The 102,347-nt window shown below is 53.5% G+C and overlaps 6 protein-coding genes across 13 annotated transcripts in view; 3 read left to right on the forward strand and 3 right to left on the reverse strand.

The window, feature by feature from the left end:
- Positions 1-24,023, reverse strand: part of Kcnh2 (potassium voltage-gated channel subfamily H member 2) — a 34,564-nt gene extending 10,541 nt beyond the window's left edge. Inside the window, exons 1-5 of one of the 3 annotated variants that reach the window (XM_008847209.1) lie at positions 23,623-24,023; positions 20,616-20,846; positions 3,735-3,899; positions 2,142-2,591; positions 1,357-1,568 (exon numbers count right to left, since the gene is read on the reverse strand). In XM_008847209.1, the coding sequence (XP_008845431.1) occupies positions 1,357-1,568; positions 2,142-2,591; positions 3,735-3,899; positions 20,616-20,846; positions 23,623-23,698 (1,134 nt within the window). In that variant the 5' untranslated portion in view covers positions 23,699-24,023. Of the gene's footprint in view, positions 1-1,356; positions 1,569-2,141; positions 2,592-3,734; positions 3,900-4,221; positions 4,240-7,633; positions 7,657-20,615; positions 20,847-23,622 lie in introns of those variants that run through there. The other 2 variants (XM_017801712.1, XM_008847210.3) reach the window with 2 other exon arrangements.
- Positions 24,024-39,318: 15,295 nt separating this feature from the next.
- Positions 39,319-59,932, forward strand: Nos3 (nitric oxide synthase 3). Its single transcript, XM_008847212.3, has 26 exons — positions 39,319-39,514; positions 41,598-41,700; positions 42,057-42,205; positions 42,300-42,462; positions 43,638-43,729; positions 43,835-43,976; positions 44,319-44,458; positions 44,573-44,747; positions 45,282-45,383; positions 46,248-46,442; positions 46,531-46,604; positions 46,761-46,905; positions 47,629-47,733; positions 52,253-52,320; positions 52,686-52,802; positions 52,900-53,074; positions 54,930-55,062; positions 55,177-55,255; positions 55,393-55,580; positions 56,053-56,225; positions 56,521-56,731; positions 56,811-56,898; positions 58,263-58,384; positions 59,114-59,262; positions 59,378-59,572; positions 59,660-59,932. The coding sequence occupies exons 1-26, from the start codon at positions 39,351-39,353 to the stop codon at positions 59,819-59,821; spliced, it is 3,609 nt and encodes a 1,202-aa protein (XP_008845434.1). The 5' UTR covers positions 39,319-39,350; the 3' UTR covers positions 59,822-59,932.
- A 154-nt stretch (positions 59,933-60,086) lies between these two features.
- Atg9b (autophagy related 9B) lies at positions 60,087-67,708 on the reverse strand. The gene is made up of 14 exons (XM_017801711.1): positions 67,220-67,708; positions 67,029-67,072; positions 66,834-66,898; positions 66,317-66,478; positions 65,523-65,664; positions 63,595-64,349; positions 63,257-63,410; positions 62,909-63,088; positions 62,137-62,373; positions 61,822-61,955; positions 61,571-61,667; positions 61,254-61,377; positions 61,031-61,170; positions 60,087-60,869 (listed from the first exon to the last, which is right to left on the reverse strand). The coding sequence occupies exons 1-13, from the start codon at positions 67,668-67,670 to the stop codon at positions 61,046-61,048; spliced, it is 2,670 nt and encodes an 889-aa protein (XP_017657200.1). The 5' UTR covers positions 67,671-67,708; the 3' UTR covers positions 60,087-60,869; positions 61,031-61,045.
- Positions 67,709-71,075: 3,367 nt separating this feature from the next.
- Abcb8 (ATP binding cassette subfamily B member 8) lies at positions 71,076-88,819 on the forward strand. 3 transcript variants are annotated; one of them, XM_029570482.1, is made up of 17 exons: positions 71,135-71,255; positions 73,701-73,759; positions 76,795-77,095; positions 77,552-77,707; positions 77,780-77,874; positions 78,001-78,106; positions 78,794-78,955; positions 79,064-79,149; positions 79,264-79,361; positions 79,928-80,033; positions 82,983-83,016; positions 83,308-83,444; positions 83,616-83,710; positions 83,890-84,023; positions 84,698-84,845; positions 86,157-86,407; positions 86,926-88,819. In XM_029570482.1, exons 3-17 carry the CDS (start codon positions 76,934-76,936, stop codon positions 87,064-87,066), a joined length of 1,911 nt encoding a protein of 636 aa, XP_029426342.1. In that variant the 5' UTR covers positions 71,135-71,255; positions 73,701-73,759; positions 76,795-76,933; the 3' UTR covers positions 87,067-88,819. The 3 variants fall into 3 exon arrangements, with proteins under 3 accessions (XP_008845435.1, XP_029426342.1, XP_029426343.1); XM_008847213.3 differs by lacking the exon at positions 73,701-73,759 and having other exon boundaries at positions 71,076-71,255; XM_029570483.1 differs by lacking the exons at positions 71,135-71,255; positions 73,701-73,759 and adding an exon at positions 71,448-71,597.
- A 1,318-nt stretch (positions 88,820-90,137) lies between these two features.
- Positions 90,138-95,017, forward strand: Asic3 (acid sensing ion channel subunit 3). 4 transcript variants are annotated; one of them, XM_008847216.2, is made up of 11 exons: positions 90,701-91,237; positions 92,643-92,793; positions 93,021-93,148; positions 93,288-93,483; positions 93,574-93,630; positions 93,733-93,880; positions 94,142-94,233; positions 94,312-94,391; positions 94,489-94,560; positions 94,673-94,731; positions 94,860-95,017. In XM_008847216.2, the coding sequence occupies exons 1-11, from the start codon at positions 90,701-90,703 to the stop codon at positions 94,936-94,938; spliced, it is 1,599 nt and encodes a 532-aa protein (XP_008845438.1). In that variant the 3' UTR covers positions 94,939-95,017. The 4 variants fall into 4 exon arrangements, with proteins under 4 accessions (XP_029426355.1, XP_029426356.1, XP_029426357.1 ...); XM_029570495.1 differs by lacking the exons at positions 94,489-94,560; positions 94,860-95,017 and having other exon boundaries at positions 90,138-91,237; positions 94,596-94,755; XM_029570496.1 differs by lacking the exons at positions 94,489-94,560; positions 94,860-95,017 and having other exon boundaries at positions 90,138-91,237; positions 94,312-94,449; positions 94,593-94,725.
- A 1,649-nt stretch (positions 95,018-96,666) lies between these two features.
- On the reverse strand, positions 96,667-100,711 carry Cdk5 (cyclin dependent kinase 5). Its single transcript, XM_008847217.2, has 12 exons — positions 100,567-100,711; positions 99,918-100,006; positions 99,761-99,828; positions 99,597-99,657; positions 99,442-99,498; positions 98,417-98,512; positions 98,197-98,271; positions 97,950-98,046; positions 97,705-97,774; positions 97,251-97,311; positions 97,088-97,168; positions 96,667-96,948 (listed from the first exon to the last, which is right to left on the reverse strand). The coding sequence occupies exons 1-12, from the start codon at positions 100,601-100,603 to the stop codon at positions 96,862-96,864; spliced, it is 879 nt and encodes a 292-aa protein (XP_008845439.1). The 5' UTR covers positions 100,604-100,711; the 3' UTR covers positions 96,667-96,861.
- Positions 100,712-102,347: the final 1,636 nt, after the last annotated feature.

Consider the following 102,347-nt stretch of genomic DNA (forward strand, 5'->3'; position numbering starts at 1 on the left):
GCTCCCCCGCCCTGCCCGTGCCCGCCCTCCGCCCCGTGCCCAGCCAGCGGCCCCCTCCCTCGCGGCCCGCTCGAGGCTCCTGCTGCAGCCGCTCCCGCAGCCCGAGCCCCTCCCCCTCCACCCGGCAGCCTGGCCTGTCACCGCGGATTAATGGTCTCCCCGACACCCCCGCCCCGCCAGTCCAGTGCCTAGCCAGCCAGAGTCAGGCAGAGACACCCAGAGATGGAGAGACGCCCGGTGGACTGGCAGGGGCACCACTCTCAGGCACACACGCACATGCACAGGTCCACACACACAAGCACACTGTTGGTCCAGGGAAAGGGCAGATGCCAAGGACCCATGTGGGAAGAGGGGGGCAGAGATCAGAGACAGAGAGAAGTGGTCAGCCAGAGAAGGGTGTGGGGTGAGGGAGGATTCTCTGCAGGCAAGGCTAAGGGTCTGAGGACCTGGCAAGGGCCCAGCAAGCCAGAGGCATGGGAGCCCAGCCAGGAGGCTGGCCAAGGGAGACCAGAGCTGGGCAGCTCCCTCACCCAGGGCAGCTGCTATGGAAGCACCCAGAGAGGGCAGCTTAGGACAGAAGTCCCCTCCTCTCCCAGGTTTCACTGCTGGCCACCCCACCCCTCAGGCCAGGATATGAAGAAGCTGTGGTAGAGTGGGCAATGGGGTGTTATAAACTGCCTTGTGCTCAGAAGGCATGGAAAACCAGACTAGCCCTAAAACAGGGCCATGATGGTCAAAGGCTGGTGGTCTTCTCTGGCCCAGGATGCAGGAATTTGATCCCTCCACAGCTTTGTACCCAGCACTGCCCACCCCTCACAGGAAGGAAACCCTCCTCTCCCACATTAGGGAGAAATGGCAGGCACCTCCAGGCCATCCTCATAGCCCCAGCCTCTACCCCAACACCTGGTGTATCGCCTTAGCCTAGAATTCAATCAAGACCCTCCTGACCTTGGCCTGTGGGATTCTTCCTAATTTGAAGCCTTCTCTTGTTGCCCCAATAGCCCACCTCCATTCACATCCCAGGGCTAACTTTTCTCACTCACCATGGCCTTCCCATGTTCCTAGCTTCAAGTGTCCCATCTTCACCCTGTACCCTGAAACCACACCCTATCCACTGACCCTACATATGTGCCCATCCCAAGAGCCACCTCTCTCCCTCGCTGCCAATCTCCTTCTAAGACCTCTCACCTCAGGCTCTTCTCTCATGCCAGCTCTGGACCATCTTCCACCAGCCCCCAGAACAGCTTCTCTCACTGACTGGCTCCTCAACCCCCACCTTTGACCCCAGCCTCAACCCTCCTTCCCAACTCCAACTTCCTCCAAGGTGAGGGGAGAACCATGCAGTTGGGCACCTACCTGGGTGACCTTCTCGGTGACATTGTGGGTCCGCTCCTTTATCTTGGGTGCTATGATCTCCCGGTCACTGGTGGGTGAGGCCAGGAATGGGTCGCCCTTGAGGTCCACAAAGTTGAGGGTGATTTGGGGGATCTTGCTAATGGTGCGGTAACGCACGAGGTCCGAGTCTGAGGTGGAGTTAAGCAGGCCACTGCGCAGGGGATGCATGGCCCCTGGGATGGAGAGGCAAAGCTGGGTCAGGTGGGAGGGCCCAGGGCTGAAGGGCTGCTGGGCCACAGATACAGAGACTACAGTGAGACCAAGCCCTACTGGGCCAGGGCAGTGGAAAGGGATGACAAGCCATGAGGTAGCTCAGGAGACCCACAGACACAGAAACAAGCAAAAGCCAGACCCCTCTGTTTTAAGGACGCATGCTGCCAAGAAGAGGTGACAGGCAGGAGTGGGAGAAGAAAGGGTCCAGGTGGTGTCAGGAGGCCCTGAATCTCTCCTGCCTTTCCTAATTCCATGGCCATCCCTGCTCCAGGATGTCCCAGGACAGCCAGCTCCATAGGCCAGCAAGGGCTCGGTGAATGGAAGAATGTAATGGGATGAATGGACATTTAATAGAGTAAAAGGCCACTTAATGAGATTAAATAAGTGCTTAATGGGATTTCCATCTCCCAGCCTCCCAGGCACTCAGGACATAGGGGGGGTGAGAGGAAATGGAGGGCCTGGGACTGGGCAGGCCTGGAGGGCAGGAAAGAATCGAGGGGCTGGAATTGGGTCGCCCAGGCCTGCACCCTCACCAGTGCTGGCATGACGGGGAGGTGGGGGCAATGCCCCAGCTCTCATAGCCTCGATGTCATCAGCTGAGGAGGCACGTCGCACGCTGGCGCAGCTCTCTCGGGACCGTGTCCTTGCCAGGCTGCAGCTGGAACCCGAGGCATCGGGGTTGAGGCTTTGTGCCCGTGGTGATGGATGAGGGCCACGTGCACTGACCACCGGAGAGCCAGAGCTGGGACCCACCAGTGCCCGCCGCTCCTCCGCAGGCCCGAGCCCCACCACGTGGTTATCCATGGCAGACACTTCATCTAGGGCCAACGACTCGCTGCTGGGTGCTGCAGGCGTCAGGTCTACATCCACCACCACAGCCCCAGGGGCTCCAGCACCGCCCACACCTCCTGTCCGCACCGAGGACTCCCGGGCAGTCAGGGCCAGCAGAGCAGGCAGCTTCAGACGGAAGGTCTTAGCCCGGCCTGGGGGAGAAGAGAGGCCCATGGAGTGTGGACCGCAACGAGCCTATGTGGGGGCAAAGTTTGAGGGGCCGGAGTGCATCACCAAAAAGCAGTGGAGCTCCTGCAAGTGGCAGCCCAGCCCACCCCATGCAGGCTCCCAAAACCCAGACAATCCTATCTAAAATTATTCATCAGCTGCCCTTTCCAGTCACACCTAAGGCAGACTCCATGAATTTTCCGATTCTACAATTGCACTGGTGCAGACAGTCATCCTCGTGTGAGACAGGAGAGCATTCAGAGGCTGACCTATGTCTTGGGTAGTTTAAGGAAGGTCAGTCAGTGCTGGGCTTATGTGTGAATGAGGAATGATGCTAAGAGCCCTCTCCCGCACCCTGCCACCTGGCAGCTGGCATGCATAGGGTTAGTGTCATTAGAACGCAGAAGGTGAGTCCTTTTGTTATGACTGAGGGAAAAATTTAAATTGAACCCAAAGATGCCGCTTGAGGAAGGCAGAGGATCAACCAGGGGAAACGTTTAGGCTGCTGTGTCTCCAATCAAGGCCAGCATGCCCTCCCATCTTCTCCAATAGCCTCCACTCTGGGGACTTGGCCAGCCCACAGAAGAAGAGCTGAGACTATGAGGCAGAGCTATCTATGAGCAGATAGGGTGTTGGGTGGGAACCCAGGAGGCCAAGTTAGCAAACAGGTGTTCTTCTGCCCCCAAGGTGCTGTGACTCTGCCCTGCTGTTCCACTGGTGTTTGTCCAGCCTGGGCCAGGTGGATCAAGGTCATTTCTTAATGTTCTGTACCATCTTTTTTTAAATATTTTATTTATTTTTAGTTTATGTGTATGAGTGTAATGCCTGTATGTAGGTAGGTGTACCCCTGTCATGCAGTGCCGATGGAGGTCAGAAGATGTCAGATCCCCTGGAAATAGAGTTACAGACGGTTGTTAGCCATGTGGGTTCTGGGAGCTCTGGTCCTCTGCAAGAGCCATCTCTCCAGCCTAGACCCAGTCTTTTAAAGCACAACCTCCCTACACCTGTCCCACCCCCCACACACACACACACTCAACACACATTCTATTTGCCTTTCCAAAGAGCAATAGTCTTGGGTAGCTCAGTAAAGCAAGGTAATGGTTCAACAAGAGTTGGACTGCACTTACCAGAGGCCAGCCAGCTGCTGGGGGGCCCCCGGTGATTGGTGTCACGAGCCGGGGACCCCACTATGTCTTTCTCCATCACCACTTCAAAGTTGAGGATGAACATGATGACAGCCCCATCCTCGTTCTTCACGGGCACCACATCCACCAGACATAGGAAACAGCTCCCTGCAGAGCAAGCAGGACACAGGGACCAAGGTGGCGCCAGGCCCTCCTCCCCTGAGTGCACAGGATACAAAGTTGGCCAGGAAGGACCTCTGAACCCAAACAGGCCCATCCACCCCTAATTCCTCCCAAAGTCCAGGCATGTAGCTCCTAACCTGGCCCTGGCCCTGGCCCCGCACCCGGCCATGCTCGCACCTGCCTGTCTGCACTTCTTCTCTACTAAAGCTCACTGCCCATCTCAGTTCCCTAGTTCTCTTTCTCTATATGCAGCATCTCTCTCTGGCTTATGATCCTTTATTCCTGTTTCCCTGTCCTTTCAACACACCTTTGCTTTTCCCTCATTCGAGGGTCAAGCCCCCATGCTTTAGGTCCAGAATCTCGAGGCTCCAGTCCCAGATCTGCTGCTTAATGATTTATACATTTCTTCCTGAAATTGTTCAACACTCCTGTGGCCTCATTTCCTCACCTATAAAATGGGAACTATAGTCATTCTCCCATGACTTGCAAAGATGCATTAAGTCTATACTAATTTGTGTAAGGCCTGGCACCTACTAACACTATAAACAGTTGGCTACGGCTATCTGTCTTAACTCTGGTTCTCTTTAGATTATTAGTTCTTAGCTGTTATGTCAGTTCACAAGAGAAGTACATAACTTGAAATTAAGAGTTTCAAAAACTGGGGCTAGAGAGATGGCTCAGTGGTTAAGAACACTGGCTGCTCTTGCAGAAGACCTGGATTCATTCAGTTCCCAGCACCCACATGGCAACTGACAACCATCCCTAACTCCAGTTCCAGGGGATCCAACACCCGCTTCTCACCTCCACAGGCATCGCACGACACAGGTGCACTTACATACATGCAAGCAATACACTCATACACATAAAATACAAATAATAATAAATAAAAAATTTAAAGAAGAGTTTCAAGGGGCTGGAGAGATGGTTCTGTCGTGAAGAGCACCAGCTGCTCTTACAGAGGATCCATATTCTATTCCCAGCACCCATATGGCAGCTAACAACTGTCTGTAACTCCAGTTCCAGGGGAATCCAACACCTTCTTCTGACTCCAAGGGCACTGCATAACACAGGTACACTTACACACATGCAGGCAATACACTCATAAACATAAAAATAATAAATAAAATATTTTTAAAGAGAGTTTCAGCCGGGCGTGGTGCCGCCCGCCTTTAATCCCAGCACTCGGGAGGCAGAGGGCAGGCGGATCTCTGTGAGTTCAAGGCCAGCCTGATCTACACAGTGAGTTCCAGGACAGCTGGGGCTACAGTGAGACCCTGTCTCAAAAAGACCCCCCCCAAAAAAAGAGTTTCAAAAACTTTGCAGCATGTTGACATGGCCACAGTTCTCAGCATGCAGTTTTACATTCCATGAAAGTACTGGACTTAGACGTAGCAGAAATCAGGAAAATGCCCTTCACCAGTCTCAGAAGCATGGCTTCAAGATGGTTCATGGCCATCTCTGTCCTTCCTGTTCTTGATTTTTTTCTCTCTGCCCCCTCAGAGTCCGTGTAGCAGGGCAAGTCAGCCCACCAGTTCCCATCGGCTCCCTGAGGAGCGCATAGCCCGACACTCTTCCGTGCTGACTTCTGAACTGAGATGTCGAGAGGAACGGAGGGCCAAATTCAGGGCCCAGCCTGCAGGAAGTCCTCTTGATGAATCAGGAAGGTATAGTGACATCCTGCTCCTCCCAGAGGGACCCAGGCAGGTCCTCAGATCCTACTCATCCTCATCTGGGCTCTGCTCATCTGGCTTCTCTGCCTCCCAGTGACCACATCCCCTCTGAAGGGCCTGATACCGAGAATAACTAACGTACCCTGGGAGTCAGTGCTAACCTGCAATGTCGGTGGTGCGGCAACAGCCACATGGAAGAGGTCATGAATAGAGAAGAGGTAGGAGGCAGAGTCATGTAGTCTCAAGAAAGTCCTACTAACCTAGCCTCAGTGATGCCTTACGCTCACCTCTGTCCCAGAGACTCCCTAGACAGGTCTTCCTGTCTTCTGTCCCTTCACTCACACTCATCTCTGGCCCAGGCTTGAAGGAGGGGTGGTCACTGGTATCAAGGATGAGATGTTGCTCTTGGGACATGGAACAGCACTTGATGCCTGTCATTCAGGCCTGAGGGGCTAAGTGCAGGAGATACAGATCAGTGTGATCTATCGCTGAGCAGGGCCTGTGAAGGATCTGGCTCTTGAAGAAATTAGCCAGCCACGGTGCAGACTTGCTGAGGACTGAGACCACAGCAGACCAGTGGTTCCAGCAGCCATGGGTTCTCCAGTGGAACAAGGGCCTCCAAAACCAACAGGATGGCACAGAGAGAAGGGCAGGACCCAGGAAGAGCTGGTCAGGAGCTCACTGCCCAACCCACAGCCCCACCACTCACTGTAGCCAGGGCCTTCATGGCCCTGCCTAAGGGCCCTGAGCTCAGGAGCTCTGCCTGGGTGTCCTTCCAGCAGCTGCTCTAGTCCCCTGACCTCCGGCCTCTGACACGCAGCTGTGGTGTTGGAGTTACAGGGGGCTGGGCCCAGCTGGAGGCCGTTTGGCACCCAGACAGCCGGCCTGGAGTTTATGCCCTAATATGGTGATGGCCGGCAGCAGCCTGAACAGGGACTGGCCTCCTCAGGACTATCGGGAGGCAGGAGATCAAGAGACTTTGGCCTGGGAGACCCAGAGATCCAGGCCCCAAGCCACCATCATCATCAGGAGAACTACAGTCTAGAACCAAGATGACCCTGCTCTTCCAGGTATCATAGGAGCTCCAGTTCCAAAGACGATCAAGAAATTTTAATCTGGAGTCTTCACCCTATCCCCACTTCAGGCCAGGCTATTCAGCAAGAGAAGCCCAGGACCCTGCCTCTCGGATGGATACCCCAGGACCCTGATTCTCAGAACACTACCCCAGGATCCTGCATCTCAGAACACTACCCCAGGACCCTGATTCTCAGAACACTACCCCAGGACCCTGATTCTCAGATGGATACCCCAAGACCCTACATCTCAGATGGATACCCCAGAACCCTACATCAGATACTCCAGGACCCTGCACCTCAGATGGATACCCCAGGACCCTGCATCTCAGAACACTACCCCAGGACTCTACATCTCAAAAAAAAAAAGAAAAGAAAACTTTTTTTAACTCTCCAAGGATGTGCCTTTCTCACAGCACAAGCTCCCCACTCCCAAACACATTCAGACAGAAATTTCGTGTTCCTCTTTGTTGACATTCAAGTAATTTTTCTTTTTAAATATCTTGTCAAAGGCCTGGTTATTCCAAAAATGTGACCTCCCCCAGCCCTGCCTGATGGCTGAAGGAAGCAGAGCTGGGGAGGTGCGTGGAGACAAGAGAGCTAAGGAGGAAGCTCTGGGCTCTGAAGGGGCCTTCTCACCTGCTAGGCTGGCCGAGTCCTTGGTTACCCATCTTGTCACCAACCCCAGCTCTTCAGTCAGACCTGCCTGAGGACCCCACCCTGTTCCTAGCTGGAAGTATGGAGGGGTTCCCAAAGACAAGAGATGGCCAGGCTGGGGGCAAAGCCCATGGAGGCTGAGGCTGGGCACTAGCACAGAACAGAGCCTGTGGTCGCTTAGACACTCAACTCCCCAGCAGAGAGGAAATGGTGTGAGCAAGCAGCCTCCAGGGAACCTGGGCTACTGCCTAGCACCCCAGCTCCCATCCCAACCCCAGGTCCCCGGCAACCACTTTCTTCATCTTTCCTTCCCACTCACCTCCAGCTCCCGCTAGTGACCCAGCTCAGAGGGCAAAGGCAGCCTCAAGAAGGGCCACTGGGCGCAGAGCTGGGTGAGGCTGCAGTTCCACTAAGTGCCACTCTGTGGCAGGCACAGCCCACACTCATGAGGCAGTCAGCTTTGCAAGTACTCTGGGAAGGAGGGGGCTAGGAGACAGCCTGGAGGGGGACAGCAGGGAGCCTGATTCTCCTTCTCAAAAAAGAGGGGACACAAGCTATAGTGTTACATGGCCTTTGTGCATTGTGTTGGAAGGACATTGGACCAGTCACCCCTACAGAGAATGCTTGTCTGTCATACAAGGTTGATCACACCCACTCCACAGGGCCAAAGTCCAGATGAAATGACACAGTATATAGAGACTTGGAACCTGGCCCAAGGAAGGCTCGGCACTCTCAGAAGGGAGATGAACCTTAGTGCCAGGCCCCTGGGCCAGCCTGATCAAAGTGGTTGATGTCAAAACACACCCTGCCACTCCTCCTCCCATGCCAGCAGCTCCCCATGACAGACAAGGACAGGGAAGGCAGGCATGCTGGTAACTCCACACCTACTGGATCTGGATACCTTACACCTTGGTGCCTTTGTTCTTGATAGCCCAGACCAGCCACTCTCAGCAAGAACTTCCAAGATCGTGCTGTTCACTGAAGGTTACTGAGGGGCAATGGGAGGGATCCTGACTATGTTCTTGGTGTAGCAGCTCAAGCTCATCCTGACCCCAGCAAAGGTCCCTGTCATTCAGAACAACCCCTAGCTTGCTTGCATTTGGTACCAGGTCACGCTTAGAGGTCCACGCTGAGATGACATTGCCCTGCCTGATAGCCTCACTCAACCAAGACAAGTGCCCATCCAGTATCCGAACCCCAACTTCCCACCTCTGGGCACCATTGGCCCAGGCCTACCATAGAGAGGCCATGGCAGGTGGGGAAGAGGAGGCCTGCAGATGACCTGAGCAGTCTTGGACAAGTTGCTGAGGTCAGCTAGCATGCCTGTACAACAGCAGGCCTGGTGGCCTCTCCGTCATCCCACAGTATCAGTGAGCACGCCAGGACAGGTGAAGCATTTAGAGCCACACAACCAATAAAAATGGGCCTGGTGCCTGCCTTGACTGAGCCAAGTGTTCAATAGGACCCTAACTGGCATCTGGACAAGATGGAGGAAGAGAGAGCAAACCAGACAGTGGAGGTGCCCTGGGGACCTGAGATATTCTGCCCCAACAATCAGGAAACCTGGGCCTTTGCCCTCCCTCAAATTTGCTGTGTGGCAACCAACAGGTCACCCACCTCTCTGATTTTAGACTGTAGTTGCCTCAGGGACAAGTGATGCCTACAGATGAGCTGACAGATGGCCTTATGGAAGCATCTGGAGCTGTAATGAGGCAGGGTGGCAGGTCCCTGCAGGGAAGGTGACCTCTAGCATCCTCACCCTGGTCACCTCCCTGTTTCACGCCAAGCGGGAGGAGCTGTACCCAGAATGGGCCCAAAGTCACGCTGAGGGCAGGGAGCCTGGGGCTGCAGTTGGCCCTGTCCGCCCCCAGGCAGAGGCTGTCTCCGGAGCAGCAGCTCAGGGCTGTGCAGTGTCAGGTTATATTTAGCCTGGTGGCGGCGACAGGAAGATGCAGCAGGAGCTGCTCCTGGCCAGGGGCCACCGTGTTGCTAACACCACTCTCATGGACAGCCAGGGGCCTAGGGAAGGCAAGGGACATTGCAGGCTTAGGGGAAAGGGTGGGGGAGTCAGAGAAGCCAGCTAGTGAAGAAATGTATGTTCATGTGTGGAAGCGCGCGCGCGCGTGTGTGTGTGTGTGTGTGTGTGTGTGTGTGTGTGTGTAAAAGAGACCAATCCTAGGCTCCTGAGTCCAGGAGCTGAGACACTCAGGGTCCGGGTGGACACTTCTTGCCAGGCAGGTTTGGGGAGCCACAAGTCAGCCTCCAGCTGCCACAGGAATAACACTTCCAGACAGACTCCCCCACCTGCCCTTGCAGCCAGATCCTGCCAACGAACTCTGTGTAGGGCCAGGGCCCCTGTAGGCATTGAGCCTCCTGCCAAAACCCACAGCCTATGGTATGCTTGAGCCATCTCCCCAAATAACAACTCCTCAAGAGAAGAGCTCTGCCTAGGAAAGCTCAGGCTAACTGTGCCATCAGGGTCCTGGAGCCATGCCACCTCTTGGGCTAATAAAACGAGTCATACCCCTCTGCCTTAAGATTCGGTGTGGTGGAACATGCCTTTAATCCCAGTACTCCAGAGGCAGGGGCAAGTGGATCTCTTTGAGACTGAGGCCAGCCTGGTATACATAGCAAGTTCCAGGTCGGCTCTAAGGTCGGCCTCAGAGAGAGACCCTGTCTTTAAAAGAAAAAGAAAAAAAAAAAAAAGGTACAACCAGGGCCTACAAGATGGCTCAGTGGGTAAGGGTGCCTGCCTCCAAACCTGATGACTGAGTTCAATCCCTAGGAGCTACATCATAGAAAGAGAAAACTGACTCCCTAAGCTGCCTCTGAACTCCACACATAAACCATAGCATGTGTACATGCACACACACACACACACACACACACACACACACACACAACCATATATACATATAAGAGAAAAAAAAAGGATTTGTGCCCATCCCTCTATGCAAACTTTAACTATACAGGAGAAAGTCTAAATTGAAACAGCAAGATGGATCAATTCCCAGCACCCACATGGCGGCTACAAACCATCCTTGACTCCAGTTCCAGGGAAGTCCAAAGCCCTCTTCTGACCTCCGCAGCATTGTACGGCACAGGTGCACTCACATACATGCAGGCAATATACTCATACACATAAAATGAAAATAATAAATAAATTTTTTTGGTCTTTTTGAGACAGGGTCTCCCTGTAGCTCCAGCTATCCTGGAACTCACTATGTAGACCAGGGTGGCCTTGAACTCACAGAGATCCGCCTGCCTCTGCCTCCCAAGTGCTGGGATTAAAGGCATGCACCATCATAACCAGCTATAAATAAAGTACTTTTTAAAAACATTTTAAAGGTAAAACAAGGTCATGCTTACCAAGCGAAACCTGCCTCTGCTGCTCCACTCACAGCCCCAGCAGCACCCTCCTGCTGCAGACCCCCCATTTCTTCCTCCCAACTTCTCTCCATCCCTCCCAGATACCTCTACAGAGGGTTTCCTGAATCTACCCATGTGGATGCTTCTCTCTGGGACCTCATCTAACACCACACTCCTTATAAAGAGGATGTCCATAAGCTAGCTCACCACCCCAGCCCAGCATCCAGACTGGCACCAAGGGGACTGGCTTTACAGGAGGTGTTGGGTGCATAGTCTCAGAAAGATGAATAGTGGCCTCAGGGGTGGTGACCTACAGTCATGGCAGATGTGGACATGCTGTATCCCTCCCTTCTCCCTTCCCTTGCAGATCCAGTGGCACTGACCATTCTTTCAGAACAGAATTGCCCCTACCCTGAAAATGGACAGCAGACACAGCCACCATGGGGATTCAGGTGCTGTTCCCAGAAGCAACGTTACATCTGGTCACCAGTTACCATGGAACAAGATGGTGTGTGGAACCTAAGTAAACCTAAGTGAAGGGGGCAAAAGGGACCCAGGACAGCTATGGAGTCTCTGAGCCTTGGGTCCCTTGAGCCCCCTTCTCTATGACCCCCACACACAACCTGCCATAGAGCAGCAGGGGGACAACCACAGGGGACAACCCTGCTCTCTTCTGGTACTCTGTAAGAGTCTTCAATGGTTCTCCGTCTTTGCTCCCAGAAACCCTCAGGGCACAGGGAAGCCTTGATCAAGCTCTATCACTGGTCTCAGAGCAGGCTACAGCTTCTTGATCATTGAGCCAAGACAGTGATTCCTCCTGGCTAGCTCTCCCATGGGACACTGTGAAGCACCCACAACAAATATCCATGTCAGTGAACGTCCCTTGAAAAGTCACGTGGCACATTCGAGAATCACGCCAAGACACAAACAAACAAGAAAACGGGCATTATTTTCAGAGGACAGAGTCATCGCCTTAGAGAGCCAACAAAGTCAGCAGATAAAACAGTGAGAACTAACAAGAGAGCTTAATCAGGGTGCCAGATAGATCAGTACACAAAATGCATTGCTTCAAACAAGAAGGTCGCACTGGTGTAGTGGCACACACCTGCAATCCCAGGGCTCAGGAAACAGAAGCAAGAAAAACAGAATTTCCAAAGTCAGTCTTGACTTCACAGTGAGTTTGAGGCCTCAAAAACAGCAGGGGAGGGGACTGCCAGAATGACTCTGTGGGTAAAAGGGCATGCCACATAAGCCTATATTTGTTCCCTAGAGTCCATGGTAGGAGAAAACCAACTCCCAAAAGATGTCCTCTGACCTCCACACGTGCAACATGATACATACACCCACAGTCATTCACATAATACATATACACACTAATAATAAATAATAAACATAATTTTTTAAAAACTGGGCTCAATATGGAGGCTCATGCCTTTAATCCGAGAGGTAGAGTCAGCTGGATCTCTATGAGACCAAGGCCAGCCTGGCCTACATAGCAAGTTTCAGGCCAGCTGGGGCTACAGTGAAACCCCTGGCTCAACGCCTCCTCTCGGAAAAAAAAAACCAAGATCCTCTTTTTTTATTCTATTTTTTTCTTTTTTTTTAATCTTTGTATGTGTGTGTACACATTTGTTTGAGTAGAGGTGCACATGTGCCATGACATTCGTGTGGACGTCAGAGGACGGCCTCGGGTGTTGATCTTTACTTTCCCCTTATTTAGAAAGGAAGGACTCTGGTTGCTTTGTCCCTGCACACTCCAGGCCAGCTGGCCCAGGAGCGACCAGGGATCCCTTCTCCACCTCCTGTCTTACCTGGAGGCCCTGGGATACAGCTGAATTCTACCACACCCAGCTTTTATGTGGGTTCTGGAGATTCAAACTCAGGTCCTCACACTTACATAGCAAGCTCTTTATCCACTGAGCCACTGCTCTGGCCCCAAAATCCTTTTTCAATAAAAATGACTATGAAATATCTGGGGACTGCCTAACTGGGTATGAAAACAAACTTTAAGCTAATGCAGTATAGGGAAATAAGACAGCACACAGAGAGACAGCCCAGTCTCTTACTGGAACAGACATGGTAAAGATGTTAATTCTCCCTAAATTAACCTACAAAACCAACCAAATTCTGATCAAGCCCAGCATGGTAGCGCACACATGAAATCTGATCATTCAGGAGGCAGAGGCAGAACTGAATTCCTAGCCAGCCTGGGATATAAAAGACACTGATTTGAAAAACAAACAAACAAATGAAAGTTGGAAAAAAAAAAAAAGCCAGGTATGGCTTATTCCTATAATCCAAGCTTATGTAAGGCCAAAGCAGTAAGACTGTCACAAGGTCAAGACCAGTCTGGGCTATGTAGCTAGTCTCAGACTACAGTGTGAGATCTTATCTCAATAAGTAAATCAATAAATCAACCAAAAGTTTTTAAATAAAAAGAAGAGGAAGAGTTTGCTTTATCAGTTACTGAGACATAGTAAACAACATAATTTTGTTGTTATTATTTTACATAGCTCTGATACATAGACAGACAAATACTTGGTGAAGAACATAAGGTTCAGAGGCAGATCCATGGTTACACGGCAAATTAGCCTGTGCTAAAGGTAGCCCCACAAGGCAATGGAAAAAAACAGGCTAGATGTGTTGGGAAAGTTGGCTCCTTACATGGAAAAAATAAAACTTGATCCTTTCTTGACACTACATCTGAGGAGGGCTCAGGAGGGCTCCAACACCCAACTGTGGAAGGTGAGACAAGGGAACTAGGGAGAGATGGACCCGTGTGGACCTGTGTGGACCCATGTGGACCTCTGCAGCCTCGGCATGGGCAGGCATTTCTTCAACAGGACTTCAAACTCACATGCAAAGCTAAAATTCAGCAATTCGTTTGTATCCAAATTAAGAATCCCTGTTGTGCCAGGCATGGTGATGCACACCTTTAATCCCAGCACTCAGGAGGCAGAGGCAAGCAGATCTCTGTGAGTTCAAGGCCAGCTTGGTCTACATAGTGAGTTCCAGGACAGCTGGGGCTACAGAGAAACCCTTTCTCAAAAAGACCAAAGAAAAAAAGAATCCTTGTTGTATAAATTGAACAGAGACTGAGAGGAAGAAAGTATTTAATTCAACAAGGAACTGGTATCTGGAATACATACTAAATAGTTAACTGCATGCATTTGTATTTCTAGAATACACAAGCAACCCCTGGAAATCCACAAGCACAAAGACAGCAGTCTCCATCAAAGAGAAGCAAAGAGCATAATCGAGCAGTTCACAGGAATGAATGCTCAAAGCTATCACTCCTAGAAGATAACTCCTGCTTTTGAGAAGTCAGAGAAATGCAAGTCAAAGCAACAAGCCCATCAGACCGGCAGGCTAAAAAGGGACATGATGCTAAGGATGGCAGGGACACGAGTATATGGGGGTCTCCATTCAGGAGGGTGACAACGAGGTGGGCCATTCAGGTGCCCAGTTGGACAATAGCTAAAGGTCCTCATATCCTGTAATCCCACAATTTCACTTCTAGGCTCACAGCCCACAGATAGCCTCACACAAGTCCAGAGGGGAGGGGTCTGCGTATGAGGACGTTCAAGGTGGCATCATCTCTGGTGGCAGAAAGGTGGCAGTGATCTGGGGCCCTTCACTGGATCAGGGGGCAGGTAAAACTGGCAAATACCTGCCCCAGAATGGGAAACCACAGGCTAGATGCCCACCTGCACAGAAAGGCACACTCCTGGGTAAGAAAAGTGAATGCTGGGATACAATGTAGCACAATATCATTTGCATAAACTAAATCCATATGCATCTATCCAGTCAAAATACACATTTGCAAGAGCATATGGGAGCTGCACATTCACAGGAAGTACATTTGAATGGCTGCCCTAGAGAACAACCCAGAACTGAGGAATGAGATTAAAAGGAGCGGCAGAAAAGGAAATGAAAGAGAAAAACACTAACATGAGTGTTTGGGCTTCAATGACTCGGGGAGATAGGCCAAAAGAAACCTGCGGAGGGGGAGGAGAGTCAGACAGGGGTGCTGTGAGGACCTCACAGAAAACAGGTTTGCTCCCCACAGTCCTAACAGCAGGGCTATGGCCAAGAGGTGATGCCCTGTTGAATGGCCAGACTGAGCCCTGGCTTGCTGTTGTGCTGGTACTTGGTGAGGCATGCCCTCAGCCTGCCATGCAGGGGAAAACTGCTTTGATCCACTTCACAAACAAGGGCTGCAGCTCTCAGATTCTGGCTGAACCTAGGGCTCCTGAGGTCCTGAGCCCATCACATGCCAGGAGAAGCCAGCTTGTACAAGATACTCCACACAGGGCTCTGGAGTGGGAACAACTGTGCTAAGGGATCCCACTCAGATCCCCATTTGCTAGGTAAGCTAGGTAAGTCCCTGAGTTGCTGTGAGCAAGAGTTTCCCTCTTGGAAAATGACTGAGGAGCCCCACCACAGAAGGCCACAGGCCAACCATTTACACACTTTAAAGTCAGGTCACAAGAAGCACTCGGGGGCTGCCAGGAGCTGCCAGTCCTCAGCTGGCTTTGCCAAAGCTCTGCTCTGAATGAAGAGGAGTCCTGTGTGCCCTCCCTGCACCCTATGATGCCTCCTACACTCAGCAGAGCAGGAAGGCACCTTCCCTTAGCCCCACTCCCCCACATCCCACCTCCCCTTGGTCCTACCTCCCTCTAGCCCCACCTCCCCCTGATCCCACCTTCCTCTGGTCCTCTACCACCTCTTCTACCCGAGCATTCTATCATCCCAAACCTTTTCACAGAATGGGACACTGAGGCCCAGAGACAGAAGTGATTTGCCCAATACCACACAGTCCATAATCAGGCTGCAAATTGCTCCCCAAGTCACCTAACACCAGGAATTAGGCCTCTACCACACAGTACTGCCCACTTCATTCATTCATCCAGCAAAGACAAACAGATATTTGAGCTCCTGTGATAAACTAGGCTTGTATATAAACAGAGAACAAAACAGACTCCCTCCGCCCTCAGCCTGGTAGGGAAGATGGGCAAAGCACGCTCATCCAGGGCCAAAGCACGCTCATCCAGGGCCAGAAGGAGGGAGAGGCAGGTGAGGGCAAGACTGCAGGCCTGTCAGGCAGGTGCTTCTAGGCCAGGGCTCACGACCCAGAGGGGGCAATGAGGGGACTGTGAGGCCAGCAGTTGTCTCTACCCTTCGTGAACTGTCAGCTCTTCAAGAGTAGCCTCCCAGTTCTCTGACTCTGACCCCAGATCTCCCAGCATGTTAGATAAGGAAGTCTGTCATCTCCCTCCCACACAAGGCCAAGGACTTCTGCTGCTCTACACAGCCAGGGCAGGTTTCAGAGAAGCGCAACTCTCAGACTAGCTCTTGTTCTCCAAGCAGCTCAGGTGCCCTCTAGGATGCTGAAGAATGAAGGGGCTTTCTTGGAACCTCTCAGCTCACACTACACAGAAAGCCACCTCTAGGCAGGAAAGAGACCCAGGTTCATCCCATCTCATACCACCAAGCTAGTCTTCCTACTGCCCACATCCCCCTCCCCAGAGCCCAAAGCCACTGTTAACTCTGCTTCCACAGACAGCTCTGCACAAATATTTACATAGCTCCTCTGGGGCTTCAGCGACACAACACACAGGAGCAGGAACAGCCCTCCCAACCCTGTCCAGACCCAGGGGCTCTGAGGGCAGACAGTACCCCTCTCTCCTCAAGCTGCCTCCCAGGGAGGCTAGACAGGAAGTCCCCAGCAGCCCTGGGCAGCCTACCCCAGGGGAGGGGCGAGGAAAAACACAGACTGACAGACAGCTAGGAGCAGCTCTCCCCCCACCCCTACCCAAGAGGCTTTCACCTGTCCCAGTATCCAGGCTACAGCAGGTCCTGGCCAGGAAGACAAGAATATTCCTACCCCAAGAAGGGAGCTCCTTGATAAACTTCAGCCCCTTGGAAAGCCCTAAATTTAAGCCTTTGGCTTCTCCTAGGACCACTCTGGGCTGTTTCCCATGTGCAGAGCACAGAGAACATCTAGGCACCAGCATCTGAGCCCTGCCTTTCCAGACTCAAACCATCCCTTCCAAAGAAATCTTCCTTTCACCAAGTCAGACAGCACATGACTGGGGGGCCAGAGAAGGGTGAGGGTATCTAATGGAGGAGGGTCAGGGCAGTGACAGAACAGAGCCTTTGATTTAAGAGGACAGGAAAGGCAGGGAAATAAGGGAGAGGATCGGGACAGATGACCTGGGTTACAGAGAGTGGCTGGACACCCAGAGGGTGGAGACTGGTAACAGCAGGGCCTGCCTGAGCACCTGGGAGGCCAGAGTCTTAGGAAGGGGACAGCAGTCCAGGAAGTGGGGGCACACAGCACACTGGGGAACTGGCCTGGACCTTAGGTCTCAACCCCTCCCCCACAAGCCACAGCATCAGCTGTAGCAGTAGGGGCCCTCTGACCTTGTTGCCATGGCAACTGGCCTACAGCTGGAGTGAGGAAGCCAATAGACTCTTCTCCAGAGACACCCCCATCTCCACCCACACAAAGGCTCCTAGGGACACAGGGACATGGAGACAGGGCCAGAACAGTCAGAGGTATGGGGACAGAGATAAAGCCTTTGAGACCAACAGAGGTCTGGTATAGGGGAATGGAGGGACATGACACAGGAGGGAGGGGAAGAAGCCAGAGGAAGGCTCTAGGGTGCTGAAGGAAGAGAGACAGAAAGACAAAGGGAGAAGAAAGCAAAGATGGAAGAGAAGGGGTAGGCTAGGCAGGCTGGCTGGCTGGAAACAAAGGCAGGGAGGCCTGAGCATGGGGAGGGAGAGCTGCCAGGAGGATGGGGCACAGCAGGCAGGCAGGGCACAGCAGTGGGGAGGCAGCAGACAGGTTGGAACAAAGAGCAGAGACAATGGAAGGGACAGGGCGAGGGGACCTTGGGCTGGTGGAGGAAGAGCCACATTCCCTCCACTATGTAGAGGAACAGCTGTGTGCGCAGTCAGCACCTGCTACCAGAGGTGCCTCCGAAAAGATGTCACAGTCTGCCAGTCCTGCACTACTGGGTTCCATTCACAATTCCAATTTGATTCTGGGTCTGACTTTACGGGTGTCAGCATAAGGCCAGTGAACCCGGGCATACTGCGTCTCCTCCTCCACCCACACTCCCCAAGTCTAGCCTCCCCACATCCCAGCAGTCCCAGCAACTAAATAATGGGGCTGTCTGGCTCCAGACCCTGAGACTGCACAGAGCTGAGCTAGAGGCTCCGACACAGCACAGCTGTCCTTAGTGGCGCCTGCCAGCAAAAGGCCCTGCCTCCTCTGTCGTCACCCCGCCTCCCTGGGGCTACAGCCCAGGGACCTACCCCCACCAGGGCTGGCCCAGGCAGACACCCTAGGAAAGGCCTAGATAGAAACAGGAGGTGATATTGGCATGTTTCCCCTCTACCTCTGTTAAATGCCTCATGCACCAACCAACACACACACACACACACACACACACACACACACACACACACACACACACACACTCCAGAGGCATTGGCGAGTGAGTATCACAAGGCAGAGGACAAAGAGATTGAGGAAATGTGTCTTCATCACCGTAGGCCTAGAATGCCAAGTTAAATGGGGCTCCAGGTGGGTGAGGGCCAAGGCCAGTCTCTTGGCCACTGGGAGTTATCTGATCCCCATGGAAACTAGGTGCGAGCAAAGAAGTGAGCAGGAGGCAGCAGCTGGCATAGGGTTTCCTGGGTCACTGCCCCATTTGGAGTAGTAACCTGGAGAAGGCAACAGCTCAGGCTTGCTCAGGGACCTGGGTTCTAGGCCCATTCCCTCCACAGACACACTGGTAAAGAGACCTCCACACCCAGCTTCTCCACCTACTACTAGATCAGGTGACCCCAAGATTCCCTGGCAGCTTCTCTGCAGGAATATCCCAAGAGTCAGCATGATCCAAGAAAGAAGGTCCACACCACTTGGGAAGACTCAACCCGTTAAAGGCAAAACCACTCCAGCCTCTGCTACCAAGGGGACAAATGCACCTGCACAAGAAATGTCCACAATGGGACCAGAGTGTGGCTTGTAGTAGAAGGCCATTTTCTCAAAAGTTCAGCGTCCTTGCCAGGTCCAGTGTGTTCAGGTCTCTCATCCCAGCTACTTTGAAGGCTGAGAGAGTTCAAGGCCCACCTTGGCTACAGGGTGATTTCAAGGTCAGCCTGGGCAATCCTATCTCAAAACAAGCAAATAAACGTAAGAATAAGAGCAGGAAAGATGGCTTAGCAGGTAAAGGGGCTTGACACACAAGTCTGACAGCCTGAGTTCACCTGCTGGAACTTAGTAAAAGGTAGAATGAGACAGCCAACTCCATAAAGTTGTCCTCTGAACTACACACACGGCATACACCCCACATCCCCACAGACACACATTAATAAATATTATAAAAAGAAGCCCTGGCTTTGATTCCCACTACCACCTCAGCATCCATGTGAGGGTCCCAAGTAAGCCCATCACCCCACAAGTAGAAAGAAACTCAGGGAATCAACCACCTTGACTAATATGAGATTTCCCACATTACACCTGACCCCAGGAATTGTATGTTCATATTCAAACACCGGTGGTTTGGAAACCTAAATTTTCACTTTTGTGCAGCACAGTGACAGAACTATAATTCTGGTGTATAATTTTCAATAAATGATCTGTGTGACTTGGAGAATTTTCTTTAATTCTATGAACTTGGGTTTCCTCATCCTTAGAATGGGGATAAAAAAAAAGTGGTATCCACATCTCAGGGAGGCTGTGATCACACAAGGTAACACCTAGCCCAGTGTCTGCCAACTACAAACCACTCGCTGCTTCAGCCCCTGCCTGCCTGCCACCCAAAACCTCAATTTGCTGCAAGTAAACCCTCTTCCACAGGACCACACAGTACATGCCCCCTGAGTGCTGTCCAGGGATGTCACAGGCTGCACACCTGCAAAGAAAGCCCCTTAAGGATACCAGCATTTACAGGCCCTCTCAGTCACCCTGGAGTATGCACAAAAGGGGCCTGGAGTTGATGGTTCCACTGGTCCCAGCAGGAGGCAGAGTGTGCTCACTGGGCAGAGAGACAAACTCCCTGGGGGAGCAGGAACTTTGCCTTTCCAGCATACAGCTCCACAGTTCAAGAGCTCAGGTCTGAGCTGGGCTCCCAGGGATGCAGTGACGCATAAGGGACACGGAGCCCCTTCCCACCTCTCCAGTACACACACCTCCCCCACTGCACTGACCTCCCTTAGCAGAGCCCACCCCAACAGCACAGGCCTGGTGTGGGAGCAGCTCCCCCAGCTCTGTTTATCCGCTCTCCACTCTCGTCTCCGGAAGCCCAGAGCAGCTGGGTGGGGAAGTGGTGGCTGAGCAGAGACACCTGGCAGCAACACAAGGGGAGGGGGGAGGAGGGGCAGGGTGCTCGGCAGATGAGACCGAGGGAACTGGGGTTGTGGGGAGAGGCATATTTGAAGGGCAGAAGAGAAAAGGGGGCAGGAGAAGGGCAGCAGCCACGGCCCTTCCCGCCTCATTCTACCGACATCCTCCAGGAACAGTCACCTGGCAGGGGCTTGCCCTGCCGGGGGACTGGAGTCCTGTGGCTGGAAGTCAGGGCCAGCACCCAGCCTGACCTATTACAACCTGCCGGCCCAGCCCCGATCAAACTCCAGCCCACCTAGCTCCACATAATCGCACCTGCTGGGAAGTGTCAGGCCCTCGCCTTGGCATCCCAAGGCCACCGGGAAAACCAACCCATCTGAGTTGAGACCCACGCTATGCCAGGCCCTTGGAGACGGCCACGCCCCCGCCTGGGTCCCGCCCCCACGGTACCCGCTTGGTTCACTTAGACTACCTTGGGTCCCACCCGGGTTCCCTACCCTACCCAAGCCGGGTCCCTCTCGGCCCGCCCCCCACCCAACCCCCGCCGCGGCCACGCCCCTGCCCCGCCTACCATCTTTCCGGTAGAAGGCGATCTCCACTTTGCGCTCCTCCGCGCCCAGCAGGGCCTGCGCGATCTGCGCGGCGGCACGGCGCTGCGTGCGCGGCCCGTGCAGGAAATCGCAGGTGCAGGGCCGCTGCATCACCTCGGCCCGCGAGTAGCCGCACAGCTCACAGAAGCCGTCGTTGCAGTAGATGACGGCGCAGTTCTCCACGCGAGCGTTAGCGATGATGAACTTGCGACCTGGGGGGCGGGGATGAACGAGCACGTGAGCGGGGACCCCCAGTCTCGGGGGCCCCCTGCCCTGTCCCACATTCCGGCACACACACACGGCCGTCCAGACTCCGGCGCGCGCACACACACACACACACACACACACACACACACACACACACGGCCGTCCAGACACTCCCTCGCTCCAGAAAGGGGGCGCGCAGCCGGGGACACACGCATCTGCGCCCCGGACACAGGTGCCTCCAGCGGGCACGCCCTGGCGACACGCCCCCTCCCCTCCACTGACTGCATGGCTTACCCCGGGCAGGGCGCCAGCGGCCCCGCCGCCCCCTCTGCGCCCGGGGCCCAGGCCAGCCTGGGCGGGTGTCAGCAACGCGTGTCAGCAGCCGCGGCGAAGGGATAAACACTGAGCCTGGAAAGGGAGCCTGGGAAGGGCCAGAGATGGCGGCCAGACTTGCCTTTGCACCGGCTCCTCTGGCTTCTTCCTCTTGGTTGGGAGTGCTCCCTAGAAAATAAGTCCCTCAAGCACCCTCAGACTGTCCTCGGGTCACTGACCCGCCATGACTCCCGCACTCCGTCCACAGGCAGTCAGGAGCTGGGAGTGAGTGAGTCAAAGGATGAGGAGTTCAGCACTAGCGGACCTGGATCCTCGAACAACCCAGGGAGGGGTGCGTTATTGACATTTTATGAAGCAGGCTCAAGAGTTCAGCCCAATGCTGGAGTCTTGCAACTCATAAATAGCAAGTCCAGCTTCTGAGCCTAGTCTGGCAGACGGCAGAGGGACAGCTGGGGGTCACAGGCAGAAGTCCAAGGTCATACAAAGACCTGAAGCTCTATATCCTGGAAATCCCAAGAGCCCAGAGATGGGTCTGAGACACTAGCCCACGTGTAAGAAAGAAGACCCAAGAATGATGACTGACTCTGGGGATGTGAGGCCTACCTCTGTGACCCCCTCGAAGAAGGAATCCCCAATAGAGCCATTTTAGGTAGACATGGCTCACCCACTCCACACCTGCCCCCAAGGGCCAGGCAGGTGGGTAAGCAATAAGCCAGCTGCAGCCTCAGCTTGTGCCAAGTAGCTGCTCGAGGGATAAGAGCCTTCCATAAACAGCCGCTCTGGCCACTTTGGACTTTAATGCTGGGGCTTTCAGTTGCAGTTGAAAGGCTCCCCTTCCGTCCCCATCAGGCACAGCTCTCAGGATGCAGCTCTAGGCAGTCAGGAGAGCAAATCCAGGCTGCTGCAGGGGGAGCAGCCTGAATTAGGGCCAGGCCATCAGGCTCTGGCCTCCTGCCTCCCTCTGCCATCCTCCCTGCACTCAAGAAGTTACTTTTGTGTGTTGGGTCATCTTTAGGTCAGTCCCCAAGACCTCCCCAAACTCCCAGACAAGCAACAACCCAGGCCAGAGCTTCCTGTCACAAGAAAAGGTGCCTTAATTCTGCCTCCATCCCCACCTCAGCCTAAGGCAGTCCATAGCACAGGGCCACCCAACCCTGAGAGAAAAGCCACCCCTTGCCCCATTCCCAGGCTAGGAGATAAGAGCTAGTTTCTCTGAAAGCAGGCCCCACCCCAACCCCTATAGTGAAATCCTAGAGATAGAAGAGACCTCAAAGGCCGGATAGCTTGTCGCCTTGTTCACAGATGTGGAAACTGAGGCTTAGAGTGGGAAGAGTCACTCAAGGTCATCTGGCAGTCAGTGGAAGAGGTAGAGCCAGACACCAGACCTCTGGGATCTAATCCCAGGTCTTCTCAGGTTCTTTCTCTACCTACCCAGCCGGGAGGAAGAGAAGGCCCCAGGACCTGCCCCCACTCCTCAGGCCTGCACCAGCGTCCCTGACTCCACCCTCAGGATCATCCTGTTCCTCTGCTGGGGACAATGCTGCCCATCCAACTGACCCTCCCTCCACCACAGAACAAGCACACGTTGTCCTGTGCGCACAGGGTCACCAGGCAAGGAATGTCATTCTCCCATTGCCCCAGCCCTTGGCAGTCACACCCACTATGGCACACCAACACCCTGAACATTCACCTAGCCTGGGACACTTCTGGAAGCCTTTCCTGCCAGGGCAACATTAGGGGTGCTGTAGTCTCCACAATGGGGTCAGGGAGTAGTGTCCACAGTAGGAAAGTCTCCCGCACAGGTACGCCATAGACAGCCTGTTTCCCCTCAAAGCCAGCTTCAACCCTCCAGCACAGCACCCTCTCACCACCAGACCCACTATCTTGTAGACTTGTCAAGAGACACCTCTCTGCTGCCCATGCAGAGTCAAAGTGATACAGGGGCTTGGTCATATAGATGCCATACACACTCTAGAGAGGCTTTGGCACTGATCCTACATCCTTACTTACAGTCTCTCATATACAGCACAGTCAAGACTGGAACAGGCGCCCGTACTTTTAGCGTGGGTCACATATATATGTACTTTCTCAAGTCCTTGCACAGACACGACCCCATAAACTCCAGGCATCTAGAGTTGGGGACACCTGCACCCTCTCATTCTACCGCCCTTCCCTGCATACTCAGGGTGTCACACACACTCACATCCCAAAAATATGAGCTGGGTCTCCCACCCCAAGCCCCAACTCCCGGCCCCCTGGTCCCATGCTCACCAGCCCCTGGCACCAAGCCTTGACCCCAGGATCCCTGGCATAAGTCTCGTGCTCCACCAGCGCCCAGTGACTCACACTTTGCACTGCACAAGACCCGGGCACGCCCCCCCATCCACATTCGGCAGGGCTCGACCCACCCCCAGAGCCCCCTCCCCGGCCTGCCCCTCCCCCACTCACTCTGGCCCTCAAACTTGCGAATGATGGTGTCCAGGAAGGTGTTCTGCGGCGCGACGTGGCCCCTCCGCACCGGCATCCTGAGCCCATGGGCGGGCCGGGCGGGCCCCCACCCACCCCGGCCCGGCCCGGCCCAGCTCTAGGCTTCGGGTGGCCCGGGCCGTGGTCTCCGCACCCCGCGGCCAAGCTGAGCACGGGCGCGGCCGGAACTGGACTGCGGGCTCCGGGATCCCGCTCCGCCCCGGGAGCTGCCGGCTCCGGGCTGCCGGCTCCGGACCTCGGCCCGGGCCTGGAGCCGCTCGCGCTCTGGCCGCCTGCACACCTGTCTGTCGACCCTGGCCGTGCCACGGGCCCCGCTCCGTCGCGTCCCCGCGCTACGCTCCGCCCGCCCTAGCGCCCGACTCTCCGCTCCCACCCGCCCGCAGCCGCGCCGCCAACAGCCGCTCCAGCGCCCGCGGCTCGGGCAGCGCCTGCGGCTCGGCCTGGCGGCTGAAGGGTTAATGCGGCGCGCGCGCCGCCCTCTCCCCCCCACCCCGAGCGCCCGCCCTTCCCATTGGCTGAGCTGCGCCGAGCGCTCCCCCGACCCCAGGCCCCGGCTCCGCCGCGGAGCCCCCGAGACTCGCACGTCCGCGAGAGGGGGAAGGGACCCTTAGGTGGGGGAACCGTGAGGACAGATGCGACGGCCGGTTTGGAGATGACCAGGGAGAGGGGTAGGGAGAGCGCCCCCTCCCCAGATCGGGGACCGAGAAACCTGATTTGATGGGACAGGGCCAACCTCCTAGCCCCTCGCTTCCCCTCTGCGCCTAGGACCCGCTCGGTGCGCACAGCGATGATCAGAACCTGCTGTAGGTGATCAGGGTGAGGCCTAGACCCTGGGAAGAAGACTCAGGGCCAGGGGAGCCCCAGGAAACGGGAAGGGCAGGGAATGTGAAAGCTGTCAAACTAGGAGATAAGGGTTGATGGGCCGTAGGAGAGGCACGCCTCCCCTTCACCCCCATCTCCACACACGGACCGAGGCCCTCTTCGAGGTTATCTGAAGCTCTCCATGGGTGGCAAGCACGGAGGGGGACATTCTGACAAGAGATGCGGCCTCCTAGCTGGAAGTATAAAAAAAAGAAAGAAAGAAAGAAAGAAAAGGCCCCTAGGCGCGAGATTCCAGAGGATCCCCGAGTGCAAGCAGCCTGCCCTCCCTCGGTTGCGCTCCCTCCGTTGCAAGGAGGCAACCTTGCAGGCCCAATAGGCGGGCCTGGGGGCCCTGGGGCGGCCTCGGCGGCCCAGCCCCTCGGAATACCCCGGCAGAGCCGCAGGCCCCTCCCCCACCAGCTGGCTCGCTCCAGCTGCAGCTCCCTTATTTAGGCAAGGAGGTCTGAAGATGCTCAAGGGCAGGCAGGGTGTCTGCCCACTGCCTGCCCACCGCCTCCTGGGGCTGAGTAGGGGTCTTCGGCCCAAGTGCCCTTGGCCTGAGCAGCCAGGCAAGGCCTGGGCAGGGCAAGACTGAAAGGCGAGTGTTGACAGCTGAGCGGGCCTGCTGTGGGGAGGAGCCGGCAGCTGAGGCGGCGCGGGTCCCCTCCCCTGACTGCAGCCCAGATCAGAGGCCCGTCTAGATGGATGGGGCCATGTGGGGGCTCCTGAGGGCTTGCAGCTGCCTCTGTCCTTGGAGCAAGGGGCTGGGTCTTTTCACCAGGAAGAGCTATCATGGGACTTCAGGGGGAGGGATGGGGACAAAGGATTGAGAAGGTAGTTGTCTGGAAGGAGGGGAGGTGCAAAAAAAAAGGTCTCCATGAGACCACCCTGGCCAGCTGCTCACCTTCCACCCAGAAGCAAAAACCTGCAAACACTAAGGCCAAACGGGGCCACTGGCCAGCAGATGACACTTTTTTATTTGCTAGTGGGTGGGCAGTGACTCAGGGAGGCAGCCGGTGGGAGAGAAGGAGGTGGCTCTACCAGCTGATGCTAAAAAAGTCCAGAGGCTCCTGCTTGCACAGTCATCCCTCAGGCCCTTCCCACAAACTCCAACAGCTTCCTAGCTCAACCCAAGATGCCCAGGACCTTCCCTGTGTGTAACTTGGTATCTGAGGCATCGATCCATCTAGGTTCATGACTGGTCCAGCTCTTGCCCTGCACAACCCCACACATACCCAAGCTCCTGGATTGCCTAGTTTGTGTGAGTAGAGGGGCCTCCCTTCCAAGGCTAGGCACTAAAGGTGAGAAAAGGCTGGGAATGGCAGGGAGGGGAGGTAGGAAGGAGGCTCTGTAGCCCCTTCGCGTCACATCTAGGGGGTAGGACAGCCAGACCCTGAAGAGAAGGGACTCCTCGTCCAACCTGGCCAACAGTCCCTAAGACAAGGAGGCACATTGCTGAGACAGCCTTCTGTTCTTATCCCAGAGGGAAGACATAGCAGCCACTGAGACCCTTCATCATGCTAGTAAGAAGGGAGACCAGGCACAGAGTAGTCCTCCTGGGACTGAGGCTCTAAAAAAAGCTGCTCCCTCAGGGTAAAGAAAGCCAAATGTCTGTCTGTCTCTGTCTCTCTACCTGGGCCCCCCTCCCAGCAACGCGCACACACACACACACACACACACACACACACACACACACACACACGTGAAAACCAACTGCAGATTTTTTACTTCCTAGGAAGCTTAGGGGAGTGCCTGAAGGCAGGCCCACAGAGCCCACCCCCACAGTCAAGGATGGAGACAAGGATGCCCAGAGTCAAACAGGCTCTTGCCAAGGCATCCTTCCTGAGGCTGCTGGTGCCAGGTGCTAACAGGAGACCACTGGGTAAAGAAGCCCCTCTGCCCCATCAGGCACCAACCCTCCTACCTCCAGATCCAGACACACTAATACCCAGAGCAGCCATAATTTGCCCCTCCCCCCACCGCAGGCCCCAAGAGCCATTTCCAGGGATCATTCCTGGGAAAACCTCTCCCTCAACCTGCCTACCACTGTATTTATAGTGAGACACATAGGCTCCACCCAGCTCCCAGAAAGATACAATTTAGGGAGAAAAGTCTGCAGAAAATATCCTGTCCAACCCTCTCCCTGTTCCTGCTCAGCCTGAGGCAGTACAGCCAGGACTTCCTGGGAGGGAAAGAGACCATGGAAGGTGTCTCTGCTGATAGGCCCCCAAGGACCAGACCAGGAGAGACACAGCCAAAATCAGACCCAGGGGAGCAGTAACACCCACAGGGGACTGGGTAGCAGCTCCAGTTGGACAGGCACAAGAGAGACAGCTGGTGGAGGACCTACTCCTTGGATGCCCCAGGGGAGTAGAGCAGCAGCAGCAGTCTCCACGTGTTCAAGGGGGAACTTGGATTGCTTGGGGGATACCTTGGTTTTTTCTGTTCAACTGGGTTTTCAGATTAGAGATGTTTTCAGATATGCGCTGGAGTCGGGAAAGCAAGCAAGGGACAGTGTGACTTCCTTCTAAAGCAGGTGCCTAGGGCTTATTGAAAGCAAGGAAGAGGGAGAAAGAGAAAAGGGGAGGATGGATGGACAGAGAGACCCACCTCAGCACCACCGCCTGAAGTCAGGACTTCCTGCTACCTGCAGCTCTGCATAAAGCAATCCTGCCAACCCCCAGCCCATTCCAAAATCTTTTCCTACCAACTTGATTCCTGTCCTTGGTGGCATATAGCCCTGATTTTGTGGCATAGGAAGTAAATAAGGTGCTGGAGACTGGGTTTCAGGACACATGACTTCTGAGTCCACTTCTGCCACCAGCCATGTCAACAAATGTTTCCTGGGGACCTCCTATGTGCTAGACATTGTGTCAGATGCTACAGGGTGGGAGAACAGGAGGGATAAGTCAGTCTCCCTCCTCCAGGGATTCATGGTCTAGTGGTGTCTTGAGAGAGGCGGTGGGCAGACTAAACTGCAGTCTGTGGTGAGTGCTGTAGAATTACAAGAAGGTGCCAGTTCATTATAACTGGAGGAGACTAGAAGAGTCTGGGGGGGGGGGAGAGGCTTTGTAGCAGGTCCTTGAAGGTTCTGGTGGGAGGGACAACAGGAGCCAAAATAGAGACTGGAGCATGGAGATCAGGTTGAGGGACAAAACAATTGTGGGGGCATAGAGCAGTAAGTTGGTGCCATTTGCAGAGGACTAGGAGCACTAACTGTGTGTGCTGGAGGGACAGTGGTGGCAGCTGAAATACATTTTCCAGCCTTAGTCCAGACAAGCAGACACTGGGTATCCAAAAAAGTTATGTTGAATTAATGAAACTGTATAGTAGTTTGGAGAAACTAAGGCCGCCCCCACAATCAAGGATGGAATTCTATTAACTACAGTGTCTAACAGCCATACCCCAAAACCTAGTGGTTTAAATCAATGACAGTATTTATTTTACTCATGGGCCTTCAAGTTCAGCCAGGACCACAGCTTTGATTCACTTCCAACTAGGAACTGGAAGGCAACCGTGTTTGATGGTTGATGCCGACCCTGGAGCCTCAGCTGAGACTGGAGCCAGATATCCATGTGAAGCCTTTCCACATGACTGCCTGACTTCCTCCAAGTATGGCTGCTGGATTCCAAGGGCAAATGTCCCAAGAAAAGACCAGACAGCAATTGAATAACCTGTGGTAACTAAGCTTTGAAAGTCACACAGAACAACTCCCAAGGACATTATCATAACCCATCAAGTTAGAAGAAACACAGACCACACACCACACCTTCAATGGAGAAGTGTCACTGTTGTGTCAGAAGAAGGGCATGTACAGTGGGACACACTGGCATGACCACCTGCCAGGTGACACTATACAATAGTCCAAGGGACAGTCTCGGATCAGGTCAGAAGTGATGGAGAGGAGCCCATGTGTTCTGTAACATTAGAAGCATCAGTAAATCTCCCTCTCCTTACCTATAAAAGGAGATCAAACAAGCTGGATTCTGGAATCCTTTCCAACCCTGGCAGTGAGTGGTTCCTTAGTTCTATACAACCTGTAGTCCTGGATAGTCTTGAACTTACCATTTTCCTGCAACCCTCTCTCTGAGCAGCCCCTTGTTTTCTCTTGCCTCACCACATCTCCTGCCTCTGCTTTCTTGTCCTGAGTGCCCCTGGGGCCAATGGCTACTCCACAGACAGCATCATGGTCTATTCTACACACTTGTTTCAGACTAAAAATAAGTGGAGAGGGAGACCTTTAAGGACAGGTAAGAAGCTTCTGTCCCCCACACCTACTGAGAGTCATTGCTGTGGGGTTTGCAACAAGTAAACACAGGAGACAGTTCAAAATCTAACTGGGGGTAGAGGACACATGGGCATAGAGGCAATTGTCATGAAACAATCTGGTGCTGCTAACTATACATGGAAGGGAACCCAAAGCAGGCAGGGCTTTGCATGGCTGAACAGCCAGGAGGGTTTCCTAGGGAATCTGGGCCTTGCCAGATGGTAAGGGTTCTCCCGAGCACACAGGAAGGGGGTGCAAAGCCAGACGCTATTCGGACTCAGGTGTGGGTCCTCTCACCCATCTGTTCTTGGCCCCCAAATGAGATAAAGAAGCTGTCAATGTGTTTCCTCTGAGTGAGAACCTGTCAGCCATCTGTCCCTTTGAATTAGGGACTGGGCTGCTCAGACAAAGAAGGGGTTCTAAGTGAGATTCTGGAACTCAGTGAGTTGTAGAAACTGGAATAACCAGGTGGGGGCAGCTGACTGCACGTGGGGGAGGGGGAGGCTTTCATGATAAAGAGACTGGACATTTGTCTGGAGATCCCATTTGTAGGTATTTCCTTAAAATTATGTTTACAAAGCACCTAAAATGTATCTAACACTATTCTAAGTTAGCTTTTGTTATCTGCTTTAGTTTGGTCATTTGTTTTAGTTTTTGTGTGTTGGTTTGGTTTGTTTGATTTTTGAGACAGGGTCTCACTCTCTAGCCCAACTTGGCCTTGAACTTGCAAACCTGCAAGTGCTGGGATGCTGGGTGTATACTCCCCCAACCCCACCCCACCCCCATTCGGCTTTTGTTGTCATTTAAATAATGCCCTCAGAGTTTGCAAAACAAGTGCTGCTTTATTGACTTAGGGCTTATATTGAAGTGACTTTAAAGGACTGAACAGGATTAAAGGGTGAGCCATGATCCGGCTGTCCTGCTAGGGAAACTGGCCCAAGAGATCTCACGTTCTCTTGGCAGCTCAGAGCTACAGCCCGGCTGGAAATGCCTCTGTCCGAGGTGCTGAAAGCCCTTCATGCCCGGGCTCTGTTGGAAACCAGGAAGGACAGCCCAGGTGACCATGTTGAGGGCCCTCTCCTGGATGCTATGAACTCGACTGTTTCCCTACACCATGAAACTGCTTCTGAGTTTTTTGTTGTTGTTGTTTGTTTATTTTGTTTTGTTGGTCTTTTTGAGACAGGGTCTCCCTGTAGCCCCAGGGGTTCTGGAACTCACTATGTAGACCAGCCTGGCCTTGAACTCACAGAGATCCGCCTGCCTCTGCCTCCCCGAGTGCTGGGGTTAAAGGTGTGTGCCACCACACTCGGCTGAAACTGCTTCTGGAACTAGACAACTGCACAATCAGGCTGCATATGACACAGTCAGACCTGGTTTTCCATCAGTGCTGAGCCCAGGTCTGGTGTATATTCAGAGCATCCCTACCTCACCCTCCTAACACTAGGGAACAATGTGATTCTGCCCCTAACTTTTATACATTAAATTCTCTGGATTTCACTGGGGGGGGGCAGTTCTGGTGCTTTAGGAGACAGAGCTGAAGCAAACACTTTTTTGTTTTAGGTGATAAAGCAGGAATACAGAATAGCAAAGACTTCCTGGAGATTATGGCACAAGTTAGAAATGGAGCTGAGTTTCCTTGTCCTAAGTCAAATGATTCAGCCACCATGCCCTGGTGGGTTGCAGTTACTACATCACATTTAGCAAAAGCTAGAAAAATAGGCAATTCAAGGAGAGAGAGAGAGAGAGAGAGAGAGAGAGAGAGAGAGAGAGAGAGAGAGAGAAACTACAGAGGTATAGATCTATGTCAGATCTCCAGACCTATGCTAACAGGCAGAATTCAGAACCTGGGCTGGAATGGGAATGAGAATACTAACCCTGAAAGGAGTCACCCTTCCCCCATGGCGCAGTCAATGGCAAGGACAAAGAAGTGAATTAAGGTTGAATTTGATCTCCCCTACCACATTGTCTCCTGCACCCACTCATAGTTATTCATTTTATAAGATATTACATTGGTGCTGGAGAGATGGCTCAGCGGTTACACTGTCTGCTCTTACAGAGGACCCGGGTTTAATTCTCAGCAACCATATGGCAACTAACAACCATCCATAACTCCAGTTCTAGGGGATCCAATGCCCTCTTCTGACCTCTGCAGGCATTGCAAATAACATCTGACAGGAGAAGTTGCATGGTCCTGCATCCACAGCACAAGAAATGATGTGCTCCATGTTCTGGTTTCAGAGTAGGACAGGCTGTGTCAAGGCTGTAAAGGGAAGAAACACATTACAGTTTGGTGGGGCTGAGAACTGGGGTGAGGCCCTCATCTGAAGATCAACAATAAGCATAGGCCTTCTCAAGAGAGGGGAAGCTGGTGAGCAAGAGCCCATCACAGTGTAAGGACCCAGAAGGTCCAGGAAAAGAGAATTATGTCCTCTGCCCCTGAAAAAGAAAGAGTTCAGGGCACTTCCCCTTTGGATCCTTGAGAAGGAACCCTGCTTACATCAGCTTCCTCTGAGAGCTGGGGCCAGCATTCCCTGGAGCACCCTAAGCTGGGATTTAGGAAAACAGAGCTCAAAATGGGAACACCAAAAAGACCCCACATACCAGCAGCAAACACATCAGAACTGCCTTGCTTGCTGGTCCCTGGGAGTCAAGGGTCTTATAATCCACTTGGAAGGGCAGAACAAAAAGACAAACCCCTCTGTGCTTTGCTTCCCAGCCATGAAGTGAGCAGGTTTGCTCCATCACGCACTGCCCTCCATGGCCACATTGCTGAGGCAATGAGGCCAAATGATCATGGGCTAGAACCTCCAAAACCCTGTGCCTGAATACCACCCCCCAAAAAATGAAAAAGACAAACTCCACAATGATCAAAGTTCTCACTTGTCTGTGGTCAGAATTCCTCTGTCTTCACATCAGCAGGGGATCTAAAGACTGCTTCTCCCATCCTGGTATGGAGGGAAGGTCCAGCCCCTCCATGGTGTACCTGGGAGGCCCAAGAAGATGGGTCCAGTCAATTGCCAGGGCTGCTTGCTATGGAATTTCCATGCTAGGTGTATTGATGCTCAAAATCCTGGTTCTCAAGGGGCCCAGCACCACAGCAACCACACCAGGAAACTGGGGCAACCTGAGGGACTGAAGGAGAGGGAGAGAGGAGGAGGGAAGACAGTACAGGGCCTGTTGGACAGGTCCTTGACAGCTGTCTGTCTCAGGTCTGAGCTCATCCCAGCAACTTGCACTGGCAAATGATACAGAGTGCTACATAAGGTCTCCAAGGTCTGAGATAGGGGCTCTGATAGTCCTCACTCAGGAGACCTCAGCCTGAGCCTAAACACTCACTCTCACATGGTTATCAGAAATGAAGATCAATTCAGAGTCTTACGGATGTTAAAACATTTACATCCTTGGGGGCTAAAGAGATGGCTCAGTGGTTAAGAATGCTGGCTGTTCTTACAGAAGACCCAGGTTTGAATCCCAGCACCCACATTGCTCTTAACAACTATCCATAACTCCAGTTCCAGAGGATCCGACACCCTCTTCTGTCCTCCTCAAGTACTGCATGACACAGGTGTACTTACCTGGGAGACAGAAACAAGTGGATCTTTGTGAGTTCAAGGTCAGCTGGGGCTGCAGGGAGACCCTATCTCAAAAAGACAAAATAAATAAATAATAAATAAATAAATAAAAAGGTCCAAGAAATCATGGTCAGAATTAGTTTTGGAGGTATAGGAATCAGAAGATGAGATGGGTCAGTGATGGGGCCCCAGGACATACTACTCATGGGTACATGCACATGTGTTTGCACACAAAGTCCAATCATGCAAACACACATACACACACACACATTCGCGTACACACACACACACACACACACACACACACAGAGCACACACTCATGCACATTTGCTGCTACACACAACGTTTTGGTGTCTCCCCACCAACACAAAATTCCTGTCCTGAGCTCCTAGCCCTCATTATTTAGAGGTAGGATCTTGGATGAACTTGGTAGCACATGCTTGTAATCACAGCACTCAGGAAACTGAGGTAGGAAGATCTCAAGTTCAAGGTCAGCCTGGTCTACATAGTAAGTCCAGGCTAGCCATAGTTACAAAATGAAACCCCCACTCTGCAAAAAAAAAAAAAAAAAAAAAAAAAAAAGAGAGAGAGAGAGAAGTAAAAAGAGATGGGGTCTTTGGGCAGTGGCCAGGTCATAGAGGTGGGACCCTCATGAGTGTCATTAGTGTCCTTATTTAAAAGGACCCTAGAACCAGGTGTAGTGGCACACACCTTTAATCCTAGCACTCAGGAGGTAGAGGCAGGTGGACCTCTGTGGATCCAAGACCAACCTGGTCTACATAGTGAGTTGCAAAGCCAGCCAGGGCTACATAATAAGGCCCCGTTTTTAAAAGGAGGGAGGGACTTGAGAGAAGGCTTAGCGGTTAAGTGCACTGGTTGCTCTTGCAGAAGTCCCAGGTTCGATTCCCAGCACCCACATGACAGCTAACAACTGTCCATAACTCCAGTTCCAGGGGATCCAACACTCTTCTGACCTTGGTGGGCATTGCACAGCATGGGTGCACTTACACACATGCAGGTAATACATGCATACACATAAAATTAAAATAAAACAAAAAGAGGGACCTAGGAGCCACTAAACTGGCAGTCACTGTGAGGACAAGTATGGGGGATTTCAAAAGCCTCTGCTTTCCCATGAGGCTGAGAGTCAGAAGACAGATGTGGCTCCAGTCTAGTGAGTCAGATCAGGTTCCTCAGCAGGCTCTGCCCTCAGAAACACACTTGTGAATGGGGACAACTCCAAGTCCCCATTCCCAGATTCCTCAAGCTACAGGAGTGTGGCACCTGATGCTCACTCCCCTGGCTATGCTGGACATGGCTTCCCTGTGCCTTTGGTTTACAAGGCCTTGTGAGGGTTTGGGCAGAAAGAAGGGCAGGGCCTACTCTGGACTGCAGACAGAGTCACCGTCAGGAGCTTTGGGCTCTTTCGAATGAGCCACTTCAGGGCCCCCAGAGGGCTGATGTAACCGCACATCAAATCAAGGCCCTAGACAATGGGCTCATTCCCTAGGGGCTGTTTGATTGTCTGGTCCCAGGACTTAACACAGTGTTCCTCTTCGGCTCTCTGCTGCCCCCATGTGGCTAACCCAGGAAGGGCGAAGGCTGACTAGAGGGCTCCCAAAGCCAAGACTTTCGGACAGGCTCCCTCTCTGCAGCCCACCCACCTGGGCTCTCCTATGCCAAAGCCTTCCCGCCCCGCACAGCCGGTCTTGTAATGGAAGCAGACCTCTCCCGTCACATAGCATGAGTTACATCCTGACTCCGAGGGAGGCCTCCGGGCTGGCAGAGCCTCTCCTGCCTTGCTTCCCTTCTTTCCCCTCTGCTCCCCACCCAGTCCTTGCCTGCAAGCAGGAAGGAAGCTGCTCATAGTGGGGAGGGCGGGGCACTTCCAGCTCACACTGAACAACTCCAGGCTGGGCTTGAAGGACTCAGAGCCTTCTGCTCTGCCCTCCCTAGATCCCCTATACAAATGCCTTGCAAAGACCCAGGACCTTCCTTTTCTAACACAGGTACCCTGAGATTAGGGCACTCACTCTCCTCCAGTGCTGCACCCAACTCTGGTCTGAGATGGAAGGCAGAAGCAAGAACTGAATCTTTCTCCAAGTCCAGGAGGGTGCAGCAGGCACCAGGGACCTGGCCTCCCAGGAAGGGGACCCCCGACTCATCCACAGGAGCCTGTCACCCTATCACCCAGAGCCAAGGATGATCGAGGTCTTAGTTAACCGTACCAGTTAGCTGCAACACCAGCACAGTCAGGAATGGAATGATTGGGCCCCCAACCAGATCATCAACAAAGCCCCGTCCAGCTCATCACCCTACAATTTTTGTTTTGTTTTGTTTTGTTGTTTTTTTGAGACAGGGTCTCCCTGTAGCCCCAGCTGGCCTGGAACTCACTATGTAGACCAGACTGGCCTTGAGCTCCCAAAGATCTGCCTGCCTCTGTCGGAATTAAAGGCGTGTGCCACACGCCAGGCTTTATTATTTTTAGTTTATGTGTATGAGTGTAATGCCTGCATGTATGTAAGTACACCTGTGTCATGCAATGCCTGTGGAGGTCAGAAGAGGGTGTCCAATCCCCTGGAACTGGAGTTACGGATGACTGTTAGCCGCATGTGGATGCTGGAATCAAACCCAGGTCCTCTGCAAAAGTAGTCAGTGCTCTTAACTACTGAGCCATCTCTCCAGCCAACACCCCACAATTTAAATGTGTGATTTCCTTTCAACAAAGATGCACCCATGAAAGTTTTAAAAAATTATTTTCAGAAATGACTCTTTAAATGCAGTTGTTAAATAAATAAAATGCAGTTGTGCATGCAAGCATAAGTAGCTAAGATGCATAAGCACTAGCAAGGTCTAGCAGGGATGCAGGCAAGAAGCAGAGGCAGAGCCTACAATGCCCTGGGAGGGAGGAAGAGGCCCCATCCTGGAGGAAGACTCAGCAACTGGCAGAGTGGCCACTGGTCAGTCTTTGATTGGTTTGGGTTGGTGGGAGAGGGGACCATTATTGTTGTTTGGTTTTTTGAGACAGGGTCTCCCTGTACCCCTGGTTGGCCTGGAATTTATTATATAGACCAGACTGGCCTTCATCTTACAGAGAGCTGCCTGCCTCTGCCTCCTGAGTGCTAGGATTAAAGGTGTGTGCCACCATACCCACTTTTGGTTTTTAATTGACATGGAAACTATACATATTCACAAGGTACCAACACATGATGTGTCATTACATATATACACTGTACAGTTGTTGAAATTAGGGTGAGCCAGGCATGGTGGCACATGTCTATAATCCCAAACTTGGGAGGCAGAGGCAGGAAGATCAGGAGTTCAAACCATCTTTGGCTACACAGCAAGTTCAAGACCAACTTGGGCTACATCCAGCTTAAAATAATAAAAATCAGCTGAATGTGGTGGCACATACCTTTAATTCCAGCACTTGGGAGGCAGAAGGAGGCAGGTCTCTGTTATTTCAAGGTCAGCCTGGGCTACAGCAAGTTCCAGGCCAGCTGGACCCTGCCTCAAAAAAACCCAAAAAAATTCAGAGTAAGCATATCTAATCTCTTCAAAGATGGTAAAAAACATTTTAGATTCTTTCTTCTAGATTTTTTGGCATTCGTGATACATTTTCATAATTCTCTGTAGCTACCCTGTATGCAACAGAAATCCAGAAGTCATGACTCTTCTGCAACTATGACTTAGGACTCTTGGCGAGCCTCTTTGCCTCTCCCTCCTCCACGCACTGTAATCCCCCCATGAGTGAAAGACAGGACAGGCTGGGAGTGTGCCTCACCTGCTGAGGGAGGATCTGATCTGCCTATTTTCTTGAACCTGCCTGCCATGGCATCTCTGCCCCAATGGAGCCCATCTACTCTGCATCTACTCTTGTGGCTGGACAGTGTTCCCTCTTGGATCTATCCCTTCTCCCAGCCATGTCGCTTCAGCCTCACCTGTCCTCAGAGCTCCTCCCCATGGCCTGTAGAACACAGCCCTGGGTGCCTGATGCCCACATAACCTTTGCAGCAACACAAGCTAGTGTTAGGAAATGCTCACTCCAGGCAGGGGCCCAGACCCATCAGGGAAGCCCCAGAAGCAGAAGTGATATTTCTAGAGTACACAGTTCACTCAGGCAGGAACTCATACATAGAGAAGGCTGCCTAAAAGTCATAGCCCTGAGGACTCAAAGGAAGAGATGTACACAGGGCCTGGGACAGGGTAACAAAGAGCCCCAGGGAGTATGGAGGAAGGGGCTAGAGGAGGAGGGAACCCCAAGCGCTGGAGCATTACTGGGGGTAATGTCTGAGAGAGAACAGGAAGAGGGCTAAAAAGCACACAAAGGAAAGATCCAAAAGAAGATGTGGGTCTGATGTCTGCAGCAGGTAAGGAAGGCCTTGGATAGTGCTTTCTGGGGGCCCATCCAGTCCAGCAGGGGACCCTGGTATCAAGATGGCCATGGAGGGGACTAGTTGAACAGGAATGAGGAGTCAGGCTTATGGACTAGCTAAAGCATCCAGGGAAGCAGAGAGCCTTGGACTGAATGCCAGGCAGATCCTACAGGCATCACAACTACAAGTTGTCAGTCACCTGCCCTGCTGCAGCAGGTATCTTCTCTCTAGGAGGGAGATGGGGCAAGATACCTCCAAGACCAAGGCTGACCCAGGAGGGGATGGAAACATTTTCTCTAATATGAGACTGTGCCATTAGGCTCTGTCAATGTGACACAGACTAGAGTCACCTGAGAAGAAGGAACCTCAGTTGAGGAACTTCCTTTGTCCAACTGTCTGTGAACATTTTCTTCACTGTAATTGATGTAGGAGGGCCAGGCTCCCTAGGCAGATGGGCCTGAGCTGTATAATAAAGGTAGCTGAGCAAGCCAGTAAGCAACTTTCTTCTGTGGTCTCTACTTTAATTCCTGCCTCCTGCCTTGGCTTCCCTCAACAATTGTCTATAATTTATAAGCTGAAATAAGCCCTTTCCTCCCCGAGCTGATTTTGGTCAATGTTCTATCACAGCAACAGAATGCTAACTAGGTCAGAGGGGAAAGCAGAGGTGGAGGAGACAGCATAAACAGAGGCCCAGAGGCACAAAAGCACAGGCGTGTTTGGGAATCCCTCAGAAAGCAAATTTGTCTAGACTGGGTTGTGAGCAGTGAGATAGGTTAACAGGACCGACGTGGTGCGTTGGAGTGGCCTTAACCTTGGCTGAAGGTCTCAGGTGGTGAGAAAGTATGAGGTAAACCCTGAAAGGAATCTGGCGGTGGTGGGAAAGGAGGGAATGAGAAAACAGGGTCAGGAGATCCCCAACAGGGGCTACGGCACAGGCAAGAAGCTGTGAGGGTGTCAGCAGCTGATTCTGGCTATAGTCTTGACCTTAGGCCAGTCATAACTCCCTTAACTGATATCCAGAAAGAGGAGTCCTTGATTGGTCGGGGTTTTTTTTTTTCTTTTCTTTTTCCGGAGCTGAGGACCGAACCCAGGGCCTTGCGCTTGCTGGGCAAGTGCTCTACCACTGAGCTAAACCCCCAACCCTGATTGGTCATTTTTAAAGTGATGGCTGATTAAGGGGGCCAGATCAGAACTTACCAGTCTCTCTAGATGGAAATGTCTGAGTATCAGAGCTCTACCACCACCTCTCTAAGAAGGCAAGTCAGTGGGTATAGGTAGGAACCTCAAGCCCAGGGACCTGGGAGCAAACTGGACTGAGCAAGGGCAACCAGTAGCCTCCTGCTGACCCTCCCCGAGCAAGGCCAGAGCACTCTCGTCCAAGGGCGTGCTATTTGTGAGTCCTCTTCTCCTCTACCCTCCCAAACTGGCAGACCTCACCTTCTTGGTGACTCCGGAGGTCAGCTCAGCTCATTGCTTCCGGCTGATTTTGCTGGCCCCCCACCCAGACCTACCCCAATCTTATCCTTCCTTGCTTTTCAAAGGAGTCCGGCCAACACAAATTCACATGTTTGTTTGTCTGCCTGTCTGCCTCTCCTAGTCCCTGCCTCTCCCTGTCTCTCAGCTTCCCTTTTGTTTCTTTCTTGTAGTTTCTCTTTTGGCCTCTATAGTCTCAAACCGACAAGGCTTCTACCCCTGTGCACCCAGATATCCAGCTCCTGGTCTTTAGCCTGCACCCAGATGGCACAGAACTACAAACTCCAGCATGCACTTCTGCCCAAGGTGCCCAAAGGGTGCCATTTGTGTCTCCCTTGCATTCTGGGAATTGTAGTTTGCCTAGCCACACTCGGTAGGCCCCCAAGGTCTCCCCTTTGGGCCATCCTGCCTCTTCCCTGATTGCTAGATCTCTCTACTGACCTGTTGCCTCAGAGAAGCATGCGTCACTGGATGACAGGATTAGGGGGTGGAGGCCCTGGATATCAGCTTCCTGCCCTTTTGTGCCCCCCACTTGAGTCATGGGGGTGGGGTTCCAGGAAATTGAGGTGGGAGGGAGGGATACCCTAATGCTAGCCACAAGAACAAAAGGTCACTGTGTCCTTGCTGGGTGTGTGTCCCCAAGACCCCTGAAGGACTCTGAGATGGGAAAAATGGGGAACAAGAGGACCAGAGTAAACCTAGTGGTCCCTGTGGTCGCTAGGAGTGTGGAGTTCCATCTCCCCTGCTACTGACCCAGTGTTCAGAGCGGATGCTGCGGCCTAAGACCACCAAAGCGCCTTTCCCACCCTCTGGGTACTTCATCCGCCATTCCCTATAAGTCCAGCTCCTGCACCCGGCCCCAAGCCTCCCCCACACCTGGGTTCCCACTTATCAGCTCTAGTCCTCGTGGCGGAACCCAGGCGTCCGGGCCCCCACCCTCTGGGTCAGCGGGCGTGCCTGAGGCTTTAAAGCCTCCCAGCCGTCCTGGTTCCTGTTCCATTGTGTATGAGATTGGGCGGAGCGAGGGCCAGCACCAGGGAGCCCCCTCCCACCACCCCCTCCCTTCAGCCCACTCCCAGCTTCCTAAGGAAAAGGCTGGGACTCTGCCGAGCAGGCTGCAGAGTTGAAGTGCAGCCGACATGGGCAACTTGAAGAGTGTGGGCCAGGAGCCTGGGCCACCCTGTGGCCTCGGGCTCGGGCTGAGCCTCGGACTATGTGGCAAGCAAGGTCCAGCCTCTCCAGCACCAGAGCCTAGCCAGGCACCAGCATCCCCATCCCCGACCCCGCCAGCACCAGACCACAGGTGAGGGCCACATGGCTATGAGCAGGTGAGATGTGTGACCAAGAGGGGTTGTAGAGACCTGAAACTAGGCCTGAACAAGCTGGAGCCTGCAGCGCATCCAAGAGGGCCAGGTCACCAAGGCAAAAAGAGACCTGTGTGAACAGAACAGGACAGGGCTGGTCAGCTGAGAAGAAAGACCAGGAACAAGGCCAATGGGGAAAGGGTAAAAGTGGGGACAAGGGGGCCAGCTACAGAATTGGGCCAGGGTTTGAATGCTGCTCTGCTGCCAAGAGCTGTTTAATCTCAAGCAAGTTACTTAACCTCGCTGGACCTCTGTGTGAATAAAATGGGGACTCGGCTGTGCTTACCTACCTCATGTGGCTGAAGGTTCTACGTCTCAGGAAGCCTTCAACAAACAGTAGTGATGGTTACTTAAGACAGGAGCTGAGGAGGGGCATTCTAGTAAGAATGGAATGTCACAGAACAGGAGAGAGTTGGTACCAGAGATTCAGGCGCTTGGGGGTGCAGGGGAGACAGAACTACTAGGCTCTTTCCCCTGGGGCTGAGGTCCCTGAAGAGAAGAAAGACAAGGGATCCCAGTGGGGTGTCAGGCCAAGTAGCTCCCACCAAGGCTTGAGGGTCTGATGCTGCTGCTTAGGCCACCAGGGTCTGTGAGTCCCTCCCTTCCTCCTGAGCAGGCTGGTGGCTCTGGGAGGAAGTGATAAGGCCTCAGAGGCTTCCCTTCACACGATGGCTGCGGCTGCTGTCGAGAGGGGTGAGAGTGGGAAATCAGAGCTGAGGAATCCCTGTGGGGGCTTCTCCTGCTCAGCCCCCTCAGGTGGGGTCTATGCCTACTTCATTTCCAGTCGCCAAAAATGCAGTACTTTGAGACGGAGTATAAAATCAGAGCTGAGGAATCCCTGTGGGGGCTTCTCCCTGCTCAGCCCCCTCAGGTGGGGTCCATGCCTACTTCATTTCCAGTCGCCAAAAATGCAGTACTTTGAGACGGAGTATAATGACAAATGGAGGCTTAGGAGCCAGTGTAGTGGCCCTTCACTATAATCCCAGCACTTGGGAGGTGGAAGCAGGAGTATCAAGGGTTCTAGGCCATCCTTGGCTACATAGAGTTCAAGACCAGCCAAACATGTCTCAACAACCCCCCGCTACCCCCCACCGCACCCCAACAAAAGAAAGAACAGAGGTTTACTTCACTCCCTGTTCAGAAGGTTGAGGTCCTCTGCCTCTCTCTGCCCAGGGCCTCATGTTTCATCCGCTGCAGTGAGGGCATCTGATAGCAGGGACCCAGACCACGGAGGCAGGCCAGAGAGCTTTTTTATACGACAGAGCCACTCCACTAGATCCCAACAGTCCACCGACTAGGAGTCTACAATGCAAAGCCCTCTCTACCCCATTACCTCCCAAAGTTCCAGCTCAACACTGCTTCACTGGGGACCAAATTTTCAACTTGTAAAGCTGCAGAATACATTCAAACTACAGAAACTCAGGTGTAGAAGAGTCAAAAAGGCACTACGCAAGGAGTGAGGACCAGCCTGGGCCAGAGCTTCAGGCCAGCAGAGTGGCCAGGGTTAGCTGAATGCTGGGACACTACTCTCTGCTACAGAATTTATTTTTCTTAGCCTCGAGGCCCTTGTCTGTGAGTGGGGGGCACAGAAGGCACTGCCTACCTCCTAAGGTAAGAGGACTGACAAAATATGTCAGGAAGCCAGGGCTGGAGAGATGGCTCAGTGGTCAAGAGCAGTGCCTGTTCTTTCAGAGGACCAAGGCTCAAATCCCAGCACCCACATGGCAACTAACAACCATCTGTAATTCCAGTTCCAGGGGATCTAATGCCCTCCTCTGACTTCTGAGGGCATTGCATGACACAGGTGCACTTATACACATGCAGGCAATACACTCATACACATAAAAGAAAAATAAATACTAAAAAAATTTTTTTAATGTCAGGAAGCCCATGGTAGGCAAGGGACCCAAACCTGGGGGGTTACAGATGCTATACAAGGACAAGACACCTCTGAGCTATACTCAGGAGGCCAAAAAAAAACCAAACTCTCCCCCATGACTGTCTATCTCTGGATCCCAACAGCTCCCCACTAACTCGGCCCCCAGAGGGACCCAAGTTCCCTCGAGTGAAGAACTGGGAAGTGGGCAGCATTACCTACGACACCCTCAGTGCCCAGGCTCAGCAGGTAAGGACCGGCCCATTCATAGTTCTAGGGGTGGGATGGGGGTTGGCTGAGGCCTGGTCCCAGGCAGAGGCCCATGTGAAAAGTGCCACCTTGCTCTAACTTGGCCCTTTTTTCCAAAAAATGGTGAGGATTTGGGAGGACCAGAGGACTCAAGGGCTATTGCAAGGATTTTAGCAACCAAGTTCTACCCTGTCAGTCTGACCTCACCCCATTTCCAGTCTTAACCCTGACCTATGTCCATGCCTTCTGGAACTTCCCTTCCTCTGCCTAGCCCCTGCCTCGGCCCTTGCCACCCACAGCTGACCCTGCATGCTGACCCAATCCTGACCTTTGTGTTCTCTGTCCCTCTGGCTCAGGATGGACCTTGTACCCCAAGACGCTGCCTAGGATCCCTGGTATTTCCAAGGAAGCTACAGAGCCGGCCCTCCCAGGGTCCTCTACCCACTGAGCAGCTGTTAGGTCAGGCCAGGGACTTCATCAACCAGTACTACAGCTCCATCAAGAGGTGGGTCTCTCCTAATCACCCACTCACTTCTCAGTCCCTCTCCCTCCCCACTGTCCTGACACCAAGGCCTATGGCCTTCCCTTCTCCTCCCCAGGGGTGGCTCCCAGGCCCATGACCAGCGGCTTCAGGAAGTAGAGGCTGAGGTGGCAGCCACTGGCACCTACCAGCTCCGGGAAAGTGAGTTGGTATTCGGAGCTAAGCAGGCCTGGCGCAATGCTCCCCGCTGTGTGGGCCGGATCCAGTGGGGAAAGCTGCAGGTATGATCAGCTGGCACAGCCCAAAATGGGTTTCGGGACGGAAAGGAGAGGGAAGGAGAGTAGGATGCTCCAAGGCTCCCCTGAGCAGTAGGGGCTAGGCAGTGAAGGCATAAAAGCTAAGGGCCCAGCTCCCAGGTGCCCCTGAACCATCCTCAGCCTGTTGGTAACACCTGCAGGTCTTGGCTGCAGTAGGGCAAAAATAACGAGACCCACTTAGTACATGAGGACAGCTGAGTGGGGACCCCTAGCTCAGAGGAAAAGCTAACTGGCTCCTTTCAGCCAGGCCTTCACCTCAAACTCCCCTCCCCTGAGATCCTCTGCAGCATCAGCCCCATACCCTCCTTCACACCAGTACATAGCACAAAACTAGCCTGGGTTACAGCAACAGCCTCAGCACTAAAAAATGCCTGAGATCCACAGGCGAATCTATGACCTTGACCTCCTGAGTCATAAGTGGCCACTAAAGAATGTGGAATAAAGCCACATGCTCAGCAATGCCAAAGGCGGCTCCAGTAAAATAAGAACAATCCTGTCTGCCACTCGCCCGACTCTTTAAGTGGTTCAAAGCTTTAGCTCAACTTTGAACCCTTCAGGCTTCCAAAGCAGGCTCCTCTCCCTGCTGTGGCCCTCCCTTGGCCAGGGGCCAACCACTGCCATCCCCTGTCACATTTCCTCCTCCCTCAGGCAGGGTGGGACCTACCAGCCTTCTCCTCCTGGCATCAGGATGCCAGCAATGGCAGGGTTCCCAGAGGCCACCAAGGGCAGTCACCCCTTCCCATCCCTGTACTGGCTCAAGGGATTTGGAAGGTTGTCTGTCTTGGCTTGAGCACGCTGGCCAAAGAGCAACACATTGCCCAAACCCCTGGGTGGGCTCCTCATCAACTGGGCGCCTCCCTAGGCATCAGCTCAGTAACGAGCAGGTACCTCCTCTGTGCTGGGTATCAAGTCGGCCTCTGGTGGGATGGGGACATGCCCTGGGAAGATCAGGCTGTACTGGGCGGGGCTGCCAGGCAGTGGGGTTCAGTGGGATGCAAATGTTGAGAGGGCACTAGTCAATGAACAGCAAGTCCACTGCCTTTTTCCCAGCAAGCCCCATGCCACTGCTCCTCTGCAGCTGTCACTCAAGACCCCCACTTCTCTCCTCATCCCTGTCCCCCAATCCCCTTCTGGCCTAGGTGTTTGATGCCCGGGACTGCAGAACTGCACAGGAAATGTTCACCTACATCTGCAACCACATCAAGTATGCCACCAACCGAGGCAACCTTCGGTGAGTGCCCCTGCCCCGCGCAGCGTGCCTGCCCCCACCCCCACCCCAGCCCACCCTGGGTGGCAGCTAAGGAAGAGCTCTGACCAGCTCCATTCTCCATGTCAGTTCGGCCATCACAGTGTTCCCCCAGCGCTGCCCCGGCCGGGGAGACTTCCGGATCTGGAACAGCCAGCTGATACGCTACGCAGGCTATAGGCAACAGGATGGCTCCGTGCGAGGGGACCCTGCCAACGTGGAGATCACTGAGGTGGGCACTGGGCTCACAAGGACAGGGAAGCCCTGGGATAAAGCATGGAGAGTCCAATCGAGAAGGTCAGAGAGCATGAAGAGGGAACCATCCTTGGGATGAGAGATGGGAAGCCAGGAAGGGTGGTGCACACCTACAATCCCTAGCATTCAGAGGTCAAAGCAGGAGGATCAGGAGTTCAAGGCAAGCCCTGGCTGCAAAGGAAGAGGGTCCTCCAGTGGGCATGGAGACCCAGCCACTGAGGGGCCCCTGAAGGAAAGGATGGGAGACAGCTGATGGAGAGGTTCCCTGGAGAGGTCAGGGATCACAGCCCTTGAACCCACCTCTGCCTGCTCTCCATAGCTCTGTGTCCAGCATGGTTGGACCCCAGGAAATGGTCGCTTTGACGTGCTGCCTCTGCTGCTCCAGGCCCCTGATGAGTCCCCAGAACTCTTCACTCTGCCCCCAGAGCTGGTCCTCGAGGTGTCCCTGGAGCACCCCACGTGAGCATGAAAGGGCCAGAGTGGGAGTGGGGCTGCACCAGAGCCCTTTGAGGAGGGCTGTGGAAGGCAGCTGGCAACACTATTCGAGGGCTGATTCAAGTTTGATCCTTCCAGGCTGGAGTGGTTCACTGCCCTGGGCCTGCGCTGGTACGCCCTCCCAGCTGTGTCCAACATGCTGCTAGAAATCGGGGGCCTTGAGTTCCCTGCCGCCCCCTTCAGTGGCTGGTACATGAGCTCAGAGATTGGCATGAGGGACTTGTGTGACCCTCACCGTTACAACATTCTTGAGGTGAGAGGACACTCGGGGAAGGGGACGTGGAGTGCTGACCATTGAGAGAATGTGAGATGAGTCAAGTCCAAGGATGGGCATGAGCTCTGGAGCCACCAGGCTGGGAGAGGGGATGCACACGCATAAGTGTGTGCATGTATGCAAGTGTATGTGCATGTGTATGCAGTTTTCACCCACTTCTCAAAGGAGACCTGGTATGTGTGTGCATGTGCACGTTCGTGCGTGTGTGTGTGCGTGCATGTGCATTCTCCTGGCTGACTTTAAACTCATAGCAATCTTCCTGCCTCAGCATCACAACTGCTGAGATCACGGGTATGAACCACCATGTAAAGGGATCTGGTCTCAAAGAAGGTCAAGACCCATTTCAGAATAAGAAATGATGGGTCAGGGCTGAGACGTGACCTGTCCACTGCCCCTCTCTGCTCCATGGTGCCTTTGTAAGCAAAAATCTTACCGAACCCCCAGACCCCTAACTGCTTCTATCCATCCACTCACTGCTGCCTACTTCTCCCAATGCCCCACTTCCTGGCCCAGGACGTGGCCGTCTGTATGGATTTAGACACCCGGACAACCTCATCCCTGTGGAAAGACAAGGCGGCCGTGGAGATTAATGTGGCCGTGCTGCACAGTTACCAGGTACGCAGGCACACTGGCCAGGACGTGGTGGGGGGCAGGTGCATGGAAACCGAGGCAGGCCTGAGACATGCCAAGTCCATGTGCTGTGGGGGCACACTGGGCCTGCAGCTCTGGACACACAAGTGCTATTCCAGGTGTTACAGTATGGAACCTACATGCTGCCAGGAACCTTGCTCAGTAACTCTGTTCCCAGGACATACTGTGGGACCCTCTAGCCTATGGAAACTCTGATACCAGAATGGAGAACATGCTGGATACTGGACTGCTGTGCATGCTAGAAAGGGTGGTTGAGGAAACCTGTGCCTGGTGAATAGCTCTGTGGGGTCTCAAGAGTTAAGGATGACAGGATTGGGGATATGGTCCAGTGGAAGAGCATTTGCCTAGCAGGTGTGAGGCCCTGGGTTCTAGTCCTAGCACCCAGTACTGCAAAAGGAAAAAAGAAAACAGTTAATGGTATTCTGGGTTGCTGGCAGGGCACACAGACACTGAAGTCAGAGTTGCTATTACAAATTAAACTTGAAACATGACTATATGTCAGGCATGATGGTGCATGCCTTTAATCCCAGCACTCGGGAGGCAGAGGCAAGAGGCAGGTGGATCTCTGTGAGGTCAAGGCCAGCCTGGTCCACATAGTGACTCCAGGACAGCTGGGGCTACAGGGAGACCCTGTCTCAAAAAGACAAAAAATAAATAAGTAAATAAAAAATATGGCCATGCACACTGCAGATGGTTTGAGGAGACACAGAACATGTCAAGTTTGCAGTGACTCAGGACACAGAATGAGCAGCGGTGACAGTGGTGGGGGAGAAGAGGAGGGATCTCTAGGGCACTCCTGAGGCCAGCCTCTCGCTACTCCCAACTCAGCTCGCCAAAGTGACCATTGTGGACCACCATGCCGCCACTGCCTCCTTCATGAAGCACCTGGAGAACGAACAAAAGGCCAGGGGGGGCTGCCCTGCTGACTGGGCCTGGATCGTGCCCCCCATCTCCAGCAGCCTCACTCCTGTCTTCCATCAAGAGATGGTCAACTATGTCTTGTCACCTGCCTTCCGCTACCAGGTGCCCAACCCTGCTGACTCCTGCCCACTGGGCACAGGTCTAGGCAGCTAACAGAAACCACTAACCTATGTCTTCTGCTCTCCTGCAGCCAGACCCCTGGAAGGGAAGTGCAGCGAAGGGCACAGGCATCACCAGGAAGAAGACCTTTAAGGAAGTGGCCAAGTGGGTACCTGAGGAGTGCACCCCACACACACATACCCTAGTGGGACAAGCCTAGTGGTAAAACCCCAAGACCTTGCTGTGCTGAGGTCTAGATCCCCTCCTGGGAGGTCCAGCCTCTGTGCACCTAGGATGCCCTCACCCGACTCTTGCCCACAGTGCAGTGAAGATCTCTGCCTCACTCATGGGCACAGTGATGGCAAAGCGCGTGAAGGCAACCATCCTGTATGGCTCTGAGACTGGCAGAGCCCAGAGCTATGCACAGCAGCTGGGGAGGCTCTTCCGGAAGGCGTTTGACCCCCGGGTAAGACTGAGGGCCAGGGGACTGGATAAAGGCAGGAGTCTGTCGACATGGACAGGTGAGGTTTAAAAGTCAGGGTTCAAGCCCAGCATGCTGGTGCACCCCTGTAATCCCAGCACATGAAAGGTGGAGTCAAGAGAATCAAGAGTTCAGGATCTCTGAGCATGGTGGTATACACCTTTAATCCCAGCACTTAGGAGGCAGAGGCAGATGGATCTCTGTGAGATCAAGGCCAGCCTGGTCTATACAGCAAGTTCCAGGCCAGCTGGAGCTACAGAAAGACCCTGTCTCAAAAGAAAATGAAACAAATGAACAAAAAGAGTTCAGAGTCATCCTTGGCTACATAGTTTAAGGCAATCCTGGGCTACATGAGAGCCTATCTCAAAAAAGAAAAGTCAGGGCCGGGCGTGGTGGCGCACACCTTTAATCCCAGCACTTGGGAGGCAGAGACAGGCAGATCTTTGTGAGTTTGAGGCCAGCCTGGTCTACATAGTGAGTTCCAGGACAGCTGGGGCTACAGGAGACCCTGTCTCAAAAAGACAAGAAAAAAAAAAAGAAAGAAAGAAAAGTCAGAGTTAGGGTTAGGGTTAGGGTTAGGAAAGGAAAGTTGCAATCCAAAAGAACTCTGGGTTGGTCCAGTCAGGCCTTGTTCTCCAAGGAAGCCTAGAGAGAAGAGGATAGGGACAGGCGCGGGGCAAGTTCCAAGACATCATCTCCTCGCTGCAGGTCCTGTGCATGGATGAGTACGATGTGGTGTCCCTAGAACATGAAGCACTGGTGTTGGTGGTGACCAGCACATTCGGGAACGGAGATCCCCCAGAGAATGGAGAGGTAAGGCTCTCAGGACAGAGAGGAGGGGAACAGGCTGGAAATAGGGGTGGCTAGACAGGCACCCACACACACCAGGATGGAAAGGATGTGCTGAGGTGGCCCCACTCCCTAACGGACCTGCTACTGGGAACCTTGGCCCCTCAGTCCCCAAACTGTCTCCTATCAGTGCAAGTTTTCAATGAGGAAGGGGCACTTCCCGGCTGACCACAGAGATCAGTCTGCTCCCAGGTCTTGAGAAATGAGAAAAACAATGATTTTTCCACTCACTTCTTTATTTTAACCTCTCCTTTTACTTTTCTTAAAAGAAATCTAAGCACTGTTTAGATGCCAGCATAGATTAAACAGCTTCCTTCACTTGCTCAGTAAATCTAAAAATAAAAATAAGTAAAAAACACTAAGGCACTGCCACTAAATGCCTTATTGTTAGTCTATCTTTCCACCCCGAGCCTCTAGACTGCCCAAGTCCAATGCACTTCCACCCACTCATCTGTTCCAGCTTCAGGTGCCGAATCCCTGATGAGTGCTTAGTACCTCCTCATGGCAGCTTTGAATTCCCATCAGCCCTCATTCTGATTTGCCTTTTAAAGAAAAATACCACGAGTCAGACGTGTTGACGCATGTCTGTAATCCCAGCATTTGGGATGTATAGGCAGGAGGATCAGGAGTTCAAGGTTATCCACAGCTATATAGCAAGTTTGAGGCCAGTATCAAAAATAGGTTGGTGAGGTGGATCAGCCAGGCTGCCAAGCCTGAAGACCTGAGTTCAATCCCCAAGGACCAACATGGTAGGAGAGAATCAATATTTGGGAATTCTCCTCTGACCTCTACTCATATACCATGGCACGCACACATACACACACACACACACACACACACGCACGCACACACACGCACACACGCATGCGCGTGCACAATTTTAAAATTAAAAAAAAAAAAGTCTGAGCATCTGCTCAGCATCTGGTGGGGTCTCTCCATGTGCATCATGATGTGGCAGAGGGCATCACATGGTAAGAGAGAGGAAGTGTGCCAGAGAGAGCTGCCTTTTTTCTTTTTTTTTTTTGATCGTTTTGAGACAGGGTCTCCCTGTAGTCCCAGCTGGCCTAGAAGTTACTATGCAGACCAGGTAGGCCTTGAACTCATAGAGATCTGCCTGCCTCAGCCTCTGGGAGTGCTGGGATTAAGGTGTGCACCACCTCGCTGGTGAGAGCTGCTTTTATAACAAAGCTACTCCCAATACAACACACTGATCCATTAATCCATGAGTGGATTAAACCATTCATGAGGGCAGAACCCTCCCAACCCAACGCTGTCCAAAGGGCCGACCTCCAAATACCATTAACATAAGATCTGGCGGATTACATTTCCAATAAAAGAATTCTGGGGACAGACACCCAAACTATAAATGATACTATGCATTAACTCTTTAGCATAAAAGTCACACAGACACACTTGCGCACGCACAGACGCACGCACATAACCCGCGGTCCTACTAACAAGATATAGAGCATTTCCACCAGCCTAGAAGTTCCCTCACTAGTCTCTGCAAGTCGATCTCTTTGCCAGTCTGTCTCCCTGCCATAGTTGTGACATCTGTCATGACAAATGGGTTTCACCTGCTACAGATACCATATAAGAGGAGGCACACAGCCGCTCAGCATGTTTTGGAGATTCCTCCATGTCCACAGTCCAGTACTCTGTCCATTTCTCCTGCTGAGTGCTGTTCATTGTGTGACCAGACCTGGCTTGTTTATCCCTTCTGTTGATGGACACTTGGGCTATTTCCAATTTGGGGTTACAATGAATAAAGCTGTCACGAACATTCTTGCACCAGGCTTTTGTGGGCTATGTTTTCATTTCTCTTGGGTAAATACCCAGGAGTGAAATTACTGGGTCATAGGGCAGATGTAAGTTTAACTTTCTTTTTTCAAAAAAGCTGGCAAACGGCCAGCTTGAACTGTACTCTTAAAATTTGAGCACTTCAATTTTACCCTTCAAATGTTAATGGAATAAATGTAGGGAACACAGCCCACAGAAAATGGGGCAGTTACACAAAGATAGGACAAGAATGTTTATAGCAGCATTGCTTATAACACTCCGCACTGGAAACAATTCAAGTGTCAATCAACAATAGATTAGATAAACAGTGATAAATTCAAATGTGATGCAGCACTGAGAACAAATTACAACACACACAATACAGATGAATTCCAAAACAAAGAGTGGAAGAAGCCAGGAGCTGAAGAACGCATACTGTAGGATTCGCTTTATTTAATGCTCAGAATCAGGCAACGCTCCTACACAGGGTTAGAGATCAGGAGCGTGGTTGCTCCCCACCCTAGCATAGGGCACAAAGGTGACTTCAGGATGCAGGTGGTACTCAGGAGATGCTGATCACACATGCACATCCAGTTTGTGAAAACGTGCAGGACTGTACAATGGAGTTTAAGGCTGGGGACATAGGCCAGTTGGTAGAGTGTTGCCTAGCATGTGTGAAGCCACGGGTTTCATCCCTAGCACTGCATAAATCGGGTGTGGAGGCATATCCATTGAGTTGGAGGCAAGAGGATTAGAAGTTTAAGGTCATTTTTGGCTACATAGCAAGTAAGCTGGAAGCCAACCTGGGCTATATGAGACCCTGTCAGAAGGGAGGGAGGGAGGGAGAGAGGGAGGGAGGGAGGGAGGGGGAGAGGAGGGAGTGAGGAAGGCAGGCAGGCAGGCAACAAAACCAATTCTGAAGTTCAGGTCACACGTTGCTGACTATGCTAACCCTATGGAGCCACTACCCAGCTCCATCTATACTTAGTATTTAGAAGCTTCGTTTAATGCAGTTTCTAAGTTGTTTCCATGGTGGCCCCAAGATGTGGGGCAGTCTCCTGAGCTGGGCCACCTAAATGATACCTATGGGGGCAGGACACTCTACAAAGGGCCCTAGAGCTCTGTGCACTCCCAAACTAGCAAATGCACCAAGGCCTGCTCATATCCAGTGTTGACATGGACAGGAAAGGGCTGTCTCCCATCTACTGCTCCTGCAAACAGGATTCAACCACCCCACCAAATTGTGTGTGTGTGTGTGTGTGTGTGTGTGTGTGTGTGTGTGTGTGTGTGTAACATAGCACAAACGTGGAGGTCAGAGGAACCTGTGGAACTGGTTCCCTCCTCTCACCTTTACATGGGCTCCAGGGACTGAATGCTTGTATACCGAGCACCATTTTCTACTGAGGCACCTCACCAGCCACCCACCCAGTTTTTATTTTGTTCTGTTTTTGAAACAGTCTCACTATGTAGTCCTGTCTAGCCTGGAACTCACTATGTAGACCAGGTTGGCCTCAAACTCATAGAGATCCACCCGCCTCTGCCTCTCCAGTGCTAGGATTAGAGGTGTGCACCACCACACCCAACATGCCCACTCAGTTTTTAAGGCCCGTCACTTAGCAACCCCATTTCGAAGAACCACCTGACTGAGCCATAAAAATGAGGATGCAAGGCATGTGTGTAAGGGTATTGGAGCACTGTTTGTAGACAAGCCAGTGTCCATTCAGAGGAAGGCATACACCACAGTACAGGCCAGTGAAGGAATATGATGTAGCCATTATAAAGAATGAGGTCAGGTTGAAGTTCTGGCCTGGAAGGCTGTCTACAGTAGGTCATTGGTAAAGAAAAGCAGGCAAAGCTGGGCATGGTGACTTTAAAGCATGCAAGAGTTATATAGTTGGTTCCATTCAAAAGCAAAACAGAAAAAAAACCCTCTAACCTTATACATGCATGTAAGTACAGACAGCTCCCAATTTAGTATGTTTCAACTTGTGACTTTTTATTTCATGATAATGTAAAAGCAGTATACATCCATTAGAAACTGTATTTCAATTAAGCCAGGCAGTGTGGCACACGCCTTTAATCCCAGCACTTGTGGGGCAGAGGCAGGAAGATCTCTGTGAGTTCGAGGCCAGCCTGGTCTACATGGCAAATCCAGGCCAGCTGGTGCTATAGGGAGACCCTGTCTCAAAAAGACCAAAAGAAATCATATTTCAAATCTTGAATTTGGATCTGTGCCCAGACGAGAGACGTGGTAGGGTCCTTGAATTCAGTAGCTGGGCCCCCCAGTTTAGCCCTGCAACTCCAGGGAAAACCACTAGCGCTCTCCTCTGTGCTTCCTGGCTGAACTAAGATGTGTGAAGGGCATGTTCCACTGCAGCCATTCCAGTTTACAATGGGTATTTATCGGATGTAACCCCACTGTGAGCCAAGGAACATGTGCACATTGACACAGGCTAGAGAGTTTCCACCTGTCAGCAGGATACGTGTACGCATGGGGTTAAGTCTCAAGGGAGAATAAGGTTAGGCTTTCTCTTTTATTACTTTACATACCTCCGTTGGATAATTTTTCAGAAAGTCAAGTCTCTGAAATTTTCAGAACAAAATTCGAAGTTACTAATAAAGAATAATAAGGACCAGCAATGGTTTTAAATTTCTATATAGTTTGAAATAAAACTAACCATGATGCAAACACTTCCCTGACCAGAGCTTTGCAGCAGCGTTGATGGAGATGTCAGGCCCCTACAACAGCTCCCCAAGGCCTGAGCAACATAAGTGAGTGGACTTGGGGAGGGAGGACAAGAGACATGTGGAGACACTAAAGGGGAAAGGTCTCCAGAACCTTACCCTGGTGCCTTGAGTCTTTCTCCAACAAGCTGGAGAACAGACTTGAGGCCTGGGTACCAGTCCAGCCCCAAAGGCCCTCCCTCCCTGGGGACCTCCTCACTTCCAGACCCAAGACCACAAATTGCCCTATAGTCCTGAGGGCTCCTTCTGAGGGAGGAGAGGCAGAGCCAAGCTCCATCTCAAGGCTGTCCTTCAACCCTTCTCACCCCAGAGGTGGGGACCCTGAAACTATCCCCTAGCTGAGCCTGGGCCAAGTCTCCCTGTAACGCCCTGTTTTTATCCTCTCTTACCAGGAGTTACAAAATCCGATTCAACAGTGTCTCATGCTCAGACCCCCTGGTGTCCTCTTGGCGACGCAAGAGGAAGGAATCTAGCAACACAGACAGTGCAGGGGCCCTGGGCACCCTCAGGTTGGGGGTCCTTACCAAAGGGGGTGCATGGGAGACAAGCCACCTGGGTAGATGTGGGCTGGCATGGGGGTTCCAGCAACCACTCCCTGTACCTCAGGTTCTGTGTGTTTGGACTGGGATCTCGGGCCTACCCCCACTTCTGTGCCTTTGCACGGGCTGTGGATACACGGCTAGAAGAGCTGGGTGGGGAGCGGCTACTACAGCTGGGCCAGGGTGACGAGCTCTGTGGCCAGGAGGAGGCCTTTCGTGGCTGGGCACAGGCTGCCTTCCAGGTGAGCCCCTGGGTGCCCTACATCTGACTTGGACCAAGCCCCTTGTTCTGCCTGAGACCCCTCCTCTATGCCTACGTAGTTGAGACCGGCAATACTGAGGCTGGAGGCTCACTGCCCTCCTAATCCTTGTGTAGTTCTCTGGCCCTAATCCTGTCCCTTTCCCAATCTGCCCTCATTTTACCACTACATAGCCAGCCATTCTGGGACCAACCTCAAGTAGTGGACAACAGGACCTACCAACAGAGGCTTCCCATTTATCCAGAAACAAAGCCAAAAGTTTGCAGGGCCTGCAGTGGGGTGCTCCTCAGGCAGGCACAAACTGGCCCCAGGAGTGGATGAGGGCCAGGGCACCAGGACTCCTACCCAGGCAGGGCAGGATGGAAGGAGATAGACAAGTCCAGAGGGTCAGACAAAGGTCAAGGCGAAGATGAGGCCAGCAGGAAGTACAGGAAGCCAGGGACCAGAGAAGGTGGACAGTGCCTGGCCTAGAGGGCTGGTACTAGCCAAGGAAGTGTTCCAGGGACTGACTTTTTAAGCACTGGGCACAGAGTGGGGGAATTTCTGGAGCTGGCAGGGTTCATCCTCTCCACAATGATGCTGTTCACTAAGCACAGGGAAGCCTGTATCTGTCATCCATCTGGGACTCCAGCCAGTATGGATCCAAGACAAGAAGGAGGGCATCTTGGAAGGCAGGGGACTAACAGGGTTTGCTAGGAAGGAATAGTTCAAGATTGGGAAAGGAGGAGTCAAAAATAAGACCCAGAGAATCTAGAAAGGGAGCTACTGGAAGTGTCTGAGCACAATGAGACATCATAAAGTTTTACCATTTCGGTGATGCAGATGAATCAGAGAATCTGAGAAGCAGGAAGACTGTGCTCAGTGGGCTGGTAGCAGCAGGAATCAGAAGGAAGGGAGAGGGCCAAGGAAGGAAGGAAGAGATATAAGACTACAAACACTGGAAAAGAAACTGTAACAACCTGATGATATGGCCCAGCCAATCGCCAGAAAGCCCTGGATCAGCAAGCTGCTCATGGGCTTTCTACCTGACTGGAACAGACAGATAGAGCACATACCCCGTCCAGCCCAGCAGTAAGCTAGCACTGACCTTCTGCACACATTGTGCCAAGGGCTCTGCATAAAGTATCTATAGGGCTGGGGGTAGCTCAGCTGGTAGAGTGCTTGCCTAATATGCATAAAGCCCTGGGTTTCACCCAGCTCTGCATAAACCAGGTGTGTTCGCACACACCTGTAATCTCCTACCTGGGAGGTGGAAGCAGGAAGGTCAGAAGTTCAAGACAATACATAGCAAGTTGGAGGCCAGCCTGGGCTACATAAGACCTTATCTTCAAAAAGGAAAGTATCTCATGTAATCTTTTCTGGAACCTAATAAGGGGTCAAGATGGGAAACTGAGGCATGTAAAATGTAAGTATAGAGTCAGAATTTGAACTCGGGTCTGAGTTCACAGCTGCCTTAACTGAGCCACCATATGGCAAACAGTGTATTCCCAGGGACATGGGATCAGGACTCGTGAGACAAGTGACCAGCAGGTGTGATAAGTCAGGGTCCCCAAGCTAGTGGCCAAGTCATGAAACAGACTGGAGAATAAGGTGCCCAGGTCAGCACCAGCCTGAGCCACAGTCTCTTTCTTCCACATCCTCCCTCTCACCAGTGGGGTTGCCGATAGGAACCCCACCAGTAGGAACTCGGGCTGCCCTGTCCACCCCCACAGAAGGACATTGCTAAGCAGCTGCTAGGCCCAGCCCCACCTCCTGTGGCATGCCCCTCCCCCACTTCTCACTGAGGCAGCTCCCAGGAGGCAAGCAGCCCGGGGGTCCTCGCTTACTCATCCCTCAGGCCGCCTGTGAGACCTTCTGTGTGGGAGAGGATGCCAAGGCCGCTGCTCGGGACATCTTCAGCCCCAAACGCAGCTGGAAGCGCCAGAGGTATCGACTGAGTACCCAGGCTGAGGGCCTGCAGCTGCTGCCAGGTGCGGCCTTGACCTGCCCCTGCTGGCTGGGGAGGGAGGGGGCAGAATTCTCCCTCAGAGGCCAGGCCCTCCCTGTTCCCTGGCTCAGACCCCTTTATCCCTCCCGTCCCCAAGGCCTGACCCACGTGCACAGGCGGAAGATGTTCCAGGCTACGATCCTCTCTGTGGAAAACCTGCAGAGCAGCAAATCTACGTGAGGAAGATGGCTCACCCCCCCTCCTCCCTCCCAGGATCCCTCCTCCCCTAGATCCCAGCACCCTGCTCTTCCCACATTCTCCTGTCCCCTCACCATTCCCTCACCCCCATAACTGTTTCCCTCCCCACACCTAGCCGGGCCACGATCCTGGTGCGCCTGGACACCGGAGGCCAGGGAGGGCTGCAGTACCAGCCAGGGGACCACATAGGTGTGTGCCCACCCAACCGGCCTGGACTCGTGGAGGCATTGCTGAGCCGTGTGGAGGACCCACCCCCACCCACAGAGCCCGTGGTCGTGGAGCAGCTGGAGAAGGGAAGCCCTGGTGAGGACTGTGGGCCGGGGCAGGACAGTAGAGGAATCCCCTGGAGCTCAGCACTGACAGGGCTGCCACCCCCTTCACACCTGGGCTCTGCCTGACACAGCAGTGTCATTCCAGTCAGGCTGGACTTGTTGCCATATGGTCCTTTCTCAGAACCCACCGGGCACCCCAAAAGGTTCCTCCCATAGCCACCCTCTCCCCACAGACTATTTTCTCTTTGGCTGGCCTATCTTCTGCCAAAACAGTACCTGTTAAGATAACTCAGTGGGGTTGGGGGCAGTGGAACTCAGACCAGCCCAGTCCAGCTAAACACCCAAACACAACGGGGCTGCCCGGACAGGCCCATTCCACCATTCAGGGAAAAGCTGTCCAGTAAGACACAGTGACATGTGATCAGTCCCCAAAAAGTGAACTTGAGCTCAGAACACAGTCCCAGTGAACCCCTCCCTCAGAGCTCCCTGTGCACTACCCCCAGGTGGCCCTCCCCCCGGCTGGGTACGGGACCCCCGGCTGCCCCCATGCACGCTGCGACAGGCTCTCACCTTCTTCCTGGACATCACTTCCCCGCCCAGTCCTCGTCTCCTTCAACTGCTCAGCACCCTGGCCGAAGAGTCCAGCGAACAGCAGGAACTTGAGGCCCTCAGCCAGGTGGGGGCCTCCCTGCAAGGAGCAAGGGCTAAAGAGGAGGACAAGTTGGGGGGCAGTTAGTGGTAGGAAGTCCCCATGCATACAAGGTCCTCCCTGGACTTGCTACTCCTGGCCAACATGCCAGACCTGGCACCAGGACGACTAATTTATCTCTGGGTGCTCAAGGTCTTAAAGAGGGGTTGGTTGACCTGAACTGAGCACCGATAGCTCTAAGGAGGCTCTGCTAGGTAGGAATCAAGAAGGGAAGTCATTCTGAGGCTACAGGGTTCTCAGCTCAGTGCATCATGCCCTCCAGGACCCCCGACGCTATGAAGAGTGGAAGTGGTTCCGCTGCCCCACGCTGTTGGAGGTGCTGGAGCAGTTCCCATCAGTGGCCCTGCCTGCCCCACTGCTCCTCACCCAGCTGCCCCTGCTCCAGCCCCGGTACTACTCAGTCAGCTCAGCACCCAGCACCCACCCAGGAGAGATCCACATCACTGTGGCTGTGCTGGCATACAGGACCCAGGGTGAGGCTGGGAACAGGGAAAGCCTGGTCTCCGCAGGACCAGGACAGGTCCCTTACTGGCCTCTCCTCCTGACCCCTAGATGGGCTGGGCCCTCTTCACTATGGTGTCTGCTCCACGTGGCTGAGCCAACTCAAGGCTGGAGACCTGGTACCCTGCTTCATCAGGGGGTAAGTGAGGTCTATGGGTTGGGGAAGGACAACCAGACGAGGGCATGTGTGTAACAAGCAGGGAGTAAGAAAGTACTACATGCGTGGTGGGGGCTGTGAGGAATCTGCGGGGGGTGTCTCATGGGGTCAGCTGGTAACTCATCAAGGACATTGGGTCGTTGGGTCATTGGGTCACATCAGAACTGTGGCTGAGCTTTGGGCCTCAATAACTTGGACTTAGAGTCCTGCCTTGAAACTACAGTTCCCAGAGACAGCGTGGATTAGCCAGTGACCCTGTTGCTTTGTGAAAGTGTGGTCCTTACACACCTCTCTGTGTCCTTGGCTGAAGCCTATGTTGGAAAGCATGACTTCTGGTACCATGACCCCCAAGCTCCCACTCAATCCAGGACGCACCAGCTAGATCAAAGATCACCCTTGGCCATGGTGCAACTGAGGAGTTGGAGGGAAATGGAGGAACTCCAGGCTCTATTCCCTCTAGCCATGTCTAGAAATCTTGCCCTCCAGCATCCAGAGGCCCAGTCTTAGTGGAACTGAGGAGTCCCCAGAGTAGCACTAGCTGGAACCAGGAACCCAATCCTATCCAGGAAACTAAATTACAAATAAACTGTACCTGTCAACCCAAAACAAACCATATACCAACATTATGGCTATTACTTAAGATAAACACAATCAGTTGCTCCCTTGTGATCCAAAAGTCTGCCCTCCTTCCTCATATTTTTTTGTGTTTTTTTTTTTAAGACAAAGTCTCATAAAGCCCAGGTTGGCCTCAAACTCCATATGTAGTTGAGGCTGTCCTTGAATTCCTAATCCTCCTCCTTTCACCTCCCAAGAACTAGGCTCATAGGCATGCACTGCCATGCCTATTTTTAAAATCTTCTAAAATGAATTACCTAAATATCCTTCAGTCCCTAGAAGTCACAGACAGTCCCAGGGACCCTCTGCCCATAGCAGAGGTCTCATGTAGCCCAGGCTGGCCTAGACTCTCTGTGTATAGGTGAGGATGACTTTGAACTCCTAATCCTCCGGCCTCTACGTCTCAAGTGCTGGGATTGTAGGTATGCACTGCCATGCCAGCCCCTTCTTTTTTTGGTGGGGGCGGGGGGTGGTGGTGGTTCTGTAGCCCAGGCTGGCCCTCAACTTTTGGTAATCTTCCTGCCTCACCCACCCAAGTGCTGGGATTACAGCCATGAGCCACCACACCCAGCTCAGTTTCCTTAGCATGAGCCACAGACTAATTTGAAGACTTTACAAATATTGACTCATTTGTCATTGGCCTTGGGCTTTCCTGTCTGTATAGTCGAAGGTCGGTATGACTAGAACCATGGAAAAAGCATGGAGAGATTTGATGGAATCTCTTTGGCTAGGGCTCCCTCCTTCCGACTGCCACCTGATCCCAACTTGCCCTGCATTCTGGTGGGCCCAGGGACTGGCATTGCACCCTTCCGGGGATTCTGGCAAGAGCGACTGCACGATATTGAGAGTAAAGGTGAGACTGAGGCTAAGGGTCTGCTCAGAAGTCAGGAGGGAGCCATATAATCTAGAGGGAAAGGGGTGGAGCTGGAGGAAGGAAAGTACAAGAAACTAGGACCAAAGGTAAATAGAAGCTTATTGGATGGATGGGGTTCGGCGGGAGGCAAGGGCTGGGCCCAGTGTGTTTGCCTTCCTGGTCCCTGGCATATAGTAGGTGTTGAAATGGATTAAAGATAAAGAAAGGTTTGAGAAGGACAGGACAAGAGTTAAGACAGGAGAGATGCTCCAGGTCGGTTTGGGACTATGCCAGAGCTCACCTAGATGCTGCCAAATCTAAAAAACTGACCAAGAATATTCAGTTCAGGCACTGGGGTGTCAATCAAAGGATGTTGTGACTGAGAGGCCGGTTTAAGGAGGAGAATAAGGCTGGAATGGGGAAGGGACCTGAGATGTTACACAAGACCATGGGCACAGAATCGAGTCAGTAGCGCCGGTTCTAGCGAGGGTCCACCCCTGTCCACCACCTGAGCAGTTAGTTCCTTCTGTAAATCAGAGATGCGCCAGGGTATTGGGCAAAAGTATCCTTTCCTATATTTCCCCAAGAGGCCAAACACCAAGATAGTTGCTGCTCCAACACAAAAGACTAGCTATCATCCTGGGCGAGAGTGACCTGTGAGTTGACACTGCCAGGCCTGCGCCCAGGGCGAGGCCCCCCACCCCCCAAGACGCTGTGTCCCTATGACAGGGCTGCAGCCGGCTCCCATGACTTTGGTGTTCGGCTGCCGATGCTCCCAACTGGATCATCTCTACCGAGATGAGGTGCTGGACGCCCAGCAGCGCGGGGTGTTTGGACATGTCCACACCGCCTTCTCCAGGGATCCTGGCAGCCCCAAGGTATCAGAGGTGGAGGGCTGGGGAGGTAACCTGGCTCCACCTCCGCCCTAGCCCCGCCCCCAGGCCTACCGTGCGCCCCGGGTGGTCTGACAGCCCGGGTTCGCCCCGCCCCTAGACCTACGTGCAGGACATCCTGAGGACTGAGCTGGCTACGGAAGTGCACCGCGTGCTGTGCCTCGAGCAAGGCCACATGTTTGTGTGCGGGGATGTCACCATGGCAACCAGCGTGCTGCAGACAGTGCAGCGAATTCTGGCGACAGAGGGCGACATGGAGCTGGACGAGGCGGGTGACGTCATCGGCGTGCTGCGGGTACGAAGGGCGGGGTCCGAGTGGGGCTGGGGGGGCGGGGCAAGGTGTGCGCGCCCAGCTCCAGCTGAGCCCTTTTTCTCCCCGCAGGATCAGCAACGCTACCACGAGGACATTTTTGGGCTCACATTGCGCACCCAGGAGGTGACAAGCCGTATACGCACCCAGAGTTTTTCTTTGCAGGAGCGACAGTTGCGGGGTGCAGTGCCCTGGGCCTTCGACCCGCCCAACCCAGACAACCCTGGTTCATGACCACCCAGTCTGTTCCCGGAGAGAGGGGTTGTCCCACTGGTCAGCTGACCAGGACCAGACACTGTCCCTCTCTTCCCGAGGCGCCTCCATCAGAACTGTCTTCTCTCTCCAGGCCCGATTTACCTGAATGGGGGGAGGGGTATCTTCCTAAATCTGGAAGGCCCCTGGTCCCCAGCATTCAGGACATCCTTTTGCCCTCCTGGTGTGCTTTAGGTGAACTGTAGGCTCCCCTTGCCCCTCTCTGGAGGATCAAGCCTTCAAAGTCTAAGTCATTCAAATATTTATTGAAGATTCATCATAAAACACCGTGCCAGATGTCATGAGATGCTTAACCCAGCCCTTGTGAATTACAATTAAAGTTTTGTGCTTTAATGTGTACAGATGTGGAGGGGGTGATTCTTTAAGAGGAAGCTCTACACACACTCTGTGACTCAGCACTCTGAAAACAGTTTCCAGGCAGTCACAGGCAGTTGGGTGATTGAGAAAACAGGTGCAGTCCTCAGCTATCAGGAGCCAGGCATGCCACAAACTTCACAGCAGAGCACAGCCATGAGCAATCCTTACTGCTTATTTCTCACAGGATGAGGAGCCCCACCCACTTCCTCAGACATCACAGCTGTGCTGAAGTCCAAAAACAGAAACCATCTCTAGTTTTTCCACTCACAAGTCCCCATGTCCCACCCCTAGTCCCACAGGAACCTCAAGGGGGGAGCCAACAGGAAGAACTTCCCTGCCTCTCAGGCCATGTGCCTCACTGCTTCCCTAACACAGAGCTTGACCTTTGCCTGGGCCCTGCCCTCCGCCTTAGGGATGCTGGGGTACTTCTTCCCAGCAACTGCTCCAGCCAGTGGGGCCAGTGACCCCTTATTTGTGGGGACCACATTTAGCCTCGTAGTCCAAACCCAGTCATCTCCCACTCTGTGCTCTGGGCAAGCTCCTCATTAACTTCCAAGTCTGCCCAAATAAAGCATCCTGGGCCTGTCATCTGTGGGGGGCCTCGAGAGATGGCTTCATGTCACCCCATCTAGTCTCCTGAAAAAGCCAGAACCTGAGGGAGGAGGAAGAGAAGGCTGTTGTAAGCATGCCAGGAGTCTAGGCTCTAGAGACCACACCCATCACCCCAAATTCAACTAGTGTTCCCATCCCTCCAAGACTGGCTCCAGTTTCCTGCTCCTTCCTTGCTTGGCTTCCCATCTGGGTAATACTGACCTGAGGTGTCCTCGATCAATGCAAGGGGCCTGGGAGGGGCTCCTTCTGGGTGACTGGGGGCTCCTGAAACCCCCTTGGGAACAGATTCCGGGCCCTCTGGGTGCCCCACTGCTGTCTGGGGCTGGAAGCAGGACTGGAGCCTGGTTACAAAAAACATCAAGTGAGCAGGGAAATGATGCTCAAGAGCCACTAGGATTTTCCCTCTGCCCCCTGCCAGTCTCACCATTACTTGACCAAGATGGCTTTTCCTCATCAGGTGAGGCAGGCTGTGAGGGGCTGGACCAGGGCCTGGATGGGGAGGAGGCTGAAGCCTCCCCCCACAGTTCCTGCTGCTGCTGTTGATGGAGCTAGATGGAAGAAAAAGAGTGAGGGGCTCCCTCCTGTGTGGGGTGGTGGGAGGGTGGGAGGAGGTAAGGCCAAGCCCCTAGGCTAGGTACAGAGAGCTCATAGCTCCTGTTAGGTACCCTGTTGGTCCTGGCCCTTTCCCCAGGCTTCATTTTATTCACCTTCCCATATTCTTTCTGGCACCCCTCTACACACCTGGTGCAGGTAAATGGCATGGAGGCTCATTTCAGCAGAAGCAAGCTCTGGGAGCTGGGCCAGCTTCTGGCCCCCAGTGCCTCCTGGGGACACACAGCTAAAACAAGATGCAGCAGTCAAGATGCATGTTCCCACAAAGGAGGGAGGGCCAAGCTACACCCCACCTTCCAAATCCCCTCAGCACCCCAGCTCCCTTCTGGAGGATCATCCCCAATCCAGACTCCCCTACAAGTCTGGCCTTCACCCCTCACCTGGGGTCCTGGACCATGCGGGAAATAGAGGCAAGGAGGCTGGCTGTGGCAGCAGCAGGGCAGGGGGTTGTGGGACTCAGGTCCCTTGGGGGCAGGCAGGGGTTCACCAAGAGGTTAGCCAGGAAGGCTTCCGGCTGAACAAAAGAGAGAAAGCAAAAGACATCAGAGGAGGGAGGAATAAGAGGCCTAAAGGAGGACCAAAGAGTGCCACAGACTGAGCTGCCTGTCAGGGTAACAACACACAAGGTTATACACAGGAGATGGGGAGAGATGGAGGATGGGAAGGGCAGAGGTGTAGCCAAGCCTGGGACTCACAAGAGGGGATGTGCAGTCACTGAGCACCCCTGGGGTGGGGGGGCTTCGAGCTGAAGTTGCACCCCAGGCAGCTGCATCTTGTTGTACCCGGCCCCGAAAGTGCCCCAGGAACTTAGAGCTGTGCCCTGGTGGCTGCCATTGTGGATGTGCCAGGGAGAACCGCATCAAGGAGAGCTCTGTCTTTCCATCCTCTGCACGCTGAGAGAGTGAAGCCTCCGTCTGTCCCTCTGAGAGCCACTGCAAGGAAGAAGGTCCTTCCAGTGTTAGGAACATGGAGGCTCCTGAGGTAGGCAGGACGGTAAATACTGCCCACATGCCCCAGATGAAGGACATGGAGGCCTTGATTTGGATATGCTCAAGATAACCCAGGAGTGGAGCAGCAGAGCAGGATGTGCTACTCAGCCTGGGCATATAATCAGCCTTGATGTTTTGCCCCCCTATGCAGCTCCAGTCTCCAAGACCAGGGAAAGTGTGCCCCACTCTTCACCCACTAGCTACCTTTATAGCTTTTGAGGGGGCCTTTGCTGCCATTTGCTGTAGTTTCTATGTACCAGTAGCTCTATAAAGGGCTTACAGACCAGCATATCAGTCTCACAAGCGGGTCGCTGGCTATTGCTACTGTCCTTACAGTAGCAGGACCAAGACTCAGGGTCACAGGTGACAAGCATCATAGCTGGAGTTGGAAGCCGGGTGTGCTTTGGCAAGGCAAGCAAACTCCTACCCAGCACAACCTTGGGGGCGAGGGGGTGGGGTGTCAGAGAAGGGCTCTAACCTGAGGATGGCCATGGCGCTTCACATCCATGAGGGCAAAGGAACAGATGTCCCCAACGCCGGCCACGTCCACGGTGAAGTGATGAAAAAAATCAATAATCTCCAGAGCACGAGGGCGGAACCAGAAGAGCAGAAAGAGCGGGGTGAGGAGTGGAGACAGGAGCTCTTCCAGGAGGGAGACCTGAGGCGGCATGGATGAGGCTGAGAGGAAGCTACGGATAAGACCCCGCCAGTGATCAGGGTCAAGGGCTTTCCAAGAATACTTGCTAAGGTCTGACGCTCCCAACCACTCCCCACGGAGCCTCCCCGCCGAGTCAGCCCCACACCCATGTGAGCCCCAGCACTCAACTGCTCGGTATTGTAGCAGCTGCGCCATCTGCCAGTAAGCGTTGGCCCTGCCGCCAGCACCCGGCTCCTCCGGGAGGTAGTGCATGTGCGCCAGGGCTGCCTGCAGCAGGAGCTGTGGGGGGCGCCCCTGGCTTTGCTCTTCTGGGATGAAGGACCTGGAGGGCCGAGCGTGGGGATGAGGATGCACTTAGGAGGGCCTGAGTTTGGGATGCCCCGCTGAGGGCTGGGGGCTAGGGGAGGGTTGCTGACTGAAGGGTTGGCTCAGGGGAAGGGAGCCTGCGCCCAGGTCAGAGAAAGGGGCGTACATCAACACCTCTTCCCCCGCCTGTGCCATCGAACCTGGCCACGGTGGCTGTGACCCCGAGCGCGGTCATGGTAGTGAGCACATGCTCCACGGCCAACACGTCCTCGTCGTAGACGGTGAGCACCAACAGAGCAGCAAAGAGAGCTCCGGAGAAGAAGACGAGCTGGCGGGCCAGCAGTGCGCGCAGTGGTGCGGGGGGCTCTGCGGCGCGCAGGAAGGCGGCTGCTGGACGGTAGGCGCGGGCCAGGCGTGCGCGGAGCTCGTGGGACAGCTCGTTGAAGTGGCGCAACTGCAGGCGGGCCAGGCGGGACCAGCGGCGCGCCCCGAAGGCACCCGGCTCGCGCCGCAGCAGCTCCACGTGGCTATAGAAGGCGTGCAGCACCTGCCAGGCCAGCACCAGCGGGCTCAAGGCCAAATTCACGGCGGCCAATAGCAGCACCGTGCGCCTCCAGCGAGCCGCCAGGACGCCCCGGAGGTCGCTGCGCTTGTAGGCTTCTGGAAGCTCCCAGCCGCCGCGGAAGAGCGAGAAGGGGCCGCGGAAGAGCAGCAAGTCCACGTTGAGCGCCAGACCCCGGCTAAGGAAGGCGGCGCTGCCCCCCCAGGGCAGCGGGCAGCGGGCCGGCAGCAGCCCCTTGTTGGCCAGTGCCACCTGGTAGTTGGTGTAGCGCAGGATGCGGTGGTGGACGTCCAGTTCCGTCAGGGGCCTCGGCTGCACGCACAGACCCCCGCTCCTCTGCAGCTCCAGGAGGCGGGACTGCACCTCAGCCCAGGGTACCGAGCTGAGCGCCTCCTAAGGAGAGGTCCGGTGAGCCCAGGGGCCTGGATTCCTTCCAGAGAGACAGCCAACCCCTAGGGCCCAGTGGGCTGCCTGCAAACCAGCCCTCGTGGCCTCCCTCCCCACCTAGTACTTCTGCCCTCTGCCAGCCCTGCTGCCAACAGCCCCTTCTAAATTGCTTTGCTTGCCACTGCCACTCAAGTGGCCATTAGTCATGTGCTTCAGGGGTTGGACCTGGCTTCCTTTTCTGAGCTCCCTCAGCCACACATATAAAAGAATGGCTGGCAGTTCCCAAGACTCCCTTCCTTCCCCACCACCTCTGTCAAGCCAAGTTTGGGGAACCGCAGCTGCACCCCACTCCATGTAACTTGCATAGCCGTCACCCGATTAGCTTTCAAACATCCCTGGCTGTAGCTGTCACGCCTCATTTGGAGGAACCCATGTGAACTGCGTGCCTCACTTTAACTCAGTTTCACCCTGTCCAGTTATTCTCTCTGGGCCATCCTCTACAGCCCATCCCAGTGTCTCCCAGTCCCCTGGAAGGAACAGGAAAGGAAGGGCTAGAAGAACAGGACCCAGGTCGCAGCCTCCAGGAGCAGTGGTCAGGCCTGGTACCTCCCTACTCCAAAGACTCAGGTTGTTCGAGGGGAAGCAAGGAAATGGGCCTGAAGAAGATGCCTTTAATAATGAACTTAGGGACAGAGCTAGAAAGAGCCTGGCTCGGAGTGGAAAGAAAGGGTGCAGAATGACCAAGAGTCAAGAGGTCAAGAGAGCACCTTTGATTCCAGGTGCCTTACTTGGAAGGCTCTACTTCAGGCAAACAAGCAAGCCGGCCCACCTCCACTGCCTGCAGGTGCCCCTGTTTTCCTCCCACTTCCTGCCCTGGGACTTGGAATGCCCTTCCCTCACCCTGGGCTGATCTTTCTCACCCAACCAGAATACCTCCTGCTCTAGAAACCCCAGTGACAGCCCTTCCTCTAAACAGCCATTGTTTTTACTGCCAGCATGTGACTGTAAGTCATCGCAGATGACCCATCTAAGTCAAGTCAGAGCCAAGCTTGCTAAGTAGCAGTGCCACCTCCTGACAACTCCAGGCCCGGGGCAGGTATGAGAAGGCTTCTTTCTGCTCTTCCTCTGCATGGCCCCACTCTCACCTGTCCTCTGCCCACCCTGTCACAGTAGGCTCACCGGGGGGATGTGCAGGGCCTCCCTGTAAAACACCTGGATGTCCCAGTAGCTGAAGAGGTTACAGATGGAGCGAAGCAGCTGGAACAGCCAGAAGCCAGCAGCCAGGACCAGGAGGAAGACCAACAGGGGAGTGTTGTGAATCCTGCAGGGGGTTGCACAGGAAAGGTAACAAAAGGATAAGATGCCCACAGAGGGGAGACTGATGCCCAGTGGTAGCGAGACCAGCAGGTCTCAGTGGGGTTCAGCGAGCAGTCCCCAGTGAGGCCCCCACAAGCGCCTACAAAGTCAACACTTTTCACAAACATTAATTCTTTCTATGTGTATTCTCCCACGAGTATGCAGTGGAGTTTTCCAAAAGCTACAAGACAAGTGAAGATATCACATCACACTGATGCCCATTTAAGGTGCACTTGTGCACTCCTGAATTTTAAAGTTGTCCTCAGGGCTAGGGGTACAGTACTTGCCCAGCATGTGAGAAGCTCAGGGTTTGGTTCCTAGAAACACACACACACACACACACACACACACACACACACACACACACTGTGTGTGGGATATACACACACACACACACACACACACACACACACACACACACACACACCCCACATGGAGAGAGGGAGGGAGACAGAGAGAAAAAAGTTTCCCTCATCCTTAGTTTCTAACACGGTAAATATGACTCAAAAGCAAAGGCTCTTTGGAGCTATCAGTCAACCTGGTGTGTACTTAGGGGAGCTTCCTATCTTCCTATCCCTCTGTGAGCTTAACTCGGAGGCCCTCAGGCTGCCACTCACTTCTCTGCACACTGGGCTGAGGGTAGGATGGCATCAGACAAGGTCACTTTGCTGTGGAACGGTCCAGGTCTTGTATGGTTAATTGGTCGGTTGTTGAAGAGAATGCTGTAATCCACGCATTGAAGGAGGAAGGTGGTGAAGGTGATGATGAAAATGAACTGCCTGAGAAGAGGGATAGGGCACTGATCAGGTCTAAGGGTCAAGTGGACTCCTGGCCCAGTCCCCAGAAAATCCTGAAGCTCTCTGTGCCTGGCCCCCGACCGCCACCCTTCAGAGCCCCAAGCTCCACAGACTAGAATGCAAAAGGAGGGCTGGGACTGTGGCTCAGCCTAGTATTCATGGAGTCCTGGGTTCGATCTCAGCACTACATATACTGGGTGTGGGAGGACAGGCCCTTGAAAGGGGAAGGCAGGAGGAAACAGGAGTCTGAGGCCTTGTCTAAAAGAAAAAAAAAAAAAAGAAAGAAAGAAGAGGAGAGGGCTGAGCTTAGAGCTTAGGGACATGATTGGCTTCTCACCCCAGCTGGAAGACATCCTCCAACAGGATACAGGTGAAGCCATTCCGTTGGTGGTAACTGTAGATGTGGCAAGCTCATCAAGAAATAAGTCTAAGGTTCAACCTGCCCTTTGTCTTCACTCCCCCACTGTCCCCAGACCCCTGTCCCCTCCCTGGAGTCCCATGACCCCCTCCACAGGCTGAGCACAAAGGATATCTTGGTGAAGAAGCTGTCCAGGTTCTGTATGTGATGCCAGGAGCCTGGGCACAGAGGGAATGGCGTCAGAAATTGGCATTGTCACTCCAGTGATTAGTCCTCCGTGCCTACAACCCAGGCCAGCCTGGGCTAAGCCTTGGAGCTCCCAGGCTCGCTGACCCACTCAACCCCCCACATACCCTCACACTCACCACGGAGCCCTTCAGGCACATGAAGCAAGGGTTGATGGTCCTCCCCATGGAGGGGTGAGTCTTGGGACCCCTCGGGGTCACAGTCCTCTAACCGCTCATAATCCTGCTCAGGGATCAGAGGGCCTATCCGAAGCCCAGGAGGATCCTGGGGGCACCGGCGGGAGGGAGGGGGAGTGACCGAGGCCGGGGATGGGGTGGAATGGGCCCCCCAGGAGGGGGGAGCAGAGGTGGGTGTCATTGTGGGCAGGGTCTGTGTTGGGGTAGTGGCTGGGGTGGGAAGGGCACTGTGTCGAGGCTGAGAAGCCCCTGTCTCCTGCAGTGCCAAGCAGGGGGACCCTGAGGTAGGAGGGAACACTGAAGAGGAGGAGCTTCTGGCAGGAGACAGAGAGAAGACAGAGACCCTCCCTCCCCCAAGTCCCCGACATGGAGGAGCAGGCGATGGCAGCGCCATGGGGAGTAGAGGCACTGAGCTGGGCCCCAAGTCTCCCCACCGCCGCTGAGCAGACTCCAATAAGGACAACAACAGCTCCAGGTGACTCAGGCTGGGCAGGCCTCAGGCGTGCCAGCCCTCAGCCACCTGTGTGATCACTCACACCCCATTACAGGGCAACCTGGGGCCAAGGCCCAGCCTGCATGCCTGGGAGAGACACCAGCTAGAGAGGCAGGGGCTCCAGAGCTATTGGGTCAAGAAGAAACACCCATAACCGCTGCTTTCAGCCCTCGAGGAGACAAAAGGTGAAGAGAGAACTGAGGCGGCCAAAACACCAAAAGCAAAAGAGCAGCATCCATCAAAGGATGAAAGTCTTGGGGCTGAGGTGTTAAGCCTCTCCTTTCTGAAAATCAAATTCCCCCTCCCTCTGCACCTGGGGATAATGATAAACAGAAATGCAGCAAGATCAAAAAAGAAGAGTTGGGCATGGCAGTAACAGTCATAACCCCAGGACTTGGGAGGAGACAGAGGCAGCAAGACCAGGAGTTTGAAGCCAGCCTGGGCTACAGTGGACCTTGTTTAAAAAAAAAAAAAAGGACACCAGGTATTCGGGAGGCAGAGGCAGGTGGATCTCTGTGAGATCGAGGCCAGCCTGGTCTAAATAGTTCAGTGAGTTCAGGCCAGCTGGGAGGGAGACCCTGTGTCAAAAAGACAAAAAAAAAAAAAAAAAAGCAAAAAAACATATTTTGTTCCTCTGAGTGGAAGAGAGGAGACTAAGGTTGAGGGAAACCAGGAAGTAAAGGAATGCAGCTATTTGGGATTTGAGAAGTGATTTGAGGAGTTTCAAGTGGAAAAGCATAGCTCTTTGGAAGTTCCATTATATCTTCTTTCCTGATTTCCCCTCTGTCCTGACCGAGTTTCAGGGGCCTCCTGAGAAGCATCAAGACTGGACAGGCAAGGAAGGCAGCTAGGAGTCCAGGATTTCCAAGGCTGAGTTCCTTACTGTGGCCTCACTGAGGAGGAGGAGGAGGCCTAGGTGACTGGTCTGCTGGCTTGCCCAACACCATTCCTGAGGCTCTGAATCACCAAGCGTCCTGCTGAAGCCCATGCCTGAGATGCTGACTTGGCCAGCAGGTGTCAGGACCTTCAGGGCTTAGGCCCAAGGACTGATGTAGGAGCCAGTGCTCCAGAGGTGGAGAGGAACTCAGAGCTTCCTAGAATGTTCCCAGGACCATGGAGGACATTCACGGAGCTCCCCTCACTTTTGGCCCAGGCTGCCTGCTTTTCTTTTTCTCTGTCTCCGTTCTGGGTGGGGACACACACACACACACACACACACACACATGGACTGTCACAGTAGCTCAGGACTTCCATACCTTTGTAGCTGGCAAGACACAGCTATGAAAACCTTTCTACAGGTGGCAAAATGAATCCCATGTTGGAAGGGGGGGCAGGAAATTCCCATGGTCTTTCTGACACATAGAGATGGGTTCTAACTGGTACCTCCCTTGCCTCACTCAGCTGACATGGCTCACATAGCATCTTTGATATTGAGTACTTCCTTAAGACCCCTTCCCACACACACTGATCTCAGCCCAATCTCAAACCAATTCTGGCTCATTAGTCCGTCCAGTTTAAATTCCCTTATCCACAGCCTCCCTACCCCACCCTCAGTTCAAAGCAATTTGAATCGCGGAAGCACCACTAATATTAAATGTCTCTGGACTCTAGTAACAATAATCTTTCCAAATCTCCAAGTGGGTTACCAAAAGCAGATGCAGGCCAGGAGTGGTGCTTCCTGATGGGCAGTGTCTAATAGCGCTTTTCCTTGATAGATGTTTGGAAAGGAACAGGGTTAATGAATCAGAACCACTCCCACCCAGAAGCCACAACCAAGCGGAGGAGACAGATACAAAAATAATTATATAGAAGGTGTGGTGGCTCAGACCTGTTTCCCAGCACAGGGAAGGAAGGATCTAGCTTTCAAGACCCGAGAGGGCTACCTTGACAGTTCCAGGCTAGCCAGAACTACCTAGCAGGCGGAGGAGGGGCAGAGCTTACAGCAAGAATAAGTGCTCATAGGTGCAAGTGCTGCTTGCTCTTGGATTGGCACCTTAAGTAATTAAGACCTGGCTGAGGGAGATATCTGTCGGTTAGAGCTGAAGCTGCTCCTTAATAAACTTAGGACCTCTGTACTGGTAATTCTCAATAATTGAGCGTCAGTGTCAGAACTACACCAGGACTTTTTCTTTTTTAATTTTGCCAGGTGTGGTGGCACACGCCTTTAATCCCAGCACTTGAGAGACAGAGGTAGGCAGATCTCTGTTAATTCGAGGCCAGCCTGGTCTACATAGCGAGTGCCAGGCCAGCTGGGGCTACAGGGAGATCCTGTCTCAATAAGACAAAAAAAAATTTTATATTCATGAGTGTATTGCCTGTATATTTGCAAGTGCACCTGTGCGTGCAATGCCCATGGAGGCCAAAAGAGGGCAGATCTCCTGAAACTGGAGTTATGGACAGTTGTTAGCTGCCATGTGGATGCTAGGAAACGAACCCAGTAACCAGAGCTCTTCATCTCGGAGCCATCTCTACAGCCCCACACGAGTTTTTTCACCGCACACGTGCATCATTTTAAAAAACTGCCAGACGTGGTGGCACACGCCCTTTCTCCCTGCACTCGGGAGGCAGAGGCAGGCAGAACTGAGTTTGAGACCAGGCTAGCCTGGTCTACATAGCAAGGTCTAGGCCAGCTGGGACTACAGGGAGACCCTGTCTCAAAAAGTCAAAAAGCAGGGGCTGGAGAGAGAGCTCTGTGGTTAATAACGCTGACTGCTCCTACAGAGGATGGGGTTCAATTCCCAGCACCCACAGGGTTGTGTCGTCTGTACCAGAGTATCCGACGCCCTCTTCTGCCCTCCGCGGGCTCTGCACAGGGTGTACTTGCACACATGCAGGCAAAACACTCGTACACACAAATAGCAAATATTTTTTTAAAAAACAAACAAAACTCCCCTACGGGGCATGGTGGTCCACTCCTTTAATCCGAGCACTCGGGAGGCAGAGGCGGGATGATCTGAGGCCAGTCTGGTTTACATAGCGAGTTCCAGGGGAGCCCCTATCTCATAAAGACAAACTCCTCGGGTGGGGGTGGGGTTCCGTCGGGGGGTCGATTTTTTGCTCCTTCGTCCCCAGAACCAGAGCTCTATGCTCTGGTCTAGAATATCCTTAGGACGGAGGAACGGTAAGAGGAGCAGCCGGGAACACCACCCTGTAGGCCAGTCACCGACCCTGCAGGGGGCAAAGGCTCTACGCTCCCTCGCCCGCAGCTCCGGAAGGAGAAGGGAGGGCAGTGCTGTATCCAAGCACAGCAGCAAGATTGACGTGCCTTTCCTCCAATCCCCGCCGAGGTGCGAAGGGGTTGTCGGGATGGGGGCCGTCTCCAGCATGGAGCTTTCAGGGGGATGAGGGCGAGATAAGTCGTTGCCGGCTGCTCCTGTCTCTCCGCCCAAGCATGTTGGTGCACTTATTTCGGGTCAGGATCCTGGGCGGGCCTGTCCGCGGCTGGTCGCTACACTCTCTGCGCTTCCAGGCCTTCTCAGCAGCCAGGTAAAAGAGCCACTAGGAGTGCTGGCCTTGGACCGGCCAGCGGGGCGCGCGGGGCCTGCCGGGAAATGGAGTCCTGGGCTCGCGCGAGGCCTGCTGGGAGCTGTAGGCTTTGGGCAGGAGTGGAATGTCACTCAAATATTTACCGGGAGGTGTGGTATGCTGGCTAGAGGCTCGGCGCGTCTACATGGCCTAGTGGGCTGGATGGAGCGGACTCCGGGTCAGTGACCACGCCCAGTCTTCACTGCCCACTAGGGGGCGCCACTCCGGTCCGCGTCTACTCTGGTGGTAAAGGAGCTTGCTGCCAAGCCCATGCACCTCAATTCAACTCCGGGAACCCACACGGTAGGAGAGACTATATCCAGTGGTCCTCTGACATGCATGCATGCCCTCTGACATGAGTGCCCTCCACCCCCCACACGCACCAAATGAATAAATAAACTTTTTTTTTTCCGGTCTTTTTGAGACAGGGTCTCCCTGTAGCCCCAGCTGTCCTGGAACTCACTATGTAGACCAGGCTGGCCTCGAACTCACAGAGATCCGCCCGCCTCTGCTTCCCGAGTGCTGGGATTAAGGCGTGCGCCACCACGCTCGGTCCAAAATAAACATTTTTAAATGTGTAAATGGTTCCTAGGTGGGCTTACTGCCTCATCCCAGCACTCAGTTGACAGAAGCAGGATTGCTAGGAGTTCGAGGCCAGTATGGGCTGCATAGTAAGTTCCAACCGAACCCGAGCTACAGAGTAAGACCCAACAAAACAAACCAAAACAAAAAAGTGGTTCCTAGAGCTAGAAATGTTCAGCAAGAATCTGAACTGGGCCTAGTGCAAACTGTAATCCTATCTACTAGGGAAACTGAGTGTAAGTAACTTGAATGTACAGTGTACCGTACGTAAGTTCAAGGCCTGCCTGAGTTACAGAGTGAGTCTAGGACAACTTAGATCCTTTCTCAAAATAAGTAGAGGGCCAGATGTGGTGGTGTACACCTTTAATCCCAGTGCTTGGGAGGCAGAGGCAGAAGGATCTCTCAAGGTCAGTCTGATCTACATAGTGAGTTCCAGGCCACCAGAGGCTACCTGAAGACCCTGTCTAAAATAAAAAAATAAATAACAAAAATTTTTAAAGAAAGAGGACTGGGGATGTAGCTTAGAGGTAGAACATTTGCCTGCCATGCAGGAGGGCAAACCCAGAATGAAGAAAGTTCATCTGTAACCTATTCTTGGCATTTCTCTGTGCATTAGTACAGAGAAAGGGGTGGGAAACAAGCAAGAACCCAGAATCTAAATCTGAGCTGTAAATACCTTAGGAGAAGGAACTGTTTCCCTTCTGTTCCTGCAGCCAGTAACCCGAGGACTGTACAGATTGGCAAGGGTGGGTGGCCTTGGGTGGCCATGTGGACAGCCACCCAATTGATAGAGGGAAGATGAAGGCTGGAGCTGGAGAAGTGCAGGTGCTGGGACGTCTCCTACCAGCTGTTGGCGGTCACCAAGCTTCCTGGAGAGCAGCCATGGTAGATTATTAAACAGTTTGAAAGCAATCTCTAGAAGAGAGTGACAGTGCTGATATTATTTAAACTAGAGACACAAGGAAAGAACAGATACTTAAATATGAGTATATTCATTAATCTGTTGGGGTGTGTGTGTGTGTGTGTATGAGTGTATCGCCTTCATGTATGTGAGTGCACCCCATGGCATGCAATGCCCTGGAAGTCAGAAGAGGGTTTCAGATTCCCCTGGAACTGGAGTTAAGGACGGCTTGTAGCCACTATGTGGGTGCTGGGAATCGAACCTGGGTCCTCTTCAAGAGCAGTCAGTGCTCTTAACCACTGAGCCATCTCTCCAGCCCCTAATCTGTGGGGTTTGATCATGAAAAGAATTTAGTAGGTCAGGATCATTGTGAATATAATAAAAACTATCAGAATTTGTGTTTAAAAAATAGGGAAGTTGTTGGGGTTTTTTTGGTTTTTTTGGTTTTTTTTTTTTTTTTTTTTTGGTTTTTTTAAGACAGGGTCTCCCTGTAGCCCCAGTTGGCCTGGAACTTGCTGTGTAGACCAGGTTGACCTGGAACCCACAGAGATCCTCCTGCCTCTGCCTAAGTACTGGGATTAAAGGCGTTATGAGACCTTTCAACTGTGTGTGGCATGTATATGTTCACAGTGCTGGGTTACACTGGAGCATTGTACTGGGCTGCAGTATACAATGCTAGTCACAGTAAGTCTGCACGTTTGTAAACATTGCAGTAGTCAGGTCAGACTATGTTGCGTTTCTAACGAGGGCATGTACACACTCAACTAATATTCACTTGATATCTTTTATGTCCTAGACAGTTCCTAAGTACCAGAATATAAAATATAAAATGCTTCCAGCCCTTGAGTAAGATACTGCCTAAAGGCAAAACGGGACAATGCCACAGGAAGGAAAGAAAATAAGCTTCTTTATCTAAAACGTAGGATAAACAGACATAAAGACTGCATGGAAAAGAAAAGGAAAGCCAGGCATGCAGAACAAGGTAGGGAAACATTGTCAGGTAACAAGAAGCACAGATCTCCCTGAAAGCAAGGGCGGGTCAGGTCTGAGATAAGAAGGGTCCAGAAACACAAAAACCATGTTAAAAGCAAAGTCTCACTCTAGATATTTATTTGTTCATAGATTTATTTCATTTTTAATTATGTGTGCATGTGTGGGTATATGCACCTGAGTGCAGGTGCCTGAGTAGGTCAGAGTCATTGGATCCTCTAGGGCTGGAGTTATAGATGGTTGTGAGCCACCCTATGTGTGTACAGAGAATTAAGTCCTCTGCAAGAGCAATACTTTCTTGTAACCACTGGGCCATCTCTCCAGCCCCTATTTTATTTAATGGTTGTTTGTTTGTTTGTTGAGACAGTGTCTCACTATGTAGCCCTGGCTGTTCTGGAAATTGCTATACAGACCAGACTACCTCAAACTCACAAAGATCTGCCTGCCTCTGCCTCCTGAGTGCACCATCATGCCCAGCACCCTTATTTTATTTTGAGACTAAGTTTTACTTTGTAGCCCAGGCCGGCCTCAAACTTGAAATCTGCCTCAGCATCTCAAGTACTGGGATTTCAGGAATGCACCACACACCCAGCTTCTGTGTATACTGAAGTTTTTCCTTATCACTAGTCTGTTTCAAGCATTCCGTTCTGCCCTTTTGTCCAGATAACTTCTGCTTGAAACTGGCCTTTATCCAATTCTGTCCCCTCTGCTATGACCTTTAAAATGCAAATCTGGGGGCTGGAGAGATGGCTCAGCAGTGAAGAGCACTGGCTATTCTTGCAGTGGACCCAGGTTCGGTTCCTAGCACACACATTTTAGCTAACTGGAGTTAGAAACTCCAGGGATCCAATTCCTTCTTCTGGCCACTGAGGGCATTGCACAACATGGGTACACCTACATACATCCAGGCAGTAGACTCATACTCATAAAATAAAAATAAAATACTTAGGGGCTAGAGAGAGAGCTTGGTGGTTAAGAGCACCTGTTGGTCTTGCAGAAGACCTGGGCTCTAACAAAGAAATACTTAGGAGCTGGAGAGATGATCTGCTCAGCAGTTAAGAGCACTGGCTGTTCTTGCAGAGGACCCACGTTTGATTCCGAGCATCCATATGGCAACTTACAATTGTCTGTAACTCCAGTTTCAGGGGATCTGATTCCCTCTTCTGACCTCTGAGGGCACTGCACGACACAGGTGCACTTAAGCTCATACACATAAAATAAAAATAATAAATAAGCCAGGCGTGGTGGTGCATGCCTTTAATCCCAACACTTGGGAGGCAGAGGCAGGAGGATCTCTGTGAGTTCGAGGCCAGCCTGGTCCATGTAGTTCCAGGCTAGCTGAGGCTACAGGGAGACCCTGTCTCAAAAAAGACCAAAATAATAATAAAATACATAAATAAATATAAAAACATAATCCCAGCAATAAAATGTTAAAAAATAGAAATAATAAACAATAAGTAAAATGTAAATCTGATTACATCACATCTTAGCCCCCAAACCACAAGTGTTCCTGAACAGCCCCCTCTTGGCTTTCTCAAGTGCAGGTGCTTTGCAGAGACTGCAGTGACTGACCCTCCCAAGGTTCACGTCCCTTCTCCCTTCCCATGTGCTGAGTCAAAGCCAGGCTGTTACTGAAGCTCCTTTTCTGTTTCTTACTGCAGATACTGCCAAGGGCTTTTCCTCTGGCTTTGCTCTCCCTGACTCTTCCCACCCTGCACTTGGCCAGCACCTGCTCTCTGCCATCTGCACCTGCAGTTTCCCAGTAACTGTGCCCCCTACCCACCCCAGCCTGACCCCTGAGGGTACTTAGTTGGTCAGTTCCATATTCTGTCCTGTATGCAACAGAGGAAAAATAAGTCCTTTGGGGTTTGTCCATTTCCTCTGTCATAGGTGGGAGAGGAGAACGTGGCCCTTTGCCTCTGAGCTTTAATATGCATGTGCATCAACACACAGGTGCATGGAGACACAAGCACGCACTCCGGGCCTAGGGAGGGAGAGTAATGAGGTGAAGTAAGTCCAAAGACTTATGTCCCCTCAGGCCCTGACTGCCACACATAGCCTTGGGCACATCATAGCTAGATGAGCAGAACAAGCTAAATTCTAGAACCAGAAAACAGTGTTCCCTCTTGCCCTAGTTCTGCCTGGGGACAAATTATACAAACCCTCAGCTCCACCTCAGTTTCTCCTTACCAAGTGCGAATAAGGGCAACTGTCCCAGAAAGCTAAAGGTCAAAGGCTAGGTATATCAACTCGATATGCTGGGGTTGTGTGTGCCTGGTTGGTCACCATGCACATGTGCACATAGAAGCAGCTTACCCCTGGGGCTCTCTCTGAGCCTTGCGGTCCTACCCTGTCAAAGGAGGGAGGGCCCTGGGCCAGCTGCCATCCCATCTCCCCTCCAGGCCTGGCAGGTTGTGATTGTGAAAGGTGGGGTGGAGATAGGCACTGACTAGGGTGCTGGTGATTGAAAGGGGCTGACTGGTTGGTACTAACTGGAAGACAGGCAAGGGGGAAATGCTTTTAAGATTGCACTCCAAGCCAGGCGTGGTGGCACAGGCCTTTAATCCCAGCTCTTGGGAGGCAGAGGCAGGAGGGTCTCTGTGAGTTCAAGGCCAGCCTGGTCTTCACAGCAAGTTCCAGGACAGCTGGGGCTACAGGGAGACCCTGTCTCAAAAAGATTTAAAAAAAAAAAAAGATTGCACTCCAATAGCATTAAATTCCACATGAATACAGGTGTTGTGTATTAGAAACTGAAGTTGCTTAAGAACAGCCCTGAGACCTGGGCAGCATAGTACATACATGTAGACCTAGCAACTCGGGAGGCTGAGCCAGGAGGACCACTTGAGCCCAGAAGTTCAAGGCCAGGCTGGGGAATATTAGAAGATCTTCTCTCAAAAGAAAAATTAAACAGTAACAGCCCTGAGAGAGGAAGTAGAGATGTTGTTATCTAAGAGGCTCAGTAAGCCCAGGGGGATGGGCTGGTCATTTGAAGGATAGCCAGTCATCAATGCCCTTCTCTACCTGCAGGTCCCCAAATGGTCGCTCCAGCTCCTTCCTCCTCCAAGCTGTGGCCCAGCTGCGGTCACATCTCCAGGCTCACCTCCCTCGGGCCCCACCAACTCCCCGTTGGAGCCCCTCTACCCGGTACTGGGTTGGGGGGATCTTGATGGTACCTGCAGTGCTACGGCAGTGTCCCCACCTCTGCCCTGTGGTACTGTGTGAGGCAGAAGTGTCCCCTCCTCACCCTGCGCCAGAGTTGCATTTTAACTGGAAGCTGTTCTTGCATTTCCTGTGTCCCCACATTCTGGTCCTGGGGGCAGCCATTGTGGTATGTCTTTCTCCATCCCTCAGAGCAGACAAGGATAGAGCCTAGGCAGCCCTGATCCATAGTTGCACAGGGACAATATTCCTGTTTTGTGGGGACAGCAAGGCTGGGTTTAACGGGTATGGGAAAGCTGGGCGTGGTGGCGCACACCTTTAATCCCAGCACTGGGAGGCAGAGGCAGGCGGATCTCTGTAAGTTCAAGGCCAGCCTAGCCTACATAGTGAGTTCCAGGCCAGCTGGGGCTACCTTGTCTCAAAAAGACCAGAAAAGGGGCTGGGAGGGTATGGGGACTCTGGAGGTTGGACTTTAACTGTCAGATAGGCACTTTGTGACCATGTGAGCAGCCACAGTATGGATAAGACAAGGCTCAGTAGTAGAAGAGAAAAAGCCAGGGTCAGAGCTGGGAAGGGGACAGGTGCAGTCTTTTCTCTAAGCATCTGTCCCCCTCCCCCATTCCAGCTGGCCTTGGGTGCAGCACTGGTGAACGTGCAGATCCCCCTGCTCCTGGGCCAGCTAGTGGAGATCGTGGCCAAGTACACAAGGGACCACATGGGGAGTTTCATGTCCGAGTCCCGGAGTCTCAGCACCCAGCTGCTCATCCTCTATGGTGTCCAGGTAAACAGGATGGGAGAGTCCGGCTCTCACAGCCTCTCTGGGGCCTCCCTGAACTCCATGCCTCTCTCACAGGGACTTCTGACCTTTGGGTACCTAGTGCTGCTGTCCCACATTGGCGAGCGCATGGCTGTGGACATGAGGAAGGCTCTCTTCAGCTCCCTGCTCCGGTACTGCCAGCTGCAGAGGGCGGGGCCAGGGTGACTGATGGCTCCCAGGAGGTCTAGGGGTGGCCAAATCCCAAAGTAATGTCTCCCTCTCTTCCTCCACCTGCTACCACCATGTCTCACTGCCAGGCAAGATATTGCTTTCTTTGATGCCAAAAAGACAGGGCAGCTGGTTAGCCGCCTGACAACTGATGTGCAGGAATTCAAGTCATCCTTCAAGCTTGTCATCTCCCAGGTCAGTGGGTCAGGGCCCCCATGTAGACTCAATGGGTCATACCTGCCTGCCCCAGGCCGGACATCTGGCCCAAAGCTGGGCTCGCTACTGTCGGGAAAGATATGGGTGAGGGCACGAAGAATCTGGAGGAAGGAGCTGGGATGGTGTCAAGGTCAGGACAGGCTGCTGTTCTGTGTTCTGAAATCCTACCTCCCCTGGAAAGCCATCACCAGACTCAGACAAGAGACAGCCTAGCAGGAGCAAACTCACTTGGCTTGGGCTGGCCCTGTTGTGCACATCGTTGGGCAACATTGAGCTCTGCGTGACTCTACTGCAAGCTGACAGCCTGCCCTATCCACCCCCACCATCACATAGCCCCAGATTAGGTGGGACATTGGCCTGTGGCAGTCAGTGTGTAAGTTCTGTCAGTGCAGTTTCCAAACAGAAAGACAAGCAAACAGAGTTGTCCAGAGCGAAAAGGGCAAGACCCATGGACATTCTCACTCATCCCTTTACACCTGGTGGTCAGATCCTGGGCTGTCAAGGAGGGCTTCTATTTGGTGACCACTGACTGCTCCTTGACCTCCAGGGCTCAGACCTGTGGCCTGGGCCTCCTGAGTGCAGAGCTGTAGCTGGCACACCCTCTGCAGAGTGCCTGTGGCCTGGTGCCAATGCTCCACAGCCTCCTGCCCTCCTCTCGCCATGCAGGGGCTGCGCAGCTGCACCCAGGTAGCCGGTTGCCTGGTGTCCCTGTCCATGCTATCCCCACGCCTCACACTGTTCCTGGCCATCGCCACACCTGCCCTGATGGGAGTGGGCACTCTGATGGGGTCAGGTCTTCGAAAGCTATCTCGCCAGTGTCAGGAGCAGGTACTAGAGTTTTTGACTGTCCCCCCCAACATCTCTGGCATGCTATCCTTGACCCTCCTCACCCTTCCTCCTGTCTACAACCTACTCTGTTTCCCCAACTCCATGCAGATTGCCAGGGCAACAGGCGTAGCAGACGAGGCCCTGGGCAATGTTCGGACTGTGCGGGCCTTTTCCATGGAGGAACGGGAAGAGGAGTGAGTCCTGGGAGGGCCAATTACAAAGCGAGTCCATCTCTCCCACATACCCTCCACTGCCCTGTCCCCCAGCCCAGCTGTTTCCTGAGTGCCCAGCCTGGCCTTTCTTCCCAGACGTTATAGAGCAGAGCTGGAGTCGTGCCGCTGTAAGGCAGAGGAGCTTGGCAGGGGCATCGCCTTGTTCCAAGGGCTCTCCAACATCGCTTTCAACTGTGAGTGGATGAGGCCCCGCCTGGGAAGGGGACGTGGGCTCTGGGCTGGGAAGGGGCAAAAAGCAGTGTCCACCTGCCCAAGTGTTAGCAGACATACTGAGCACCTTCATTTGTGAGGTGACCTAGCTGCATGGCTCCTGTGGTGATATCCCCAAGCTTGGGGAGAATACTGTAGGGCCACCCTTAGGAAGTGTGGTGGATCCCTGCTCCCCTTATTTGTTTTTGTGGTACTGGGAATAGAACCAGGACCTCAAGCATGGTAGGCAAATACTCTGCCACTGAGCTCTCTCCCCAGCCCTTTTAGTCTTAGACAGTCTCACTAAGTTGCTCAGACTGACCTCAAACTTACTCTGTATCCCAGGCTGTCTTGAACTTGTGATCCTCCTGTCTCAGCTACATAAGTAACAGTATTACAGCCCTATGCCACCATACCTGGCCTGCCCAGCTTGTTTTGCAAATGGAGACTTCAGGACTGAGAGTCAGCTGGTCTCAGACAGGGATAAGACTCGGGACTCAGTCCTTGTCCCTCCCTGCTTCCTCTCACTGCCTGTCCCGTCTCCTTGTAGGTATGGTCCTGGGCACCTTGTTCATTGGGGGCTCCCTTGTAGCTGGACAGCAGCTGAGAGGGGGAGACCTCATGTCCTTCCTGGTGGCTTCTCAGACAGTGCAGAGGTGAGTGGGGACCACTCTCATAGCCCCCTGCTACCCTCCAGAGATCAGAGAACAGGGGTGCCAGCTTGCTTAGGTGAGGGACTGCTGCCCAGTGCTGGCCCTGCCTCCTCCCCAAGGGAGCACAGGACAGGGAAAAGCCCTCTAGGGCTTTACAGAACTTACACTCAGGGAAGCAGTCAGCATCATCAGCCTTCCAGAAAACTCTAAAGTGTTCTTCAGAGGTTTTTTTAAAAAGTAATTGTAAAATAGACACAGTGGAAGATTTCTCTCTCACCATTTTTAAGTGCACAGTTCTGTAGTGTCAAGTTCACCAGTCACCTGAACTTTGTGGTCCTGCAGAAGTGAGGCTCCACCTTGTTAACACACCAGTTCCCCATTCCTCCCCAGTTCTGATTCCCTTCCACTTTCTGCCTTCTGTGAATTTGAGCACACTGGTGACCTCACAGAAACACAGTCATCCCTTTGTGCCTGACTGGTGTCACCTAGCATGGCTTTGCTGGGGTCCTTCCACATGTGGCATGTATCAGGGTGGCCTTCCTTTGAAGGCTAGCTAGTGTCTGGGTGACCATCCTGGATGGTCTTTTTAAGGGATGCCCCTTAAATCCTCAGACCATTTCCTAGGATGAGAAGCAGACCCCCTACCTTGCAGTGCCATCCCTGGAGCTTCCTATTACCCTGCTCAGCTGGGCCCTTCTACCCTGTGAGGCAACCTGAAGCTCCTCAGCCACAAGACGGCCCCAGTGGGCTGCCCAGCAGGCCCCTCACCCCTTTTCTCCTTCCAGTGCAACCCGAGCAGTTCGGCTGCTATTTTCCACCTTGCTTTTCCCCACACAGAGCAAGTATAAAACACAGAAATATGTGTTGTAGTAAATAATTAAAGAGTGAATATGCTATAATAAATAATTAAAGAGTGAAAACCTCTTACCACCAACCACGTCAAGAAAATGGACATCCCTGTACACTCCCTCCATCTCTCTCAATTGGTCCCTAAGCCCTCACTCCAGAGGTGGTACTCCTCATTATAGTGGTGCCCCATTCCTGCCCAGCATCCTAGTTTGCCATTGCTGTAAGTCCACAGTTTCCTAGAGAACTGTTTAGGGTCAGACTTTTTACTGCCCAGTGTGAAGTGAGGCCAGTCCTGAGGCGGGTAGGACGGCCCTTTCCTCAGCACAGCCAGAGTTCCAAAGAGTACAGTGCACCTCTCTCAGTGCATAGACACCATCCTGGTTCCATTTCTGCTCGCCACCAGCACCTTCAGGCCCTTTCTGGTCCTGGGAGCCTTGTCTGTCCTCCAGCTCAGGAACTGCTCCCTCTCACCTTTCCAGGTGTTCTGATCACAGAAGGGGTAGGGCTTACCATGTACCCTCTGCTGCCTGTGCCCCCATGTGACCCAATTCTCTGATCAGCCTGGGCTCTAGCCCCTCATCTCTCTAGTCCTAAAGACCCAGATGATCAATTTGGCTCTGCTCCCTGGGCACACCGCCTACCCCACCCCATTCTGGCCTGAGGCAGGCCTCTTCATCTGCCTGCCGCACTACTTAACCCTAAGCAGAGCTGTGCTTATAGCTGCAGGGAGGCCCAGAGAGCAGCCTGCACTGTCTCCGGCCCCTGGCCTCACTGTCACCCGCCATCTGGAACAATTAGCCTCCTTAAGGAAGCTGCTGTGCTTCTTCTGGGGTCGGCTGTACAGCCAAGGGCCCATATGTCAGGGCTGAGGTCCAGAGGGAGGGACAGCAGGGCAGAGTGGCCCCAAGTAAATGTTCCTTTAGCAGTGATGGGGTGGTTCCCAGATAGGGGACCTGTCCAGGCCAAGTGACCTCATCTCAGTCTAGAGTCAGCCCCATTTCGCTAGGTCTCAGAGCAAGGTCAGCGCATGCCCATGAGTTGTATGCTTAGATTTCAGTGGCAGCTGGCCCCTTTGCCAGGCCCTAATGGTGCCCATGTCTCTTTTTCTCTTGTGATCTGGTCCCATCTACATGCACAGATAGCTCCAAAACCTGGCTCCTCCCTCTACAATCCCCCTACCCCTCTGGCAAGTACCCACTGTCCTTAACCTGCCATAACTTTTTCCTTAAGGGTTTTGGGGTACCCTACCCAAACACTGGAGAAAATGAACAGGGGCCACAGATTGCTGGGATGTCAGTCTTTTTGCAGAAAGGATGTACAGTGGTATACACAGTCACGGGTCAGCCAGGCCACTGGGGACTGTGACTAAGGCACTGACTCATCTCCCCAGCTCACAGCAGGTGACCAGCCCCAGCCCTGCCAGTACAAAGGAAGAGGCCCACCGTCTAGACAGATAAACACACGCCATTTCCTACACACCCACATATAGGGCAAGCCCGCAGTAAAAATGTCGTCAGGGAATTTTGCTTTGGGGTCTCCTTTAGGTCCCCTTGTAGTCCCCTCTTTCTGTTTTCTTCTGAAAAGACTTGGCTTTTTTCCACCTAAATATGAATGGAAGTCATTGTGCACCCCCCACTCCCGCAGAAGTCTAGCATTAGATCTGACTTTCCACTATGGGCCACACCCTGTGACCTCTGTCAAAGCTTCTGCTCAGAGTCAGAGCAGGTAGAGGTCATGGGATCAGCTGGGGCCCCTCCTGGTGAGCTGACGTCACCCTGATGCCGTGAGCCATCTTCACTATTCATATTGAAGGCCAGGTCAGTCTGTAGGCATCCTACTGAGTCTCAGCTCTCTTCACCCCACATCCACTGCCACCTGGACCCACCTCTGGATGCTGGCCTAGGTTGCAGGCAGTGTTCATCCTGCAGCTAAGGGGGGAGCTGAAGTTCAGTGGTCTGGTGACACGGAACCCTGGGCTTCATGTAACTATCTACCTCAGGGGCCTTCTTGCTTTAGCCTCATGGGCTTGCCTCCCCTTCCACAACCTTTCCTTCCTCTCTGGCTCTTGTCACCACCTCTTCCAACCTTCTCTCCTTCTGGCAGGTCTATGGCCAGCCTCTCTGTCCTGTTTGGTCAGGTAAGTGGGAGTATCCCAAGGTAGGGCACTCAGGTCTGGGCTGGGGTCTCATCCATCACTAGAGGAGGGTACGTGTGTGTACACGCATGTATGCTATGAGTGCTGCCTGTGCCTGGGGATGAGCAGAACAGAACAGGAGGTTCTTGAGCCCTGGGACCAGTCAACCCAACCCCACCCCACCCCACTTCTGCAGGGGCTCTGGAGTCACTGCAGCCCTACCCAACACCAGAAGCCTCTCCTGTAGGCGCTCCCACTCCAACCTCAACCACAAACTCTGGGTTCCCTCTGCAGGTGGTGCGGGGCCTGAGCGCAGGTGCCCGTGTGTTTGAGTACATGGCCTTGAGCCCCTGCATCCCACTGAAAGGGGGTTACTGCATCCCCAGCAAGCACCTGCGTGGCTCTATCACTTTCCAGAATGTCAGCTTCAGGTCAGCATTCATGGGTGGGCTGAGGGACAGGCGCTTCTGGGCTGAGGATAAGGGGGAATCAGGTGGGAGGTCTCCCCAGTCAATGAGCCCCCATGGGGAGACATAGGGAAAAAAAACAGGACAGCGAGGGCCAGGAGCCTGGTCTGACCAGGGATCTCTTGGCCACTCCAGCTACCCCTGTCGCCCTGGCTTCGAGGTGCTCAAGGACTTCACCCTGACACTGCCCCCTGGCAAGATTGTGGCCCTTGTGGGCCAGTCTGGGGGAGGTAAGGAAAACTCTCACCAACTGCCATTCTCTAGTTCTCTCTTGGTGACCACTGGGAGCAAGCTGTGGCCCTCAGTGGCCCCTGCCTCTCCCTGGGCTGGAGTGTCTTTCATTGCAATGTCCCTTTGTCGGGACAGTCTCCAAAACCCTCCCTCCTTCCCCCAAAACTCTAACCCCCAGGAAAGACTACAGTGGCTTCCCTGCTGGAGCGCTTCTATGACCCCACGGCCGGCAAGGTGACACTGGATGGGCATGACCTGCGCACCCTTGACCCATCCTGGCTCCGGGGCCAGGTCATAGGCTTCATCAGCCAGGTAAGGGCCCTGCTGACAGGATCTGAACAGCAAGGATAGGAACCTCCTTTTCCTCCCACTTACCATCCCCCTGCCTGCTCTGAGGATGCCTGTGGCCTACCTCATGGTCCATAGCCATTCTCTGGGTCTAGAGTATCCCTCTCCAGGCAGCTACAGCTCTGCTGTCTTATGTCATCCAGGGCAGGACACTGCTTTTTCCTGCAGTCTCAGCAGGTGGACCTCTTAGGACCCCAAAGCAGTGGAACTGGGACTGCAGTGGTCACAGCCCTCTCACTTAAACCCAGTGAGGGGCCACTTTTCTTCTGTAGGCTGGCCGGTAAAGCCAGCACATTTACCATCACATGAGGGGCAGCTACCCACACGTAGGAAAAGGCCAAAACTCAGATCCTCTGCAGAACCTTGCCAGCCCTGGGGTCCCTGCCACCTTCCCATGTACCTTTGGTGAGAGAGTGTCTGCTCTCTATTGGAAGGGACCTCTGTTTCCCTTTAATGAGCCACTCTGTCCTTGCCTGATTGGCCGCTGACTTTGAACTTTTAACTCTTCCCTACTATCCCTCAAAGGGGCCTATAAAACAGTCCTCTAGTGCTCATGGTGGTCCCCAAGTTCTGAGGCTGACTCAGAATATACCCTATGGTCTCCTTCTGTGTGTGTCCTCCTCCCCTCAACCCCCTAGGAGCCAGTCTTGTTTGGAACGACCATCATGGAGAACATCCGCTTCGGGAAGCTGGAAGCTTCTGATGAAGAGGTGTACAAAGCTGCACAGGAGGCCAATGCCCACGAGTTCATCAGCAGCTTCCCTGAGGGTTACAGCACCGTGGTCGGTAGGCCCCTGGGTGGCAAGCTGCTGGGTCAGCAGGGCAATGCAGAGGCTAAGGGGTATGGGCTTGTGGGCAGGGAGCAACTCTAATTCCTGAGAGGTGCGGCCAGGAGAAAGAGTTGTGCTAGGAAAGACCAGACGATGGCTGAGGGAACAAAAGATGGCTCTGCAGGGCCAAGGTGCTCCGGTCCATGTGGCCCAGGCATAGCAGACCAAGCAGGGCTCCAGGATGTGACAAAGCCAGATGGCAGAGCCTGACTACAGACACAAATGACTTGTAGAATTGGGAACCTGCCACAGCCTAAGATAGAAGATGGGGCTCCTCTCAAAACTGTCCCCACTCTTGTGGTTCCCAGACCATTCCAGTTCTCTTGCTCAGTAGTGGCGCCCCTCGGTACAAGGGGAGGTTGGTGTCTCGTGCCTCTCCTGTCTCCAGGGTACTGTGCCACTCTGCAGCATGCCAGCACTGCGCGCGCGCGCGCGCGCGTGTGTGTGTGTGTGTGTGTGTGTGTGTGTGTGTGTGTGTGTGAGAGAGAGAGAGAGAGAGAGAGAGAGACCGTGAGCTTTGGGTATTCATCCCCAGGGCTCCTCTCCATCTCTGGGGCTCTGTGTGCCACCAACAGCTTGGATGCTATAGAATGTTCCAGCACCCGGCTTCTCAGGACTGAGCCTCAGCCTTCCAGGCTGTGCCCATCTCTAGTAGTCATTCATGTTCTAGGTTCTAACACAGCTGTGCTCACATGCTCAGGCTCTGTGCTGTCCTGACAGGTTGCCAGCATCTCTCTGTTGGCCCTTCCCTGGTACCCATGATTCTAGCATGGTCCCTGCTCATTGGGCCTTATCAGGGCTGCCCCCCTTACTGACCCATGACCCTGCCATCACCTTGCAGTCTGTTAAGGTTCTTTGTGACTCTCAGGCTGTCACCTCTGTCTTGTATGGCTTCAACTCCCTCTGTTCTTAGTCTGCACTACACAGCCCATGCTCGGGTGCCAGCCGTGGTCTCACTGCAGCAGAGGCCAGAGGCCAGGAAGACAGCTACTGCTGTAAGCACAGGGGAGTTGCCCACTCAGCTCAGCCCAGCCTAGGAAGGGGACACGCTGGCAGCAGTGCTCCACAGAAACACTCGTGTTCCTTGTGTGTGTTGCTGTACTGGGGCGCTCAGTCACCAACAAGTATTGTATACACTGGGTGTATGTGGGGAGGTGCTCAAAGGGGGCCTGACAGAATTTCAGGAAATACCTAGTGCCCTTACCCACCACCCCCAAGTGTAGAGCTGAGGATCCCTTCAAACCCTTGCCCTGTCCCATCTCCCCAGGTGAACGGGGCACAACCCTGTCTGGTGGCCAGAAGCAGCGCCTGGCCATCGCACGTGCCCTCATCAAACAGCCCACCGTGCTAATCCTGGATGAGGCTACCAGCGCGCTGGATGCAGAGTCTGAGCGGGTGGTGCAGGAGGCACTGGACCGGGCCAGTGCTGGCCGCACCGTGTTGGTCATTGCCCACCGGCTCAGTACTGTTCGTGCAGCCCACTGCATTGTCGTCATGGCCAATGGCCAGGTCTGGGAGGTCAGTCTGGGCTGAGAATGGGCAGTGGCCCAGGGGACATAGCTAAGCAATATGAGCACCTGGGCTGTTTCCAGGAGCTTGAGGTCATGTTCTGGAAGTAGCATCCCAACAAACCAAGGTCTTTCTGTCCTCAGACAAGCCCTTGCCTCTGTCCCTAGGAGAGTTGAGCCACAGGCTTCCAGGGTCAAAGAGGAATATGTATAGTGTTGGTGGGGAGACAGGCAGGGCTGGCCACCCAGGGGCTGAGGTGCAGAAGGACCATGTGAGGGGCCAGTATGGGAGCAGACTGGTACAGAACCTCAGCACATGGAGGCATGGCTCACACCCCCAAGCTGAGGGAGGTGGGAGGGATCACCTCTCAGATGTCAACTGAGCAGGAGGTTGCACTGACTAATACAGCTGTGTCCAAAGCAGTTCCTTTCAAATGAGCCCAGGGTTTTCAAGTGTCTCCAGAAGGGACAGCCCTGCTGGGGTTCTGAGCTTGGCGCCGTTTGAAATAATCTTCCTGCTGTCTCCAGGCTGGGACCCATGAGGAACTCCTTAAGAAAGGTGGGCTCTACACAGAACTCATCCGGAGACAGGCCCTGGATGCCCCACTGACCTCCGCCCCACCTCCAGAAAAGCTGGAAGACCCCAGAAGCTGCCAGTGCAGGGCCTGAGAGTGGCCCCTCTGGGATCAGGTCACTGCCAAGCATCAGGCTGGGGCTAGAGCTCTGCCAGGGGAGCATACCAGAGACAGCCCCTGGAGGGCCACTGTGCTGGAGTGTAGCCACCACTCCCGTTACCGTACAGTAAAGCTAGGCTTTCTCCCACCTGTTTCTACCCTGCTGCCTGTGCAGCCTCCCGGCCCAGTGCCACAGTTATTGTGATGTGCACAGCTAAGGCAAAATCCCTGCGGCCCCTCCATGTGGTCCTCTCCCTCTGTCCCAATTCTACGTGACACTGAAGTTGTCCAGGCCCTCACTTCAGAAAAACTGAAAGCTGAGTCTAGTCAGGCCTGATAGCAAAGGTCTAAAATCCTAACACTTGGGAGACAGGCAGAAGAATCAATAGTTCAAGGTCACCCTGGGTTACATAGACCCTATCTCAAAAAATCCTAAAAACTAAATAAAAAAACTAAACGGGCTGAGGATGCAGCTCAGCAGCAGAGTGCTTGCCTAGTATGTGTGAGAGGCCCTAGATTCAGTCCTCAACCATGGCCAGGGAGTGGTCCAGGACTCAGACTTAGGTTCTTCCTAACCCTTAGTTGACCCACATGTCCCAAGTCTTGCTCATGCATCTCTACTGCCTGTCTAGGCCTTGAAAGGAAGAGCCTGACCTTGGCCCACAACCTCTCCCATTACCACAGTCCTGTTTAGGATTTCCTCTCCCCATTTCCCCTGCAATAGGACAGCTGCCCTAATGGCCCTGCTCAGATAAGAGCAGGACAAAGTGGCCAGTTGAGCAAGAAGCACCCAGCCTCACCTGGTAGAGACTAGACTCCCACAATGAAGAGACAGAAAGGGGCCAGGTATACACCTAGAACACTCAGCTGCAGGCAGGCCAGGGCGCAAGTTCAAAGCCAACAGAGGAAGCCAGGCTCCGCACAGTGGTGGACACCTGTAATCCCAGCAGTCAGGAGGTTCAGTTTAGGGTCACCTTTGCCTACACAGCCCAAGGCCTGTCTGAGCTATGTGAGAACCTATCTCCAAAAAGAAAAAAGGAACAATTAACAAAAGTACAACATGAAGTCACTGAGGAATCGGCGAGCTCGTGCCAGCCAGGTGGCTCTGTTCCATGTGCACAGCCATTAGGCTTGCAAGCCATTTGGTGACAGTAGATTCTCAGCCCCTGACAGGTACGGGATAGCTTCTCATCCAGCCTTCTCTGCCCACTGGGGCATGAGACTATGTGGTCAAGGGCTAATGTTCCCGGCCTTGTGGCTGTGTGCTCCCTGACCCTGTCACCTCGCCCAGGCCTGGCTCCATAGAGACCAGCAGCTTGGCTGGGCCTGCCCTTGAAAGCCTCTTCCAAGAGTTAAATGGGATAGTTTGTAGTGTTGCACTTAAAAACCACAGAGTAGCCAGGTGTGATGGTGCACGCCTTTAGTCCCAGCATTCAAGAGGCAGAGGCAGGCAGATCTCTGTGAGTTCAAGGCCAGCCTGGTCTACATAGTGAGTTCCAGGCCAGCTGGGGCTACAGGAAGATCCTGTCTCAAAAAGACCCCCCCCCAAAAAAAACAGTGTAATAAGCCCCAGAAAGTTATACCTGTGCTACAAGCCACTATAGTTACATCCTTCCCAAGATGTTACTTCCCTGTCCTGTGACTGACCCTGGGGGCAGCCTGCACTTGTGAACACTGAGGGTCTGCTAGGAGGACCAGTGGAAAATGGTATGATTGGTTGGTTGGTGGAACTATGCCCTTCCACTCAGGGCCAGAAACCACAAACAGGAAGCTAGTGGCCTCCAGTGCTTTTCAAAGAGATGGAATAGAAATTTATTTCTGGGGCCAGCAAGATGGTTCAGCAGATAAAAAGCACTTCCTCTCAAGTCTGAGGACCCGAGTTCAACTTGTAAGACTCATGCGAAAGGCAAGAACTAGTTTCCAGAAAGTTATTCTCTATCTCCACATGAGCTCTGTGGCATCCCCCCCCATAAATAAATACATAGTAACAATTTTAAGAAAGTTTCTGTGAATTAATGGATATGCCTGATTCTTCTTGGGCATACAGGGAAGTTTCACCCAACTCCCAGATACGTAGGGATAGATGAGAGCTCGTTCAGCCAGGGCATGATGGTGACAGGGACCAGGTGTGGCAGTGCCCTGTGCAGGAGCTCTCAGGCTGCCAGCCTCTTCAGCTCATGCCAGTGCCAGCTAGCACTGGCCTTGTGGACAGCTCCACTGGGAGTCACCCACACACCCCTTATCTTCCCCTATGCATCATGGGACATATCTCCACTCTGCTCACATCACTGCTGGCTCTGCCTTCCAGAGGACATGTAGAGCTGGTTCAGGGGTAGGTAGGGGGTTACATCCTTTAGAAGAGCCCCGTGGGAATCAAGCATACTCCCTAATGGGAGGTAAAATGGCATAACAGCTCCTGGGGTGGGGTATTTGGTAACATCTATCAAATGATGAAAGCAGGGGCCTCTTGACCCTGAGATTCTACTTCTGGAAGTTTCTCTGTGTCGTATTGATAGCAACATTGATATGAAAAAGCCTGGACCCTCCCCCAGTGGTCACCAGAGATGTGATTATGAAACGGTACCCACACATAGTGGAATGGGACCACTTTGAGGGAGCTTTCCAGGTACTGGAGATCATGATGGTCCCTAGAATGTGTTCAGTGAGAGGAAAATGTAATATCACAGGGTGCTCTGGATACCTGGGGTGGAGCAGGAGAGTCTGCAATCGTTGTGGTTGAGGTCAGCCTTGCTGACAGGAGGGCCTGAGGATGAGGAGGAGGTGGGCTCTGGGTCCTCGGGGAGAGGAAGACACTCAGAGCTCAGAAGGCCCCTGGATATAGGACCTGAAGAAGGCCCTGGGATGCCAGTGTCGCTGAGATGCTAGGGGCAAGGCAAAAGAGATCTGCCAATGCCAAGCCTCCCACCACTCGCCATTTTGGTCAAGAGCCAAGTCCACTCTCTGAAAGAACAAATGATGTCAGGTGGGGTTCATGAGAAAGCAGGAGAGGATCTGGGCCAAGAGTCAGCAGCTGACCCTCAGTTCTGACACAGAGGGTTGCAACCGGGTGCCTAGAGGACCCCAATGGCAACCCCAACCCCAATATGTCTGGGTTCCCTTCAAGCCCTAATCAGGACTGCTGCGGTTTCCTCCTGGCGCCTGTGGTCTCTAACAGCAATGATCCCCCCCATGCTGCACTAATGGCTCAGCCTGGGGCTCCAGGGACTTCCTCCACCCCCTAGACTACTCTGCTGGCCCCTCAACCCCCCTCACTGCTGAAACCCAATCCTCTGCAGCAGCTTCAGCTCAGCACTGCTCTGCGGCCCCTGTCTGCCACTGCTGCCGCGCCCTACCTAGTTGCTGTGCCGCCCCAGGCCCTCGGAGTCAACGCCTGTGCTGGGGAAGGCAGAGCTGGACCGCTTCTTGATTCAGTCCTGTCAGGCCAGTACTCCCCCCACCTCTCAGACTTAGCTCCCCTCTCTCTTCTCTCCCCTCTTCTTCGCTTCTTTCCTCCTCAGTCCTTACCGAACCTCCTGAATCCCATCTCAACCCGTTAGCCCTACAAACCACCCTCTGTCACTCCTCCTAAGCCCTATACTCAGTCAGTTGCCCCTTCCCGGGCTCCAGCCATGAAGCCCCCCTCGGGGCTGGAGGAGGCCCCAAGGCGGCAGGCCTCAGATATCCAAGTGTTCGCCAACAGCTGCACGATGCACGGTCTGGGCCATGTCTTTGGCCCCGGAGGCCCAACCCTGCGCCGCGGGCTGTGGGCCACAGCTGTGCTCCTGTCGCTGGCTGCATTCCTCTACCAGGTGGCTGAGCGTGTGCGCTACTATGGGGAGTTTCATCATGAGACCACCCTGGAGGAGCGAGAGAGTCACCAGCTCATCTTCCCGGCTGTTACTTTGTGCAACATCAACCCACTACGCCGCTCACGCCTCACACCCAATGACCTGCACTGGGCTGGGATGGCACTGCTGGGCCTGGACCCCGCTGAGCACGCTGCCTACCTTCGTGCCCTGGGCCGGAACCCCACACCACCTGGCTTCATGCCCAGTCCCACCTTCGACATGGCGCAGCTCTACACCCGAGCTGGCCACTCCCTTGAGGACATGCTTCTGGACTGTCGCTACCGTGGCCAGCCCTGTGGGCCTGAGAACTTCACTGTGGTGAGCTGGCTGTCCTACGACTAGTCTTTAGCCTTGCCAGCCCAAACTCCCCCAAAGTCAGGGAATGCCCTCTGCATGGGCATCCCTTCTTTCCTGCAGCCACAGGTTCTCTGTCCACCAAGCCATTCTATCCAGCCCAGGAAGCTGTTTCTAGGGGCTCTCTAAAGATGGCTATGCACAGGCACTGACCTGGGCTGGCTGCAGGGCCAAGAGCTGGCTGGTGGGGACACTGCTCCTAGGGTGCAGAGGGATGCCTTGGGAATATTCTGGGGCAGAAGACCCCTGTCTGCAAGGAGAGGACTTGATTTCCTTTGCCCCTCAGAGTCTTATTGCCATTCCAAAAGAGGGCAATAGGCCCATTTCCTTTCACCACAATTACCCCTGGAGTCTGTGCCTGGGACTTTGGTGAGAGGCAGAAGAGCTGGATTGAGGAAGGAGGTTTCCCCATTTCACATATCTACATGTGGGGTTGAGGGCATTAAGATATGAACTTCAGAGTTCCTGCAAGGTGGGTGGGAAGATTGGCTTGGGGTACCTGAGACCCAAACAAAAAGTCCCAAACGTAAGTGGATATGGTAACACGTTTGTGATTTCAGCATTCTGGAGGCAGGAGGTTCAGGAGTTCAAGGCCAGCCTGGACTACATAAGATTCTGCCTCAGAAAAAAAAAAACAAAAAAACAAGCTGGGTGAGGTGACGCATACCTTTGATCCCAGCAGAGGCAGGTGGGTCTCTGAGATCAAGGCCAGCCTGGTATAGGTAGTGAGTTCTAGGCAGGGTAGAAATTCAACTAGGTCACCTAGACCTACTCACCTAGATCACCCTTAGGTGCTTGGGTAATATGTCCAGGAGGGAAAAAATCCTTCCCCATGTTGATCTTGGACTTCTGGCCTTCAAAACTGAGAAAAATAACTTGTCACTGAATATTATTGTTCATGCTGTAATCTCAGCACTTGGGAGGCTGAAGTAGGAGGATCAGGAGTTCAAGGTCATCCTCAGCTACATAGTGAATTCCAGGCGGGCCTATTTAAAAAGTAAAATTTTAAAAAATTACTTATTTTAAAAAATAAAATAAAAACACGGGGCTGGAGAGATGGTTCAGTGGTTAAGAACACTGACTGTCCTTGCAGAAGACCCAGGTTTGAATCCCAGCACCCACATGGCAGCTAACAGCTGTCCGTAACTCCAGTCCCAGGGGATCTGACAGCCTCTTCTGAAATCCGCGGGCATTGCACAACACGGGTGCACTTACCTACATGTAGGCAATACACGCATACACATAGAACAAAAACAGTAAATAAAATATTTTAAAAATAAATTAAAAATCAAAGTGGGGCGCAAGAAGAGGATTGGGCCCATGCCAAGGACTTGTTTGAGATAAGGGCTCTCACTCTGACTGTCTCCAGACCTTCACTCGGATGGGGCAGTGCTACACATTCAACTCTGGTGCCCGTGGGGCAGAGTTGCTCACCACTCCAAAGGGCGGTGCTGGCAACGGCTTAGAAGTCATGTTGGATGTGCAGCAGGAAGAGTATCTGCCGGTGTGGAGAGACATGGGTGAGGGGCACAGGCAAGGCTGGGGGCTTGTGCCTGTGAGGGGGGATGAGGGTGTGGGATGCTAGGGTTGCAGAAAGGGTGCAGAGACCATGGAAGGAGGGGGGGAGTGCTAGCAAAGGGTCCTGAAGCATGTCTTTTGACTCCTCCCAATCTTGGGTAGAAGGGCTGCCAAGGGAGTCTGCCCTGGGGGCGGGGGTGTCTGGGGCCTTAAAGGCCCCTCCCTGCAGAAGAGACCCCGTTTGAGGTGGGGATCCGAGCGCAGATTCACAGCCAGGAGGAGCCCCCTGCCATCGACCAGCTGGGCTTTGGGGCAGCCCCCGGCCACCAGACTTTTGTGTCCTGCCAGCAGCAGCAAGTACGTTTGCTCTCCTGCCTGTACCTCCTACCCTGCCCAGAAGACCCTCAGACCCCAAGCACAGGGTCTCTGCCTGCCCGGGCCCCCCCCCCAGAAACCTTTGTTACTCCAGAGCCTCCTTAACCTTGTCCCTCCACAGCTGAACTTCCTGCCACCGCCCTGGGGCGACTGCAATACTGCATCTGTGGACCCCGACTTTGATCCTGAGCCCTCTGACCCCCTGGGTTCCCCTAGCTCCAACCCCAGCCCTCCTTATAGTTTAATAGGGTGTCGCCTGGCCTGTGAGACCCGCTATGTGGCCCGGAAGTGCGGCTGTCGAATGATGCATATGCCTGGTAAGGGACTGGGGTCTGTTAGGGGCAGAGGGGATGGGGATACCCTAGGGGGCATTTCGGCTCCCAACGGGTCTCATTTTCCCACCTCAGGTAGCGCATCAGTGTGCAGCCCCCAGCAATACAAGGACTGCGCCAGCCCAGCTCTGGGTAAGGGCGGGCCTCTTCCGCCTCCCCATCCCCATCCAGCCTGTCCTTGACCCCCAATCCTGCTGACCAGGTGGCCCTGATCGCCATCTCTGTGGCCTGCAGACGCCATGCTGCGGAAGGACAGGTGTGCCTGCCCCAATCCATGCGCCACGACCCGCTATGCCAAGGAGCTCTCCATGGTGCGGATCCCCAGCCGCGCCGCAGCTAGCTACCTGGCCCGGAAATACAACCGCAGTGAAGCCTACATAGCGTGAGCGCAGCCCTGGGGATAGCTATGGAGATGCGGGTGGGCACTGTGCTCAAGCCCCGAGGGTCGGAGTTCTTATGCACACAGCCCAGGCTAGACTCATCTCTACACTGTCACGGGGTCTGGGATGTGGACAAATTGCTTAAACTTTCCGACTTGAGGGATGGGAACAGCCCAAAGCTCTTGAAAGTAGCTTGTGGTACCCATACCTACTTCCTGCTGGCACCAGGTGGTGGCCTGCAAACAGTTTGGGCTTTTCTCCAGGGAGAACGTACTGGTCCTCGACATCTTCTTTGAGGCCCTCAACTATGAGGCGGTGCAGCAGAAGAAGGCCTATGAAGTGTCAGAACTGCTGGGTATGTGCGGAGCGCCCCAGTCTGTGGAGTGGTGGGCAGGGCAGATAGCTGTGAGCTAACAGTACTCTGCCTCCACAGGCGACATTGGGGGCCAGATGGGACTGTTCATTGGAGCCAGCCTGCTTACCATCCTCGAGATCCTCGACTACCTCTGTGAGGTGGGAAAGGCCCTCAACCAGGGGATGGGAGATCAGAATAGTAGTGTCAAGGGAGAAGGTGGGTGCTGGCCATCTACCCCTGTTGCTTGCCCCCCAGGTTTTCCATGACAAAGTCCTAGGGTATTTTTGGAACCGAAGGAGCTCCCAAAGGCGCTCTGGCAGCTCTCTGGTAACAACCCTCTTTTCCTCTCCCACCTCTAGTAGTATAGGCCCAGCCCAAGCCCAGTAGCAATGTGCAGTCATCTTGGCCAGTCCCCACCTGACCCTTCCTCCTCCCACAGCTTCAGGAAGGGCTGAACAGCCATGGAACGCACATTCCCCACCACAGCCTGGGCCCCAGGTACCATTAAATGTGCCCCCTATGGTCAAGGGAGGAGGGGGAGGGCAGGTCCAAAAGGTGAGGTTCAGGTCCAAGAGGGCAGAATAGGTGAAGGGGTCTTGCCCCAATGCTGTGGCTTGTCCCACCAGGCCTCCCACCCATCCTTGTGCTGTCACCAAGACTCTCTCTGCCTCCCACCGCACCTGTTACCTTGTCACAAGGCTCTAGACCTGCTATCTGTGACCTCAGGGCCGCACCATGAAATCCTGTATGTCCAGCATATGCCTCTTTCCTGTCTTCACTCTAATAAAGCTGTAGTGCATCTGCCTCAGTGTTTCTCTTACAGGTCTGACACTAGCAGAACCAATACAGGAAGTCCTTTCTGTCAGTCATTGTCCACCTGGGGCTGGGCTCACTTAGGCCTCACAAACCCCTTGGGGAAGATGATTGTAGGAAGCTATCAGTTACCTTAGTGTTAACAAGTTTATCTGACTCCCTTTCTTTTCTTTTTCTTGAGCAATGGAGATTAAACTCCAGGGCCTGGAAGAGTCTTGCTACGCAAGTGTTTTAGCACTGAGCTACATTCCCAACACTTTTTTGTTATTGTTTAATAATTTTATTATTTTATGTGTATGGGTATATTGCCCGCACATATGTAAGTGTACCCATGTTGTGCAATGCCTACGGAGGTCAGAAGAGGGCATCAGATCCCCTGGAACTGGAGTTACAGGTGGTTGTGAGCTGCCATGTGGGTGCTGGGAACCAAACCTGGGTTCTCTATAGCCAGGGCTCTTAACCGCTGACCCATCTTTCCAGTGCTACTTTTGTTGTTTTGAGACAGGGTCTCGTGTACCTCAGGCTGGCTTTGAACTACATAGCTAAGGGTGATCTTGAAGCCTTAATCTGCTGCCTCCACCTCCCAAATGCTGAGATGATTACAGGCATATACCACCATGTTTGGCTCTCAACCCTCTTTATATTTTTGTATTCGGAACTAAGATCATATTAAGTTCCCAGACAGACCCTGAACTCTGTGCAGCCTATACTCGCCTTGCAGTTTTCCTGCCTCAGCCTCGAGTACCTTGAATCACAGCCTCTTTGGTAGCTTTGGTTACAGGCCTTTAGCACCAGGCCCAGCTCCTACCAATATCTAAGAAGGAAGGCAGGTCTCCCCCAAACCCAGAGCTCAGGTGTGATGGCACAGAGAGGATATGGCCAATAGGTACTCACTGTATCAACAGAGAATAGCTGGAATAAGGCTCTAACCGGAAGCTCAGCAAGGAGGAGGAGGTGACATTGGGACACCAGAGGGGTCACTCCACTTGCAAGAACACAAACTGGTATCCTGCCTTCAAAGGTCATGATCCCTTTTCTCATTCAGGACTGAGGGTAGCACACTATTGGACAGTCTTTGCCTTACCAACCTCTACACAGGAGCTGACAGCCTGTGTGACATAGTGGGACTGGGGGAGCCCTCTCTTCCCCTTCCTGCCAAGAGGGCACCACTGAGCCTCTACCTCAGCTGCAATTTCCCTCTTCCAATGCACTTCGACCTTTGGAAAACTGGCAAACAGGAACTGGGAAGGGTATTCCTATAAACCACAGCACTGGATCTCTCCTGCCCTAGCCTACAACTCTGAGTATGAGCAGATGGAGTTGGAAGGGTCCACATGGGATGTGGAGAGACCCCAAAAGAGGCCTGGCCCTGTCTCCTCTTTCTGGTGGAAGTTTAACTTTGCATTCATGGGCCAGCAGCCTCCTACCACGGGACTGTGTCTGGTCCTTCTAGGCAGAGGGGAAAGGTGTGCAGGACCATATAAACGTGTATGGAGACAGGGCTGCCATGACCCCAGCCAAAAAGTTAGAGATCATGGCTTCCTGCCCCTGGTCTTAGGACACAGAGAAGCAGAGTCCCCAGCCACCCTCCAGAGCCACCCCACTACCACATCAACAGACTGTGGGAAAGGAGCCAATTTATGAAATTAAATAAAGTCCATGGAGGGGAGTGAAGTCCAGTGGGCCAGGGTGCCTCCACCCTGGCTGGGCCCAGCACAGCTGGTGCTCAGCATCCCACACCCCACTTTTCCACCCCTCCCTGGAGGGGGGCTTAAATAGGCCAGGCCCCAGCCTGGTCACCAAGGGTTCCAAGGCCTAGGGAGGACAGAAATCAGAGAAGTAGGGGTGTTGCAATGCCTCCTCTGCTGAGATGCGCTGCACAGGGTTACACTTCAGGAGGTTCTGCAGGTGGGAGGAAAGTCAGAGGCAGGCTCAGCCCAGGGCAGCAGCTCAGCACCCACCCTCACCTTGTTCTTCGGGACAAGCAACGCGATCCCCAAATTTCCAACTCTGGGCAAATGCCCCACCCCTGAGCACCTACCTGCAGCAGGTCTCTTCCTGTGGCGTTGAGCTTCGGTACGACATTCACCAGGGATGTCGTGGCTGGGTACATGGGGTAGGGCTGCAGAGGAGGAACAGGGAATCAGGCCAGAGGTATGGAGTATGGGGTTGGGAAAGAAAAGACCTCCCACAGCCACTCGCACCTTATAGTCTGGCAGCTTGGTCATGGCAGGCCACTGCTCCTCAGTCGGCGTCCCTAGCAGTGTGTCCATGGGGTCAAGGGTTACTCACGGGGAGGGCTGCGCCTGTACCTCAGGGGCAGGGGGAGGATGCCTCACCCTTGCCCACCCTCCTCTCACCCCATCTTACTCTATCCCCTAGCCCAGCCTGAGATGAACCCCACCTGTGTGGTATTTACAGTGGACTGAGGAAATTCAACCCCTTCTTCCAGAACCCCTGCTCCTCCATCCTACGGCCTACGGGTACATCCTCTAGCTGCCTCATCAGATGCACCCTCCTTGCCTACAGGTCACACCTCTCCACAGCATGCACCTGTGCAGGGACAATAGGAGGGGACAAGCTTTGGCCACTCTCCTTCTGGAGAGAGGTTAGAGACAGTGGGCGAAGGAGAGACAGCCAAGGGCACTTGAAGGATATCGGAAGATCCTCTTCAGCTGGTCATCTACATCATTGCCAGGGAAGAGAGGCCGCCCCGCATTAGCCAGCTCTGGGAAGAGGGGGACAAAAAACAGCGTGAAGGACCCCTCACTCTGAAGCACCCCCTGTACGTTCCAGTCCCAGCCCCAGCGGCCCTCTCCCTTCCCTCACAGGAGATCCTCCAGACCCTATCCATCAACCCAATTGGGAAAGAAAGTGCCACTGCAGAGCCCCAAGTGTGTCACCTGCAAAGATGCAGCCGGCTGACCACATGTCGATGGACGTGGAGTACAGCTTGGCCCCAAAGAGGACATCCGGAGGGCGGTACCACAGCGTGACCACCTGGAGAAGACCCCACCCACAGGGACCCCCCACTTAGACAGCTGGGAAGAGGTTCCACAAAGAGGCTCGGAGAGGGTTCTACAGTAAGGGCTGAGAGATGCTAATAGGGGCTCCCTCTCTTCAACCTCATATCCCACCTCCCAGGCTCACCTCAGCTGAGTAACAGCGCACTGGAATACCGAAGGCTCGAGCCAAGCCGAAATCAGCCAATTTCAACTCCCCATTCTGAGGGGAGATGAGAACAAGGTGACATGCAGGACTTTTAAATGGTTTGAGTCAGGCTCCAGTTTCCCTCCCCAATCCTGGCCCTCTCAGTCCCCCCAGCCCTGGCCCCAGCTTTTACATTCTTGCCCTGTTCCCAGAGCAGTACCCTGTTTATGAGCAGGTTCTGGGGCTTCAGGTCCCTGTGCAGCACATTTCGGCTATGACAGAATCCCAGGCCTTTCAGCAGCTGGAAGAGGAATGACTGGGGGAGGGGCAGGAAGGAAGGAGTCAGACCCAGTATGTGTGAGCGAGGCTGGGCCAGGCAGTGGGTCTTGTTCCCTCTGCTGTGCCCATCCAACTTATACCAAGAAATCTAGCAGTCCATCCAGTTGCCATTTAGTTATTTTCATTTATGCATGTGTGTGTGTGTGTGTGTGTGTGTGTGTGTGTATGAATGGATGCCACCTGTGTATGGGTGCCTAAGGAGGCCATAAGAGGGCATCAGGTCCAAAAGCAACAAGCATTTCTAAGCTGCTGAACCATCTCTCTGGCATCTATCCAGTTACTTTTGAGAATGTGCTTCACAGGGTGCTAGACAGTAAAGGTACAACAGTAAACAAGTCAGCCTCACTCCTCACCTTCTAAACTTTATTGGCTACTGGGCCTTCCTCCATTCCCAGCCCAAGCTGGTCCTCCCTACCAAGCTGCACTTGAGCATGTCTGTGTGACTATCAATACAAATACAATGCAACTGTATTACTCAAGACCTATTTTCCCTGAAACCTGGGCCAAGGCACTTGGCCTTAGGTCTAGAAAGTCCCTGGTGTACAGCAAAACCTTCAGTATTTGGTTTCTCTGTTTGCTTTGTTTTGATATTTAAGACAAGGCCCTGCTATGTAGCTCAGACTGGCCTTGAAGTAGAGATACTCCTGCTTCAGCTTTTTGTTAGGGTTAGAGGTGTGTGCCACTATGCAGGGCTGGTATCTGCTGAATCCATATTTCTCTATGTGTCTCGTCTTTCAAGTGCAAATGACATCATTGACACAGATACCGTGCAAAGGAGACCACATAAAGATGTTTGGCAAGATTGGAGACCCCTGCAGGATAGAGACAGGGTTCCTCTGGCACCCAAGGAATGCTGACACTACATGTAGGCACACCCCAGCCTCCCCAGGGCATGCCTCCCCTCACCTTCACAATCTCAGGGTCCAGGTCACCATTGCAGCTGTCAAAATACTTCTTCAGGTCCTAAACAGGGACGAGAGTGAGAAGAGTATAGAGTTTAACCTCAGCCTGGGCTCCTATACTCTCCCATGGTTACTGCCCTCCCCCAAGCCCCTCTTTACCTGATCACAGAACTCAAAAACCAATGTCAGCTTCTTGTCACTATGCAGGACATCATGAAGCCTAGGGAAAAGGAAAGGCTCAGCCAGGTCCCCAAGTTGGCCCCTAACAGCCCAATAACCAGCCAAGTCCAATGAGAGGTTCTACCTCCTCCAACAGGCCCCACCTGACAATGTTCTTGTGCTTCAATTCCTTGAGTAGGCAGATCTCCCGGAGGGCTGAACTTGGCACACCCTACATATGGAAGGGAGCCAGGGGGACAGTAGTCACAGCCCACCCCGGTGAGCCCTTAACCTGCCCCAGCCCCCCACACCCCGTCCTACCTCATCATCATCATCCAGCCTCACACGCTTCAGAGCCACAATCTCGTGGGTTTCCCGGTTTTTGGCCTTGAACACAGTTCCATAGGTGCCTAGGGGAAAGAGGTCAGGGGTGAGGAAAAGGATCCTTTGCAGCGTCTGAGTATGTGAGGGAAGCTTTCACAATGAAGGCCAGGTGTGGAGCAACTTTGTGAGTCAGGATGCCAAGGCGCACGAAGATGCCTGAAAAGGCTCAAGGCTCCAGCAGCAGGGAGGGGTCTGCCATAAGCTCTGGGAGAGACTAGAATAAGTGAGGAGGCGTCTAGGAGAGGAACAAAGGCCTGCGGAAATGTTAAGGTTGGAAGTAAGCAATGAATTGAAGCAGGGGCTCCAGGTGAGGTTTGCAAGTGATGCTGAGGCAAGGGGTGGGAAATGCAGGAAGTGCCGCAATTGGGACATCGGGTCTTCAGAAACTGCTAAGGCTCTGGGGAAAGGTATGCAGCAAATGCTAACGTAGGGGCGATTGTGTCTGCACCGAGTTTTGAGCTCAGCAAGCCAGGGCTTTCGCCAGTGCTGAGGTCGGAGCCTGCAGGTATAGCTAACCGTAGGGGTGCCAGGACTGTAAAGAAGGGTCTTCAGAAGACCTTGCAGGACAACCGCGTGGTTCCATTACCTTCCCCAATCTTCTCCAGTTTCTCGTATTTCTGCATCGCAGCGGCCGCGGGGACCCCTACGGGCCCTCGGTTCTAAGACTCCGTCCCGGCGTTGCAGAGGAGGAGGCACCCCCAGCTTCAGCCCCGCCCACCCTGCTCCCTACCACAGGCTTCTGGGACTTGTAGTCCTAGGGTGGCCAGGTTACCCGGGAATTTCCGTGGTGGGCCGTCACAAGGACTACAAAGTCCAGCAGGCTGTGGCTCAGGCTCTCTGCAGCGATCAACTCCAAGGACTCGTTTCCACCGCGGGAGGCAAACCCGGGACTTCAAGTCCCAGGAAGCATCGCGTATCCGCTCTTTGGGCGTCTCCGCCTTGGCTCGGAGGCTCCCAGTGTGCCCCGCTCTTGTTATTATTCTTTTTCTGTGTTCACAGCCCTCCTGAAAAGGGCTCCCCGGGACTACGCGTTCCAGAATGCAGCGAGCGTGGGGGTGCGGCGCGCTGTGCTCCAAGTTTGCTGCTGGCGGCCTAGATCTCGGGGCACTGTGGGCCTGGCTCGGAGCTGCTGGGATGCATTGAGTTTCCCGCGACCTCCCGATACCTCCCCCTCCATCACTAGTTGCCACCTCTCTCTAGGGCCACCCGGGGACCCCGGGACTGCCTGGGGAATGATTCTGAGCGTGTCCTACTGCTGATGACCTCACAGGGACCAGCTGACCACAGGTCTGGGCAGCGAGACAGGTGTGCCCCCATTAGTGGTTGGCTCTGCGTGCAGGGACACACGCCAGCGACCCCTTTCTGCTGGGCCCATGTTACGGCCTCGAGGCCCACTGGACTCCCGCGGCTCCACTGTGGCCTGTCGAGGCCAGGTGGCTGGGGCCTGAGTGTTCCCCCCACCCCCTAGCCGGCCCACTGGAGTCAGCCAGGGTGTGGCCCGCGAGGACTGGCAGGTCAGTTACTCCCCTCCACAGACAAGACCACAGACATGCTACACTTGCAGCAGCCTTTACCTCACCCCATAAAGGAGGTGATTATAGATTTTCTTGCGCTGCTCTCTAATTGTCTCGTGATTGCATTCTTGAGGGCTGTGAACCGGGCCAAAACGGCCCCAAACAGCATTCCTCAGCGAGGAACCAGAGAGTAGGTGCTGACCATTTTGTTAATTAAGTCACTTAAATCTTGGTGCTTTTGCATAAACAATGCCGTAATTCACCCACGTGGCAGGCTAAAGACTAGAAGTATATTCCTGATCTGAAAGAACTTATAATTTAGTTGGGAAAACAAGATTACACACAAGGGTCTTGGAAATATAGGGGTCCATTCAGTGTGGAGACAGTTAATGACAGCGAGGGGTCCTCACCGAGTGTGGTTCTGCATCAGCGAAGGGAAAGGGATGCTATCACCCCTCTCCGTTCAGGCAAATACGGGGGCTTCTTGGAGGCCCCGCGGTTATTGGGGCGCAGGCGATGCGAGCGAGTCTTAACTCCAGTGCGGTTCTATTTCAACTTCCACCGCCTGGATTTCCCGGCCATCCTCGGCACGCTGGGTCCCCAGGGTGAACTGGCTCCTTTTCCGCCCAGGGGTGCCATAATAGAGCCAGGAGACTGCGTCCCCGGGGCCTCCGCGTCGCCAGAGGGGAAGCCCGGGGCAGGGGCGGCGCCCGGGCCGGGCCGAGTCCGGCCTGGGGTTGGAATCTCAGGGGCGCCGCGCCGGGCGGGCGATGTCGGGCTGTGCCTGGGAGCGCGCCCCCGCCCACGGAGTCCCCGCTCCCAGGTCCGGCGCGCAGCTCGCTGCGCCGGGGCC

This window comes from Nannospalax galili, unplaced genomic scaffold, assembly GCF_000622305.1.
Source record: "Nannospalax galili isolate Female #2095 unplaced genomic scaffold, S.galili_v1.0 scaffold302, whole genome shotgun sequence".
In the NCBI taxonomy this organism is placed as follows: domain Eukaryota; kingdom Metazoa; phylum Chordata; class Mammalia; order Rodentia; family Spalacidae; genus Nannospalax; species Nannospalax galili.

Excerpts from the sequence above, each read along its gene's own strand:
- Nos3 (XM_008847212.3), top strand. The coding sequence starts at position 39,351 with ATGGGCAACTTGAAGAGTGTGGGCCAGGAGCCTGGGCCACCCTGTGGC. Across the intron at positions 43,730-43,834 it reads ACCAACCGAGGCAACCTTCG|TTCGGCCATCACAGTGTTCC; the intron begins GTGAGTGCCCCT and ends TCTCCATGTCAG. Across the intron at positions 52,803-52,899 it reads GGGGCCCTGGGCACCCTCAG|GTTCTGTGTGTTTGGACTGG; the intron begins GTTGGGGGTCCT and ends CCTGTACCTCAG.
- Atg9b (XM_017801711.1), bottom strand. The coding sequence starts at position 67,670 with ATGGCGCTGCCATCGCCTGCTCCTCCATGTCGGGGACTTGGGGGAGGG. Across the intron at positions 65,665-66,316 it reads TCAGCCCAGTGTGCAGAGAA|GATTCACAACACTCCCCTGT; the intron begins GTGAGTGGCAGC and ends AACCCCCTGCAG. Across the intron at positions 61,956-62,136 it reads GTGACTGCACATCCCCTCTT|CCGGAAGCCTTCCTGGCTAA; the intron begins GTGAGTCCCAGG and ends TCTTTTGTTCAG.
- Abcb8 (XM_008847213.3), top strand. The coding sequence starts at position 71,161 with ATGTTGGTGCACTTATTTCGGGTCAGGATCCTGGGCGGGCCTGTCCGC. Across the intron at positions 79,150-79,263 it reads ATGGAGGAACGGGAAGAGGA|ACGTTATAGAGCAGAGCTGG; the intron begins GTGAGTCCTGGG and ends CTTTCTTCCCAG. Across the intron at positions 83,445-83,615 it reads TTCCAGAATGTCAGCTTCAG|CTACCCCTGTCGCCCTGGCT; the intron begins GTCAGCATTCAT and ends TGGCCACTCCAG.
- Asic3 (XM_008847216.2), top strand. The coding sequence starts at position 90,701 with ATGAAGCCCCCCTCGGGGCTGGAGGAGGCCCCAAGGCGGCAGGCCTCA. Across the intron at positions 94,392-94,488 it reads TCCTCGACTACCTCTGTGAG|GTTTTCCATGACAAAGTCCT; the intron begins GTGGGAAAGGCC and ends CTTGCCCCCCAG. Across the intron at positions 94,732-94,859 it reads CACCACAGCCTGGGCCCCAG|GCCTCCCACCCATCCTTGTG; the intron begins GTACCATTAAAT and ends TTGTCCCACCAG.
- Cdk5 (XM_008847217.2), bottom strand. The coding sequence starts at position 100,603 with ATGCAGAAATACGAGAAACTGGAGAAGATTGGGGAAG. Across the intron at positions 97,775-97,949 it reads AGCCGGCTGCATCTTTGCAG|AGCTGGCTAATGCGGGGCGG; the intron begins GTGACACACTTG and ends CCCTCTTCCCAG. Across the intron at positions 97,312-97,704 it reads CAGCTGAAGAGGATCTTCCG|ACTGCTAGGGACGCCGACTG; the intron begins ATATCCTTCAAG and ends CCCCATGGACAC.